Genomic DNA, 138,968 nt, shown 5'->3' with positions numbered 1-138,968 from the left:
GTCTTAACGTAACGCAAGGTAACGCAACGCAACGCAAGGTAACGCAACGCAACACAAGGTAACGTAACGTAACCTAACGTAACATAACGCAACGTAACGTAACGCAACATAACGTAACGCAACATAACGCAACAATGAGAACAGGCCATTCAGGCCAGCAATGCTTGCCTTTTCCTAGCACTAAAGCGTACCTTATACTTAAGTTTATCTAAAGAGTGACACGAGGGCATTGTAGGACTCACCAGGCGGTGGTGTGCGGCCGCCTGGTTCACATACAGGCACTCCAGCAGCTCTGCGGGAATGACCAGCGCCTCGGTCTGGGCGTAGAGCGCCACGCTCACCCCCTCACTGTAATGCAGTGCCGCCTGCCTCCAGTCCCCCTCCCGAAACACCGCGTTCCCCTCGTCCAGGAGGTTACACACCAGCTGGGTCAGAAAGGCCTGCGGGAGGACGCAGAGCCAAATGAGAGGCGAGGACAGAGTCAGACGGAGAGGCAGTGAGAGGCGAGGACAGAGTCAGACGGAGAGGCAGTGAGAGGCGAGGACAGAGTCAGACGGAGAGGCAGTGAGAGGCGAGGACAGAGTCAGACGGAGAGGCAGTGAGAGGCGAGGACAGAGTCAGACAGAGAGGCAGAGACGGGGTGGAGCATGCATGATGGGGGCAAGCAAGTGGGAACGGATAATTATCCAGCCATGCCAATTATCAATTATGTATGTACAGAGACATATACAATAAACAGATAAAGGAAATCTACCAAAAAATAAAAAAATAAAAACACACAAACCGGCAGCATAAGAAAGATCGCCAAATAAATAAATAAATAAATAAAAAGTTAAATTCAACCAGAAGGTAGACAGAAAAATGGTACCCAAACCTGGTGCTGGAGACTCACAGCCCAAAAGACAGATGTTAACTCGGGGGAAACCCCTTAAATTTTGAAAGTACCCTTAACTCACCTCTGTGAATTTAACTTCAAACTAAAAAATTACTTGGAATCGAGCATTTAAATGTCAGGACCAGACAAGACACTGATTTTGTTGAGAACCAGACTCAAGGACACACAGAAAACAGGGAGGAGAATGCAGAATAGAAGGCATTTATAAAATAATACCTCGTAGCCTTCAGGCTCTGGATAAGGCAAGGACGACCTAAACGCAGAGACAGGAAACTGTAAATTTCGCAAGGCAATGCATTTGCCCCACCTCCCTCCCTCACCCCAGGACTGCCTTCTTCCTGTACAGAGATTACACTTTGATGCAGTAATCAGTGTAAAAAGATTTAAGGGGGGTAGACCAATGAAATATCATGCTGGGACTGAGATGATGCATGCTGGTGATTGTAGACTTCAGAGGTGTTAAGATGAAGAATAATTATCACACTTTGCCAAGTAAACAGTCAACTCAACCCATAAATGAGAAAGAAACAATAACGGGTACCATTCTAGCATTCATAAGGTACTGGTGTTATAATGAGAGATGTATGCACAATATAGTGAAATATGAATGAAATAATACACAAATAGATAATGAAGAATAATATTTTACCACTGTGTACGATCACAGACACGCGATTAGAAAGTTATTCACTTAACATTCTAATGCTTGTGTTGCAATCACTACTGGTAATTAAAAGCAACGAAGAGTTTTTGAACACTGACTTGGAATAAATAAATAAATAAATAAAATAAAAACCCACTAATCAAAGGGTTAAAAACTCACTGTATGAAGCCCATGGCTTTTTGAATCTCTTCCCTTCGCTTCTGTCTGTCCAAGTCCATTGCTGCACAAAGCGACGGGATATTTAAGTCATTACAACTTAAAGAATTCCCGAAATTACAGAACATACTTGTATAACAATAGAGGTGAAAACAGTGATTTTAGTTTCGTTCTCATTATCAACCACAGAATGGCAAACGTGCTCTTGCTGGCTACTGGTAAAAACGCCCCTTTACGCATACCCTTGCTCACAACAATGAAATATTTTGTCCGGTGACGATGATCAATTGCTGATTACTACAATTAACGGACATTAATTTTTTAAAATAAAATAAATAAATAAATCAGCTAGAACATCCAAAAACCATTTACTTCCGCCCATTTCCCGGCCTAATATGCTTCCTTCATCCTCGAACTCGCGTACAAAACGAGAACATTCATATACTCTTGATAAAGCCCGATTTCCACCGGTACTGCGCATTTGTCAATCACAGATAAATCCTGCATCCTTTACATTATAATCAAAATTACTTTTTTCAATATTAAGATGGCACTTATGTTCAGTTACTAGAGAAACGCTTATGGTGTCATGCCTTGTCTTGTTTACACACACAAGATTGCTCTGACTTAACCAAGTTAGTCAAAAGATGAAACAGCTTGCGGGCTAGCTTGCTACTAACTAACTGTTACTTACTTTTACTATTCTGCTACCTTTACTACAAATTAATAGTAATTAGTACCTTAGTACAAAGTCGGCTTTAACTTGCAATGGATACTTAAATTAGCGGGTCAGATAATAAGCTAATATATAATTGCTTTCACTCAGACGGCCACTTGGCGTGTACTGGATAGGGTCTAATGGGGAAACATCTGGCTACCTAAGGTATTTGCAAAGGCGACTTGGCTAATGTTAGCTAACTGGCTATGCTAACTATGCAATCGTTCTCATAGCTGTTATTAGCTAGACTAGCTATCTTGCCATCACCATGTCATGAAGACATGATCGCTACAGCAGATTGCTAGTATTGCAATAGCGTAACGTGTCCATCATGCCAGCAGCGTTGGGAAATATTACTTAATAGCATCCATTTAGGATATCGGCTGTAAGTTTTTTTTTTTATTAGCAGTCCACAAAACCGATCGGCGTGATGATCTCTTACTGGCTAGCTTTCCCGCAAACTAGCTAGATACCTACCGTTAAATAAATCGTCGTGTAGCCAATGACTCATATAGACGGTGAAAACCTAGCACAGTACATTACCTAGCTAGCTAGTTAAATTGTATAGTGTACACGTTTTTACGTGATGTCCACCAGGTTCATAGTTTTAGTTTAGCTTCGGCATTGGCCCTGGCATCCTCCCACTATGGACGGACGGAACATGTGAGTTTACTCTTTCCAGTCTTTTTGGTTGCACTCAAGTTCGCCTGATTCTGTCGACCACAGGGTCCTACGAAGAGACATCTTTATGGAATTTGCATCGGATTGACTGTGGAAGGACTCTCTCGTGTATCTACCGGAATACCTGCTTCATGCATTAAATGAGCCTTTATTAATTTAAGTAGAATTATTGTTCTATACTGTGGAAGAGTGGAAGTGCACTATTTTAAAAACGGGGAACTCTTGGTTGAATTTCACATGAAATCTTTTTGTACTTAATGGGAAAATTCAATGTGGCAATGTGACTGAGAATATTCCATAAATATTTCTAGCCATTCTATTTTATTCCGATATTACGCTTCATTCCTGCAGAATTGAAGCATAATACAACTGAAGATAACAGGATGGAAGCTTTGTTAGAGCAACCAAGATAAATATTTCATCAGACCTGTGTGAAGGAATTATTAGCCTATTGCTCCGGAGACGATGGTAAATTAACGCATGCAATACAATTTCATAGTAAACATCCCAGATTTATTCAAAATACACTCAGTGGCACATTATTAGGTATTCATAAAACTTTTAGACGTATTAAGTCTTCTGCTGCTGTCATTAACAAGGCGTTTCTGTTTTTTGTTTTTCGCAATTCTCTGCAAACTCTAGAGACTGTTGTGCGTGAAAATCCCAGGATATCAGCAGTTTCTGAGATACTCAAACCACCCTGTCTGGCACCAACAACCAACAACCATTCCACGGTCAAAGTCACTTTTTTCCCAATCCTGACAGTTGATGTGAACATTAACTGAAGCTCCTGACCCGTATCTACATGATTGTATGCATTGCACTGCTGCCTCACAATTGGCTGATTAGATAATCACATGAATAAGTAGGCGCACATGTGTTCCTAATAAAGTGCTCGATGAGTGTACATTTGTACCCCTGAAATGAATGTAGTATAACTACAACACCCATGACCCTTAGCTAAAGGCCCCCCTGAGCAAACTTCGAAATGTTTGACGTCATTATAACGAGCGGGAGTCGGCGTGACCAACAGCCAGAAGAAGAAGAAAAAAAGGCTTGTTCTAGAAACGGCAACGGGTTGCTATACCGGTCGTTACTGCATTCGGTAAGCAGCCACCGTTAACTTACAATTTTGGTCATCGATTGTTTATACTATGTAATAGCTTGATCCAATTAAAGTTCTACTGTGTATAATTATGTTTCTAGATTGTTCTAGATATGTTTTTAATTTACACACGTTGCTACGTTGTCTGTGTCGTGTGTTTCTAGCTACCTGAGACCTAAGCGGCGCGTGAGAATTAGCTAAGGTTAGCAAATATAATTTCGGTTGAGTCGCATAGTCTATAAATTTCACCGATGCTCTGCGTGAACCTTAATGTAGGTTGTTATTGGTTATCAACTAGCAGGCTGGCTGGTCTTTGCTCGTTTTTGTTTATCGTTCAGTTTTTCAACGCACAAGGTAGGGTAAGATAATATATTTGGCAGTCTAGCCTAGTGATATTCTAGCCAGGTTGGAACTGGATTGATAATTGCTAAATGTGCGTTTCATGTTGTTACAGGCATCTACTGGGCTATAGCTTGAAACATTTTTCTGCTGTAGTGTAATCCGATGTTTCCCACGCTACTTTGTTTATGTAGGTAATGTTAGATTGTGTTTGACTCGTGGCTAACCCAAGAAGTAACCAGGTAACTGTTCTGCAAACCACTAAGTTACGGTAGTTGTCTAACAACATAAGGTAGCTATGTCAATGGTTTTCAATTTGGGAGCTAGTCTATCGCAAAGCTTTGGTAGCTAGATGGGTGGAAACATTTCAGTGATTATGTAGACGTTATCCTAACATTAATTGATCCATCTCATAATGCCGACCAAGGATCTTTTCTCACATAGAACTTCATAAGAACACCAAATCCCGGAGCTTTTATGCACTGTGGTGCTGAATCATCAGGTGGCAGGTGGTGTTGGCGTGTAGCGGTGGCGTGGGCTATGGCAAGAGCAGGGAGTGTGCCCTGGGATGTACCTAGGGCTTTTGCAGGTCCAAGCAACGTTTGACTCTTCCTTAACATAAATGTTTTTGTAGCTTTTAATCCAGCCTCCGGGTATCTGTATATCGTTTAATGAAATCTCCTTTTCTGCATGATGCCATATCGACATGATCTAGGAAGACAAAATTAGACGGGAAAGGTGTGCGGCGTCATAAGTATTTCACACCCCTTACGAGGTTGCCACTTGTCTCCATCACATACAATAATCTTTATCTGCCTTGTAAGTACTTTGAAGTATAGCAAGAATATCTACTATCTAATATATGGTTTTAGTGCATACTTTTTGCATTTTTATCCATTTTGGATAAATATGAATTATTCGTAAGTGAACTCACAGCACAAGTAAATTACAGTAAAATGCAAGTGAGGCTTCAGGTTTAAAGATCTTTCCCAGAGTTTAGATGGAAAGTATATGAAGCCTGTTTTGTCCCCCTATGACTAGTGTTTCTCAGACATGGTCCTTGGGGGCTGATTGCTATGTCAACGTACTGTACTGTTTGCATGCAACCTGTCATATGCATGCAAACCTCATTGTACCGCAATGCCTGTTAGTGCTTCAGCTGCTCTCATGATACCATGTCACCTGGGCTGGGGGCCCTGTGTTGCATATGTACTGATGCAGAGAAAGTGTGTGTGTGTGTGTGTGTGTGTGTGTGTGTGTGTGTGTGTGTGTGTGTGTGTGTGTGTGTGTGTGTGTGTGTGTGTGTGTGTGTGTGTGTGTGTGTGTGTGTGTGTGTGTGTGTGTGTGTGTGTGCCCGCGCAAGCCTATGTGTGTGCTACAGGGAGAATTTAATGCCTTCTGTGTGTCCAGGGTGGCTCGATGGCTTCAGAAGATGTTTCGCTGCTGGCCAACTCATTGGCTAAGACTCAGGTGGGGGAGGCAGAGCTGAGCTACAAGGGCAGGGGACTCAAACTGGACAATGCCCAGTCTGGTGAGCAATCTGCCCTATGATGGAAACCTCAACAAGGGTGTGAGCACATTATGCATTTTTGTGTAAAGCATTGAAATGCACCTTTGCCCAACCTAGTCACAGCTCTCCCCAATACAGAGGCTCTCACAGACTATACCAGCAATTTATCAAATCTGGACCTCAAATTGAAATACAGCCCTGGTTTTCTTTTCTCCCTGGTAATTCGATGAACAATTAGTGCTACTGATTGGCAAGGCTGTCTTCACACCTGATTCCCCGGTAAAGGGAGGGTGGAAAACCGGCAGTCGTCAAGGACCGTGATTTGATGATGCCTGGACTAGACTTTAAAAGAATGCAGACGAGTAATCCTGCTAGTCTAGAAACTCGTCCACTGTTAATTTGTGTGTTGAATCATCATCGGTCGAGGCACTGAAGTGGTCTGTGTCGCCCCCCTCTCCCGCCCCCTGCTGCAGTGGAGGAGCTGGTGCAGGAAATTGAGGCGTTCCAGGGGCTGCAGGCCCTGAGGCTAGAGGGGAACACTGTGGGCGTGGAGGCGGCAAAGGCCATTGCCAAAGCCCTGGAGAACAAGGGAGACTTTCAGGTACCAGTGCTGCTCTGATCACCTGCAGTTACACATTTCAGCCAGTGACAACTGTTTATGTGCAAGCTCCAGAAGAATGGGTGTGTTTTTAAACCTGTATGTTTTGCTATGGAGAGACTGTATGATGCTGAACCACATTACATATGCTCCCTCTTCTGCAACTACTGACTAATCTCTGAGGGGAGCATGGTGTTCTTCAAACTCTCTCTCTCTCTCTCTCTCTCTCTCTCTCTCACTCTCTCACACTCTCTCTCACTCTCTCACTCTCTCTCTCTCTCACACTCTCACACACTCTCTCTCTCTCTCTCTCTCTCTCTCTCTCTCTCTCTCTCTCTCTCTCTCTCTCTCTCTCTCTCTCTCTCTCTCTCTCTCAGTGCTGCTACTGGAGTGACATGTTCACGGGTCGCCTGCGCTCAGAAATCCCTCCTTCTTTGGTGAGTCTCAAGCCGCCGGCCTCTGCACTGTGTCATCGTCTATCCCCATGCATCACATCAGGCCCGCCGCTGGATATTTAACAGAAAGTGGCGGCCGATTTCGATTCCCACTCGATGGTGCTAGCGATGAAAGCAATAGACGGTAATTAAAATGTGGTGCAGTGTGTTGTATCTGCTGGAATTTCTGAGTAAATGGTAATTGGCTCAGTTTGTAAAGTGCATTTGTGCGGCGTCCTCTGTATGAAGTTGCCGTTTCAGAGTGTTTCTGTCCCGTCTTTGAGAGCAGACGTGTTGTGAAGTGGACCTGTGTGCTGCTCTGCAGATCTCCCTGGGCAGTGCGCTGATCACAGCAGGAGCCCGGCTCAGGGTCCTGGACTTGAGCGACAACGCCTTCGGGCCCGACGGGGTGAAGGGAATCGAGGCCCTGCTCAAGAGCGCCACCTGCCACACGCTGCAAGAAGTGCGGCTCAACAACTGTGGCATGGGCATCGGCGGAGGCAAGGTGGGCACAGACGGGACAGGGCTAACCTGGGCACAGATGGCACAGGGCTGACGTGGGCGCAGGCGGGACAGGGCTAACGTGGGCACAGGCAGGACAGGGCTAACGTGGGCACAGGCAGGACAGGGCTAACGTGGGCGTAGGCAGGACAGGGCTAACGTGGGCGTAGGCAGGACAGGGCTAACATGGGCACAGGCGGGACAGGGCTAACGTGGGCACAGGCAGGACAGGGCTAACGTGGGCACAGGCAGGACAGGGCTAACGTGGGCGTAGGCGGGACAGGGCTAACGTGGGCACAGGCAGGACAGGGCTAACGTGGGCGTAGGCGGGACAGGGCTAACATGGGCACAGGCGGGACAGGGCTAACGTGGGCACAGGCAGGACAGGGCTAACGTGGGCGTAGGCGGGACAGGGCTAACGTGGGCGTAGGCGGGACAGGGCTAACGTGGGCGCAGGCGGGATAGGGCTAACGTGGGCGCAGGAGATACTTTTTTAATGTGTGTTGTCTCACTCAGTCTCACTCCAGCAGAATGCAGTCCACTCAGTTTCACAAACAGATTGGGAATTTGTTACCTTCTATCAGAATGAACCGAGAGCGCTGGTGTAGGAAATCAGTACCAGGCCCTGTTTCACAAAAGTCAGGATTTGATCCTGGGCTCTGGTGAGCATCAGGAAGGTGTTTCGCAAAGCAGGATTGCTCAGTTGGCTGGATAACTGCTCGGTAAAACCCTCCCAAACCTGGAACATGGGACTGATGTAAAAAGAGCTGTTCCAGGTTTTACTCAGCGCAGTTATGCAGCTAACTCCGTGATCCTGCTTTGTGAAATACCTGAAGTGCACCACGGCCCAGGATCAAGTACTGACTTTGCCCATACAGACTGTGATTGGTTTCCAGGATGGTATACGAACCACATTAATAATGTTGACTGGACAGCTCGTATATCTCCAGTTGTGTGTAGGTGTACCAGCTGAAATGTTAGCAGTAGACTTGCGTCTGTAATGTCGTTTACTTAGGGATTTTGTGTCTGTTTTGTTCTCTGTGTCTGTGTGTATGTGCGTGTGTATGTGCGTGTGTATGTGCGTGTGTATGTGCGTGTGTATGTGCGTGTGTATGTGCGTGTGTATGTGCGTGTGTATGTGCGTGTGTGCGTGCGTGCGTGCGTGCGTGTTTATGCGTGTGTGTGTGTGTGTTTATGCGTGCGTGTGTGTTTATGCGTACGTGCGCGTGTGTGTGTGTGTGTGTTTATCCGTGCGTGTGTGTTTATCCGTGCGTGTGTGCGTACGTGCGCGTGTGTGTGTGTACGTGCGCGTGCGCGTTGTCAGATCCTCGCTGCAGCCCTGACTGCGTGCCACAAGCAGTCGAGCGCGCAGGGAGCCCCTCTGCAGCTGAAGGTGTTCATCGCTGGCAGGAACAGGCTGGAGAACGAGGGTGCCACCGCGCTCGCCCACGCCTTCCAGGTACACCATGGCAACAGCACTAACACCCCGGGCCTGTGCTGTCTGATCCAGTGCCACTGCACATTTCTGAGCTCCCTGATTCCTGAAAGCATCAAGTTATAACAAGTACATGGTCAGTTGGATACACTTTCCCAAAAGAGAATCTGCAGTATACTGTATATGTGTAGTTTGTAAATCAGTTCTGCCTGAATGTTGATGGTGTCCTGAGATGTGTGCCTGACTGGTGGTCACATTGGTTACACACACACACACACACACACACACACACACACACACACACACACCCACACACACACATATCCAGGGCTCCAGCTCTATAGCTGATCCCAGAACACAGGCCAACTGCTTCCTTCTCTCACTGGCCTGCCCTACATGAATGGTGACTGCTCTGTATTGTCAGAAATGTGAAAATCTCCTTATTTTTGTCAATTCTCCCCTGACCCTCGACTCACTCTCTCTCTCTCTCTCTCTCTCTCTCACACACACACACACACAGCTCATGGGCAGTCTGCAGGAGATCCACATGCCCCAGAACGGCATTAACCACCCCGGGGTGACCGCGCTGGCCACCGCCGTGCAGCACAACCCCCAGCTCCGCGTCATCAACCTCAACGACAACACCTTCACCAAGAAAGGGGCTATCGCCATGGCGCAGGTACGGCGACCGTCTGAGCATGACCACGCGACGCTGGTGCCTCACGGCAAGAACGTCCCGGCCCGGGCCTCTCTGCGTGCTGCTGGCACGTTCTACTCGTGCCTCTCGCTTTCCTCCGGGTACTCTGGTTTGTAATGTAAAGACATGCAGATTAGGCTACTGGGGGGGAGGGGGGGGTTAACAAGACGTAAATGAGCTGTAAATGAGCATGCGTGCTCAGTCAACCTACCCTGAAAGATAAAGTTTAAATAAAACATTTAAAAACGGGCGGGACACCCGAGTTTGCCCCGTTCCGCCTTTTTGCGAGAGGTAGCGGAAAACCTGAAAAAGAACATGGCTGCATTGTGATATTTCATTTCGTAGGTACTCTAACCCAGGCGTGTCAAGGTAAACAGCCAGGGGCCTCCAGCCCTGGACACCCGCACGCACTGCGGCCCTCCAGGCCTGAGCTTCGGCCCCGGTGCTGTAGAACTGTGTGCACATGACTTGTGACATCACACTGCTGTGCTCTCGGGCATAACGTGGCCCACACTGCCCCTCTCACGCCCCTGTGTGTCTGTCTCCCCCCCCACCCCCTTCCTCAGGCTCTGAAGCACCTGCGCAACGTCCAGGTGATCAACTTCGGCGACTGCCTGGTGCGCTCTGAGGGGGCGGTGGCCATTGCCGAGGCCCTGCAGGGGGGGCTGCCCATCCTGAAGGTACGGAGACCGACCCCCACCCCTGTCCCCCACACACAGCGCACTGCAGCCCCACCGCGCAGAGCCTCTTATCCACAGCGGGGCAGCGTAGGGGGGAAGGAACCGGGCTTCCGGCCTGAAGGGTGCAGGCAGGACCCTGCTGCTGTTCCCTTGGGGGCTGCCTGGAGCAAAGTGTCCTTCACCCTGCTCTGCTCCAGCTTAGTCTGATCAGCTGCAAGTCGGCTAAATAACACATTATTATTATAAATTGAGGAAGGTACTACATCTGAATTGCTTTAGTGTATGTCCAGCTGTATAAATGGATTCTATGTAAAAAAAATAAATAAAAGTAGTAGCATAAGAGCAACTGCTAAATGTAAAAGCATGCACACACTTGCATGTGTCACGCATGCACATAACTGGACATGCACGTACACACACACACACACACACACACTCATACGTGCACATTGGTGGAGAATGCAGCCACGGAACTGTTGAGAGTATATTAGTGCTTGTGTATGAATTCCTGTGTGAGGAAGTGTGAGCGTGTGCGTTTGTGACCGTGTTGGTGAACGCGTTCCTCTGGACCGCGTGCCCCTGTGCTCCTGCAGGAGCTGAACCTGTCGTTTGGGGAGATCACGGAGGAGGCGGCGCTGGTGGTGGCCCAGGCCATGCAGGACAAAGCCCAGCTGGAGAAACTGGACCTCAACGGTACACACGCTAAACACGCTAAACGTGTCCCATCCTGTTAAAGCTCTGCTCTACGGCATGGATGGGCCCTGTAGTCTGGTACACTGTCATACTGTATGGATGGGCCCTGTAGCCTGGTACACTGTCATACTGTATGGATGGGCCCTATAGTCTGGTACACTGTCATACTGCATGGATGGGCCCTATAGTCTGGTACACTGTCCTACTGCATGGATGGGCCCTATAGTCTGGTATCTGTTAAGGCTCTGTTCTAGTGCATTGATGGGCCCTATGGTCTAGTATCTGTTAAGGCTCTGTTCTAGTGCATGGATGGGCCCTATAGTCTGCTACACTGTCCTACTGTATGGATGGCCAAGCTTTAAATTCATAAACGGTTGATGAATGCATCTCTGTTTCCCTTGCATGCATACAAGATGTACGGAACTATTTTGTCAGGAAGTGCTACTCTGTGATGACATTGTGCCTCTCTGTGATGACGTTGTGCCTCTATGTGTGTGTGCTCGTGTGCTCGTGTGCTCGTGTGCTCGTGTGCGCGTGTGCGCGTGTGCGCGTGTTTGTCTGTTTGTGTGTGTGTGTGTGTGTGTGTGTGTGTGTGTGTGTGTGTGTGTTCAGGTAACTGTCTGGGGGAGGAGGGCTGTGAGGCCCTGAAGGAGACCATGGACAGCATGAATATGGGGGATCTGCTGGGATCGCTAAGGTACCCCCTGCCTGTCTGTCAGTCAGTCAACATGTCAATCATCTCATGGCCAATATGTGTCCTCATTCCTTCTGCCAATACCTTCAGGGGTCTCTCTCACACTCTCTCTCTACTACTCTTGGTCTCGGTCTCTCCCTTTCTCCCTCTCTCTCGGGCTCACCCTGTCTCATTCTCTCTCTCTCTCCCCCCCTGCAGTGATGATGAAGGAGAGCAAGATGATGATGAAGACGATGAAGACGAAGAGGAAGAAGAAGATGATGAGGACGAAGAAGAGGAGGATGAGGAAGACGAGGAGGAGGAGGAGGAGGAGGAGAATGGAGTGAAAGAGGCAGAACAGGACAGTGAAGGAGAGGAGGACCTGGCCCAGCCGCTGAGCATGGTAAGGTTGGCGCACCTTCTTCTCATCACATCTTCTGCAGAGAGAAACAATGACGAGGTCCAACCTAGAGGCTAAACTGCTCCACACTTAAATCCGCTTCTACAGACCTCAGCGCTGTTTTTACCATGGATCCCTATGGGAATGTTTCTTACGATGAGCTGTTGATCCCTACTTTTTGAGTCTTTGTCTTTACTCGGTTCGCACGAGTTGGATGGCCTGGATAGGTATGAAATGGAAGGTTTGTTTGGGTGAAATATGGCGATAATGCTCCTCTAAACAAAAAGCTATTTGTATTGCAGTTGTCATATGTGCTGTGTCTTGAAATTGAATGCTTTCTCTGGCTTTTCTCAGACGGCATGATGGGACTTAATGGCCTCTCATACGGCTAGGCTAAAGCGGAATAGGAGCTGGTAGTTGAGATCGCCATCTCTGTCATCTGTGTGTTTCAGTGTTCAGCGAAGCGCTAAAGATCTGAGAAACTGAAACTGCTCTATTGCAAGCATTTCAGTACAATGGAGGCCAGCACTCCGACGTTTAATCACGCAAGCATTAACAAGCGGGTGACGATCCTCCCCTGGAGCAATGCAGGGTTAAGGGCCTTGCTCAGGGGCCCAACGGCTGTGCGGATCTTATTGTGGCTACACCGGGGATCGAACCACCGACCTTGCGGGTCCCAGTCATGTACCTTAACCACTACGCTACAGGCCGCCCTAAAAATCGAAATAAAGTAAAGCTGGTAAAGGAGCACTGTCACACTTGTTTCAGTTGAGATTAGTTGGATTAAATGCTTGAATTCAGTGTGTGTGTATATACAGTGTTCCCGTATTGAACCAGAATTTACAGAGGAACATAAAGTGATGAAGTATTTTAATATCTATAACCCAGATAGCAGAATCAGTGATACAATTTATCATTGAAGTAGGAACTTTGAGTTGGGAAATGAGCAGGTCGAATCAATCATCTGATGAACAAATATTACACCTGAACAGTAAGAGAATAGCCATTGTTGATTGACCCCTTGACTAATCCCAGATCTTAGCTAATCAGTCTGTGGTTATGACCATGGATGGGAATGATAATTACCGGACACTGTTTGAGTGGGAATGGGAAATCCGTGGGTATACGCTTACTCCCCGACGAGACTACAGGCCCTTTTGCGCTCTCCACAGGTTTCCACCCCAACCCCGTCAATCAAGCCTCAAGCCGCCTCCCCCGCCAACGAGGTCTCCTCCTTCCTCTGCTTCCCCTCCCCGGACAAGCTGCTCAACCTGGGGCCCAAGAGAACGCTTCTCATCGAACAGCAGGTATCCACAACAGCACACCTAAAGCAGGGAACACACAGCTACAGCCCACTAACAGCAGGTAGCACACGGCTACAGCCCACTAACAGCAGGTAGCACACGGCTACAGCCCACTAACAGCAGGTAGCACACAGCTACAGCCCACTAACAGCAGGTAGCACACGGCTACAGCCCACTAACAGCGGGTAACACCTAATAAAGTGCTCACTGAGTGTATATTCAATTCAATTAAATGTTATTTGTGTAGCGCTTTTCACAGTAGACTGTCACAAAGATGCTTTACAGCAGGGGAACCTGGGAAATATCCGCCCTAAGCCACCAAATGGCATATGTGGGAAACGACTCCCTAGTGGGAGAAAAACCCTCAAACAGTGGTGTGAAAAAACTCCCAGATGGGTAGAAATCTTTAGAGGAATCGGGCTATAGGGGGATGCCCATTTTCCGCTGGATTGCGTCCGTACATAAGGGTGCGGGTTCTTTTTCACTCTCGTGTTGGCTGGTGTCTCTCCAGGTGGACCCGGCTGACGCAGGTAAGACTGCAGAGGCCTTTCTGAAGATCTCCTCTGTGTACAAGGAGGATGCTGAGGTGAAGAAGGCTGTGCTGGAGAGCGTTGGTGAGACACACACTGACACGCACACACAGACACAGGCACACACCGACACACCGACACACAGACACACAGACACACAGACACACAGACACACAGACGCACAGACGCACACGCACACAGACGCACACGCACACGCACACAGACGCACACGCACACAGACGCACACGCACACAGACGCACACGCACACAGACGCACACGCACACAGACGCACACGCACACAGACGCACACGCACACAGACGCACACGCACACACAGACGCACACGCACACACTGACGCACACGCACACACTGACGCACACACTGACGCACACGCACACACTGACGCACACGCACACACTGACGCACACGCACACACTGACGCACACGCACACACTGACGCACACGCACACACTGACACACACGCACACACTGACACACACACTGACACACACACTGACACACACACTGACACACACACTGACACACACACTGACACACACACTGACACACACACTGACACACACACTGACACACGCATACACGCACTCACACTCACACTCACACTCACACACACACGCCATACACACACACAGTTGGGTCGTGTTTCATGGTTATTGTTGTCCTGTCCGTGGTCTGTGTTGCTGCTGTGAGCTGATGTTCTGTTCTGTAGATGCTGTGCTGAGGAAAGCCTTCTCCAGTCCCTCCTTCCAGGCCTACAGCTTCATCTCCACACTGCTGGTGCTGCTGGGTCTGATCAAGGTACAACACACACACACACACACACACACACACATGCGTATATACACACACACACACACACACACACACACATATATGTGTATATGTACACACATATACATACACATACACACACACACACACGCATATATACACACACACACACATACCCATATGTATATATGTACACACATATACATACACATACACACATACACACACACACACACACATGCGTATACACACACACACACACACACACACACCCATATGTATATATGTACACACATATACATATACATACACATACACACATACACACACACACACACACACACATACCCATATGTATATATACACACACACAACGCCCAACCACACACACACATATATATATATACACACGCATGCGCACACCTCCTGTGGTGTGTCAGTGAGTACGGTGAGCTCCAGACTAACGCCCCCTCCTGTGGTGTGTCAGAGAGTACGGTGTGCTGGTGAGCTCCAGACTAACGCCCCCTCCTGTGGTGTGTCAGAGAGTACGGTGAGCTGGTGAGCTCCAGACTAACGCCCCCTCCTGTGGTGTGTCAGAGTGAGGACAAGGTGAAGCCGGTGCGGATGGTGCCCGGACACCTGCTGGCCCTGGACCACGCGGTGCGGCAGGACTACTTTCCCCGGGAGCACACGGCCGTGCTCAACGCCTTCGTCTCGCGGTAAGGCCTTCTGCCCGCGTGCAGAGAGGACCGGCGGCCTTTAGCCCCGTCCGCCCTGACCCCAGTGCCGTGTGGCTCCGCCAAAATCCCAACGGCTTTTGGCTTTGGTTGAGAAAATTCAGTCAGTTGAGAACATTTAGAGGGGTTTTAATAGGGGCTCCGAACAATAGTATAGCAGTCATTTTGATTGATTGAAAAGGTGTCTGGCACTCTTGGGATTTTACGGTAGTTAAGCTTGAGTGCAATATGGCACTCTTGGGTCTGAAAGGGTTCATTATTGTATTGATGTACTAGTAATGTTCATTTCCAAGTTTTAAGAATAATGTGTGGGTAACCTGTGGTGAAGTGCGTGCTGTGCTAATGCCACTGCTCTGTCTGACCTGCAGCAGCAGTAAGGCCCTGGAGTCCTGCTCCAGCGCCAAGAGCAGCCTCAAGTCCACCCTGGACCGGCTCGGGAACCAGTGCTAATGTCCAGCTGCTGTTCAGACCGGGAGCAAGGACACACTCCTACGGACACTGTGCAGAACAGACCAATACACACACACACACACACACACACACACACACACGGACACACGCACTTATATGGAAGCCGTACAGAATGGACTGATGCTCTCTCACACACACCTCAGTACTGCTGGTTCACTACGTTTGACTTTGTGCCGGGCAGTCGTACTGTTACACACGCACAGCCCGCCAGGCCACTGTGGAGACCGATGAACACTCTGGGTGACATCACACCCACCTGGTCAAAGGAACCCATTACACTTGTGTAGAGCGCCCTCTGTGGTTGCATTATGAAAGCGCAGCTGAGATGTCCCACTCATTTTTTAGGCTTTTCTTTTTGTAGGTAAAGTAAAAATACAAATAAAAATTAAACAATATGTTAAAACATTTAACAGATTTAATAAGGATTGCTACTTTGATGTTGCTGGTAATGATTATTTGATGTATTAATAATGAGGGAAAAACTTACCTGTTTATTTTTTTAATGTATTTATTTCTGATAGTTGTCTCAGTATTTACCACTTTGTGAAATCTTTATCTGGGATGAGACCCTGTTTGCCTAGAAGGCCACATTCAGATCGTTTCTGTCAACATCCACAAATGATCTCCCCACACTGAAATCTCACCTCACTTTCCTCAAGTGCTGGAATGTCAGATTGAATTTTTTCCAAAAGGGTTGACAAAATCCCAAAATTACTCCATTGTTCTGTAATGAATAATAATTGTGGGTTTTCATTATGAGAAGGGGGAGAAACGGCAAGAGCTTACGGTTTGTTGTGAAGCTGAAATCCGTTCATATTCGGCCCAAATGCTTTCATTAACCAACTTTGTGTGAGAGGCTTCGTAGAAACCTTTCCGGAGGCCCGAATGAGGAAGTGTGCAGGAGAGGAGGAAGTGTAAACTTTTGCAGTGAAAAGGGGAAGCGTTACTGCTGCACTTTCTGCCCCCTCGTTCGATTGTCATTTTGCCAATGAGACTTGTTTTGAAGTGGCACAAGGTCCCATGTTCTGCTAAATGGGTCCATCTTCCAGCTGAAAAACAAATTGCCAATGTTCAGATTGCAGGCGGAGAATAAAGCGCTGCTTGGTCCCGCTGCTAACTTCTGCGTGGGTGAGGCATTCTCACGAGGCAACCGCACTGAGGATAGTGGTGGCTCCTCAACGAAGTGTGGCTTTTCACAGACCCATCGTTACCTCAGTCATCCTCACCTTCGGTTATTTCCTATATGTACGTAAGGGAATGGTGTACCGTTATTGAGAACTGGGGGGGGGGGGGGTAGGTTTGGGTGGTGGTGCTGCATTTCTTTGCTATGTGAGGTCAAGCTGACTTCGTGCACTTAGGTGTGAGTATATAAGAAGGGTCGACTTGGTGACTTCAGTCCAAGATGGAGTGTGTTCTTGAAGAGAGAGGGGGAGCAGTCTGGAAAAAAACTTCAGAGGGAACCCTGGGGGGGATATTAAAAAGATTTTTCTGTATCAAACCAATGTACATAAATGAGGGTCTGGCTTCTTTCTATTCCTATATGTTAAACGTGGAATGGTCATTAAGCTATGGAGTGTTTTGGCACACCCACTCACATTCTTTGACCTTTGTAACATGTTGAGTCATATTCTTAATCAACTGATACTTCTGAATAAGGAAAGTAAGGTGACTGCGTGGACAGTTATTTAAAACTTTACATTCTTTGAATAATGAAATGGTGCTTGGGATACAGAAGTTGTGCAAGCATATCGTATTGATCGGGATGAATGTTGTTACACATGAAACGAAAGAACTGACGACTCCCAGCGCATTTGAATAACCATGATATAATGCCATTTATATAAAAATTTAATTCTATCGAATGAAATGAGCATTCATTTCTTACGCCATCATCGCGCGCGCGTTCCCATGGTGTGCGTCGCCATCTTGTGGTCGACTGTGATACTACTGGCTGGCTAGTTTTCTCTACGAGATGGCGCAAATTGAACATGAGTAGAAAACCTTGTTGCGTGGATTTTTCACGATTTTTTCACTTTCTACAAAGTGAAGAGAATAGCGAACACATTTTAGCTCCTGTTATTTAACTGCTGCAATGCGGTAAAAAAAAGGAATTCAACCACTCTCAAGCCAGACTTCCAGGCCGGCAATGATTAACGTTCAGTCAGCTACAGTTGTTTAACCCCTTGTCTTGGTTACTCACCTTGTATGCTGGTTTTTGTATCTGCCGTATACTGAATACCAGCCAAGTAATGCTGCCTCATAAGCACATGTTTTTCTGGGGAGAAATGTGCATTTTGAAGTACAGTTGTGCTAAAAGGCAGCAGCATATAAAATGGTTTCAGAGTGTAGCCTATTTCTTTATTTGACTGGCCCTTGATTCACTATTAACCTGAAATCATATTCATATAATCTATTTGTATTCAATTTTGTTGAGGCATGTATTATAAGCCCAACCATATACTGTGCTAACTTGTGTAGGCACTACTTTTTGCAGACCAGGGATATTGTAGGTCAACGGGGACCAGGCGGTGACTAGCTGGCTGTCTGCAGGTATACTATACATTGTGAGAACCTCAGGTCTGCCCAAAGGGCAGAGTCTGTCCATGCCTCAGTGACAGGACAACAGGAAGTGCTGCTTGTTCCCCTACTTTTCAGGTTTGCTCATTTCCTGTATGCTAGTATCTCTCAAATTCACCCGTCTCGCCAGTCCATCCTAACACGGCTTGTCGGCATGTTACAGATTATTGTGCAGGGATTGTTACAGTTATGTGAAGGCTTTAACTAACCTGCAAATCTATCTGTCTTCTGTGTCACCCACTTATTGGTACAAATGGCTGTCCCCTCCACCGTTCACTCAATGCAGACGGCACTGGCTACCCAGCAGTTAGGGGAGTGGGTACAACTTAGTTACCCTGCTTCATCTGGGAAGTGGTTTTGTTCGAAATGGCCAAAAAAATTGGATCACCCTCCAAACCCTCGTCTTAAAATGTGTCTGTTTATAGAGCCTTTCCCTAATTGCATGCCATTTCGAACAGACTTTTAAAATGTGCACACTCCAAGGCAAATCTCCATTGTGCCCTTCACTGATCACTGATTTTGGTGCTCAGCTCCTTGTCCAACTGTTGTAGGTCTCCAAGCACATGACCTTAATTAGCTGCACATTCTTCAAGACTATGGCGACTTGTCTTCTGCGACAAGCATATGTCATATCTATTCAGCTCACTCCACTGATTCATCTGTGTGGAGTTGGACTGTTCATTGCAGGTAATAATTTGGAGTGAACCACAGACAGTTCAAGAATTCCAACTCCAAATAATGCAATTGGTAATATGAACAATACTTTTGGCACATGTATTACGCATCATTTTGTTTTCACCTCAAATTTAAATCGCAAATGTACAATTCAGTCAAAAATCTATCAGCTCAGTGGTGTAGCTGGACACCATCTTGTGCAAATTACACAACCGGTGAAAATAACTGCACTCTTATGAAAACCATTTGGGAAATGGCAATCACGCACAACTTCAATGAAGTAACGCCGACTCTGGTTTGCCGATTTTCTAAATGGCCACCAGGTGTCGCTTGTGGGTGCGTTTTCCTCCTCAACAGTTCATGTTGACAGTACGTTCATACTTCCCAATTAATTTGTGTGACACTTTATTCTTAGGTCCATCAATCTTAAACTAGAGGTATTCATTGCAGGTTCTTGAGGTCCTGGTCATTTTTTTGATCATACCAATCGTTAAACCCTTGATTCAATTATGTACAGCATTTCACTAACCCTTCATCCAGTGAGAGATTTTTCTTGGGATAGGTAACAATGCCAAACGGGTCAGACCCTCGCCTTTGTCCAAGGCAGTTGTACTACAGGACAGCTACATTGATGGGCATAGAAGCAACTTTTTAATTTGTAGACGTACATAGACTTCCTCCTTACCCTATACACATTAAATTATACTTTTATTTATATGTGCTGTTTGACTTAAAAACTAAATAAAAGTTCCTGGAAGGTATTTCACATTTTACTGAAATACATTTTCGTTTGAGCAAATGGCCTAAAACCGTCTCTTCACCCATCAGGATTTAACGTTAAGTAAAACTTGCACTTGTGTGATGATAACGCTAATTTTGCAGTGATGTAAGCTAACGTTACTAAACAGATTTCATTCAGATTCTTGAACTCGGATAAGAAGCGACAGACATCAGCTGCTGTGAAGTGTTATTCGCATAGATATAATTTACAGGAATTGGACTGCAAAGTTACAAAAATGTTAAATACATTCATGTATAATGTGCTGATTTTTAGCCAACCATAACCACGTTTGAAATCTGGCTGTTAGCGGTGTAGCTTGGGCGATAACTGAATCAAGAAACAATTGGTTCCCTTACCACTCGTGACTAACTTTGTTGAGTCATCCGTAGTCATCCGCTAATTCATAGACATCCCTGCCAGAGTATTGTAGTATCTGGTTCTATGGTGTAATGGTTAGCACTCTGGACTCTGAATCCAGCGATCCGAGTTCAAATCTCGGTAGAACCTGACCTTTTGATATTGAATTGTAAACTCACTCAGTAAATTCAGAGTAAATTCGTAACAATCGCAAGGCATTGGCAATTGCGGGAGCATATTTATAAAAAACAACGAGTTCATATATAAATGAATGAGAGGTATTACATCCCCTGCGACTGATTTTACTGTTTTACACAGTGATCATTCTCTTGTTATTAAAACAAGCTCAAATAAGCAGCATGTCTTGTTAATTGGCGTACAATTTAAACAAAAAAACAATGCTTTCCTAAATACATTTTATTTTCACGTGGAGCTAGCTATGTTCTCTCATTCTGCGCGCAGGCGCAAACTATTTATTTCAAATAGCAAGACAGACAAGATGGCGGCAGCGATGGATGTTGACACACCAAGCGGTACAAACAGCGGAGCCAGCAAGAAGCGTTTTGAAGTGAAGAAGGTGAGGCGTTGGATATGACGAGATATTGAACATATGTCAGCAAAAGGCTAACGCAAATGTCCATTATTCTAAAGTTTCAGGTTGTCCTTGCTTGAAGTAGGCCGAAGTGTTTTCCGGTTTCCCTCAAATGTCGTAAGCTGGGTTCTTATGTTTGTCAGATGGGTAATAATAAACACAAATCGGGCGTCGTTGTGGGATTTTAAGGTAATTTAGGGTTATGTTAACCTTTAACTAAAGTAAATATGTGTGTTGTATTGTTGTGACCGTTGTAACAGTTATTATTGGCAGTGATCAACCACTCAGGCAATGAATTGCCTTAAGTTAAAGGGTGGCGTTAGGTTCCCAAACAAAGTGTTGGCCTAATATTTAAGATACGGTATAACCAGGCCATTTATTTTATGCATTTGACTGGTAAATTCCGAAATCTGTGTTTTACTTTTAGGGTGTATTTTAGCCAGTATTAAGAACGATTTTAAATGTAGCGTGTATGTTCACGGGTTAACGTTCTTTTATTATTATGGAAATACTAAGTTGACGTCTCCGCGGCTATGAGTTCAGTAGGCCTATACTTCACGTTAGTTTCTCTGAGTGAAGCACTGTCCATTCTTAAAATAGGCTACTCTGAATGATTCAATGGTAAGAAACGTGAAAAGCAATTTAATGTCAAGTGCTGATATTGTCTTGGCCTTTATTTAGTGGCCGAAGGTTATGTATTCGCTATATGTGTCTGTAGCTCAGGACCTGTGTTACTGATTGAATCTTTGGTGTTAATTGCAGTGGAATGCTGTCGCTCTGTGGGCCTGGGACATTGTTGTAGACAACTGTGCCATTTGCAGGAATCACATCATGGATCTCTGTAAGTGTGTTTTTCAAAATTTTCAATTATGTGTTGGTTTGTTCCCACTACAATTACCTGTGTTCATATTTCTCCAGGTATCGAGTGCCAGGCCAACCAAGCCTCAGCCACATCTGAGGAGTGCACAGTGGCGTGGGGGGTATGCAACGTAAGTCTCAGTCAAATATGAAGTGCATCATTTTAATTGCTGGAAAGGAGACAAAAACATGTTCAAATGCTACAGGGGTGGCCTGTAGCGTAGTGGTTAAGGTAAATGACTGGGACACGCAAGGTCAGTGGTTCTAATGTAGTGGTTAAGGTAAATGACTGGGACACGCAAGGTCAGTGGTTCTAATCCCGATGTAGCCACAATAAGATCCGCACAGTCGGTGGGCCCTTGAGCAAGGCCCTCAACCCAGCTTTGGTCCAGGGGAGGATTGTCTCCTGCTTGGTCTAATCAACTGTACGTCGCTCTGGATAAGAGTGTCTGCCAAAATGCCAATAATGTAATGAAATGTTACATTAGATTATTGGCATTTGGCAGACGCTCTTATCCAGAGCGACGTACAACAAAGTGCATACCCATAACCAGGGATAAGTGCGCTGAAAGACCCTAGAGGGAAGTACAATTTCAATTGCTACCTGTACAAGAAAGATAAGGACCAGGGCCTAATTTTTATTTTTTTTATTTTTATTTTTAAAAAAAAAAAAAAATTTTTTTAAATTAAAACCACAAACAAACAACCAACAAAGCAATGTAAAAGGCAGAAAGCAGTTATGCTTCAAATCAAAATGGCAGTTGTGCTGTCCCAGTCTGAACACCAAGGCGGAGGTAATTCACTGAGAGGGCTCGCCGTGTCAATGTCTGTGTCCTGATCCTTCCCTTTTCTCATCAGCATGCTTTCCACTTTCACTGCATCTCCCGCTGGCTAAAGACCAGGCAGGTGTGTCCTCTAGACAACAGGGAATGGGAGTTCCAGAAGTAAGTGTCTCCTCTCCAGGGGTCCTGGAGGGGCTGGTCTGTGTGCTGGTTTTTCTTCCAACCAATTACTTTTTAGTTTTAATTTCCTGACCGCTCTATAGACTACACTGCTTCAGTCTTGTACTTGAGCACAGTGAAATCTTTGGGATGGCCTGAGCCTGTGACTGTGCCTGGTGCTGACACTGATCGGGTCAAGACATGATTGAGCCAATTGAATGAAGAGCAGTAGTTGGAACAAAATCCTGAAACGGATCAGCCCTTCTTGCGCACTCTTGTTCTACTATATATATATATATATATATATATATAATTATTATTATTATTATTATTATTATTAAAAAAATAATAATAATTATTCCAATGAATGCCGCATTTTAAGATTAGCCTATACCTGTCACAACATTTCTTAATCGGGATTTGTTTTTTATTTTAAATTCTTTTGTAAAAGGGCTGAGGAGGATGTGATCTTAAAGAATTGGGGAAAAAAATGTATGCAATTACATTTAAGTAATGCCTATCGCAGGGGTGTCAAACTCCCGTCCTGGAGGGCCGCAGTGTCTACAGGCGTTTGTGGTTTCCTTTCAATCGGCAGTCTAATTAAGGCCTTGAGAACAAGGTGTGTGGACTCTTTAGCCAATGAAAGACTTTGAAATGTATCTCTCGTGCTGAAACGCACCAAAAACCGTCAGACACTGCGGCCTATCGCTTCCGGGAAGAGCCAGGTGGCTGTCAGCCAGGCCGCACACCGTTCCCCACTGTTCTCAGCCAGGCGTGAAACCGATAAACCCCTTTAACCTGCATTAGTAATCGCCCTCTGGCTTTAACTGTGTTCATTACCATTATGACAAGGAAGGCAATCACTCTCATCTTGCACTCTGATCACTGTTGTTTTTTTTTTTTTTTAATATTTTTTTTTTTTTACACATTATGGGTGCAGATGTGTGATCTATTCACATGCATACAATGACAGACCTGACACTCCAATCACTCTTGTGTGTAGTTAATATTAGTGTCAGAGTACAGCTGAATGTAGCCATTCTGCCACGGCTGCTGTTCAGGAGTTGCACTTTGTGCTTGACGGGGCAGCAGAGTTCCAGGAGAAAGTCCCGTTGAATAAAATGCCTGTTGCTGACACATTCTCATTGTAATGGCCTATATTAATGTACCCCTCTTCTGTGTAGGTATGGACATTAATGATGGAAGATGGGACCGCTGCTTGTATAACTGCAAATGTAAAGTCATCATCAGTTCCCAGCAACGTGCACACACACACCAAAACAATGGCATTGTGTGGACAACCGTGGTCATTCTGCGGACATTTTTACTCCCCATTCCTGCATTCTTTAGTCTTATTGTTTTCCGAACAGTGTTCATTGTGAAATTGCATAGGAAAACATGAAACCTTTTTAAGTTACATTTTCCAAGTGGTTGTAAATTATAAATAAACAAAATGTTCCATTGACAAGTTTCCACTTTTATGGATGAAATTTGGTGTAATGTCAATGTGTAATCACATACTTGTCAGTCTATTCCGGGTCATTCCTCATGAATTGTCCCAGGGGATTGAAAAAAAAAAAAAAAGCTGTTAATTTCTGTTCTCATACTGATGAGAGTCTGCTGCCTTTTTGTTTTCAGTGCACAAGTCCAAACGTGAGCTCCTCCGTGACGGAGAATGACCTGGTATGACTTTCTGAGATACGGTTCACTACCTGCTTGTTCTCACATGATCCAAGAGGTGTACCATCAGTAAAAAGATAAACCTGTGAACGCTACCTTCTAGTTCAGGATACAGAGATGGGGTTTTTTTGGGGGTTGTGCTGAAACTGAGCTAGTATCCTGTAAAAAAGAATATATATATACAATGTGGTATGGTAATGGTGGAGTGAATTCTGTTATTTTTGCTGTATACTTGGGGAATTTGGTTTTGAGAAATCAGAGAAAAGTGCAGTGAACTTTGATTTAATGGGACGTGTACACATTTTATAGAAACGTGTTTTTTCTATTGCGTCTCCATTTTCAGCTCTGCGTCGTAAAGCTGGATGACTGATGGGTGTTCTGTTGCTTTCGCGTTTCTTTTTGCATGGAATGTTCACAAGGAAAAGTTGAGTGTGTGGAAACTGCATTTGGAGTCAGCAGGTATACACCATCACGAAGACCATTGAACTAATTGGCTGGAACAACTAATCTGAGCTGAAAGGACAGAATAATTCATTAAGGATGGCACAGAAACTGAGTATATCAAGTACAGCAGTTTGGAAAGGACTTGGAAAAAGAAAAAACAGGTTGAAATGGTAACCACTTTCTTGGTAACGGCTGAATCCGAGGAGCTGTGAAGAAAATCCCTAAAACTGTCAGTGACATGGTCACCAGTAGACTTCCGAGGGCAGGGGTGAAAATATCACAAGCCACTGACTAGAAAACTGAGCAAAAGCTGATTGTCTTTTATCTCATATTCATCTTTTGATCTCAAATCCAGATGCCTTAAAACAACACATTTCCCATACATGTAAATCACAATAAGATTCGCTTTTATTGTAATGGAACCATCATTTCACATCGTATGAACCTTAGTTTCGCATAGTGTGGCAAAACTTGCATGCAATTTATTTGTATTATACAGTGGGCTCTAATTATTGGCACCCCTCACCAGCAATGCACAAAGAAGGCTTAAAAAAAAAGAATAATATAATTATAGAGAAAGGTAATACACCAACATGTGCCAAATACTGAACATTATTAATGTTTCAGTGGAAACAACCAAAATCACAATCATTTAATAAAAAATAAATTTCAACAAAATCAAGGTTTCAGAATTATTGGCACCCTTCACCTAGTACTTAGTGCAAGGATAACAGCATGGAGTCTCTTCCTGTAATTTTTGACAAGATTAAGGAACACATTTGGAGGGATTTTGGACCATTCCTCTTTGCATATCCTTTCAAGATCCTTCACGTTCTTGGGTTTGTGCTTATCAACTGACCTCTTCAATCAGCCCACAGGTTTTCGATTGGATTGAGGTCTGATGACTGAGATTGCCATTGCAGAATGTTGATTTTGTTGTCACGGAACCATTTCTGTGTGGATCTTGAGATGTGTTTTGGGTCATTGTCTTGTTGGAAAGTCCACCTACGACCAAGTCCCAGACTTCTGGCAGAGGGAACCAGATTTTCAGCCAAAATTGCCTGATATTTGCTGGAATTAATTATGCCAGTGCCCCTTGAATTAAAACAGCCCCAAAACATGACTGACCCACCACATATTTCACTGTGGGTATGAGGTGCTTCTCCTTGTATGCACCTCTGTTCCTACGCCAAACATATCTGACCAAAACGTTCAATTTTGGTCTCATCTGACCAGAGAACCTTGTTCCAGTCATAATGTAAATGATGTTTTGTAAACTCCAAGCACTTTCTTCTGTGTCAGAAAAGGCTTTCTTCTGGCAACCCTTCCAATGAGGCTGTGGTTATGGAGGTGGCGTCTGATGGTACTTTTTGAAACCTGGTGACCCCAAGATGCCACCAAGGCCTGCAATTCTTTCACTGTGATCCTTGGGGATTTTGTTGCTTCTCTCACCATTCTCCTCAGTATCCTGGGGGGCAAGATGCAGTTGCGTCCTCTACCCATGAGATTTTCAACAGTTCCATATCTTTTGATCTTTTTTATAATTGCTCTGACAGTGCTCAGTGGTATATTCAATCGTTTGTGAATTTTCTTGTAGCCATTACCACGTTTATGAAGGTCTACGTGTTCATGGTGTTGGATGACAAAGGGATATTGCATGTGCGTTACCTCATTTTTATACCCTAGTGAAACAGAAAGTTATGTAATCACTCAATACAGTTCCTTAACACATAGATAAACTTAAATAATTAGAATTTAATACCTGGTTTAATTTTGGTAGGTGTTATTTACAATAATCTTTAAGGGTGCCAATAATTGTGAAACATTGATTTGGAGGAAATAGATTTTTAATTAAATCAGTAAATGATTTTTGTTGGTTCCATTGAAACATTAATATAGCACAGTATTTATCACATGTTGGTATTTCGAGTTTGTCTATAAATATATTGTTTAGAATTTTTTTGAGTATTGTTTGGTCATTTTCTGTCAGGGGTGCCAATAGTTTTTGAGCCCACTGTAGTTAGGAGTGATGTTCATATGCTGTTCATAGGGGATACGCAAACATTGCTTCGGGCTTAAGATTGCACTGAAATGGAAGCACATCAAAGTGCAGAATTCAAGTCAAATCTGGCCGCTCTTGCAGCAGGGATTGCAACATTTTCACTGCATTTTTAATAAGTGAAAAAATTAAATCTTGCTCATTTAGTGTCTGACAAAATCGAAATATGCTGCACGGATGTTTTTGTGAAAACCCTTTGGAGGCAGGCCTCTTCAGTGTCTCTCTGGTATTTTGGGGTTTTAGCCTGATAAAATGTCTCCATGCTGATTTGCTGGTGATGAGGCCAGTTATGCACTGGTGTTTGGATTGGTGATTCAAACTATACTCGCCATTCACCAGGGCCCATCCATTCACTAGCATCGTCTTTATTGGTCAAATGGGCCTTTCAACATATTTTCTGGATGGCACATACAGAAAATGACTTCAAAATGATCTATACATATCAGAACTGAATGACAGCCCAAAGAAATGGACCAACAGACAAATGTTTGCAACAAAAACATTTATTTCATTCGGCATAGTTTAGCCATTTGATTCCAAAACCCAAAATACAAGAAAATAAGTTTCTGTTGGTTTAAGTTTTTGTAGTTCTTTTTTTAGAAGAGAAATACAGACAAGTCACAGACGTGTTACAGCGAAGGAGGATGAAACATTAGAAATCTGAGGGAAAGCAGTTAAGAGAATCCCTCTGAGTTTCTGCCCCTGAAAAAAAACACAACTGCCCTCTAGTTTATGATGCGATTTGCCCTTGTATACGACCAATAGCCCCGTCTACCGGTTTTAAATGTGTCTGTGCTGGTGGCTAACACAGTGTCACGCTGTTCATTTGGCGTTTATGGGAACACTTTTAACAAACCCCTTAACAAAGAGTAGCCCTAAAAAGAGGAAGCTTGAGCTTCTGAAGAGGAGGGAAGCCCTAAAAAGCCAAGTATGGACTCCCTAAATAAATTACCATTCGATGTTATGCCTCTATGAATGCTAATTTGCCTGTCTCTAGGCTGGCCCCATTAAGTGCATGTAGAAGTCAATAGTGCACACACCCACCCCCCCACCCCCTAAATCGGAAGTAGCCACCATCTCAACAGCCAAACACTCGTTCTTCTCACCTCACTTTCACCTCATCTGTTATACCACTCATCTAACACCACACACACACTCAGCCTGCACCCTTCATATTCCACCCCTGCTCCTCTCCAACTATAAAATATGGACATCTGAATAATCCCAAAATAATTTCCACCTCACACCCCCCTGTCTCTCCTCCTCTGGCTCCCCTTCCTAAGCCTGGGGACCCCCGAATTTGGAGTTCAGCTTGGTGATGAGAGCCATGATCTTGGGGTTGCCCTGGTACTTGGCGAGGTTGGCAGGATTCTGCGCCACGTCCTGGAAGGCCGCCATCACCTCTGGGTCCTGATGGGGAGTGAGGTAGGACAGCGTTCAGGAGACAGATCGCGGCGTGTATCGTGAGAGACGAGGGTCAAGGCGACGAGCCCAGGACCTACCGTACCTTCATGGCCTTGAGTACTTCCGGGTCGTTAAAGAGTTCGCCCAAGCCCTGCATGCCGAAGGGAGAGGCTCCACCGGGGAAACCCGCACCCCCTGTAGGACACAACAGAGACCACAGTCACCCGCGAGGACGGCACACTTCTTCACTTCAGCTTAACATCGACTGCTCCTCAAAACTTCCATCACACGAGGAGCTCGGTTCGGGAACCTCTCCCGCAGGGCGGCCCCAACCCTGTTCCTGTAGGTTTTCACTCCAACCCTAACCAAGTGCACCTCAATCAACAGCTAGAGATCTCGTTGAGCCGCTAATGTGTGTGCTAAATTAGGGTTAAAATGAAAACAGGCAGCACTGCTGATACAGGCTGCAACTGCTGTAAAATATAGAACTCTTATGAGAGTGCTGCCACTCATTCTCAGCAGGTAAGGAGACAGTACTTAAATCGGTGGCAGAAACTACAGGGTTCACTGCCCCTGTTATTTTGCAGTTCCGTCAGTTGCAGTGAGCGAGCCAGCAAGGCCAATTCTCTCCTTCAAAATGGCAGAGCGCCCAGCAGTCCAACAGAGCGCCGGTCCTCAACACCACGCGGGAGACGTTCAGGAGTTTCAGCTTTTCACAGAGCAACCTGCAGCCGTGTTCCCAACACCGGGTGTTCTGAGATGTTGTGGGCCGTTCTGTGAAGGACGCAGCGATGCTCGGTCTTACCTGGGAAGCCCGGGAACCCCCCTTGAGCTCCACCGGACGCCTGCTGTCTGGCCTCTTCCTCCTGTCCATACAGAAAATGGTCAAAACTGCCCTTCAACCTGTCCGTTTCATCCTTACCTCCCTCCCTCCCTTCCTCCCTTCCTCCCTCCTTCCTCCCTCCCTCCTTCCTTCCCTCACCCTCTGCGCTCTCTCGTTTTCCTCCCTCGCTTTCTTCACCCTCTCCTTCCTCGCTTTGAGCTCTCGCTCCTCCCTCTTCCGTTCGTACTTGCGCCTGTGTTCACTGATCTTGTTGGCCTGGAGAGAAAAAGGGGGAGGTGGAGAGAGAGAGAGAGAGAGAGAGAGAGATTGTGTCTGTGCTCTGATGGACTGCAGAGCATCACCAGCCCATGGAGAGATTGGGTACCTTGGGCTGGACCTCCTTCAGCAAGGTGCTGGCATCGTCATCGTAGTCCAGCTTGCAGGCTGTGGCCAGGTCCCGTGCAGACTCCTCCCAGTGGCCAAGTAACCTGAGAGTCAGAGAGAGAGAGAGAGTCAGAGAGAAAGAGTCAGTTGTATTTGAAATGTTACCCAAGTCAACCGTTTGCAGAACAAATCGGTGTGTGTGCGCCTGCATTGCATGTCTTGTTCAGGCCGCGGTACCTGTGTGCTTTCCCCCTCCACTTGTAGGGCTGGGCGGAGTCTGGGTTGATGGCGATGGCACGGTCGCAGTCCCGCACTGCGGCGTTGGGCTTCTGCATGCGGATGAACACACTGCAGGACCAGAGAGGAGCTTCAGCACAAACACAGAGACCAAGTGCACAGACGTTACACGCCCTGTACAGCGTAACACACCCCGCAGCCGTTACACACCCCGTACAGCGCAACACACCCCACAGCCGTGACACACCCTGCACAGCATAAGACACACCCTGCAGCTGTTAACACACCCTGTACGATGTAACACACCTCCCCCACAGGCGTTACACACCCTGTACGTCATAACATACCCCCTGCAGCTGTTACAAATCCTGTACGATGTAACACCCCACCCGCCCACAGGCGTTACACACCCTGTATGTCATAACATACCCCTTGCAGCTGGTACAAACACCCCCCCCCCCCACCCTGTACAGCCTAATACCCCCCCACATCTCAGCAGAGCCACTCACCTGGCTCGCTTGGCATACAGGATGGCCAGTCGGGGGTTCAGCTTGATGGCTTCTGTAAAGAGCTCCCGAGCCTTCTCCAGCTCCCCTATAACACAGGAACACATTCTCACGAGAGCGACGGGGGGAGAGAGTGAGAGTGAGAGCAAGGGTGAGAGGTGGAGGCTGCAGCCAGAGAAAAGAGAGCAGGAGCTCTTGTGTTGTTTCCTGGATCAGATCCTGAACATCAGGTACCCTGACCCACATAGCCACCAGTCATTGGGTGTTGCATGAAAAAGCCCACTGCACCTCTGTTTCCCCGTCACACCATATCACTGAACCGTTTCAATTTTGATCAGCATCAGATTTTCACTCCACTCACCCTCTCCAAGGGCTTCGATGGCTTCAATCTTCTTCTCATTGGCCTGGTCCACCATCTCATCAGTCACCTGCAAATCAAAACCGCGTGTTGATGCATGCACACAGACAGAGGGCGCCACAGAGACAGGGCGTGGGCTGGGTCATGAGGCTCAGCAAAAAAGCGCCAATACTGTAAAATAAATCAAACGTATGACCTCACCTCTAAATTCTCTAAGTCACCCATCTCCTGGGGTTCGTCCATATCTCCGTCGATCACTCCCTCGTTGTCGATCTCTGAAAGAACACAACAGGAGAGCCACCCAATCAGCTGCTGTCATCTTGAATGTCAGCACTGAGCGTCAGAACAGGGACTGCCATTTTGATTGAACTCTCAGTCAACCAACCATGTTATATTCAATTACAGTCATTTAGCAGCCATCCAGAGTGACTAAAAAAAACAAGAGACCACAAGAGTGTCCACTTTACACAGGGGACACATTACACAATTGGACATTTGTGACAAGAGGAAGGACGGGGGAGGGGATACAGAAGTCAACGCATGATCCAAGATGGCTGTGCAGAATAAACACGTTTCCTGGAGTGCTAAAAATGAGGAGCATTATGTCTGTATGATGTTGTGCGAATGGCAGCACAAACCACATTTGTTGCCAGCCGTAAGGGTTCCACGGGTTTCATTCTCGCGTGAGAATAGTGTCAATCTATTCTCTAGTCTCTATATTTGGGGTCCTCGAGGACAACCAGTTATGACAGCAAATCTCAGTTGTTAAATGTGTGCTGCTGAATCGCTTATGATTAGTAAAATAGCTTAATGTGTCCCCACCTGGCTAGCAACATTCTCAGCAATTTAGCAGACGCTCTTATCCAGAGCGACGTACAATAAAGTACAATGGGGATGGGAAGGCGTCTAAGATACAGCCAGAGGAGACGGGGCTAAGCTCTCTGCTGGAAGACGGCCAGCATTCTGCTGTGCAGACTGGGCGAAGCTCATTCCACCACAGAGCAGCAGAACAGTTGCATGAGAAAGTAAATGGATAAACTATACAGCGTGCGAAAACCTAAACCAGTGCTGGACAGCATGCATTCATGCCCCTACGTTCTCAACTAGCTGCAAGTACTCCAATGTATTCCCGTGCCCTCCGGCAAGATCCATTTCACAAGCTTATGAAAAACAGCCAATTCAATTAAGAGAACGTCCACATTAACAGAGCAGATCCATTATTAATTTGTTCAACATTATTTAACAAAATGTGGCAACTGCAACAATACAACATGTAAAAATTGATTCATTTATTTTTTTCTCCTTTCCTCTAGGCTTGGAATAACAGTGGCCTGAAATACAGATGGCTTATACTGTCTTTATTTGGACGTTGAACACTACTGATTCGTACGATGACAACACACACACACACACACACACACAGACACACACACACACACACACACACACACACACACACACACTCTCTCTCTCTCTCTCTCTCTCTGGTACTAATATTGGCAGACGTACCCAACTCGCTCTCCTCGCTCTCAGAAGGGGGTGACGGTTCCCCAGCCGCAGTTTGGGGAGGAGGAGCTGCACCAGCGCAGGGGCAACCCTATATCAGAAGAAATGGTACAGCGGCAACCAGTGAATATGCTGCTTAATAACATGAATACAAAATACATCGAATACAAGCATAACCAACTGATCTACAAACACACAAAATTCGATCAACAAGCTTAACGCGCGTAATTACTAGTCAGACTCATCCAATACCTTGCATGAAGATGGGGGCACGTCATTTGTCTTCAGTGGCGGGATAGTCGCACCCATCCTAAAAACGAATTATTAGTAGCTATTCATGACATTCATAACATCAATTTAGCCAACCATTTTACACATACGCCTGAGTCTGCTGGAAACTTGTGTGTTGGTGAGAATGATCCATAACTGACTATTGCGTTTCACAGGTGTTTGCGAGTGAACTCGTACGTGCCTGTCAGTGGGTGTGGCCGTTTAGTCGTTGCTAGAAATGTTCTTCGAATTACATTGACTTGATACTTAAAATGAGCTTCTGCATAACATGTGTACCTCAGAAAACTGTTTAACTGCGTATATGCTGAAGTATTGTATTCTAATGTTTTCTATTCACAAAGTCGGTATTTGTAAAAAGTGATAAAGGAAACTGACTCGAACAGCCAGGTCCGGAAAAAGGCGAGTTCGGGGATGTGCAGAACGGAGGGATTCTCGCTGCATAGCTGCACGAAGGCCTTCAACTCATGTACTTTCCGCGGGTCCATCTCCTCTTCACTTGGCAAGTTCTGAGGGAGATTAAGAGCGTTAGTTAACAGACCTAACTCCAGCTACAATCACAATGACTAGCGACCAAAATAAAATACACGACTATTCGTTTTAGCTGAAGACACAGAGGCTAGCTGCACAATCGTTAGCTAGCTAGTAGCATTCGTCTAATAATGTCCGTTATTCAAATGAGTAACTGTGCACATGCGCTAGCTAGCTAAAAAGCTCGTTGGATAACTTTTATATTCTGAACCATTCTGCTAGTATTTACGCAGAACGCAGTGCTTCAGTGTTGAGTGCATGTGGCACTAAAACAAGACGCGATCCAGAGGATTAACAACCTCGCTGCAGTGGAATATTCTGGAACCACAACCAGCTAGCTAGCTAATACTGTTTACCAAAGTAGAAATTCGATGTTTACAAGCAATGTAGCCAGAAAGCCGGTAACAAAATTTGCAATCTAAGACAGAGAAAAACGTAATTAATTACATAGTTATCTCTGTAATTTACCTGTATAACAAATTATTACGATTCCCCCTATCTACGGGCAGTCGTAAGCAATGGGAACCAACCAACAGTCTTTCCCGCAGTCGCTCTTGTCGCTAGCTAGCTACATGCGTCAAAATGAACGCAAGCTGAGAAGCCGATTTTTAGTCGGGCACTATTTCAGACGACAGACAAGGAGCTGCTGTGGTCCAATGTTTGTGAAGGGTCGTGTCGCTGACGAAAGTCGTCACATGAAAGCGAGCCCAATCAAGTTTGTCCATCAGTGTCCTCTCACAAAGAGAGCCTTAAAGGGGAGGTACTGTAACAACCTCTGTCAAATTTCAATCAGAAATACGGTGGTTAGGTCGGAAAGTAGGCGGAATTCAGCAAACTGCACACATGCTTTTAGTGATGGTTAATTTTTATATATTTCTTATTTTGCTTTGTCGTATTACTTTTATTTAACGTGAGCGTCCGTACGTGATTAACGACACCATACTTTTTTGAGTGTAGCCACTTCATGTTGAAAGTTACGGCAAACGTGGTTACATGATATGTGATTACAGTTTTAATCAACATGTTGCCTTCGCCCAACGTTTTCAAGTGGAGTGTCCTGTTGGTGTCACGCTCTATTTGGACCACAGGTGAGAAAAGTAGTTAATATTTTACTGTTTGCTAACGTTGCATAACATTATATAATTTCTTCTTTCTAAGGGGACTGAAGGAAAAGCAGGGGGTGTGGGCTGGCGTAGGTCAACATTAGATTGTGTAACTTTCTTTCCTTTTAGGAGTGTAGTCGCATTGTTATGGATATTTGAAATACAACAAGTGAATTACATATGGTATCAGCTTGCCAGCCACCTAGCAGGTCGGACCCTGGGCTGAGAGTGTGTCATTGTCCCATGTGTGTATGTCTGTGACCACGCCAACCTCAATATCCCTTTGGAGGCTGCGTGAGGTGTCAGAAGAGGAATATTTCTGTGAAGACAGGAGGATGGAGGCAGAGGATAGTACCCGCAAGATACCTAGGCCAGCCGAGTCCTTACACCCATCCGCACCTTGTCAAACATGGTGAGTTTTGATTTCCATCGGCAGGGGGCATTAACAGGGCTTTGCTGTAAACGAGCCCCAAGTCAACCTACCCTGTATAAATAGAGGTTCACAAATAATAAATATCCTTTCACCCAAATAAGCTGGCAGCCCCAGTAGGGTCTGTGTCAGAGATCTGGGGCTTTTAAAGGCAGAATTGCGGTCTCGTCTTGTATGTGTCCAGCATCAGGTCCGTCACAAGCTGTCAGTGTTGAGCAGAATTTAGAAAAATTATATGATTTTTGGGATGTGATCACACAACCCTCATCTGCCTTGTGCTAGCCTAGAAGCACAGGCTTGGCCGGTCCCTGCAGTGGCTTTGTCCTCTCAAACTCCCCACCCTTTATCGCAGATGAGGTGACGCCGGGCCTGACCCAGACTGAGTACGAGCTTCGTCGGCACAAGCTGGCCTCTCTCATCCAGGCACAGCTGGCCAGACAGGGCCCCGCCTCCGGCCAGAACGGCACCCCTTCGCCCCACATCGCCATCGTCCTCTCCCACCCGACGCGCTACATGACCAACGACATCCCCTACCCCTTCCACCAGAACCAGGACTTCCTCTACCTCACCGGCGTCCTGGAGCCGGACTGCGCGCTGGTTCTGTGCTGCGCGCCCCGGCCAGAGAGCGCCGTCCTCTTCGTGCCCCGCAGAGACCCGGCTCGCGAGCTGTGGGACGGGCCGCGCTCGGGAAAGGACGGGGCGTCCGCTCTGACGGGGGTGGAGCGGGTCCACAGCACCGAGGAGCTCGGCCTGGTACTCAAGAGCTTGAAAGGTACAGGGCCCCTGTGTGTCTGCCACTGCAGCCATACAGTCAGGTCTGTAAATATTCGTATTGTTATTTTAGCTTTCTACCACAGGATATTGGAGTCGGAAGGAAATGATGCTCAAAGTGCAGACGTTCAGCTTTAATTTGAGGGTATTGACAGCTAAATCGGGTGAACGGTGTAGCCCCTTTTATACATAGTCCTCCCAATTTTAGGGGCTCAAACATCCATCCATCCATCCATCCATTATCTGAACCCACTTATCCTGAACAGGGTCGCAGGGGGGCTGGAGCCTATCCCAGCATACATTGGGCGAAAGGCAGGAATACACCCTGGACAGGTCGCCAGTCCATCGCAGGGCACACACGCCATTCACTCACACACTCATACCCACGGGCAATTTAGACTCTCCAATCAGCCTAACCTGCATGTCTTTGGACTGTGGGAGGAAACCGGAGTACCCGGAGGAAACCCAACACGGGGAGAACATGCAAACTCCTGCTTCCTGATGCAAACTCCTGGATATCCATGCTTCCTGATATCCAGACTCTGATGACGTTGATAGGTCCTGGACATCAGGAAGCATGCAAAGGATTTGCAACCAAGTATAAAAAATTACAATTTCATCTATGATTGTCCAATTATGTTTGAGCCCGGGCAGCACAGACGGTGCAGTGGGTAGCACTGCCGCCTCACAGCAAGGAGGTCCTGGGTTTGAATCCCCGTTGGCCAGGGCCTCTCTGTGTGACCTATCGGCGTCATCAGAGTCTGGATATCTTATTTTCAAGTTGTCCTACAAGCGATACAAGCAAGGGTTGTTTCTCCTGAATAATTGTCCTACTGAACCCAATCGAAAAATGATTCTGGAGAAACTACCCTTGAAATGATCCATCCATATCTGCTGCATATCTAACAACAGCATGATGGTTTTAGGCTCATTTGATACCTTGAACCCTTTACGAGTTAAAGCCATTTAGCCGGGAAATTATGCTCTATACTGTATCAGTATAATTTACAGCTGAATCTAGACCCACCCCCCAATTCCAATAGAGATCGATTTAAATTCAAAGAGTTTTAGTATCGCTTGTAGGACAACCTGAAAGTAAGATTAGTTTCAACTGGACATAATTATTGTTAAAACTTTTTTTTGCCTTTAATTTGTTTAATTTGATGGGGGCAGCCTGTAGCCTAGAGGCCAGGTTGCATGACTGAGACCCGGAAGGTCGTTGGTTCAAGCCCCAGTGTAACCACGATATGATCAGCAAGGCCCCTGCTTAGTCTAATCAAGTTTAAGTTGCTTTGGATAAAGCATCTGCCAAATAACAGAAATGTAATGTTTTGTAATATTCAGCTTTCCATATGCCCCCCCATCCCCTCTCATCTCTCTCTCTGTCTCTCTCTCATAGGCAGTACAGTGTGGTATGACGGGTCTCCATCTTGCCATCCGCAGCTGCACCTTGCCCACTTGCACCCCCTATTGGATGGAGGCCCGATGGTGCGACCCCTCAGGCCTCTCATACACTCCCTGAGGGCCGTGAAAAGCCCTGGGGAGGTGGCTCTCATGAGGGAGGCGGGGCGTATCACTGCACAGGTATTACAACTGGTCCAGGCCCATGAATGATGGGTAAAGGACCAATCAGAGCCTGATTAAACCCTCATTTGGGTTCCCCATGGCCTGTTAAATAATTAAGTGAATAAATTGTTATTTAGCTGACACTTTTATCCAAAGCGACTTACAAATCTAAGCAGGAGACAATCCCCCCTGGAGCAATGTGGGGTTAAGGGCCTTGCTCGAGGGCTCAACAGTAGTGCGGATTTTATCATTGCTACACCTGGGAGTCATTCCGTGAAAATTCTACCAGAGCTGTGCGATTTCCAATTTTGCGTAATTGTTTTTTATGTATGTGATCCAGAACATTCAAAACATTAACCTCATTGGATTAGTCTTTCTAGAAATATTGCCTATAAAAAAGGAAGGGTGGCACCCAAAAAGTCGCCCGCGAGTGGAAATTGGGGTTTGTGTCAATTTTGGAGCCTCTTTGGCATTAAATGAGGGAACAACCAGAAAACATGTACTCTGACACAATTTTGTCACCATCTAAATGTGAAATTGAGGTCATATTTGAACTGAGTTTTATTTTGAACAGTTCCGCCTTTACTACTACTTGATTTACTATGCAACACTTTTTGGTTGTTTTCTGGCCGGGCCGAACTTTGGCATTGTATAATTTTTAAATTAATGATCTATTTTTACAGGTTTTTCCCTGCTTTAATGCCAAAGATATGATGCTCTGAATTTGACTCAAACCCAGATTTCCTCTCACAGGTGACTTTTTGGGTGCTGCCTCAATATCTCTAGAATGACAAATCCAATGAGGCTAAAGCTTTGCATGTTCTCTGTTGAATATATTAAGGACATTTACACAAAGTTTGGGCAAAATCTTGGTCCCCGCCCCCTACCCCACACACTGCTCGTAGGTTTTTCACGGAATGGCCCCTGGGATGAATCACCAACCTTCCATGTCCTAGTTATGTACCTTAACCACTGGGCTACAGGCTGCCCCATGGTCATAAGGAGCACTCATGATTTCCTGCAAGCAGCTCCTGCTATATGTTGTAGGAATGATTCATAGCAATAGATGGTGCTGTGGGCATGAGTTTCACTCATGAGCCTATTGTGTGAATCAGAAATGCCATTACTGCAGCTATTATCAGGTCTGGTATTGTCTTTCACTTTGAATCGCGGGGTTTGATAGAGAAATGGTAATGAAAGTAATGCTGTGAATTGCAAGCTGAAGACATTTGTTGTGAGGGAGGTCCTCTTGTATGTCCTACCAGCATTAACATTGGCAGTTAAGCTATCAGTCATATTTCCTTATGAACTGACAACGTGTACCAAGCCAACTGGCTTGGCAGCAGTCATCCCAAAACCCAGAACCCAATCCGGTACTGACGATGTGTGAGAGGCTGGGTCTGGATGTTTTTCATTGAAGGCACCTTTCTCTCTGGTTCCTGCAGGCCTTTAAGAGGACTATGGCCATGTCTCGAGGGGATGTGGACGAAGCCCTTCTGTATGCAAAGGTGAGGTGCTTCAGCTTGCACTCCTTTTCCCGTGCTTCCTGACTTCTCTCTTGTGGTTCTGGGGTGTGTCCCATCACTTTTCACCCCCCCCCCCTTACTCCTCTCCCGCACTACCACTCCTCTCCTACTCAGAAGTATGTGGAGCAAAGAACGGGAGTTGATAAGTGGCGAACAGGGGAGAACGAGGGAGGAGTGAAGCAAATCGGGACAGGTCATCCGCTTCTCCGTCATCAAAGTCGACGTTGACTATCGATGACATCATAACCGTTATTTTTTTCGTCAAGCCCACAAATATCGCCATCACCACTCTCAGGTCTTGCATTTGGTCAGGCCATTTAAAGCTGTAAAATAGCTTTTTAAGTTTTAAAAGCACAGGTAGTTGTACAGTCAGCTACAGTAGCCTGTACAAACACAAACCTGACACTGCGGCTCGCGTTGAGACGCTAATTCATATGTAACCAGCAACATTGGATCGATGTAATCGATATCTGGACCCCTCGTATTTATATGAGGTGTCCAGATAAATGCCAGATAAATGCGATGAACTGAAAATAGAACGTTGGCTGTTGTAACAGCCAACGTTCTATTTTCAGTTCATTGCATCTCATGTAAGCTAACTCCGAAACATTTCATTTCCATAGATGAGTGAAATGGATAGGTTGCTTAATATTATGTGTGAGTTATTGTTATTGTTCACTGTTCACATTGAGGAACAATTACTGTAACATCTGATGCCAAATGAATCGGTAATATGGGTCATTCTGTGAGAAAACAACCACAGGTGTGGAAGATGACCCCTCCAAATTTGCTCAAACTTTGTGTAAATGTTCTTTATTAGTCTCAATGTACACTGCTCAAAAAAATAAAGGGAACACATAATCATTACAATGTAACTCCAAGTCAATCACACTTCTGGGATATCAACCTGTCCAGTTAGGAAGCAACACTGATTGTGAATCAATTTCACCTGCTGTTGTGCAAATGGAACAGACAACAGGTGGAAAGGAGAGGCAATTAGCAAGATAACCCCTATAAAGGAATGGTTCTGCCATTTCCCTGTCCTCATCCTTTCTGGCTGATTTTTGGTCACTTTTGCATTTTGCCAGTGCCCTCACCACTAGAGGTAGCATGAGGCGGTGTCTGCAACCCACAGAAGTTGCTCAGGTAGTGCAGCTCATCCAGGATGGCACATCAATGCGCGCTGTGGCAAGAAGGCTTGCTGTGTCTCCCAGCACAGTGTCAAGAGCATGGAGGAGATACCAGGAGACAGGCCAGTACACCAGGAGACGTGGAGGGGGCTGTAGGAGGACAACAACCCAGCAGCAGAACCGCTATCTGCTCCTTTGTGCAAGGAGGAACAGGAGGAGCACTGCCAGAGCCCTACAAAATGACCTCCAGCAGGCCACTAATGTGCATGTTTCTGCTCAAACTGTGAGAAACAGACTCCATGAGGGTGGTATGAGGGCCCGACGTCCACAAGTGGGGCCTGTGCTCACAGCCCAACACCATGTAGCCCGATTGGCATTTGCCAGAGAACAGCAGGATTGGCAGATTCGCCATTGGCACCCTGTGCTCTTCACGGATGAGAGCAGGTTCACACTGAGCACATGTGACAGACGTGACAGAGTCTGGAGACACCGTGGAGAATGTTCTGCTGCCTGCAACATCCTCCAGCATGACCGGTTTGGCGGTGGGTCAGTGATGGTCTGGGGAGGCATATCCTTGGAGGGCCGCACAGACCTCCATGTGCTAGCCAGAGGTACCCTGACTGCCATTAGGTATCGGTATAGGTATAGGTACCTGGGTTCCTTCTGATGCATGACAATGCTCGGCCTCATGTGGCTGGAGTGTGTCAGAAGTTCCTGCATGACAAAGACATTGATGCTATGGACTGGCCTGCCCGTTCCCCAGACCTGAATCCAATCGAGCACCTCTGGGACATCATGTCTCGTTCCATCCACCGACGCCACTTCGCACCACAGACTGTCCAGGAGTTGACTGATGCCCTGATCCAGGTCTGGGAGGAGATCCCTCAGGAGAACATCCGTCGTCTCATCAGGAGCATGCCCAGACATTATAGGGAGTGCATACAGGCACGTGGAGGCCACACACACTACTGAGCCTCACTTTGAGGAATGTCTTGAGGAATTTCCACAGAAGTTGGATCAGCCTGTGATCTGATTTTTGATTTCCATTGATCATTCTTATGTTATTTTGTTCACTACGCATTCCACTATGTAATGAATAAGAATTTTAAACTGGAATATTTCATTCATCGAGATCTAGGCTGTGTTGTTTAAGCGTTCCCTTAATTTTTTTTGATCAGTGTATTTGTCGTTCTAGGGATATTGGCTCTTAAATAAGGGGTGGGTGGTACCAAAAAAGTCACTCTTGAGTGGAAATTGGGGCTTGTCAATTTTGGAGCACCATATCTTTGGCAGTAAAGCAGGGAAAAGCCTGAAAACTTGTAATCTGACACAATTTTCTGTCTATTTGATGGCTTACTCCATCAGCACCACTTGTTGGATGACTTCCTCTAGGGTCCTCTTCACACTTCCTGTGTTCGATCTGCACTTCGTTGTACATCGCTCTGGATAAGAGCATCTGCTAAATGCTTTGTAATGTGATGTAACTTCCAAACTTCTAAGACGAGTAGATATTTTAGTTAAGAATAGCCACAACCAGCCAGAAAACCACGAAAAGGTGTTCGATGTTCAACCAAGTAGATAGAATGTAGTAATGCAGAAAGTTTCTGAGGAACTTTATGTTCCCCAAAATGTAAAATAGGCCTGAAATGCATTCGCATGTTTTGATTAGTTGAAACAGGACCTCAGTTTAACAGCAACATGTACATATAAGTCACATCAGAAATCCATTAAACTGCATGTTTGAAAATACTAAATGAATGACAAATATTTCTTCAGGTGAGACGTTGTGTGAAAAGTGATTTGTTGTTACATGTATGTAAATATTCCTGTAAATTGAAAGCATTTACCTCTTTTGCTCTCTTAGTTTGATTTTGAGTGCCGTGCCCATGGTGCAAACTTCCTGGCGTATCCCCCTGTTGTTGCTGGCGGCAACCGTGCGAACACGCTGCATTACATCAACAACAACCAGATTGTGAAGGTAAATCAGACTCACTGTCGTCAAACAGACTTTTGAAAATGTCATAAAACAGAGTTTTGAAAATACTGAATGGAACGAAGAAGAGCTTTCGTATAACGAGCTGACATTATACACAATGATTAGCACAGGCTAATTAAACACTCGCAGGTAGTGGATCGCACCTCTGATTGGTCGGGTCTCGCATAATCATTTCACCGAATTTGATTTGTGGTTGTGCATTTCACCAAGATTTGTCTCAATGCGCTTTGCAGCATCCCCTGGCCTAGACTCTACAAAGCAAGCCAGGGGTGACGGTGGCATATTTAATGACATATTTCCACACACTTGAGTGTACGAACACTGCTCAGCACATTCAGACTTTGAGGTGTGAAAATTGAGCTGACCTTTGTCTTCTTCCTGTGGTAGAAGGAGCACTCCTGTCGGAGCCAGACAGACAGGGATTTCAGGGCTTTGTCTTCGTGCCGATCTTTGTTCTCGTCAGTCTCTTGGAATTGTTTTCTGACTGATGATACTGGATGTGCACCCTCACCTCTCTCTCTTTCTCTCTCTCTCAGGATGGGGAAATGGTCTTGCTGGATGGTGGATGTGAATATTTTGGCTACGTCAGCGATGTGACCCGCACCTGGCCCGTGAATGGGAAGTAAGTGGCACAATAATTTGCTTAATTTGACTCTGGGTCGTTTTATGGTATGGTTTTATCCCAAATTTGGAGAGCTCAAGTACTATTGTAGGCCTGTTCGGCTGGTGCTGCATTCTGGACCAAATGGTAAAAATGTTAAGTGCCTGCGTTTTATATAGTGCCTTTATCCAAAGCACTGTACAATTGATGCTTCTCATTCACCCATTCATACACACACTCGCACACCAACGGCGATTGGCTGCCATGCAAGGCACCAACCAGCTCGTCAGGAGCATTTGGGGGTTAGGTGTCTTGCTCAAGAACACTTACGAACCAGCAACCCTCCGACTGCCAGACGACTGCTCTTACCATCTGAGCCATTGTCGCCCCCTGTACAGTACACCCCGCATCTCATGTCAACCCTCTCGCACTCTCTCACTCTGTGAGAAACGATGTCAGGTTTGCTGGCGCTGACCAATCAGGCGAGTCGCTGTTGATGTGTCCTCCAATGATATGGTCAAGCGTGCATTGCAGGCCTCCTCCCCACATTTAGCAGTGATTCAGTCCAGGCTATAGAGTGAGCCAGTGAGTGTATGGAACTCAAGAGTCTGTGTGTCTCCCTGAGTGTCGGTAATGCCTCTAGGGAGGGAATGGTCGTCATTAACTGCATTTGCAGCAGGTCTCATCGCCGTTGTCTTCAGTGACAAATGAAGTGGTGAATTAGGTGTCCTAGTGCCGATGGTTTTGACAACGTGGCGTGAAAGCGCTCCGATGCTGAGCGAGCAGCTCAAACCCCCTCTGACAGCTCTGGGGGCACGCGAGGAGCTGAGCACTTTATTAGGAACACCTGTACACCTACTTATTCATGTGATTATCTCATCGGCCAATCGCAGATACGGGTCAGGAGCTTCAGTTAATGTTCACATCAACCGTCAGAATGGGGAAGAAATGTGATGGAGTAATGTGGTTTGTGTTTCTCAGAAACCGCTGGTCTCCTGGGATTTTTATGCACAACAGTTTGCAGAGAATGGTGCAAAAAACAAAAAACAAGTGAGCAGCAGTTCTGTGGACAGAAACTCCTTTTTAATCAGAGAGGTCGGAGGAGAATGGCCAAGACTGGTTAAAGCTGACAGGAAGGTGACAGTAACGCAAATAACCACACATTACAACAGTGGTATGCAGAATATCATCTCTGAACACACAATGCGTCAAACCTCTTAAGTAGATAGGCTACAGCAGCAGAACATGTAGTAAGACTAAGAATAAGTCAAATACCTCAAAGTGCTCACTGAGTGTACAGTTGTGTTCAAATAAATAGCAGTGCATTAAAAAAACATGAATAAAGTGAAAATATTTTTTAATGGCTTTTAGTTCAATATTTCAAATGTAATGGAAACATTACACATCCAATTCCAAATCAAATCATTAGCAAATTTGATCAAGTCTGCGTTATTCTTTGACAGGAAGCAAAGAAAAGGAATATTAATCTGTTCAAATCATTTCAGCCCAGGATGAACAAACTACATTCTACACAGTTCCTGTGAATTTTTAGGTTTTGCTTCAGAAACTGCATTTTTAATGTCACCCCACAAGTTTTCAATGGGGTTGAGGTCGGGGGATTAAGCTGGCCACTCCATTCCCTCAATCCTTTTTGTCTGGAACCAAGATGTTGCTTGCTTACTCGTGTGTTTGTGGTCGTTGTCTTCGGCATCCGGGAACATAATCTCTTCAAGTATTTTGACGTATTCAAACTGATCCATGATCCCTGGTATACGGACCCAACACCGTAGTATGAATAACATCCCCATTCCATGATTTTTGCACCACCATGCTTCACTGTCTTCACAGTGTACTGTGGCTTGAATTGAGTACCTGGGGGTTGTCTGACGTACTGTCGACGACCACTAGACCCGAAAAGAACAATTTCTCTCATCAGTCCACAGAATGTTACATAATAGTGCTTTACGGGGGCTTCTTGTTGATAGCTTAGCTTCGATCAAACGTCTTCTGACTGTAACAGCACTTACAGGTAATTGTGATCATCTTTGATCTCTCTGGAGCTGATGAATGGCTGAATCTTTGCCATTCTGATTATTCGGGTTTTTGTTGCCATTTTAAAGCATTTGAGATCATTTTTGCTGAGCATCCTATAATTTGCTGCACTTCTTTATACGTTTTCCCCTCTCCAATCAACTTTTTAATCAAATGATGTTGTTCCTCTGAACAACGTTTGGAACGACCCATTTTACTTCGCAATTCAGAAGGAAATATATTTTATAACAATGTGTGAAACATTTGCTTCCCCTGTTCCTTAATAAAGGACAATTCATGACACCTGTTTTTTCACAGAATGAATTAATTCTCCAATTAAACTCCACACTGCTATTATTATTTTTCTATTACACTACTACATCTACGAGTAAAGTATTTGCTATGCAGAAATATCACTACTACTAATAACAGTGGTTCAGGTTACTGATGTCGTACTGCTATTTTCTTGAACACAACTGTGTGTCGCCATTTTCTTTGATCATTGTCATCTTTTTATTCGGCAGATGCCCTTGACAAGGACACTGACTTAAAGGGCACCGTCGGTACATTTGCAAAACATTTATCATTTTACAAAAAATATGTATATACATGAGCCTGAAGGATTGGGGACTGCAGATATTCGCAGCTCGGCTGTGTAAAACGTGCTCTTGCAGAATACAAATTAGGTTAAAAATACAAGAATATATATATTTTTTTAATTAAGGGATTTCTAACTGCTCTTTGATGTCATGTTGTTTCATAACAGAGGAATTTAATAGTCTAAACTCATCGTTGAATGGTGACTGCACTGTTTATGCAAGCAGATCCTTACTGGGCCCATTTAAGCTGATGACGTTGGTTTTTTTGTTGTTGGTGCATTTAAATCTAAGGCACATTGTAATGGTAAATGTTGCAATCCTCCAAGGAATAAGGGTAATGAACCCTCATTGGTGGCATTGTTTGGCTCTGCACATGCCTCGGAGAACCCTGGCCTCGAGTGAAGCCCCTCTTCTGTGGTTGCCGTCACGTCTAAACACAAGCTGTGAGTATAACTCGCTGTGATGGAGCCAACTGCCCTGAAGCATTTGGGGGTTCGCCGTCTTGCTCAGGGACACTCCGACACACCCTGGGCGGGCGACACGACCTCTCTTACCGCCTGAGCTAATGTCGTCCCACATAAGTGCTATTATGTGCTGGACAAAAATCAGATGCACACAGCACAAGACGTCTTATTAATGAACTATTATCAGATATTACATACCATACTGTACGTGCGAGTGGGCATCGCATCAGTGGGTGTAATGATGACTTCCATCATTCCACTTGAACATTCTCTGCGACGTACAGTTTCGTTGTTCTTATATTCTTATGTCTCTGATCACTTGAAGGCACTAACCACAGGCCACAGATGAGTGTAATGAAGGCATACACCGCAGTGATGTGGTCTCTTGTTAGAAAGAGCATATTGTGCACAAAGAACTTCTGCTATGCGACGGTTCCAGGAATCAGTCAAGATTTCTCTATTGTTGTTGACTCGCAATGAAATGCGATTGTTAAAATGTTTCACTTTTTAGCATTTTTCTTTTCAATCAACTGTACCTTGCCATACAGTGTTGTGATAAACCTGCATTTAATGACAAATCACAGTTTTTTCCAAACATTGATTGAATTACTTCAATTAAAAAAATGTTTTTATTATTTTTCTTTCATTTATTTATTAATACTGTTCTCATTTTTTAATACTGTACGGGTGTAGGTCTTTGGCACATACTGACAAATTGAAATGGAAAGATTATTATTTCTTCCTGCCGCTGATGCCTGTCCCTCTCCGGCAGGTTTTCCCCAGCCCAGGCGGAGCTGTACGAGGCCGTTCTGGAGGTGCAGATGACCTGCCTGTCCCTCTGCTGCCCAGGGGTCAGCCTGGACCACATCTACAGCAGCATGCTGGCGCTGCTGGGTGGGAAACTCCGGGACCTGGGCATCATCCCTCCCTCTGCCAGCAACGCCGATGCAGCCAAGGTACCCTGCCCTGCCACAGCTACGGGGATTAACCCCCCCCTCCATTTGCCATTGGATATTTGTACAAAGAAAGCTATTAGCTACGTTTTGTATAGGCTCTCTGGAACACATGCTAGGTTCTCTGGCCAGTACTGGTAAAGGCGTTGCTCAGTATAGGCAATGCCCCTCTCTGTGAGCTAGCAACTACAGTATAATTTCTTCTCAGCATACAACTGACTAGGCTTATGGTATTAAAATGACAACTGAGCAGCATTTTAGCTAATTAAATTAACCTTTCAGCAGTGGTATAGTTTGTTATGCTTGCATGAAGTGACACACAGTTTATCTGCCTGCAAACAAACAAAAAAGGGTGATATTTTACAATAGAAAATGTATTTTGCGAGGCCTAAGTCAAAGCAGAAGACATTGCCTTTGGAGGCCTTGGAAGAAATCACTCGTCTGAGTGCATATGGTGAATGGGCAATTGTGGGATGGGTTTGACTTATTGATGGGGGTTGGGTATTTGATAACTTGAGGAAGACGGTGAATTGTGTACTGCTTTTTTCACAAGCAGTACACAATTTCTAGGATCAACCGTCAACCGTACATCGTCTTTTACACCTTATAAGACCCATTATATCATTTGGTTACAATGTGTTCTTTTGGAGTCTCCAAATGGCATTTTTGGAAACCTGCCTAGACATGGCTTACAAAAAAGCAATGCAGAATGCTCATTTTTGTTAATATTGTCATCAAATTTGAAAGGGGATTCGTCCCGGAATTGTGGTTGTGGCTCCACTGTGTTTCTTAGCACACCAAGCACAATCGCACGCATCTGCGATTTAGGGGACCAAAAGTAATTGAACCAATTGGCTGCTCAAATGTTTCTTGGACAGGTCTGTTAACTTTCACTGTTATTTCTTGCATAAAAGAGCTAGCAAAAGGTGTATTCTAGGAGTGACATCTGCATTTGGAGTCTGTTGTCGACACACCAAAGAAGTGTCAATGCCTGTACAGCAGGCCATCGTCAGATTAGGTGTCAAAATCACATTGGTAGAAAATTACATTTGGTACATTGTTAAGAAGCGAGAACGCACTGGTGAGCTCAGCAACAGCAAACGGCCTGTTAGACCATGGAAGACCAGTGTAGCGGAGAAACGGCTTATGATCCAAGGGATACCCCCTCCTCATCTGTCAGACATGGTGGAGGTAGTGTTATGGCTTGGGCAGGTATGGCTGCCACAAGTACCGGATCATTGCGTTCATTGATGATGTCCCTGCTGATGGCAGCATCAGGATGAACACATGCAGAAGTATACAGAAACGTTTTGTTTGCTGAGATCCAAGCAAATGCCTAAAAACCGATTGGACGACACTTCATCATGCAACAGTACAATGATCCAAAACAGACAGCCAAAGCAACCAAGGAGTTTTTTGGGGCGAAAAGGTAGAATGTTCTTGACTGGCCAAGTCAATCACCTGACCTGAATCCTGAACCCTGAACATGGGTTTAAGTTGCTGAAGACCAGACTGAGGGCAAATAACCCCTGTGACAAGCAGGAGCTGAAGAGGGCTGTAGTACAGGCCTGGCAGAGCATCACCAGGGAAGGAACGATACCCAGCATCTGGTGATGTCTATGTGTCGTAGACTTCAGGCAGTCCTTGATTTGTAACAAAATATTGAATATGATTACTTTATTTCAGTTTGTGTTCATTTGTACTTTACTTTTCATCCCCTAAATTGGGGGGGGGGGGGGGGGGGGGGGGCGGCTATGTATAAAAAGGGCTGAAATTCTTACACGGCTCACCCAATATTGATGGAAAAACCCTTAAATTAAAGCTGAACATCTGCACCTTATCCATATGATATACGCTCAGTGATCACTTTATTAGGTAGACCTGTACACAGCTTGTTAATGCAAGGATAACAGTCATTGTTTTATTTCAACTGGGTCAATTGTGCCTTAATCAAGTCCATGTCAAATGGATATGCCAGGTGTATACATCCAAATTACATTAGATCGTTTTTTTATGACAGATTCTCGGTCCAAACCTACAATAGCCTATATTTAGACATGGATCATTTTACATATAAGATTTTTGAACACCGTCATCTTGAATGATATTTTCTGTATACAGTAATAATCTCAAAGTACAAATATGGTGTTCAAACAGCCCTATTATTAGATGGTCACCCACCTCTGACATTGCAGAAGTTTTTTTTAAACCTTAATTCTGTGACAAGAATCATATTTTATTCATTTTTGGCCTTTAGCTTACTGGGGGTTTCATTACAATGAGACAATGATGAGCACATAATTACTTTCTAAATCTAATTTATGTTCTTAATACCTGGCCTCGGCATGAATTTGAGTATTTTAGACCATTTCTACATTGCATGGGTGTATTCCAATCGGGTGTTTTTATGTTCAGGAGGTAGTTCATTTTGTATCCTTATCTTTAAAAATAACCCATTTGAAATGATTTTACTCATAATGAAACCAGAGATTAAATGTAAATAAGCCTTCTTATGGTGGGGGAGAGGTAACCCCTTTTATTGCTGTAGAAGCTGCTTTGGCAATATTTAGAGGTATATTTTCTTGATTTAGACCAAGAACCCCAAAATGGACCTTCCCAGTCTTGTAAAGCCAGCAAGTCATCACAAACATCAGTACATTTATAAAATATCCTTCATTGCACACAAAAACTGCCAGGGCCAATCAAAAGCAAGCACATGAAGAGCCACTATTACGTGAATTATCCCTTTCAGTGTGTGAGTATTCACAACCATTTGCACAACATGTTTAATGGTAACAAACATGTGCGTGTTTATTGAAAATATATAAACTGTCAGTTTTATATCTTGACTTTTTTTTTTATTTTATTTTTTTTTATTTTTTTTTTTACAAAGTTGACAGTTTGTGGAAACAGTCCTGTGCCAGACCTGCACTGCTTTCACAGTATGGGCATGAAAACACATGCCTGATCGATCAGATGTTGATGATCAACTCTTGTACGATGGGTCAGAAACCCCCCTACCCAAAATCTTCCTTCTTTGGATGAAGCCATAGCAAGTTATGTACTGGTCCGTAGGGCTGTCCATCACATTCACCATTGGCAGGGTCAGGCTTTGACTCCACATCTGGGCCATATCTCTGCATAGAGAATAAGTGCTCCAGCTGCTGCATTATTCAATATGCCTGAAGTCTTAGTGGCCCCTGAAAACCTGCTTGCATGTGTGTTGGGTGGGTTATACTGATTCTGCAGACAACTTTGGGCCAGTTTCACTAACGTGGATTAAGTTTAGTCCTCGACGAAAGATGTTTTTATGGAGAATCTGCCCTTGGTGTAATTTGTGTTCTCAAAGTTTAGTCTGGAAGTTAATGGAAGTGGAAGCAAGTTTGTCTAGATTTCTCCAGATTTGTTCAGATTAATACAAGGGCGGCATTGGCTCAGGAGGTAAGAGCAGTTGTCTGGCGGTCGGAGGGTTGCCAGTTCGAGTCCGCCCTGTGTGTGTGTGTCGAAGTGCCCCTGAGCAAGACACCTAACCCCCAAATCTTCATTAATTGTACAGTGCTTTGGATAATGGCACCTTTCTATCACCTTAATGTTTTTTTTCTTCAGGAACACAGTCTTGAGTGTTCATTGCTCATCAGAAATAACCTGCCGAATTGTGTTTGTTTGAAAAAAAAAAAAAAAAAACTTACTGCAGCTAGTTTTAAGTCAACGTTAAGTACAAATGTTGATGGAATCCAGGCCTCTATTGTCTTGTGATGGGAGCGGACCATGTAGGCAGGATATGATGCGTTTGTGACATCACACTTTACCACAGGGTTCTGTGCCCCCCCCCCCCCCCAGGCTGCACGCAGGTACTGTCCACACCATGTGGGACACTACCTGGGAATGGACGTCCACGACACCCCTGAACTGTCCCGCTCTCAGCCACTGCAGCCTGGGATGGCCATCACCATAGAGCCTGGTATCTGTGCTGAGGCACTGCAAAGTGCTTGCGTACATACACATACACACACACACACACACACACACACGCATGCTGCTTCATAGACGTTGCCACTTATCCTGTTTTCTGGACTGTGAAGTAGCCTGATTCACAAACCCAAGGGGGCTATTGCATCCCAAGGACATTAGCCCACCTACCTGGTCTCCCTTGAAAATGCAACAATGCATATTAACATTTGTTACTTAGACACACAAACTAAGAAGAAAATGTTCTATAAAAAATAACGATGACATCAACAGACAACTACACCTATTGGATGGACAGGTTCATTAATCTCTGTTTCACTAATATTTCAAAAGAGTCTTTAATTTTAGCATGTTTTATATGGACAGGTAACATGTTCCAGGCTGATGAGGATTTAAGTTCTCATCAAGCAGTTGTTCACACAAGTCACAATGTTAAAACATAACTAATACATAACAATCAGCACACCAGAAGCAAAGATGTACATGAATATATCTAAATAAAATATATAAATGTATTCATAAATAAAAGTATAAACATAAAAATATACAGAAACTAATATTTGGAACTTGAATTTACAAATTATTTTGTATTAGTCACATGATGCATTTTCAATAGACTGATGCATATGCTGGTGCACCTTAATGAGAACATGCCCCATAGTTGCAGACCACATGTACTACTAGGTTGCACATAAATTGCACACAGAAATATTGCAAGCCTGAAGTAATTATTTTGGTAGCAATGTGACCTATCTCTTCTCTTTCTTGGTCAGGGCTGTACATTTCTGAGAATGACGAAGGGTGTCCGGAACGATTCCGGGGACTTGGGGTGAGGATTGAAGATGATGTGGTGATCCAAGAAGTTGGGGGACCCTTGATCCTGTCCGCTGACACCCCCAAAACCATCCCTGACATTGAGAGCACCTGTGCACAAGATTGAAAGGGAAGGAGGAGCCAGAGGCAGAACTAATCTCCTTAAGCGAGCACGACGAAAAGGAAAGGAGGGTAGATGGACAGTGTAAAACCCTCTCTACCCTCTGAGGAAGGGGGGGGGGGGGGGGGTGTTCCAGGTACAAGCAGCTGCTTGGAGTATCCCGTGTGAGCCTAAACTGTAAATGTGAATGGACCATTTTTATTTGTGCTTGTCAGAAATGTCTTCATTATCCTGACAATGAAAGGAATATACATTCAGTGAGCAATTTATTAGGTAGACCTGTACACCAGATTGTTAATGCAAATATCTAAACCGCCAATCATGTGGCAGAAACTAAATGCATAAAAGCATGTAGACGTGGTCAAAAGGTTCAACTGTTGTTCAGACCAAATGTTAGAATTGGGAGGAAAAATGTGATCTAAGTGACTTTGACTGTAGAATGATCGTTAGTGCCAGACAGAATGGTTTGAGTATCTCAGAAACTGCTGATCTCCTGTGATTTTTCACACACAACAGTCTGCAGGAGTTTGCAGGGAATGGTGCAAAAAACAAAAAGCATCCAGTGAACAACAGTACTGTGGATAAAAACACGCTGTTAATGACAGAGGTATAATGTAATGAGTATAATGGCCAGACTGGTCAAAGCTTACAGGAAGGTGACAATAATGCAAATAAGCATGCATTACAACAGTGGTATGCAGAAGAGCATATCTGAACACACAACATGTGAAACCTCTCAGTGGATAGGCTACAGCAGCAAAAGTAAAAAATAAAATAAAAATAAAAAGTCTAGTGAATTCCTAATAAAATGCTCACTGAGTGTAGAACCTCTTTTGCTATTCTCTCAATAAAAACAATCTCTGGAGGTTCTGTCTGAATGGCAGCGATTTATTTCTAGGACAGAGCTTCCTCTAATGTTGCAGTCCCCATTATTATTTCCTGTCTGACAGAGCCACTCAGTGATTAGTGCATTACACTTCCAACACTATTTGCATATACCACAGATCTAAAAGCATCTAAAAGTTGCAGAAACATTAAGATCATTAAGCACTAGTTCCAGACTAGCGATTCCACGATAGTCACGTTAAAATAAATAGCGAAAATTTCGTTTTTCTTCATAAACATAGTGATGTTGCACTATTTTAGCTTGCTTAGGCATAACTATTTTTGTGATGCTGAAAGAAAATGTGCACTGACAAATACTGACTTGGTAACGGAAAGTATTTAAGGGGAAAGTCAAAGGGAGTAAAGAATGTTGTTGGTTCCATTTTAAGGTTCATCATTTATATTTTTTGTCTATTATGAGAGGATAAAATGTAACCTAAACCCTAAAACTTCATTGCATGCCTAGATTAGATCTACATAATTGTAACGTCCTTTTATTGTACGCCTGCATAATTGCCAGTGTTGTTGGCTCTTCCATTGTAATCTATATGGCCTGCACACATTTGAACCTAATTTAGTGGCTTTAAAAGGGAAGCTTTCAGAAAAATTACTCCAGTGTGAAATGGTTATATCGTACGTTCAGCGTTACACGACTGCCCTCCTCCGACAATTGCACTGGTAATGCAGCTCCGAAAGGCTACGAAAGTCCTTTCCGGGAATTCACGAGCAGCAACCCCCTTCTCATGCTGCTGTACCTCCAACCCTCCCCCCGTGTCGGAGGAGTAGAAACAACAAGCCGCCATTTTGTTTGTGCGGAGAGACGGAGAGAGGCAGGAGAGACCGAGAGTGAGACACTTCTGCGCCGATCACAACGACTCCGAAACCCGCCGGGCACAAAAAGGGTGGCGGTGTCATCTCGGAACAAAAAAGCAAGAGAGATAAGAGAGAAGGAGAAAGGGGGAAGGAGAAAAGGAAATTCGCGTTTGAAATCCAAGGAAGAGGGGGTGTTTTTTTACGGAGCCGAGAGGAGAGGCGGAAGAAGGCGATATATTTAAACGAAGGAAAACCTGCGAGGTAGCAGAGAAATTTTAATCATAAAAATAATAATAGACCGGTCTTCACGGGAGCAAAACTCCTGAGAAAAAATATGAAAACGTGAAGTAACCGTTAACTAAAGACCAGAGAAAGGGAGGAAATTGCAGAAAAGGAAGAATTAACTGAAGAAAGAATATAAAAGGATAAACGCGAAGGGGGGGATAGACCATCACAAAGACTCAATGAAAGGATTGAGGAGCCAAAAATATTTTGGGAGGTGTATATCTTTTGGATGCAAAGCTTCCCACTTCTAAAATAACCCATAATATTGTAGCGACCCCCCTCGCTTTATCCGATTTTCGCTCATCGCCGTATTCTCTTGTTCTTGGTTGGGATTTTTCCCCATTTACTAGCCAGGCTAACTAGCTAGCTCGTTATACGCAGTGTCAGAGAATTTCATGCTGGCTACATTTGCTATTGAATTCACATAAATATGTATTTCTATTAGCAAGTTGCTATTGTTGCTCGTGATTCATGAAATAGCTAACGTTAGTCTGCTACTTGGGTTAGGCAGCGGCAAACCCTCACCAGACGAAGCGTCCACTGCAAAATAAAACTAAAGACTAATTGGATCTATCTGATACCAATTAGTTAGGTATCTAGCTATTGTGATAATTTGGAAACTGCGTCGTTTTGCGTGATCGAAAGAATCAGATTTTCGATAACTTGCAACAAGAATTCAGAGTGGTTGATATACTAGCTACGGTTTGTGATTTTTGCAAAGAATTTTGAACCCCGTTTTTCATTCAGAACATACATACAGAGGGCGCAAGATCTAAATTTGATGGAAATATAAATAACATAAACATCGTTTTATTTTTAAATACCTTGTATTCGTGCAATATTGCGCAGAAGGATACTAACTATATTGGTAAACAAGCGATGCATTTCAATATGCAAGTCATTTATTTTCGAAAATGTGTGAGCTCTTAGCATCATGGTAGCTAATACCGTTGCACATAGACTCTGAACATGCATGAGAATTCAGTTCAAGTGTCTTTCAGTGTTCTGGCATAATATTTTAACAGTATTGAACGTGTCTTAATGATTCTTTTCAAAGATAATGCATCTTTTTTAACCCCAGTATTTTCACGATAATGTAGAAACGGGTGATTTTCCCCACACGCATCTTTCAGTGGGACTGCGCTTAAATTGATAACTAGTTTGCTAATTGACCTGTCAGTTTTAACTTGGCATAACCCAGATGCGTTTCTCGATCGTTGAAAAAAACAAAACGCAAGTATTCTGTAATATCTGCATCAATGCAACAGTCAAGACGAGCATCTTCAAAGATTAGCTAGCTACCTATCATCTTTAAAGAGCTGAACAGGAGAAGCTCACAGCTGTTGTGATTTTTTTAAAGGTAACGTTAGCTCCAACGCATCCTCACTAAAATTTATTGGAGGGTAGGAATAGGATTTCTGGGGGGTGAAATGCTGTGGTAAACCTCAAGAGTAGCCAACTGCCTTTTACTAATTTGGGATTTTTTTTCTTTTTTCTTCCCGTGCAGCTAACCTTAGCTGGCTTCACTTGCTAGCTACAATAATGGGATCAGATTGTATCGGCTGCAATGGGAATCCTGTCCAAATCAAAGGTTTATACGTCCTGGGGTTTCTGTTAAACATTGTATGAAGCAAACCCCTGGAAGTCGCCGCAGGGGTGCGTTTGGGTTGCGTTTTTTATCGCGTTTCCCATCGCTGCCGCTGTCCCCCAGCTCAGCTTCCACGAATTAAACGCTCGATTTCCCCGCCGACTATGGCGGAAAGGACGGATGCATCCACGGAGGACAAGTCTTGGGACAATTTCTCCGCCGCCGAAGAGGCTACATGAGTTTAGTTGAAGGCCTGTTCGGTTGTCTTACTTCTCACCGACTCCACCTTCCCTCCTCCTCCTCCGTTTGCAGAAATATATAAAGGAAGAAAAAAAATCCGACAGGGGAGGGGGGTTGATACGCCGAAGCTGAAATCGAGAGGCGAAACCCAGGAAAGAAGAGTATTTTACAGGACACTTAGCTACCCCCCACCCCCCCTCCCTCGTCCAAGAAAAGGAGAGGGAAAAGTCAGACTATCGAAGAAGGGAATTAACAAAGACCAAGAAGAAAGGGCGAAACAAGGGAATATATCTGTCGTTTGTGGATATATACATATATATATATAAATTCCTGAAAAATATGGCCGATAATGTTCTGGACTCCGGCCCGCCTTCAGCTAAGAGGCCTAAACTCTCCTCTCCGGCACTTTCTGTCTCTGCCAGCGATGGAAACGGTAAAGTATATTCGTTTAATTAATGGTGTGTTATTCTGACTTCATGTTTTGATATTTTAGTGTTGTTTTTCTTGTTTTTAGTTGATCCCAGGTAAAGGGGCTGATGTGTGTACCTAGCAAAGCTAACGCTAATTGCCTTTCTCTGTTTTCGGCTAGCTGCTAGGCTAATTGCGAACCTCCGTGGGACATTTATAGTTAGCTAGAGCTAGATCTATACTAGCTAGCTTGCGAGCCTGCTGGGTACTGGGCTCCTGACGTTGGCTCATTTTGGGCTATTTTGAACGACCACCGACTGAAGTTAGATTACCGCTGTGGCGTTTAGATTAGTTTTGGTTAATGTTACATTGCATATCCGAAGTTGTGTAAAGAGATTCACTGGTGTTACTGATAACTGTTCCTGCTGAATAGCTCGGGTGCACTGTTGTGGGTGTTTTGATGTCCAATGCAAACTGGCATGCTAGAGGATGACAAAGGCAATAATGTAGCCAGCTAGCTGAGCCTCGTTTGGAATTTACGTTCATAAAAAGAACCTGAAACCGGCAACCAATTACTAACAATGAGGAAATATAATCTTAATGTAAGTGAGATTTTTTTGGGGGGAGGGGAGGGGGCGGTCGGAGAATGAACATGCTAAATTGCCTTAACGTTAGCTCTGTCTTGTCGCGTGGGGAAAGGCTTGGTTAGCTGCGGCTACGCTACCACTAGCCAAAGCTACCTAGAGAATGCTCAAGTCCATGCATTAAAACACTTCTAATCGCCGATCCATTTGCCTTATCTCTACTGACTGTGTCTCAGGCCCAGGACTAGAGCTACCCATGTTTGTCCATTGTTACCGGCTACCAAGCTAACGTTAACTATTATCCCCTAGGCATGACTTCCCATAACTACGCTGTTTTGTGTTGGTAAGATAGCTAACGTTATGTCGACTCTAGCTAACGTCAAAAGTCAGACTAGCTCCAAACTTGGAACTTGCCATATAACGACTAACTTAGCTAGCTAGTGCTGTTGAGCTAGTTAGCCACTCAAGTAAACAGGATAGACTTGGGTGACGAGTGAGGGATCCTTATGCGATGGTTTTAGTGCTAGCTGACCGTTACTTTAACTGCCTTGCCATTCTCATTACCAAGCGATAAGTTGTATTTCGGACATTTTCTCCTATTGTATGCCGTCCCTATTGTTCGCCATCGATCGGCTGCTGAATTTTCGACGGCATCAAACGTCTGTGAAAATAAATAATACACAAGCTAGCCAAAATGAACTGATCAACCACGGATTATGTATTAGGTCTCATTTTATGAAAGTTTACGTGGGAGTATGACTATGTTTTCCGAGTAACCATTCGTAATGGAGAGGAACTAACTAACCTAGTAGACAGTGAATACGTGTTCATACCGTCGCTCCTTATTGTCACTTGCTTTTTACATTTTATGACGTCGACAAGATTTTACATTCTCAATATTTGGCGGGTAAACGTTACATTGTGCAGTTAATGTATTGCTGGTTAATTGATCGTGATCACGATTCTGAATTACAGAATGATTGCGGGACGCCATAATGGGGTGTTCAGTCATTTGAATGTAACTGGCATGACTAGGATTTAGGACCTCTTAAACCGTTCCGATTTCGTTCTACTTTGTTTATTGTTCTCCTGTGTCATGCGTCTGTCATTACAAATTTAGTGCCGTATTCCAAAAATGTTGACTGGCACAGTTAGTTGTTAGTTAGTAAACTGTGGTGGCCTACTGTATAGCTCAGCATTGGTAATTTAGGTTTCCTCCGACACACGAAGAAACTGTTACAGGTGTTCTGCTCCTCCTTAACCTTCCTGAATCTAAAATAATAGATTTGGCCATTCAGGATCAGTTGTTGAACTGGTTCTTGCTGAAAGCAATGTCAACTGCCTCTAGATGTCACAACATGCTTTATTTCGGCTAGGAGCCAGCGAAGACGCAGTTGTGATTTCATCATCAGAACCACGTAGATGAGTCCTGGTCTGCACTTGCTGTCAAGAGTTTTGAGCAGTTGAGACCTTGTCTAGCATTGACCAGTTGTAATTTCCCTTGGCTTTGGTAGTGCTGCAAAATTCTACAGAAAGCTAAGTCCGAATCAGTCTGCCTTAAACTGTCTTCACCCAAATGCACGCTCAGCGGTTCTGCATCATGCAGCTTTCTAAAAACTGAACCAGTAATGTTTTATCCTACTAAGTGTTGACAGTGAGGGGACTGGATTTGAGCTCTAGTCCTGATCTCCATACATTCAGGAATTGTAGCTTGCAGATTTGGATGTGCTCAGGGTAGCACATCTGTTCACAGTGAAGTTCAATCTCCATGACTGAAGCTTTGGAAACCTAAACACTTGTGGCATCTCAGTTTTTGTGTGTGTCCTCTTATTAGTATTTATTTTTTATTTTTATTTTTTTAAATGTCTTGTACTTCCCAGTGTACTATAAAAAGTATGGCTTTGATGGTGTTTGGCTGTATGAAATTTATTCTGGGTTCTTGTGGTTTGGATGTGTAAGGGAGGCCTGTAGCGTAGTGGTTAAGGTACATGACCAGGTTGGGATGTAGAAGGCTCTTGGTAGGGCTCTGATTCTGATGGTTGGGATGTGGAAGGCTTTGGGTAGGTCTGCCTGCTTGCAGGGTTGATGGTGGAGGGCTTGACAGAGAATCCTGGGAGGTGGATGCTTCGACTGCCTTGGGATTAATATTTTGGGTCCCGTTATTGATATTGTGTGATTGTGTGTTCTGGATGTTTTTTTCTTTAAGGCCACATGGGCATTGCTGTTTCCTTAAACTGGTATTGGCCTTTTCCCCCACAGAAAAGACTTGAACCAGAGCCACTTCGTACATATCATTCATTGGAGCTGTTCCTTTGCTGTACTACCTTAATGAATATCACCAAATTAGTAATTTTCTTTTGGGTTTCCCTGCATCTGCATTAAACATGAAATGTGTATATATATGTTTTTTTGTATGCAAGTATGTTTGTGTAAAATAACATGCAGATAGTTTTCAGAACATTGGGTATATGAAGGTAATGCAGAGAAGGCAGCACATTACTGTTGAAGTTCAGAGCCACAGAATGACAAACCTAATTGTGGAATTAAGATGGCAGCGACAGAGAGCATTAGCAATTGTTTGTTTGTTTATTTATTTTTCTTCTTGGGTCTTGGGAGGGTGTGAAGCCACGTCCTATCCAAAACAAAATGGAATGTAGATAAATGAAAGACTAGAACCTTAAAGCGTACTCGCAGTGTGTCTGAAACCCAGCCTCAGTTGCAGTGAGGAAGTTGTGTATGTGCACACACACACACACACACACACACACACACACACACACACACACACACACACACACACGCGTGCGTGCACCTGAGTGTTTACCTCCCTGGCCTGACGGCACGCACTCGTCCCCTGGCACCTCCTCAGCTCCCGTTCCCGGAGAGGGGATCCGGCCCAGGGAAGCGCCAGTTACCGTGCAGGAGGTCCACGCTCAGCCCAGGGAGGTCTGGGTGTCCTCTGCCCTCTCCCTCAGGCCTGTGCCCGGTCGGTCAGCCCGCCTGCGTCTGTTGGGTCCCGGTCGCACCCGTTGCCGCGGCTGCAGGTCGCGGTGTACGAAGGCAGGCCTCGCGGCGACGGAGCTCCGCAGCGCCACATCCATCATCGCGTGCGTGCGGTGCGTTAAAGCCCCCCTCGGTGTGGCGTGGCCCTGGAGCCGTCCAAGCAAGCGGGCTAGGCACAGGCCTTAGACGGAGCCGCGTCCTTCTCCATCGCACTGCAAAAGGGGGGCTCCTTTATTCAGACTCTCATCTCTTTAAGCCGTGGCACAGGAGGGTGAGGGGAGCCACTGTGAATGAAGCCACAGAACAAACCAGATGCAAGCTCGTCCGAAGCAGCGCCTCTTCCCTGGTGGTTGTTTCTCACAATGCTTTTCGGTCATTTCTGTCAGATTTACCGTCTTAGCAGGCCCTGCCTGGACGATGGCGTCGTTATTCACACTTTGTAGGGTAAACTAATGGTGTTAATGTGTGGTGGTCAGCGGCAGTGTAAAGCTTTTCACTCTCAACGCCCCCATTGCTCAGTATATCTTCCTCAACATGGCTTTGCGGCTGTACGTGCGGCAGTGATTTTTGGCAGATTTTCGCCGTGTGTGGTGTGTGATCTGTGACGGTATATGCTGGTTATTCTTTTTGTGCGCTTGCTTGTGTGCGTTCAGCTTGGGGCATGCACTCTTGCTCAGTCAAATGTCCTGGGGCCATATTCATAAATCCTCCTAGTACAAAGAGTTGCTCCTAGTGACAAAACTGCTAAGAACTCTGAAGAAAAGTTTTCTAAGAATTTCCCCTTATGGTTAAGACAAGATCCTGGTAAAGATAAGTTATTCACAAAGCACCTGATCGGTGTGCTGTAGTGTCGAGCCCTTCTTTGTAATCCCTGTCCAGGAGGTGGCGCTAATGCTGTACCTAAAGCTCTGTCTCCTTCCCCCCCTCCTGCAGATTTCGGTTCCCTTTTCGACCTGGAGCACGACCTCCCGGACGAGCTCATCAGCTCCACGGAGCTGGGCCTCCCCAACGGCGGGGACCTCAGCCAGCTGCACACCAGCCTGGGCGGCGGGGGCCAGGACGCGGCCGCCAAGCACAAGCAGCTCTCCGAGCTCCTGCGGTCGGGCGCACCTCCGCCCTCGGGCCAACAGGGGGCGGCGGGCAGCCCAGGCGGGAGCTCCATGGGGCTGCTGGGCAGTATGAACGCCTCCCCCGGGCCCCAGGGCCTCGGACAGACCCAGCCCCACCCCTCCCCCCAGCAGGGCGGCATGCTGCAGCAGCCGGGCATGGTGGGCGTGGCCGGGATGAACAGGGGCATGATGGGAGCTCAGAAGGGCAACGGACAGCAGCAGCAGGGGCCCACGCCCCAGGGGCTGATGGGAGGCCAGGTCATGAACGGCTCTCCCAGGATGAGCTACTCGAACCCTGGGATGGGGAGTAACAGTAACCTGCTGGCAGAGACGCTGCAGCAGGGGGGACAGCAGCTGGGGCCGGCAGGACAGACCGGCCTGAGAGCGCAGCAGCCTGCAGCACTCAACAAGGTAACCGCCCTGGCCCCTCTACCTGTGAGAGGAGCCCAGCACAACACAGCCACAACACAGCCACAACCTGCTGGACCCCTCCCCCCAAACCACCCCAACACAGCCACAACACAGCCACAACCTGCTGGACCCCTCCCCCCAAACCACCCCAACACAGCCACAACACAGCCACAACCTACTGGACACCTCTTCCAAATCCACCACAACACAGCCACAACCTGCCGGACACCTCTTCCAAATCCACCACAACACAGCCACAACCTGCCGGACACCTCTTCCAAATCCACCACAACACAGCCACAACCTGCCGGACACCTCTTCCAAATCCACCACAACACAGCCACAACCTGCCGGACACCTCTTCCAAATCCACCACAACACAGCCACAACACAGCCGCAACCTACCGGACACCTCTTCCAAATCCACCACAACACATCCCACGCAAAACACCCTCAACCTACCGGATGCCTCCACCAAACCAAACCAGAACACACCCACAACCTACCGCACATCTCCACCTGCCTATTACCAGTCCTCAGTTCACCCCATCACACCCGTACTCACCATCACAATGCATTGACTAAGTTCCAGCCTTATTGTGTTTTATTTCTCCAATATCAATATATTTTCCATCAGTATATCTAAATAGCTGAATATGTTCGATATTTTATGATTAGTTGTGGGAAGTGATCATACGTGTACTGTGAAAAAAAAAAAAAAGTGTTGTGACAACATTTGATACTACAGTCGTATCATATTGGCAGTTGGTAATACAGGGAGAACCCTGAAGTAGAGAATTAAGTGCAGACTTTCGGGGGCTCATAATCCTATCCTATTTCAGACTCGTATGCGCCTTAAATCTGACACACCCTCTGAATATTGAATGATATCTGAATATTGTATATGGCATACTCTAATAACCCTATGAATTTCCCCAGAAGTAAAACACACCCTCCTGGTGGCCTATGTGTTACTATGGCTTTGGCTGTGTAAATGTTAATGATACGTTCTGGTCATATCATATCTGGTCATATCATGGTAAAGGCTGGGTACTTGTCACAGAAGATTTGACTGCAGTCATGGAAAGCGGGAAACAAAATGGTAGAAGATAAAAAATACAATTAAAATGTAAATAATTAAATGGAATTGATAGATCTCATGCACAGCAGTGGGAAACAATTCAAATCAGCGGGCAGTACCCACCTAATAGCAACAGATATGTGCAAAATGCATTGAAAGGCTGGTGCGTTTGCTGGCTTACTTTGGTCTATCACAGAAAGAATGAGCACATTGTTTGCCGTTAACATAACATAACTTTGTTTAACAATAGAGAAGGCTCAAATTGCATTAATAATAAAAAAAATGTATCGTATATGTCTGCTTTCCTTTAAATAGTTTTGGGATGCTACATGTTGTAGCTAGGCTTGGTCTTTGAAGTGCTTCTTATTTTTGAGCGTTACCAACTGGGGCTGTTGTGCAACTGCCAACAACTGGCAAGGATGTAAAAAGGCGTCTTCCTTCATTCCAGCGCCTTCCAAATAAAAATCTGTCCCCATTATTACACTTTGTTTTCCCAGCCTTTGGCAATGTTGTTAAAATGGCTGTGCCTGGCAATGTTGTTAAAATGGCTATGCCTGTACATTCTAGGCTATGTGAAGGTTATTATCCATTATCATCCCAAAGTGCCAAAGAAATCACAAGGCACTAAGACGGTAGGAAATGGCAGAAATCACAAAGAATGAGCGACTGCCAAATTTATGGTAAGAATCACAAATCACAAATGAGTACCGACCCATCGTCCTCACTGAGCCAATTGCATTTGATGCTAATGCTAATGATGCTAATGTAAAGTCCTGTCTCTTGGGTTAATTGTCCCGGTGTTAAGTGGGAGGGGTTAAGTTATGTTTTTCAAGTCATGAGATAAATGACAGAAATTTATGATCGTTTTAATGCAAGAAGTGTTTGGGAAACAATATTTATACTGTATTCAACAAATAAAATATCACAATATTATGAAAATGGGCATATTGCTAATATCGATATGGGCTTCATATCAAAAAATATAAAAGTATATAATATAGCTGGACCCTAGCATTCAAACCAACATCATATCCACATGCATTGTGGTGGTGTGTGCACGTCATGAATGTTTTTAACAAATATTTTTGATCCTGAGTCATTCTTGTTAAAAGTAAAAACTCCTATGTGAAAGGGGAAGTTCACCTGAAAATAAAATAAAATACAGCTGCATTTCCACTGGATAGATGGCGGGTCAGCGAGAGTGCCATCTATCCATCCAGATAGTTTTGCTGAGATTTGACGATCATAATCTCAGCGAGATTTCCGAATATAACGATACGATCACTCCCAAGCATCTGCTGGTCTGGTTATGCATGGTGTGTCAACTTGAAGTATGCCAAGTGTGTATATCTGCGCAGATGAGGCACACCAGGATTCTGGAGCACAATGTCAATATGGTTTTGACCACGGTCAGTGGACGTTCTTCAGTAACTTTGTTTGGCATGGGACATCGCTGTTGAGTTTTACAAATGTACATTTTTGCCTCTTTGAACGCCACAAATCTTGGCCCCCATTGCAGTCCGTGTGTAAATTGAACTGCAGTGGATGTCTATAAAACTGGATAGATGGGCAAGTGTAAATACAGCTTCATTTTATTTTCGGGTAAACGTCCCCCTTCAATATGGCACATGCACTGAGGGGGATCTTTAAAAACCTGGTTAGCATAAATCCCTTAGTCAGCATTGGCTGTCTTGTTCGCAAGCGAATGGCCTTGTTTTCCGTCAGAAGGGATGTTTTCTGACAATCCCGTGAAGCCCTGTCACACAAAATGACTTTGGTGATCTTATTTGTTGTGACGCACGTGCCGCACTTGCAACATAAGCAAATCGACAGCAACTTGAATGACCTGCACGGCGAGGTTTCGCTCTGCTGCGGTGGATTAAACCCTCAATTTCCTCGGCCCCGTTTCACAGAGCACGACGGTTGAAGGGGGCGTAATTTTTCACGACTTGTCAGCGAAATGTCCGCATTGGTCTCGTTGACGCGAGGTGATGTTCTGCGTTTGAAGAGTCCAGCGGGCTGCACCTGACAATCGGCCGGCTTTTGATCTGGGCCGGGCCTCTTCAGAACCCGCCCAGAATCTCAGCACGGCCGATTGGCAGCGTCCACATCGAAGGCAGGCCCAGATCATTTTCTGGACTGTGGTTGGTCTCGTCTGTATTCGGCTTTGACTCTTTCCCTGGGGAAAGTGTACTTTTGAAATAATGCTAACGCATTTTCTCCGCTAATCTGGTTCTTTCAGCTGTTTGTTTAGCTTTCTTTTTGCTTTTTTTTTTTGTTGATAAAGTGCTTGCAATGGCCAGGACAGCTACTGTCAGAACCCCCCCCACACACACACACACACAGCACATACACCTCTGAACAAATTGGCTGTTGTGCTTCTCTCCTCTGGAATGATAAGTTTTGCAGATTGGAAACTCGTGCGCCGCGTTGGGTAATTGGGGCTCCCCACAGCCGGCCTCCTGTTCGGCGTCGTCTGCTCCCACCGGCTCCCTCGCCTCGCTCCGTAGCGACGCCGGCGATACAAACGAGCTTCAGAACGACTTAATTGACCAAGCCATTATGTGCCTAATTGACCGGCACTCGATTGTTTCAGGGGTTTGAAGGAAACGTAACTCCATTAAGTTTTGTGCCTGGGTTATTTATCTCTTTTTTTTTTTGATGGATGGCACAGCCCTGTTAATTGTGGTTCCCATGGATCGTTTCTGGGAATGCCGGTGTGCTGCGTTTTTGCGGAGCTCTGGAGCAGCTTGTGGGAGCGTTTTGGGAGCTTTTTGGAAGTGTTTTGGGAGCGTATCGTGGTGGTTCGGATCTTGCGCTTGCCACTGACGTTGTAGTTTTGATGACCACGTGGGCCTCTTGTTAGACCCCTTGAGCAACATATTCGGCCTAAATTTCTTCAGTAAATCTAGCATTATGAATGGACTGTAGCAGCCCTAAAATGTAAAGTCTTTTTTTGATCTTGTGTAAGACCACTTCAATCATGTTTTTGTCATTCTGAAACTAAGTCTTTGATGATATGCGTAAGTTTGTTAGTTGGTATTCCTGAAGCAGTTGGGATGTCTGATTCAATGGTGCTTCTTGAAGCGCAAGGTAACGTCACTGTCCCGCTATGAGGCCGTTGTGCTTATTGTTCAGACAGTCGCGGCCTTTCTTAATGGATTTTCCAGCCTCTCCTCTTACCATTAATCACTTTTCTTTTCCTTCCTTCTTCCCCCTCCTCCCCCTGTTCTCCTGCAGATGGGGATGATGGGTAACCCTGGCCCCTACGGCGCCCCCTATGGGCAGTCCGCGGGACAGGGACTGGGCGGCGCCGGGCTGGGCCCGCAGCTTCAGAACAAGGCGGGCTTGCCCAACAGCATGGCCCAGTTCAGCCTGGACAAGAAGACGCAGCCCACACCGGGCATGGGCGGCATGGTGAGGAGTGTCCGTCTGTCTGACCTGCCGGTCTCTCCCGTCTGTCTGACCTGCCTGTCTCTCCCGTCTGTCTGACCTGCCGGTCTCTCCCGTCTGTCTGACCTGCCGGTCTCTCCCGTCTGTCTGACCTGCCGGTCTCTCCCGTCTGTCTGACCTGCCTGTCTCTCCCGTCTGTCTGACCTGCCGGTCTCTCCCGTCTGTCTGACCTGCCGGTCTCTCCCGTCTGTCTGACCTGCTGGTCTCTCTCGTCTGTCTGACCTGCTGGTCTCTCTCGTCTGTCTGACCTGCTGGTCTCTCTCGTCTGTCTGACCTGCCGGTCTCTCCCGTCTGTCTGACCTGCCGGTCTCTCCCGTCTGTCTGACCTGCCGGTCTCTCCCGTCTGTCTGACCTGCCGGTCTCTCCCGTCTGTCTCTCCCGTCTGTCTGACCTGCCTGTCTCTCCCGTCTGTCCCTCCCGTCTGTCTGACCTGCCTGTCTCTCCTGTCTGTCTGACCTGCCTGTCTCTCCTGTCTGTCTGACCTGCCTGTCTCTCCTGTCTGTCTGACCTGCCGGTCTCTCCCGTCTGTCTGACCTGCCTGTCTCTCCTGTCTGTCTGACCTGCCTGTCTCTCCCGTCTGTCTGACCTGCCTGTCTCTCCTGTCTGTCTGACCTGCCTGTCTCTCCCGTCTGTCTGACCTGCCGGTCTCTCCCGTCTGTCTGACCTGCCTGTCTCTCCCGTCTGTCTGACCTGCCTGTCTCTCCCGTCTGTCTGACCTGCCGGTCTCTCCCGTCTGTCTGACCTGCCGGTCTCTCCCGTCTGTCTGACCTGCCGGTCTCTCTCGTCTGTCTGACCTGCCTGTCTCTCCCGTCTGTCTCTCCCGTCTGTCTGACCTGCCTGTCTCTCCCGTCTGTCTCTCCCGTCTGTCTGACCTGCCTGTCTCTCCCGTCTGTCTCTGCTCATGGCTGTGTGTGCATGTGTCTGGACTTTGTGTCACACTGCAGCTCTTGTGTGTGTGAGCCGTGTTTGTGTGCCATCTCTGGGCATTGCATGTGTACTTGTAGTAGTATTATACTGAGCACGGTAGTGTTATGGGATTACCATGAATTTTTGAGGATACCTCTGAAAAATGATCACGTTCATGATCCAACAATTTTGAGGCATGCATGCTTTTTAGAATTGCACGGTTGTAGACCTCATCAGATTTGAATGAAACCTTTAATCAAAATTGACGATGTCCATAGATTTAGCATTACCATTTGTGTTGTTCATACATTTATGTCTGTCCTTGTGTTGGTATTGGGAGTCATCATTGTTTATATGCCTTTCGCTTATTGTATGTCAAAGGCACGGGAACTTTTATGTAATAATAAAAAATAAAAATAAAAGTGTGTATGCGTATCAATATGTAATGTTACATACATTGTCACATACGGGGGTCAGTGGTTTCTCAGCATCGACGCTTCTTTCGTTCTCCGCCGCCAGGCCCAGCAGTCCCCGGGAGTGGTTGCCGGGGCGACGGGAGCCGGCGGGGCGGGGGGTCTCATGGCCTCCGCCCCCGGCGGGCAGGGCGGGCTGGGCTCGGTTTCGGCCGGCTCCGCCTCGGCGCCCCCTACGGCCGACCCGGAGAAGCGCAAGCTGATCCAGCAGCAGCTGGTCCTCCTGCTCCACGCGCACAAGTGCCAGCGGCGCGAGCAGGCCAACGGGGAGGTGCGCCAGTGCAACCTGCCCCACTGCCGCACCATGAAGAACGTCCTCAACCACATGACCCACTGCCAGGCCGGCAAGTCCTGCCAGGGTGAGTGTGAGTGAGTGTGAGTGAGTGTGAGTGTGAGTGAGTGTGAGTGAGTGAGTGTGAGTGAGTGAGTGTGAGTGAGTGAGTGAGTGAGTGTGAGTGAGTGAGTGAGTGAGTGTGAGTGAGTGTGAGTGAGTGTGAGTGAGTGTGAGTGAGTGTGAGTGTGAGTGAGTGTGAGTGAGTGAGTGTGAGTGAGTGAGTGAGTGTGAGTGTGAGAGTGAGTGTGAGTGAGTGTGTGTGAGTGTGTGTGAGTGAGTGTGAGTGAGTGTGAGTGAGTGTGAGTGAGTGAGTGTGAGTGAGTGTGAGTGAGTGTGAGTGAGTGTGAGTGAGTGTGAGTGAGTGTGAGTGAGTGTGAGTGAGTGTGAGTGAGTGTGAGTGAGTGTGAGTGAGTGTGAGTGAGTGAGTGAGTGTGAGTGAGTGAGTGTGAGTGAGTGTGAGTGAGTGTGAGAGAGTCCTCAACCACATGACCCACTGCCAGGCCGGCAAGTCCTGCCAGGGTGGGTGACCGTGAGAGTGTGTCAGTGTTGCACCACTAAGAACATCCTGAACCACATGACCCACTGCCAGGCCGGCAAGTCCTGCCAGGGTCTTCACCGACCCCCCTGCCAGGGTCAGTGAGACGAGTGTGTGCGTGTTAGACCTAGGTCAAATAACTAAAGAATTGATTGTCTTGGATTCAAATACTTTTCCGTGCTCGATTGACCATGTCTGGTGCAATTGAGCCAACCAAGAGGATTAGAATGTGTGGTTTTTGAGAGTATTTATTTGGTTCCAATACACCACACATGCTCAAAATTGTAATCCAAAACAATGACGTGTTTGACCCAGGTCGGATGTGTCTGTGCGTGTTTTTTGTGTCTTTGTGCGGGTGAGAGCTTGGACGTGCCAAGGAGACTCAGCAAAAGTAGGAAGTCTCATCTGTCTCTCCCTCCCCCTCTTCGCGAGACGCATACACACACACGCACACACACACACTCACACACTCAGACTTGCACACTGTTCCATTGAGCAGTGACGTCGCACCGACAGTCTAACACCCGCCCTCTCTCTCCCTCCCTCTCCCACAGTGGCCCACTGTGCCTCGTCCCGACAGATCATCTCGCACTGGAAGAACTGCACACGGCACGACTGTCCCGTCTGCCTGCCGCTGAAGAACGCAGGGGACAAGAGAAACCAGCAGTGTGAGTGTCTGTCTGCCTGCCCCATCTGTCTGTCTGTCTGTCTGTCTGCCTGCCGGCCCCATCGGTCTGCCTGCCCCGTTTCTGTCCATCTGTCTCTGCTGCTCTGACTGCTATCTGTGGTAGTTCTTCGACCGAGTGTCTGTCGAAGCCGTTATTCGCAAGTTTTCAGATGTTTTTACAAGAGCTCTGTTTTTGTGAGATGTTGGAACGCAGTGGTTGGATGTGAGGCGGTGTGAATGCACTTGTGCACTTTGTGTTGTTGGATGTTTCGCAAAAGTGTTTGCTAAATGAACTGTTGTTTATGTACTGCTGATGTTAACCTATTTCTTTTTCCCCCTTTCTGCTTTCTTCCTGTCTGGCCCCTGTTCCCCCTGCGCCTCTCCTGTTCCCCCTGCGCCTCTCCTGTTCCCCCTGCGCCTCTCCTGTTCCCCCTGCACCTCTCCTGTTCCCCCTGCAGCTCTCTTGGGCGGGGCGGCTGTGGGTCTGGGCAGTTCCCTGGGGGCGGCCCCGGGGGGCCAGACCAGCGCGTCCAACCTGAACCCCCCCAGCCAGATCGACCCGAGCTCCATCGAGCGGGCCTACGCCGCCCTGGGCCTCACCTACCAGGGCACCCAGATGGCACCGCAGCCCGCCCAGACCTCCCTTCCGGGCCAGGGGCTGCCCGTCCAGCCTGGCATGAGGTCGCTCAACGCCATGGGTGAGTGGACGGTCGGCGGTGGGGCTCTGGACCCGGGGGCTGCTGGGAAGGAAGTGAGAGGGCCGGTGTGTTTCAAGGGGAGTCGTGGCCCTAGGGCAGGGGTCGGCAACCCTGGTCCTGGAGAGCTGCAGGGTGTGCTGGCTTTTGTCGTTACTCAGCACTTAACTGATCGATTAAAGCAGTGGATTACACAGTTAACTCGCCTCACCAGGTTTCTTGGGTATGAATCAGTTGCTGGTATTAAGGTGAAAACAAAAACCAGCACACCCTGCGGCTCTCCAGGACCAGGGTTGCCGACCCCTGCCCCAGGGTGTTGATTCCAGAGCAGGCGCACGGCGGCCTAAGATGGCCTTTTTGTTCTTTCTTCTTTTTCTAGGCTGTGTGCTGCCGGTTGTGTGGCACTTCCCTATCGACTGATCCTGTGCCTTCAGGGGCGGGTATTTTATTAAGCAGCATTACAGAGTTAACTCCATAAACGGCTCTCTTTATTTCAGTCCATGTTCCAGATTTTGGGACGGTTCCAGGTTTTACTCGGTGCCGTTATGTAGCTAACTTGGTAATCCTGCTTTGTGAAACATGGCCCTGGTCTTGACGCCTATATTTGCGGAGAAGGGTGTCTTTCAAAAGTAATACCAATAATGGCTTAATGGCGATTATTGTTGAAGTGCAATAATGAACAGATGATGCTTGGACTCTATGCGGTAAAGCTGAGAGTGTGTGAGCGTGTGTGTGCGTGAGTGTGTGTGTGTGAGCGAGTGTGTGTGTGTGTGTGTGTGGTAGTTCGTGCAGCACCTCACCCCCTCTCTCTGGCCCTCAGGTGCAGGGAACCCCATGGGGGTGAACGGAGGGGTGGGGTCTCAGCCCCCGAACCAGCAGACCAGCCTCCTGCAGGACGCCATGCTTCACCCCAACCTGAACTCGCAAAGGTGTGTGCGCGGCTTCGGCCTGTGTGTGGTGTCTGAGGACCGCTTGCCTTCGCTTCAGCTGCACTGTAACTCTCCCCCTCTCCCCCTCCCTCTCTCCCTCTCTCCCTCTCCCTCTCCCTCCCCTCTCTCCCCTCTCTCCCCTCTCTCCCCTCTCTCCCCCTCTCTCCCTCTCACCCCTCTCACCCCTCTCACCCCTCTCTCTCCCCTCTCTCCCCTCTCTCCCCTCTCTCCCCATGCCCCACCCTCAGCTTGATGAATGACAGCGCCGGGGTGGGCAGCTTGGGCTCCCTGCCCACAGCGGCCCCACCCACCAGCTCGGGCATGAGGAAGTCGTGGCACGAGGACATCACCCAGGACCTGCGCAACCATCTCGTGCACAAGCTGTGAGTGCCGGCCTCCTTCACGCTCTCTGACCCCCCCCCCCCCCCCCGACACGGATTATGAGCGACCCAACCGGGGAGAAAAGTCGCCAAGAACTGGAGATGGAGCTTGTTGTGACTGGATGATGCTGTTTGGTTTGTGCTCAACATCACCCCTCTCTCTCTCCCCCCCCCCCCCTCTCTCTCGCTCTCGCTCTCTCTCTCTCTCTCTCTCTCTCTCTCTCTCCCTCTCTCGGTTTCTCTCCATCTCTCTCCCTCTCTTTTTCCTCTGAGCAGTGTTCAGGCCATCTTCCCCACCCCGGACCCGGCGGCGCTGAAGGACCGGCGGATGGAGAACCTGGTGGCCTACGCCCGCAAGGTGGAGGGGGACATGTACGAGTCAGCCAACAGCAGGGTAGGCATCTCCTCCCTCCATTTTTGTGTGTTTTCTTATTTAAAAAAAAAAATTTCTCTCCTTGTCCTTCCTTGTCCGGTGTATTCACGCATCCTTTTAACGGTGCTGTAGTACTGTTGCTGAAATGTTGAGTGGGAGCCATTTTGTGGAAGCATTCTGGTAATATTGTTGCAGGAATGCTGTGTTCCAGTCGCTAATGTTACGTAAATGGGGTTTCTCCTGTATCAAACTGAGGCAGAGGTGGTACTTTAACTGTGGTGGCGTGATGAGAACCACATCTTATGTGTTATGTGAATTATACTTTTTTTGTTTGTTTTTACCGCCAGTAATGATCAGAACAAGGACTGTACTCTCTCTTCATTTGCAAAAAAAAAAAAGGTTATTCTACAAGCCATATTGGCAAAGTTGGCAGTGGTCACGTTAATGCTGCGTTTATTATTTTTTATGCAGCAAAAAGTCAAAACGGAAGAATAACCACATGGAAAAGAGGTTATTTTCTTCAGATTACAATGGCCAATGACCCGGACTTCAATCCCAGATCTCAATGAAAGAATTACTCTAGAAACTAGAAATTCTTTGTGCTGATTGTCTTTCGGCGGCTGCCCGTTGTGGTGGTTAGTGATTGTGACGTACAGAACCGTTGGTAGCTCTGCGAGATTCAGGGAGAACAAACTTAATTTGAAAGGAAAGGAGAAAATGAGATGACATGCTCTGACTAGCTTGCTCAAGATGAGTAAATTGAAATGGAAAATCGCTCCTATGCTTTATTAAATATTATTAACCGGTGTGCCAAAAATGAGTTATGATCAGAAAGGAAAAACGTTGATCTTACGTAATCCTGCTGTTTCCCCCCAGTTCTGCTTACAAGTGTCAGAATTATGAGCAATGTTAATTTATTGTGTTATTATTTCGAGTTTGCGTATTATGGCAAAAATAAATAAATAAATAATAATTATATATATATATATTTTTTTTTTTTTTTAAGCATAATGCTAGTGCATTCTGTTTTGTTTTTGGCAATACTTAAATCATGATCATGTGGTCAAATTTCCCCCAGCTTGGCAATGAGAATTATTCTGTTGAATGGCCAATAATGATCAGATGATGGCTACTGTCTTTTCAGCTGCCCCACCTTGCAAACTCCAAAGAAATCCATATCTGAAAGTTGAAGACATAATTGTGATATTGGATGTGCTTGGGTACGAAAGAAAACAAGATTCACTTTTCTGAATGCTAATGTAGCTTTGTGTTCTTTGTTAGTGTCCCATCGCAATGCCTCCATTAGAGTTACAAACGATGGAAATCCACTGTGTGCCTCGCTTATTTCTTTAGTTTTTTTGGTACCAAAACAGGTTGGTTTAACCAACTTGCACTAAAATGGATTGTCCAGAATTTTTTTTTTTTTTACGGAACGATCTGGCAACATCATCGTAGCGCAAACGAACAAGAGCGTAACGTGAAACCTGCCGCTGAAGGGAAAGCTCCGCTCGGTGACGTGCTGTAGCTGGTGTCTGATCCTGCGGGCGTGTCCCACCCCTGCAGGCCGAGTACTACCCCCCCTCACTGTGTCTCCCTCCTGCCCCAGGCTGAGTACTACCCCCCCCTCACTGTCTGTCCCTCCTGCACCAGGCCGAGTACTACCCCCCCCTCACTGTCTCTCCCTCCTGCCCCAGGCTGAGTACTACCCCCCCTCACTGTCTCTCCCTCCTGCCCCAGGCTGAGTACTACACCCCCCTCACTGTGTCTCCCTCCTGCCCCAGGCTGAGTACTACCCCCCCCCTCACTGTCTCTCCCTCCTGCCCCAGGCTGAGTACTACCCCCCCCGCCTCACTGTCTCTCCCTCCTGCCCCAGGCTGAGTACTACCCCCCCCCTCCCTCACTGTCTCTCCCTCCTGCCCCAGGCTGAGTACTACCCCCCCCCTCACTGTCTCTCCCTCCTGCCCCAGGCCGAGTACTACCACCTCCTGGCGGAGAAGATCTACAAGATCCAGAAGGAGCTGGAGGAGAAGCGACGGACGCGGCTGCAGAAACAGGGCATGATGTCCACGCAGCCCGGCCTGCCCCCCTCAGCGCTGCCCCAGGGGCCCGCGGGCCTGGGCCAGCCCCCCTCGGCGCTACCGCAGGGGCCCGCCGGTTTAGGACAGCCCCCCTCGTCCCTTCCCCAGGGGCCCACCGGACTGGGCCAGCCCCCTAGTGAGTGAACTCCTCTCGCCATGTTTATGTGCTAACGGGGAGGAGGTGTGTTAACGGGTAATGTGGAGCGGGCGTGTTAACGGGGGAGGAGGTGTGTTAACGGGGAGGGAGCGGGCGTGTTAACGGGGAGGAGGTGTGTTAACGGGGAGGGAGCGGGCGTGTTAACGGGGAGGAGGTGTGTTAACGGGGAGCGGGCGTGCTAATGGGATGTCTTCCTCTCTAAAGATGGTCCTCACCCTGACCCCTCCCTGGTGCGGCCCACAGTGCCCAATCAGATGGTGAACAGAATGCAGAACCCTGCAGGTACGTACCCCATATGTTGTGAAGTGTGTGTGTGTGTGTGTGTGTGTGTGTGTGTGTGAGAGAGAGAGGGAGGGTCCTCATGTGATGGAGTGGGCAGTTAAGGATGTTAAAAGACCTGTCATGTTTAGACCTGTCATGGGGCCACATTGGCTCAGGCGGTAAGAGCAGTCGTCTGGCAGTCGGAGGGTTGCCGGTTCGATCCCCCGCCCGGGCTGTGTCGAAGTGTTCCTGAGCAAGACACCTAACCCCCCAAATGCTCCTGACGAGCTGGTCAGCGCCTTGCATGGCAGCCAATCGCCGTCGGTGTGTGAGTGTGTGTATGAATGGGTGAATGAGAAGCATCAATTGTACAGCCCTTTGGATAAAGGCGCAATATAAATGCCAACCATTTACCATTTAGACAGTGTTGTTCTTTGAGGCATAACACACAAGCAGACAGACACGCGCACGCACACACACACACACACACACGCGCAGTGTTAAGCTCTGCCTCTGCTGTATCTGCTTTCCGCGGTACCCTACGATGGTTCATATGAAACGGTGCTTGTGATTGAACGATGCTGTTCAGTGTGTGCTCAACCTCACCTCTCTCCTCTCCTCCTTTCTCTCTCTCTCCCTCCATCCCTCTCGCTCTCCTCCTCTCTTTCTTTCTCCAGGGATGAACCAGTTCAGTCCGATGGGAATGCAGTCTCTGGGCCAGAGGTCCACCCCTCCTCTCCAGCTGAACTCGTCCCTCAATCAGGTCAGTAAGCCCCCCACCGCTCCGGTGTTGAGTTGTGAGGGGGCCCTACCGAACGCAGTGGTGTTGTGTGGGGGTAAGGAGCCGGTTCAGGTCCTCTGTCGGGGGCCACAGGTGCCGTCCTCTTGAGTGAAATCCTCCGCTGTTTCACTGAAGTGTCACTGAGTCGACACGCTCTCTGTACAAAAGCAAGAAATTGCCAGTTCTCGGCAAAGCACAGAAATGGTGTAATGTGCGTGTGTGTGTGTGTGAACTCACACTCTCTCTCTCGCTCTCTCAGATGGGAATGGGGGCAGCGAGGATGGGGCAGCCCAACGTGGCTCAGCTGCAGAACCAGTACCTGCCTCCGGGGCAATTCCCCGGGTCGGGCCCGGTGGGGATGAACCAGCCTGGTACACAAGCAGGCATGACGCAGGTGAGCAGAGGCTCCTGTCAGAACCCACAGCTACACACACTCAGGCAAACGCACATGCACACACGCACGCACACACACATTAACCCTTCCGAGAGACAGACACACACACCCAAAACGTCCCCCTCGTCCTCCCCACGAATGAAACACACTTCCCTGCCCACACACACACACACACACACACACACACACACGGACACACACACAAGCACCTGTACACTTTTCCACACACACGCAGACCTGTACATCACCGCTCAGACGCGCACACAGACACTCAAAATCAGAGCCCAACACATTGCTTGTCAGTGTACGCATGTTGATGAGTGTGCATGGTTTTGATGAGTGTGCCTCATGCCTTAACCTCCATTTTGTCCTCCCCCATCTGTTCCCCCCTCCCCACCCTCTCCCCCAGCAGGCCCAGATGCCCACCCCCCCTTCCCTGCCCGTCAGCAGCCCAGTGGCTCAACCCGGCTCGGTGGGAGGGGCAGGGGGCGGGACTTCAGTGGGCTCCATGGGTCCCGGCAGCGTAGGCCCCGCCTCTAACCTGGCCCCGCCTTCCAACTCCTCGCAGCCCAACTCCCACCCGCACTGCCCGCCCCTCCGGCAGAACTCCCCCTCCCCCGCACGCAGCCTCACCCCCACGCCCCACCACACCCCGCCGGGGCTGGCCGGCTCTCAGACCCCCCAGCCCCACACCCCCAACCCCCCGCAGCTGGCCCCGCCCGCCCCCCAGCAGCAGCAGATGCCTCAGCCAATGGGGTCGGGGCCCGGCTCCGATAAGCCCGCCCAGCTACAGCAGCAGCTGGGCGGGGCCACGGCGCCCCCCCAGGCCTCCTCCACCCCCACCCCCAGCGCCCCCCTGCCGCCCCAACTCCCGCGCACTCCGGTGAGTACTGCTAGCCTCGGGACGTCCCGCCTGCTCGCGTGTCACACGCGTGTTACAGTGCCTGCTGTCCCGCCTGCTCCGTTTCGCCCGTTCCTTTCCCCTTCCGTGCGCATGCGCCCCGCCCTTCCTCCCTCCCTTTTCCTCTTTGATTGACGCGTGTATTCGCCGATTCACCCCTAACTCATTGGCCTCCTCGCCCCTCCCTCCAGCTATCCCAGAAGTCCTCTCTGACGGCGGACGGGCAGGCCTCCACGCCGGCGTCGGTCAGCAGTGCCGACACCAGCTCCCAGCAGCCCCCACCCGACGCCGCCGCCCCCCTCGACCCCAAGATGGAGGTGAAGCAGCAGGACGAGGAGGAGGAGATGGAGGGCAAGGCGTCCGGCAAAATGGGCATCAAACAAGCCGACGTCAAGTCCGAGGAGAAGCCGGAGGTGAAGGAAAAAGGGAGAGGGGGGGAGGGAGGGATGATAAGGAATGGTGTAGGACATGGAGCTAGCAGGCCAGGTCTGAAGTGAATGTGTAAGGCTGTGGTAACCATGGTAACCATGGCCTGTTTGAGTGGACGTGATGGGCAGTGGGACAGGTCTGCAGCAGAACAACAACATCAGTCTCTCACGCCAAACGCAGCCAACGACCTCGGCCGAATCTGGTGTCTTAAGATCTGAGTGTCCAACATTTCTTGTATTGTGTTGTGTGAATCAGTGAGTGGTTCTCAAAGTGAAGAGTCATTTCGTAACCGCGGTTTCCTGCGATCCGCCAGGTGAAGAAGGAGGAGCCGTCGGGTGACGGATGCAAGGCGGAGCCAATGGAGACGTCCTCGTCGTCCTCGTCCTCGTCGTCGTCAGGGGCGACGGGCGAAGACAGGAAACCGGAGATCAAGACGGAGCCCAAAGGGGAAGAGGAGGGGTCTGGGACGTCCGGCACACACAGCTCCCCAGCCAGCGCTCAGAGCAAGAGGAAAAGTAGGGTGGCCATGTTCTTTACACTGCACTACATTACGCGTCACAGGCAATTAGCAGAGCGACGTACGACAAAGTGCAGGTCAGACACAGGAACAAGTGTGATGAGGACCCTAGAGGACAGTACGGTTCCGAGTCCTTGCGTAACCGTAGAGAGACATTTGGAACCCTTTAAAAATACATCAACTCAGAAACTAGCATGCCTTGGTTGGCAGCTAGAATACCCAGAGTACTATATGTATATCTAACTGTATATATGAGTGCCGTTATAATCTAATAGTTTTACCTGCTCATTACCTCTCTAACTCGTGGCACTGTGTGTGCAGTACATATTTCTGTGATGTGAGCAATATGTATCGTTGTTGCTCTTGAGTGATATGTATTGCCTTAACTCTGTGAGCAGCACGTTTCGCTGTAACTGAATGGTAAGTATCGCTGTATGTCTGATACGAGCGGTTCATATCACTGGAACTACGCGAGCGGTTCGTATTGCTGTAACCGAGCGTTACGTATTGTTGTAACTGTGAGTGGTACTTACCGCTTTATCTCTGAGCGGTACGTATCGTAACTCTTGAGTTGTACTGATCGTTGTTAGTGTGTGGTACATATCCGTAACTCGTGAGTGGTACGTATTGCTGTCACTCTGAGTGGTATGTATCGCTGTAACTCTGTTACATACAGTCCCCTCCAGAAGTATTGGAACAGCAAGGCCAATTCCTTTTGTTTTTGCAATACAGGTGAGCAAAAGTATTGGAACGGAGACTATTTGAGTAAATGAAAGTCACACTTAATATTTGGTAGCTTATCCCTTGCTTGCAATAACTGCATCAAGCCTGTGACCCATTTACATCGCCAAACCGTTGCATTCTTCTTTTGTGATGCTTTTCCAGCCTTTTACTGCAGCCTCAGTTGTTTTTTTGTTTCTGGGGTTTTTCCCTTCAATCTCCCAGGTGGTGAAATGCATGCTCAACTGGGTTAAGGTCTGGTGATTGACTTGGCCAGTCTAAAACCTTCCACTTTTTCTCCCTAATGAAGCCCTTTGTTGTGTTGGCCGTGTGTTTTGGGGTATTGTCTTGCTGCATGATGAAATTCCTCTGAATTGGATTGGACACATTTCTCCGTAAATTGGCAGGCATAATGTTTTTGTAGACTTCTGAATTCATCCTGCTGCTACCGTCATGAGGTACATCATCAATAAAGATTACTGAGCCCACTCCAGAAGCAGCCATGCAAGCCCAAGCCATGACACTTCCTCCCCCGTGCTTCAGTGATGAGCTTGTATGTTTTGGATCATGAGATCCCTTCTTTCTCCATCTTTGGTAGAGGTTGATCTTGTTCTCATCAGTCCATAAAACCTTTGTGGTTCGTCTCTGTATTTCTTTGCAAATAATACAGTCTCACCTCCGATTCTTACGACTGATGAGTTGCTTCTGTCATGAACTGTTTTCCTTGGTCGATCAGCTCGGCGTCTGTTGCTCAGTACTCCAGCCGGGTTTCTTTCTTTTTCAGGACATTGCAAATTGTTGTACAAGTTATCCCCAAAAACCTGAAACCAAGAGTACACATTCAGAACTATTTATCGTTTATCCAATCAATCCCAACAGGATGCATCTGGGCAACAAACCCATGTCAGTTTGCTCACCTAAAAATCGGATTGGTCTGATACAAAAAGGTGTTGCGTTCTTTTAGAAGTAGTTTAACAAATCTAGAGATATAAATACCAGGAAATTAAAAGCTGAAATTCATATGTGTCGTACGTATTTTGACCTCAAGCTCAATTGTCTTCGGTGCGTTGCAAAGACGAAGGAATTGACCTTGCTGTTGCAGCGCTTTTGGAGGGGGTTGTGTGGGGCGACATGGCTCAGGCAGTAAGAGCAGTCGTCTCATTGGCTCAGGCGGTAAGAGCAGTCGTCTCATTGGCTCAGGCGGTAAGAGCAGTCGTCTCATTGGCTCAGGCGGTAAGAGCAGTCGTCTCATTGGCTCAGGCGGTAAGAGCAGTCGTCTCATTGGCTCAGGCGGTAAGAGCAGTCGTCTCATTGGCTCAGGCGGTAAGAGCAGTCGTCTCATTGGCTCAGGCGGTAAGAGCAGTCGTCTCATTGGCTCAGGCGGTAAGAGCAGTCGTCTCATTGGCTCAGGCGGTAAGAGCAGTCGTCTCATTGGCTGAGGCGGTAAGAGCAGTCGTCTCATTGGCTGAGGCACTAAGAGCAGTCGTCTCATTGGCTCAGGCTGTAAGAGCAGTCGTCTGGCAGTCGGAGGGTTGCCGGTTCGATCCCCCCGCCCGGGCTGTGTCGAAGTGTCCCTCAGCAAGACGCCTGACGAGCTGGTCGGCGCCTTGCATGGCGGCCAATCGCCGTCGGTGTGCGAATGGGTCAATGGAGCAGCATCAATTGTACAGCGCTTTGTGATAAAGGCGCTATTTATATAAATGCCAACCATTTTACCATTTGTGTATGAGGATGACGAGTGTGTGGCTGTAACCCTGCGCCCCCGTGTCTCAGTCTTTAAGCCCGAGGAGCTGCGACAGGCCCTCATGCCCACGCTGGAGGCTCTCTACCGGCAGGACCCCGAGTCGCTGCCCTTCCGCCAGCCGGTGGACCCCCAGTTACTGGGAATACCCGTACGTATTCGAACTAGTAACCGAACTAACCTGGTAAGGGACTGCCCTGGCTTCGATTTGCTTCCTTTTTTCTTTTTTCTTTTTTTTTTTTTCTTTTTTTTGTTGAAAGAGAACTCTCCGGTTCTTTTTTTTTTTGTTTCACTTCTTCTTTCTTCACCCTTTTTTCCCCCCCTCCATACTTTTCTTCATTTCACGAGTGAAAGGGGGATGGATGGATGAGTGAATTTAATTGAAGGCGTTTGACTGTCTTTATCTGTGTGTGTGTGTGTGTGTGTGTGTGTGTGGTGTGTGTGTGTGTGTGTGTGTGTGTGTGTGTGTGTGTGTGTGTGTGTGTGTGTGTGTGTGTGTGTGTGAACTAATGTTTTGAGAGATTTTCCTGTGGGAGTGCGCGCGTGTTTGTGTGCGTGTGCGTGTGCGTGTGTGTGCACATGTTTTTGTATTTTTAAGATGTTTGTGTGCGAGTGTTTTAATGAAGGCTGGATCATACAGGTTTCGTCGGAGTAACACAGCTCAACAGACTGAGGATATGTATGTGCGTGTGTGTGCCTGTATGTGTGAGCGCTCACGCTTGCTTCTAAGTCCCTTTCATTTCACTGCAAAAAAACCCCAAAATCTGCTTTTTTATCAAATAAAATAAAGCAATACTACAAACGTCTCTTGCCCCCCCACCCAACCCCTTGGTCCAGTCAGCTCTACTCTAAGCATTGAGGTATTCATCCCTGTTACTGAGGGAGCGCTACGCTATGGAATCCGTTTAAAAGCCTCGCTCACTTGGGTAAAACTAGCGCACTGGGCCCTGCGCTGGCCAGTCTGGTATCTCTTGTTGGTCACAGGCCAGGGAATCCGTTATGCTTGCTCCTCTCAGGCAGAAAGGCCACTGCCTGCCCCTCCTGAGGTCACGGTCGTAAACGGAGCAGAAACGGAAGCTTTCCAGCATCAGCGGAATGTTGACGGCTTCATTGGCGCTGCCCGGCGACCCGGTTGCCCGGCGACGGGAGTATGTCGCTGGCAGAGACGGAGTTTAGAACTCCTCAGCCACCACTAGGTTCCCCAACTGCCTGTTGCAGGTTTAATCGGTGTTTTAATGTCTTACGCCACCCTACATTACAACTGAGTGTTTTACGTGTCTCTCTGATGAAGTAATTAAACCAGGGACCTGGGGGAAGGTGTTATTAAGGGACCATAATATGTACACACTTTATTTTTATCAGTTAGTTGCCATCATAAGTAGCGGTTACAATGCACCTGGGAATGAGTCTGCGTTAAAGCCATTTGACGTTTTTAGCCTATTGCCTTATTTTATTTTATCAAATTTAATCTTTTTCTCTTTTTATTTACCGCAAGCTTTGAAGCTTCCTCTCCTCTCCCCCCCCCCCCCCCCCCCAAGCTTTTAAGCTTTTTAAGTTTTATTTTAGAATTCTAATCTGACATTTTTTTTTTCTTCTTCATTGCAAATGCTTTATTTTATAATGCAAGCTTTCTAGACAGTTCCTGGCCAGTAATTAGTATTGTGTTGAAAATGATTGTGTGTGAGGTCAGCTGTTGGTTCAAGTGTGCCAATTTCAAGTCCAGGACATGAGAGCCAAGTGCTTAAAAGTGAAAGCTGTGCCATTCTACCTCCAATCGGTCACAAGCGGGTTGCTCTTTTCCCTCGGATGAGAACAGACCTGTATTTACGACCCATTGAATTATTTAGTCCAGCACCATGCAGAAATCAAAAACAAACAAAAAAAAATTGAATTTAGGATTACAAACTGTAATGCTCTATAGCAGTTTCTATTCATGATCTGGGGTTGACTTTTTACCCAATGAGGCACAGGGAGACTGAGTTGGTCTGCACTGGTGGGCATCACCTCTCATTGGAAGACCTTGTGCTGTATAGTGCATCTTATGAATTCCCTCCGACGATGGTGGTGGCAGCTTTGTTCCCCAGGTTCTCTCCTGTCCGTTGGTTTGATTTTGGCACACTTGTCCGCAGTGGTCTCGGAATAACCCCCCATTGCCCCAGTGTTGTGACCCCCCCCCCCCTCCCCCACACACTGATGTTCATCCTCCAAATCACACAAATCTCTGAAACGGCTTGGCCTCAGAACAGCACAGTGACTTCCCTGTATGGCATCCCTATCATGTTCTAGTGCACTTGCATTGCTGTGATTTTACGTCATGTTTAAACCCGCCCTCCCTCACCCCCATCCACTTGGCATCCTCTATATCAGGGATAGTCCAATCCGGCCCTCAAATCCAAATCCGGCCCTGGTTTTCCTTCCTCCCTGGGTAATTAGCCGTACAATTAGTGCTACCGATTGGCCAGACTGTCTTCACACCTGACTCCCCAGGTAAAGGGAGGGTGGAAAACCATCAGTCCTCTGCCCTTGAGGACTGTGATTTGAGGAACAGGGCTCTTAAGCGGTCTCTGAGCTGTGCCGGTGCTCCCTGTTGAGAAGCCCAGGGCATTCCCAGTCCTTGCATGGTACACTGTGGCAGTGGGGGGGAGCTCTGCAGTGATTTTTGTCCCAGTGTGTCAATGCCTCCTGCTGCCAGTGTTTCTGCTGTAATTGAGCTGACGCGCTGCCCGGCAAACGCGCGATGTTCTCGAAATGTTGCGGCAAACGCTTAATAACGTTTGACCGAACGTTCCCGGCAACGTCGTGAGAACATTCAGCGTTGGCTGCGTGGGCTTTTAAGGGTTCTGCTTGTGTTTTGCTGTCCATTGCTTGGCCAGTGAATGCTAACAGCAGATACTGCCCGTGTGTGAGTGTGAGCAAAATGATGTCCGCATCATTCTTTCACCTAAACCTTGCACCCCGCCTTACTTTATTTCAGTATTTACGCAGACTAACACAAGCCAAATTTCACATTAAATTTCACATTTTTTTGGAGAGAATATATCATAGTCAAGGCATTTATAGTCATTTATTAAGTGTGAATTGTGTTTTGCTTTCGCACCGCCAGGTTGGTCAGTTGACTGGCCTTGTGGTTTTGGGAGGGTGCAAGGTCATAGAAAGAAAGGATAACTGCCATTTTGCTGTCTGCTCATGACAGTCTCTGCAGCCCTCAACATTCTTCCCTCCCCCTTTTCTCTCCCCCTTTTCTCTCCCCCCTGCTCTGGATCCACCACGGCGACGACCCCATCTTCCACCGTTTCCAATTGGCCCACCCAATCCAACCAATCCTTGCCTGCCGATGTACATTGACTCCGCCCCCCACCTCTCTCCACGCCCAATGGCGTCCCCGAACTCAACATTGACATCTCCCAGGACTACTTTGACATAGTGAAGAACCCCATGGACCTGTCCACTATCAAGCGCAAGCTGGACACGGGGCAGTACCAGGAGCCCTGGCAGTACGTGGACGACATCTGGCTCATGTTCAACAACGCCTGGCTGTACAACCGCAAGACCTCGCGCGTCTACAAGTACTGCTCCAAGCTGGCAGAGGTGTTCGAGCAGGAGATCGACCCCGTCATGCAGGGCCTGGGCTACTGCTGCGGCCGGAAGGTGAGGCGAGACTGTCTGTCTGTCTGTCTGTCTGACTGTATGAGTGCAGCACGGTCAGTGCTGTAGGAGTGCAGTAGGGTCAGTGCTGTAGGGGTGTAGGAGGGTCAGTGCTGTATGAGTGCAGCAGGGTCAGTGCTGTAGGGGTGTAGCAGGGTCAGTGCTGTATGAGTGCAGCAGGGTCAGTGCTGTGTGAGTGTAGGAGGGTCAGTGCTGTATGAGTGCAGCAGGGTCAGTGCTGTGTGAGTGTAGGAGGGTCAGTGCTGTGTGAGTGCAGCAGGGTCAGTGCTGTAGGAGTGCAGCAGGGTCAGTGCTGTGTGAGTGCAGCAGGGTCAGTGCTGTAGGAGTGCAGCAGGGTCAGTGCTGTATGAGTGTAGCAGGGTCAGTGCTGTAGAGGTGTAGTCAGTTCTGTATATGTTGCTGTAGCAGGGTCAGTGCTGTAGAGGTGTAGTCAGTTCTGTATATGTTGCTGTAGCAGGGTCAGTGCTGTGAGTACAGCAGGGTCAGTGCTGTGTGAGTGTTGCAGGGTCAGTGCTGTATGAGTGCAGCAGGGTCAGTGCTGTGTGAGTGTAGGAGGGTCAGTGCTGTATGAGTGCAGCAGGGTCAGTGCTGTGTGAGTGTAGGAGGGTCAGTGCTGTGTGAGTGTAGCAGAGTCAGTGCTGTGTGAGTGCAGCAGGGTCAGTGCTGTAGGAGTGCAGCAGGGTCAGTGCTGTAGGGGTGTAGCAGGGTCAGTGCTGTATGAGTGCAGCAGGGTCAGTGCTGTAGGAGTGCAGCAGGGTCAGTGCTGTAGGGGTGTAGCAGGGTCAGTGCTGTATGAGTGTAGTAGGGTCAGTGCTGTAGGGGTGTAGCAGGGTCAGTGCTGTGTGAGTGTAGCAGGGTCAGTGCTGTAGAGGTGTAGTCAGTTCTGTATATGTTGCTGTAGCAGGGTCAGTGCTGTGAGTACAGCAGGGTCAGTGCTGTGTGAGTGTTGCAGGGTCAGTGCTGTATGAGTGTAGTAGGGTCAGTGCTGTAGGGGTGTAGCAGGGTCAGTGCTGTGTGAGTGTAGCAGGGTCAGTGCTGTAGAGGTGTAGTCAGTTCTGTATTTGTTGCTGTAGCAGGTCACTTGCCGTCCCCTCCCAGCTGCTTGCCGTGCTCCTTTGAGCAGATGATGATTAACCCCTGGACCCTCTCCTTCCTCTTGTCTCTTTCTGTCCATCCCTCGCCATCCCTCCATCCTGCAGCTGGAGTTCTCTCCTCAGACGCTGTGCTGCTACGGAAAGCAGCTTTGCACCATCCCCCGCGACGCTGCTTATTTCAGCTACCAGAACAGGTGAGTAATCACACTCACTCACACACACACTCACACACACACACACACACACACACACACACACACACACACACACACGCGCACACACGAACACAGAGTCCTCTCTCACACGTGTGCACACATAGACGTGCCACACGTGCCCACAAACGCACTCTCTCACTCACTCTCTCACATGTACGCATCTCTCACGTGTACACACCTCGCACACGCCCGACACACACGCACCCACGCACGCACACACTCCCCTCACGCAGTGTGACGCTATGACTGGCAGACCTTCCGTCGTTGAACTCGGGTTGAACTCAAACACTGCGGTTTTCCCCTAAGCGGCAGCCGGGGAGCTGGCTTGCCTCAGCGCTGGTTTAACTGCACATTCATACAGCCGGACATTTCCTGCAGTGCTGCAGGCCGGAGGCCTCTGCTTCATGGGGACCGCGTCAGTGCCTCACCAGGCAGCCACCTGCTACACTCTCTACAGCACTGACCCCCTTTTCACACCTGCGTTCACCTCTGTGGCCCTCAGCCCAGGGCTTAACCTACGCTGAAGATGGACCTGTTAACAGCTGACCGGTTTCCCCACCCCTGGTAGTATCCAACAACCTGCTGGGGCATATACCTTCCCCTATACCGTCTCCCTGTCAGAGGCATTGACACTGCACTCACTGATACCAACACTGCGCACCCGAATCTCCTCTAACACCCTGCTGCTAATCGCTCCTGAGAATCTCTTGTCTTTTATCAGCTGACTGTCTGGCTTTAGCTATGAATGCTTACCCTGCCCCCTTACCCTGTTTCCATCTTATTGTCGCTGTTTAGAAAACCATGGCATTTCTAAAGGTGGTCCCTTGCATTAAAAAAATAAAAATAAATAAAAAAATAAAGATTTTTTAGGAAAGCAAGTGATGACATTGGCAATTTGTGAGCTGCGGGCCTGGAATAGAGATGAATGATAATATTAGTTAATGTTAAGCCATGAATTGGTTGTGCCAGTCTTGAGGAATACGAGTTGTTGTAGAGCGGGGTACGTGTCTCATAAGTTGTGTGTAATTCGCACATTGCCGTGGTGCATGTACACACTCGCGACAACTGCATAGTGATACGTAGAAATGGCGCCGCGTAGCTGAAAAACCAGACTCGTTTTACCAGCGGGAACCGTCATTTCTGTCGCCGTTTCGCTGCAGTTCTGCACTTAGCCGCGTTGCTAACGGCGGGCCTCGCCCTGCAGTGGGCATGGCCGTCTCGGAGCAAGCGCTTCTCAGCGCGCTTTGTGTACATCCGGAGATTATGGTGGAAAAACCTTATTTTTTTAAAAATTGTTTATTCGTGTTTCGGTGGCCACAGTATCAGGCCGCTGCGTTGCTCTTGTTTCGACTAAAGTGAGCGAGTGGGCGTAGGAACCCCCCCCTGTGAGCTTTCGACTAGACAGAACGGTGCGGCCGCCAAGATTTTTCGGCTTCCATCGAGGATGGTCCTCGCCTCGGCTCTCAATCTAGCGTCTGACGTGCCATATGGGTAGATTAACTGGGACCACCTTTAAAATGGACGTAGGAGATTATGGAACCCTGTTACGCCTGTATTTGTTTGTTTTCTTCATTTGCTCATTTTTATTTCTTTCTTTATTTAAATTTGCCCCCCGCCCCCGCCCATCCAGTTAATTCTCCTGTTGCCATCCTAGCTGTGATGTTGTTTTTGGTCAGTGACTCTGGAAGCTAATGTGTGCTTTGCCTCGGCTTTCTGCTTTGTGTTTATCCTGGATGTTGTCGTGTCTCCCCAACCCGTTTCCCCTCCTCACCGTCCGTCCGTCCCCCTTGTCCTCGTCTCGTCTGTAACGTTTTTATTTTTCACACTTTTTTAATACTCATTTACCCTCCCATCGCCTTCTTCTCCCTTTCTCTCCCTCCTCTTTTAACGCTTGTGATGTCTGCATTGGCCTGCTTTGCCGTGACCAATCATCCACTCCGAAAATATCACACACAAAACCCCAAAAATATCCTGCATCATGATTGGCTGCCCTGACGACGACCCCGCCCTCTGCTCCACCTGTGTGCCTGCCCCCCTTGGCCTGCCCTGCCCTGATTGGTGGCTGCTTCTTCCTGCCCTCACTGTGATTGGCTGTGCTGTGGGGAACGGTGTAGTTCACCAAAATATGGGCTTCTTGCTGACAGGTACCACTTCTGTGAGAAGTGTTTCAACGAAATCCAGGGCGAGAGCGTGTCCCTGGGAGATGACCCCTCCCAGCCTCAGACGTGAGTACTCTGCACCCCCCCCCACCTCCCACCTCCCCTTACATGTTAGTCTATGTGTTTACCATGTTTAAGGTTTAATGTCTCTTGCGTTTGCCGATGCTGGTGTATGTACTGAAAGATGTCTTCTCCGAGCCATGTCTCTATATTTCCCTCTGCTTCTCTTCTCCCTGGCTCCTCAGGTCTCACCTTTTCAGTTATAGTTCAGTTATGATTTGTAAATCTTTTAACGGTAACGGTCTCCTTCTCTCCTCCTCTTGGATTTCTTAATTTAACTTTTTCTTCTAACCTTTCCTCTGTTTCTTACTGCAGGACTGCAGTTTTTACTGTGTCTGTGTGTGTCTGTCTGTGTGTGTGTATGTGTTCTCCTGTTGGTAGTTAGCTCATTTCAAATGTGCTGTTCTGCGCACCCGGCTAATAAAACGTACCGAAATTTTCGCTGAAGAAGAGCAGCAGCTTTGAGGCGTATGTTACTCTTGCTTAGCTGTTGCTGTGGCCACTGGCCTCCATGTCTGATGGGCTGTTTGCGCCGGGCTTCTGTCTCTCGTTCCAGGTCCATCAGCAAAGACCAGTTTGAAAGGAAGAAGAACGACACACTGGACCCTGAATTGTATGTGACTCTTTATTTTCTTTGCCCGCCCCCCGACAATCAATTTATGTATTATTTTTGGATGAAGTATGAAGCTTTTTGGTGTTAATGGGGTGTACGCGCTATTGTAATGGGTTATTTACATTTTATTTTATGTCCATTTGTCTTTTGTTGTAGTTTTGGTGTGTTCAGCAGTGAAACCATGCAGTCTCAGGCGCTGCTTAAATAAGAACATTAGGATGGTATTGGTTTGTGTTTTAGGGTTCCTGTATTCTGGAAGCCCTGAGTGACGTTTACACTCAGTGACCACTTTATTAGGTAGACCGGTACGCCAGTTTAATGCAAATATATAATCGGCCAATCATGTGGCGGCAACTAAATGGTTAGAAGCATGCAGGAAGTGGTCAAGAGGTTCAACCGTTTTTCCGGCTAAATGTCAGAATAGGGAAGAAATGTAATCTAAGTTACTTTGACCAAGGAATGATTGTTGGTGCTAGACAGGGTGGTTTGATCTCAGAAATTGCTCATCTCTGTGGATTTTCTCGCCCAACAGTCTCTAGAGACTGCTGTGAGGGAAAAAAAAACAAAAAAAAAAACATCCAGTGAGCAGCAGTTCTGTGGGCAAAAACGTGTTGTTAATGAGAGAGGTCAGAGGAGGAGGGCCAGACTGGTCAAAGCTGACAGGGAGGTGACTGTAAAGCAAATAACCACACATTACAACAGTGGTATGCAGGAGAGCATCTCTGAACACACAATGTGTCAAACCTCTTAAGTGAATAGGCTACAGCAGCAGAAGACCAATAAGTATAAAAAAAAAAAAAAAACAACTAATAAAGTGCTGACTGAGTGCATATCCATCTGTTGACTGTCTGTGTCTTCTCTCTGCAGACTTGTGGAATGTATCGACTGCGGTCGTAAAATGCATCAGATCTGTGTCCTTCACAACGACACAATATGGCCGTCAGGGTGAGGTTTTGTTTTTTTTTTTTTTTTTTTTTCTCAACACATTTTTTTTCTCCCAAGACTTTTGGGGTTTTCTCTCCTGTTCTCCCGCTTCTTTTTTTTACGTCCCTCTGCGGGACCTGTGCCACTGTGACTAGTTTTTAACCCCCTCTCTCTTCCCCCCCCCCCCCCCCCCGCCCCCCCTTCCTCTCCTGACGTCTGCTTCACAGCTTTGTGTGTGACAGCTGCCTGAAGAAGTCCAATAAGACCCGAAAAGAGAACAAGTATGCTGCCAAAAGTAAGTGGAGTAAGTGAAAACCAGGGGGGCCGCTCATCTACCATCATCTCTCATGGGGTTCTGTGTGTCCGTCTACCCCCCCCCACCCCCACCCCCACCCACACCCCTCTTCACTTTACTTTCTCTTGATTTATTAATACATTTTTTGTTTTTTTTAACAGGTGTGCCGTGACTAACGTGCGCATGGACACACACACACACACACACACACGCACACACACACACACGCACACACGGTAATCCACAGCAATTACCTGCTTGGGGATTTTCAGTATATGCATACACAAGGATTTGAAATTTGATTTCAGTCAGTAAACATTTGCTTTTTTTCTTTTTATACTTCTTATTCTTTGACTTTAGTAGCCGTTTTTTTTAGTAATGGGGTGTAAACGCCCCACCCCCCTTTCCAGAAGACACGTTACCTCACTAGATACTGTTCAAAAGCTGGAGGGTTTCGCTTTTCTTTCAAATTTTTCCCCTCTACCAGACCTCCCCCATACATCCCCCCCCCCCTCCCCCCCCTCCAATGATACAGTCATATTAATGAACTACATGTAACAAATTATCTTTTCATTTCAGACGCCCGTCTTGAGAAAGAACCGGGTGCACAGAGCTGGCACACGCCGGGTCTACAGCTGAACAGTGTTTGTTAAAGAGAGAATTCGGTTTTTCACGCTCGGGGCTAATTTATGGAGGGATTTTTTGGGGGATCTTATTTTGTATGTAGGAATGTGGCCGTGGCTTAGGGCGGAGGCCCGTCGCTCCGCTGCGCTCCGTCCTGGAGCGTCTTCGTAACGTTTCCTCCGCCAGCTCAGATGGTTGGCGTTTCGTTCACTGGGTCTTTCTTCCAGAGCGAGGTGGGCGGGCGGGGGTTTGGGAGCAAGGAGCGGTTCGAGAATTTTTTTTTTTTTTTGTCGGGTTGAAAGTTTTGTTCGATAACATGAAGAACCACCATATACCCTGGAGCATGCAAAACTTGGGCTGATAAACAAGCATGGTGATGAGGTCCCTCCCTGGTCCTGCCCCATTCCCTTACTCCAAGCTTGAATTCTGACCAGCTATCCCCTCCACCCAACCCCCAACCCCCAACCCCCCGCTCCGTTAGAGGTGGTGAACAGAATACAGCAGCAGGTAGGATGGTGAGGTGGTGAACCTAACATTGATGGTGAAGACAGACTTTTTTTCTCTCGCACAATGAAGCCCATCATCCTCTGCAAATAACTGTCAGCGTGAGCTTGCCTGCAGTACCGCTGTTTTATATGAAGTCAGAGACAGAATTTGTATTTTTTTTCTGTTTGTTAATTCAGTTTTTCTTCATTTCTTGGGTCAGACGGCATGGAGGTTCATGCGCTGAACGTGGAATGGATCGATGCGGTTTTCAGGGGGAGGGCTCATGGGTCTTGGAATAACATTTTTGTGGTTAGGTTGGGACATTGTGTTCACCTCATAAGGACCAGTGTTTCTTGGATGATTGTGTTTATTTGCACCCCTGCCTTGTGCATGACAGAGACTTTAGCTCTGACCACGTGGCCCCCCTTCATGTTTAACCGGATTTTTTCATTTCTCCTTTTCCTTCCATCTTTCTCTTTCCATTCTCTCTTGCCTTCCTCCCTTTGTCCTCATCTTCCCTCCCTCCTCATCCTCCTCCTCCTCCTCCATTCCTCGGTTCTCTCCTCTTTCACAGGGCTACCCCAGACCAAACTGGGGAGTTTCCTGGAAACGCGAGTGAACGAGTTCCTCAGGAGGCAGAACCACCCGGAATCCGGTGACGTCACCATCCGCGTGGTCCACGTCTCCGACAAGGTGGTGGAGGTGAAACCGGGCATGAAGGCCAGGTGAGGGTCACCTGAACATGGAGGGGATGGAGGAGATGTTGGGGCGGTGCTGGGGGAGATAGAGTGTGGCGAGAAGCCAGGTGAGGGTCACCTGAACATGGAGGAGATGGTGGGATGGTGGGGCGGTGCTGGGGGGGGGGGGAGTTAGAGTGTGGCATGAGACCGCAGGTTGAGCTGAAGGAAATGCTACAGGGGTGCACTTATGCGAGAGGATGTTCGACGGTTGGGGTGGAAAAGACACATTTTCTCTTGTGTGACATTCAGGTGACAAGAGGCAGCCTATGGCCCTAGTGGCTAAGGTGCTTGGCTGGGACCTGGAAGGTTGGTGTTCCAAGCCCGAGTGTAGCCACAGTAAGGCCAGTGCAGCTGTTGGGCCTCTTAACACCACATTGCTCCAGAGGGTTATTGGCCCCTGCTTAGTCTAATCCAACTGTAAGTCGCTTTGGATAAAAAATATCAGCTAAATCACTGTAATGATGGAATCATGACCATACCGATTGTGGTGCTGGTGATTCAAGATGCAGAAAACAAAGGTGGGGGATTTGAGTGAGTGTGAAAAGGATAAATGTAATGCATATTTCTCCACCCAATCTGCTTGAGAAAAGGAATGGGAGGCCAAGGATGTCCCAAACAAACATCTGGTGTGTCAGACCCCACTCAACAGGTCCCTGGCACCAACCATTCAAGGAGACAGTGGACAACCCTCAATAGATTCAGGACTGGTCATGGCCCCTGCTTGGCCACCCTTCACAGGTGGGGCAGCAGCCCATGCCCGCTGTGTGCTTGTGGAGAGGAGCCAACAACGGAACACATAATTGAAGCCTGCCCTCTCCAAAGAGTAAAAGGAGGATTAGTCATCCTCCGAACAGCAGACCAGGAGGCAACTGCTTGGCTCGAGGACTTTGCATTCGCTAAATAAATAAATTTATCTTGATAACACATTTAATCTGACGACCGTTTCCTGAAACCGTTGAAATGATGGCTGGTGGATCATGGGTGTTTCCTGTATAGGGTGGCCTGTAGCGTAGTGGTTAAGGTACATGACTGGGACATGCAAGGTCGGTGGTTGGATCCCCGGTGTAGCCACAATAAAATCCGCACAGCCGTTGGGCCCTTGGGCAAGGTCCTTAGCCCTGCATTGCTCCAGGGGAGGATCGTCTCCTGCTTATCCAGAGCAATGTACGGTTGATTAGACTAAGAGTGTCTGCCAAATGCCAATAATTTAATGTAATGTCTGCTGTCCCTGCAGGTTTGTGGACAGTGGAGAGATGGCGGAGTCCTTCCCTTACCGGACGAAGGCGCTGTTTGCGTTCGAGGACATCGACGGCGCCGACGTCTGCTTCTTCGGCATGCACGTGCAGGAGTACGGCTCGGACTGCCCGCCGCCCAATCAGAGGTCAGGAAGCCCCCCTGCCTGCTTGCCACCCCTGCGCCCCACCTAACAGGCTGGCACTCTCCCGGCCTGTGTCTCCCCTAAGCCAAGTCAAATTGGCATGTGATTTTGAAATCTGATAAATTACTCAATTTGTGAGATTCATGAAGAGGCCAGATCTGTCCCTTGTGTCCCTTGGTCATCACCCAGGAATTTCAGCACTATTGCCACTTTGTGTGTTAACCTCTCCTTGTCTCTCTCTATCTCTCCCTCCCTCCCTCCATTTCTCTTGTCCAGGCGGGTCTACATCTCCTACCTGGACAGTGTGCACTTCTTCCAGCCTCGCCACCTGCGCACAGGTGTCTATCATGAGATCCTCATCGGGTACTTGGAGTATGTGAAGAGGCTCGGGTGAGTCAGTGGCACCTCTGCCCCTCCCGAGGCCAGCCTCAAATACAGCTCTTACAACTTATTTATTCAGCCCAGATGTGAAAACCGACCCAAGAGATCCCTGAAAATTGTCCCCAAATCATTTAACTTGGGAGGAGGGGGGGAAATATTTATTTTAATACTGGCAGTCATTTGCAGGAATTTGTAACCTGGTTAACCTGTTCATTTTCCAGTCTGCCCCCTGTACACACCCGTACACTGGTCCTCATATTGTCCATTTGATATACCTCGTGTGGTGTGCCAGTACGCCCTAGCAGGGCTGCTTAAGCATCTGAAAAGATTGTCTTCCCGTTCTGTTCTTACCCCAGGCTTCAGGTCATTGTGGTCATTTTGTTGACATTAGCCAAAGTGGTTCTGTGATTTGTGTTGAGCCTGTGGGACTGACGTGTTCGACGCCCTTGTCTACAGCTTCACGACGGGTCACATTTGGGCCTGTCCGCCCAGCGAGGGGGACGACTACATCTTCCACTGTCACCCCATCGACCAGAAGATCCCCAAACCCAAGCGCCTGCAGGAGTGGTACAAGAAGATGCTGGACAAAGCCGTGTCTGAGCGCATCGTGCACGACTACAAGGTGTGAAATCCACCCCAAAGGTTTTAAGGAACAAGGGTTGCCGGGTGTCCCATATAAACCCATACGTCCTCCCTTTTCCATGTTAACCCGTGCCTTTTCTCATCCCTATGCACACTCATACCTCCTCTCTTCTTCTGCATTAAGCCAGACATCCCTACTCTTATAGGGATTGTGTCTGCCCGTTTTCCACCACAGTCTGAAGACTCCTCTCTTGGCCCTGTACCTTAACTAGCTATTACTTTACTCCTCTGTGCGAGTGCCCAAATCTATTATTACTCATGCATCACCTGTTTTGCATCTTCTAGCCCTCTTGCTCTTCTTTCTTTTTTTTTTTGTATTTTATCTAGGACTGTCGCGTTTACATTTGTATTCATCTTGGTGCTGTAGTTGTCCTTGTTTAACTTGTCTATATATAGCTTGACATGCTATACTCACTGACTTGGCCTATTTACCAGGTGTACTAGACTTGATGTTCATAGCTGTAGAAAACTGATTATTTATGTGAATTGCACCTTATCCAACCTGTTCTGCAGTTGGTTCTGATGACCACTGGTATGCACTTATTGAACGTTTCTTCGGATAAAATCTTCTGCTAAATAAGTCACGTAATGTAATCGACGTTGTTAAAACCAACTCTGGCTCTTCTGTCCCCAGGACATTTTCAAACAGGCGACTGAGGACCGTCTGACTAGCGCCAAAGAGTTGCCCTACTTTGAGGGTGACTTCTGGCCCAACGTGCTGGAGGAAAGCATCAAGGAGCTGGAGCAGGAGGAGGAGGAGAGGAAGAGGGAGGAGAACAGTACCTCCAGTGAGAGCATCGACGTGAGTGATGGGACCGTGGAGAGGGGGCCAGAGGGTATCTCATTGAGCTTTCTTGTCGGAGGTTTTGGATCTGTGATGAAGCTTAGCAGTGAAATACTAGGCAAGCTTTATTTGTTAACGGACTTCTGAATTTGAGCATTATTTCAGGAATTATTGCCCCTTTACACTCCCAGGACCGGGCAGTATGAATCCGCTGTCAAACAAAGGGGGGGGAACCCTTTATGGTGTTGGGTGGGAGTGGTAGCCCTCAACGTCTGACCACCTGTCCTCTGCACTTGCAGGCCACCAAAGGGGACAGCAAAAATGCCAAGAAGAAGAACAGCAAGAAGACGAGCAAGAACAAGAGCAGCCTGAGCCGAGCCAACAAGAAGAAGCCAGGGATGCCCAACGTCTCCAACGACCTCTCCCAGAAACTCTACGCCACCATGGAGAAGCACAAGGAGGTAAACGGCCTGGCGCACGCCTGTACATTTCATACGTCCGTGCTCTCTTTGAGCGTTTTGTGATTCTCACAGTGTGGCACAGAGATGTGCAGGCTGTCCTGTGCTAGTTGAGTGGTGGTGAAGAATCAAACAGTTGCCAAGATTTGTGGGGGTTGCAGGACGTTGGGAGATGTGGTATTGTTGGGTTTGCAGGCTTTTTGTAGATGTGGAATTGAAGGGCTTGCAGGATGTTGGGAAGATGTTGAATTGTGGCAGTTACGGGATGTTGGGAAATGGGGAATTGTAGCAGTTGAAGGATGTTGTGATGCTCATTGGGAGTTGGATGCGTCCCTTTTCCTCTTCGTTACCGGAACGGTTACATCGTGAACAGTTTGCTGTGCCTTGTCCGACCTGGAGAAATCAGTTCTTCAACATGGCCTTGTAGATTTGTCCCTATGTGAACGGCGTTGCCATTTGGTTTCGCGACTATGTTAGGCTTCTGTTGAAGAACTGAGGGAGATGTATCTGCAGGTGAAGGGCTTGTGGAAAGAGCCTCCGCGTGAGCATGTGATTTTTCATTTCTTCTTTTTCTTCGACCTTGTCCTCTGTCCCACCCCGAAGGTGTTCTTTGTCATTCGCCTGATCGCCGGCCCGACCGCCAACTCCCTCCCGCCCATCGTGGACCCGGACCCCCTGATGGCCTGCGACCTGATGGACGGGCGGGACGCCTTCCTGACGCTGGCGCGGGACAAGCACCTGGAGTTCTCCTCCCTGCGGCGCGCCAAGTGGAGCTCCATGTGCATGCTGGTGGAGCTGCACAACCAGAGCCAGGACCGCTTCGTCTACACCTGCAACGAGTGCAAGCACCACGTGGAGACGCGCTTCCACTGCACCGTCTGCGAGGTGAGGGCCGGGGGGAACGGCCCGTCGGGGGGCTGGGGAGGGCCCTGAGAAGCAGGAAAGGAAGTGGATGAGTGTACAGGATAAAGGGGGTGGCGGGTGGGGAAATCCAGTCGATCTGGAGGAGCCTGAGAAGCGGGAAAGGAAGATGGTGGGTAGGGGGCATATGATTATACAGGATAAAGCGGGTGGCGGGTGGGAGGCACTTAAATCAGCGCGTTCAGCTGCTCCCTTTTAAACTCTCTGTGGTGTGGGGTGAAAAATCAAATGGTTCAGAGATCACTCGATTGACTGGGTGGAATAGGGAATCCAGCAGACAACTGCGGGACTTTATGAGGAGTGTTGAGTAACTGAGATGGTCTTGGCATGGAGGACAGCGTGGCACAGAGATGTGTTGGCCGTCTTCTGCTAGTTGGGTGGTGGTGGAGAATCAAAAAGTTGCAAAGATTTGTGGGGGTTGCAGGACATTGGGAGATGTGGAATTGTTGGGTTTGCAGGCTTTTTGGAGATGTGGAATTGATGGGCTTGCAGGATGTTGGAAGATGTGGAATTGTGGCAGTTACAGGATGTTGGGAAATGGGGAATTGTAGCAGTTGCAGGATGTTGGAAGATTTCGAATTTTGGCAGTTACGGGATGTTGGGAAATGGGGAATTGTGTAGCAGTTGCAGGATGTTGGAAGATGTGGAATTGTGGCAGTTATGGGATGTTGGAAGATGTGGAATTGTGGCAGTTACAGGATGTTGGGAAATGGGGAATTGTAGCAGTTGCAGGATGTTGGAAGATTTCGAATTTTGGCAGTTACGGGATGTTGGGAAATGGGGAATTGTGTAGCAGTTGCAGGATGTTGGAAGATGTGGAATTGTGGCAGTTATGGGATGTTGGAAGATGTGGAATTGTGGCAGTTACAGGATGTTGGGGAATGGGGAATTGTAGCAGTTGCAGGATGTTGGAAGATGTCGAATTGTGGCAGTTACAGGATGTTGGGAAATGGGGAATTGTGTAGCAGTTGCAGGATGTTGGAAGATGTGGAATTGTGGCAGTTATGGGATGTTGGAAGATGTGGAATTGTGGCAGTTACAGGATGTTGGGAAATGGGGAATTGTAGCAGTTGCAGGATGTTGGAAGATGTCGAATTGTGGCAGTTACGGGATGTTGGGAAATGGTGAATTGTGGGAGTTGCGGTGGCAGCAGAACTTCAATATACTGAAAACTTTTTCCTCTACATTTCCCCTCTCAGGACTATGACCTCTGCATCACCTGCTACAACACTAAGCGCCATGAACACAAGATGGAGAAGCTGGGCCTGGGCCTGGACGACGAGAGCAACAGCCAGGCAGCTGCAGCCACTCAGAGCCCTGGGGACTCGCGCCGCCTCAGCATCCAGCGCTGCATCCAGTCCCTGGTGCACGCCTGCCAGTGCCGCAACGCCAACTGCTCCTTGCCATCCTGCCAGAAGATGAAGCGGGTGGTGCAGCACACCAAGGGCTGCAAGCGCAAGACCAACGGCGGCTGCCCCATCTGCAAGCAGCTGATCGCCCTCTGCTGCTACCACGCCAAGCACTGCCAGGAGAACAAGTGCCCCGTGCCCTTCTGCCTCAACATCAAGCACAAGCTGCGGCAGCAGCAGCTGCAGCACCGGCTGCAACAAGCGCAGATGCTGCGCAGGCGCATGGCCAGCATGCAGCGGCCCGCCGTGGCAGCGGGGGGAGGGGGAGGTGGCGGGGGGCTGCCGTCGCCAGGCAACAACGGCACCACCGCCCCCAGCACACCCACGTCGGGCGGCACCCAGCCCCCCACGCCCCAGACACCCACCCAGGCCAGCATGCCCCCCATGCCCCAGCCTGGGGTGGGGGGTGTGGGCGTCCCGCAACAGCAGCAGCAGCAGCAGCAGCAGCAACAGCAGCAGCAGCAGCAGCAACAGCAGCCGGCGCAGCTCCAGCAGCAAGTCCCGCAGCAGGGCGGGGTGCCTCAGCACCACCTGCACCACCACCTCCAGCAGATTCCTGGAGGTGGCCTGATGAGCTCCCCGCAGCAGCAGCAGCCCATGATGCCCCAGGTCCAGGGCCAGCTGTCCACTGCCCAGCAACTCCAGCACGCCAACAGCCTTCCCCCGTATGCGCCCCGCCACCCCGCCTCCTCCCCGCACTCCCAGTCCCAGGGCAAGCCGGGTCTCGGCCCGGCCACACCTCCCCAGCAGCAGCCTGCCCCCAGCCAGCCCCCCATGGCCCAGCAGCCCCCGCAGCAGCAGCAGCAGCAGCAGCAGCAGCCCCCGTCGGGCCCTCCCCAGGCCGCGGTAGAGATCGCCATGAAGATCCAGCGGGTGGCGGAAACCCAGAGGAAGATGGCCCAGGTGCAGATCCTGCAGCGGCAGGCGGCCGGCATGATGCCCCAGCACCCTCAGCACCCGCACCACCCGCCCACACAGCCCCAGGCCCAGATGGGCATGGGTCACCCTGGGGGAGGGATGGTGGGGGGCCCTGGAATGACCCCCCAGGCCCAGGCCCAGGCTCAGGCTCAGGCTCAGGCCCAGGCCCAGGCCCAGGCCCAGGCACAAGCAGCCGCTCGGGCCCACATAGAGCAGCAGCAGCAGCAGCAGCAGCAGCCACCACAAGCTCCCCCGCAGAATCAGGTGCAGCTGCAGCAGCAGGGCGGCCCCCAGCTTCAGCCCCCGCCCCCCCAGCAGGGCCAGCAGCAGCAGTGGGGCAGCCCGGCGATGGCAGGCCAGCAGAGGCCCCCCATGATGGGGCAGATGAGCCACCCGGGGATGGTGGGCGGCCAGCCGCAGGTGCCCCAGGCCCAGCAGCAGCCTCCGCCCCAGGCCGGGCGGGTAGGGATGATGGCGCCGGTGCCAGGGGTCGGCGGGGTCCCGGGCGGTGGGCCTAACCTGCCCCAGGCCGCCCTGCAGGAGCTCCTCCGCACCCTGCGCTCCCCCAGCTCCCCGCAGCAGCAGCAGCAGGTGCTCAACATCCTGCGCTCCAGCCCGCAGCTCATGGCCGCCTTCATCAAGCAGCGCGCCTCCAAGTACAAGGGTGGGGCAGGGGCCCCCGGGGGACCCGGTGGACCTGGTGGGGTCCCAGGGCCCATGGGCGGTGGGGGCCAGCCCGTCAACGTGAACGCCGGGCCTGGTGGTCCAGGCTTGCACCTGGGTCAGGGAGTGGGCATGCCTGTGATGACCCAGCTCCAGCAACAGCAGCAGCAACAGCAAATGCAACAGCGCCCCCTGCTGGGTGGAGGATTGCAGCCGCAACAGGTCGCGGCCCTCCAGCAGCAGCAACAGCAGCAGCCGCAGCAGGGAGGCATGCAGTCGCAGGCCCCCACAATGGCCAGCATGACCCCGCAGTTCAGAGAGCTGTTAATGAGGCGCCACCTGCAGCAGCAACAGCAGCAGCAGCAGCAACAACAACAACAACAACAACAACAGCAGCAACAACAGCAGCAGCAGCAACAACAGATGAGCAACCACGCCCAGTTCCAGCAGCCGCAGCCCCCTCAGCAGCAGCAGGCCTACCTGGGCCAGCCCCAGCCCGGGGGCCCGCAGCAGGGGAACCAGCCGGGGCCGCCCCAGGGCTACCCAGGCGGCGTGTCCCAGCAGCAGGTGGCCGCTGCCCTGCAGCAGAGAATCCAGCAGCATCAGCACCACCTCCAGATGCAGCAGCAGCAGCAGCAGCAGCAGCAGCAGCAGCAGCAGCAGAACGCCATGGCGGGGCTGCAGGGGCCTGACGGCGGGGCTGGGGGCCCCGGCGGAGTGCCTCCCCCCCAGCAGCAGCAGCAGCAGCAGCAGACGGGCCCCCAGCCCACCACGTCCCAGGCCATGCTCCAGCAGGCGCTGCACCAGAGGATCCTGCAGCAGCAGCAGCAGCACCTGTCCGGGGGCTCGCCGGCCGGCCACGGCGGCAGCCCCATGAGCCCCCAGCAGCAGCAGCAGCAGCAGATGTCCCAGTCGCCCCACCTGCAGGGCGGCCAGCCGCTGGCGTCCTCGCTGAGCAGCCAGGTGCGCTCGCCCCAGCCCTCGCCGCGGCCCCAGTCCCAGCCGCCGCACTCCAGCCCCTCGCCCCGCATGCAGCCCCAGCCCTCTCCCCACCACATCTCCCCGCAGACCCAGACCGGCTCCCCGCACCCCGGGCACCTGCCGCCGCCCCACCACCCCGGCATGGCGGTGCCGCAGCCCCCGCAGAACCCCCAGCAGAACCCTAACCCCATGGACCCGGGCCCGTTCGGCGGCGACCAGAGCGCCATGCTGTCCCAGCTCGGCGGCATGGGGGGTCTGCACGCCCCGGGGCCGGCGGACATGCTGTCGGGCAACGGGCAGGACCTAGCCGCGAACATTAATCACAGTACCTTAGACATCATGTAGCATCGCAGTGCGTTCAGACTTGCCCGGGCGCCGGGGGGACAGTGTTAGGATTTTTTTATTTTTTATTATTATTATTATTATTATTATTATTAATATTATTTAATAATTTTTTTTTTTTTTCAATATAAATGAAATGAACTGAACTTCCTATGGGAGATGCTACAATAAATCAACAAGTCAGTGAATGAATTAAATAAATGAATGGTAAGTTATTGCTGTTAATATATTTTTTTTGCTAATTGTGTACAAAAGGGGATAGTTTGTCTTTCTCCTTCAGAGAATGAGACACAGGTAATATTTTTGGGGTTGGGGGAAGTATTTGCCTTTTTTAAGAGATATTTTTAAGATTTTAAAGTGGTGGAAAAATTAAAGAGCAAAATGATTTAATGCAATGGACTTTTTTATTGTAATTCTTTCCTCCTTAAGCCAGTCTCTTGTATCTTTTTTAATTTTATTTTATTTTGCAGTGTGATGTGGATTTGTTATTTTTTTAATCCAAACATCACAGCATATCTTCCTTTAAAGTTTGGGTTTGCTGTTATTTTATTTTTTTTGACAGTTTGTTGGTATATGTACTTTGAGACTGCTACAATTCACAAAGAATATATTTTTGTTAATGACTGTTGGAATGGGGGGGGGGGTTGGGCAGGGTTAGTTTGATTTTACATTTCTAATGCTGGCTGTGGGAGTATCAAATAAACTTTAAGATATAGTGTTGGAGGGAATGTTGATGCAGGTTTCTGTGGCTGATGAAATTTTGTTCATTTTTGTGCCACTTTGGAAATGGCAAGCCATTGGGCAGAGGCGACTCCCCCCTCCCCCGCCCCCTTCCCCACAAACACGCACACACATGCACACCCCCTCAGAGTTTGAGTGTGCATGTGTGTGTGAATGTGTGCACTCCATGTATTTGACACTTATTTATTGGTTGGGGGGGGGCGGGGGCGGGGGAGGGTCAACGTAGCCTTGTGCTGTGAGATTGTGCTAATTTGTGAGATTGTGGAGTTGGCTTCATTAAGGCATGCCAGCAATACTGTGGAATGGGAAATGGAATGTTCAGGAACGCAGGGGTGGGGGTAATCTCCTGCAGTGGACCGTATTGAAGAGAACTGAAAATTGGGCGGGGGGGCGGGGGGGGGGGGGTAAAATGGAGGACAAGGTTGCACCAATCCCTCCCCCCTCCCTCCCCCAACACTCTTGCTGCTCCCTCTGGACTCAGACCCAGCACAGAACCCTAAACAAGCTGACCCCCCCACCCCCACCCCCCCCACATCCTTCTCTGATGAACCAGTCCCCCCCCCCCCCCTCTACATGCCCCTACCCCTGCCTCTTGATTTCTCTCTGTGCTCAGAACTTTGGGATTTTAATTTAATATTTTTTACTGTACAAAGAAAACACAAAACTGTGGACTTAAATACTGTTTTTTTTTTTTTTATAATAAAATGGAAATATAAAAAAAAGAAAAAAAAGAAATTGTGTTGTACACTTTTCAGACTGACGGAGTACAAGGAACCTGGGTTTGGAAATGTGTTTACAGGATTCTTTTTGAATTTCTAAAATTGGCAAAAGCCTATTTCAAAAGGGGGGGGACCCCTCCATGCAGGCACACATACAGGCAGGCCATTGAGATAAGCAGTGAGGCAGAAATCCTCAAATCTGGCCCTTCTGCTGGCCAGAGTGGCTTCACACCTGACTCCCAGGTAAGGTGAGGGTGATGAGCCAGCGGTTCAACTCGGCCCACAATTCAGTGAAATCACGGGAGACGCACCACTCTTTATGGCATTGTGGAAAATACAAATGCAAGCAGGTTCTTTTTTTTTTGTAGTCCTATTCAAATTTCAAAAAATTGCTCACTTGCAATCAAGAACTTGCCAATGTAAAGCCTCTAACCTTTTCTGAAACTGGGCGGACGTTTAAAGTGGCGAGCAGTGATCTTCACATTAGCCGTGTACAAAACCACGCCCTGCAATGGTCATCCTGGGTTTCTTTACATTTAATGATGTATAATGGCTCATTAGTGCTTGTACTAATGAGAAATAACTGTCCATTGTGGTTTGACACAGATATTTCTCGTGATTGATTCCTAAACTCTGCTTTTCATGCAGTAGAAAATTTCAAGTTAAAATGTGTAAGTGGTATCCTTGTCAGTCCTGGGTTAATTATGTGATTGTTTTGGATTAAAGTACTTCTCCATGCTTTAGTGCGCTTGTATGTACGCACAGTAGTGTGCGAAAATGTGGGCACCCCTGTTCAAAAAGCCTTTTACAATTCACATCGAAGTGAACAGAAGCAAACTTGACCTCTAAATGGTACAAAGCTAAACATGAAACATTTCTACAAATTTTTAAGCAAGATCACTTTTTAAACTTAGTTTAAAGTAATGAAAAAAGGAAAAGGGGCCCTGTCGTTTAGTACTTTATAACTCCTCCTCGGTCAACTATAGCAGCTTGTACATGCTTCTTGTAGCCAGCTAAGAGTCTTTCAATTCTCGCCTTTGGAATTCTTCCCCATTCTTCCTGGCAGAATACCCTGTAGCTCAGAAATACTCTTCGGCCTCCTTGCATGTGCAGCATTTTTGAGATCTGTCAACGGATTTTCTATTTTTATTTTTATTTTTTTATCCGATTTTTTTTTTTTCACCCAATTTGGTAGCCAATTGGACCCCGTCTGATTCAATTAGAGCCAGTATTAGATACACCGCCCACACCCCGTCCCTCGGCGGCCGACGGGAGAGCGACACGCCTTCTTCAAGCCGTCTCGCCTCCCAAGTTGTAACCGTGATTCCGAGGCGCTCGAGGTGCTTGTTTTTGTGCGCCGATCTACTAACCCTGCCAAGTCCCTCCCTCTGGAGCAGCGAGCCAATTATTGCTGCTCCACGTGAGCCGGCCAAACTTGGCTTTTGGCAGGACCGAGAATCGAACCCTGGTCCCCGGTGTGCAACTGTTGCGCAACTGTTGCGCCACCGTGGCTGGCTGTGTCAACAGATTTTCAATAATATTCACATTCAAAGGTCCAGAATTTCATCTAGAATTTCTTGATATTGGGTGGAATCCATTTTTCCTTCCACTTGCGCAATATGTCCTGTGCCCCCAGCTGCCACACAGCCCCAAAGCAAAATGGATGCACCCCCCATGCTTCACATTTGGCAAGGTGGTGTTCTCTGCAAAGGCTGTACCTTTTTTTTTTTTTTTCTTCTTTGGTGGTGACCAAAATTTTGGTTTTGTCAGTCCAAAGCACATTGTTCCAAAAGGCTTCAGGCTTCTCAATGTTTTCTTTTGCATACTTCAGATGCTTAATTTGGTGTTGAGGTTGTTCTTTCTGGCAACTTTGCCATGGAGGTCTTTGTTGTTTTTTTTGCAGCTCTTTTGCAGCAATTTGTGGGTTCTTCACCAGGTCTTGGCCCATTCAAATCTTTCTTGGTCTTCCAGACCTTGCCTTAACTTCAAATGTTCTATTTATCTAATGTTTCTGACAGTGGAAATTGGTGGTTTTGAACATTGAGAGTTTTTTTTTTTTTTTTTTTTTTTTTTTTTTGCATTCTCCTTCTTGCTGAAAATGTGAACCATCTTTAATTCTGAAATCCTTGTTGGATACTTTTGAAGGTATGAAGTTACTTAAAAAGTTATACTCACCTGACTCATTGAAGCCCTAATGAGTAAATCACCTACTCTGGGCCTTCGTAATCATCTTTTCAGAAAGTAACAGAATAATCCAAAAGGGTTCCCAAACTCTTGCAAGAAAGGTCTCATCTTTAGCTACCATTTAGAGTTCATGTTTGCTTTTGATCACATACAGATTCATTTGAACTGACATTTAAACCAGGGGTGTCCAAATTTTTACACCCCACTACATGTGTACTGGAACCAATGATGAAATGCTCTTCAAGTGCAAAGCCTTGCCTTCTGGGTCCTCTTGGTTGGTTCAGTTGCACCAGGCACGATCAATCAAGTGCAGAAAAGTAATCTACCCAGGTCTGGTCCTTGTATACCGTTCATAGACGACTCAAAGATTGTATGTTACCGAATGTGTTCACAGCACTGCAGCTGAAACGCTTCTTTGTCTGCCTTGAGGTTTCGGTTCTCGGAAGGAAACCGGCTAATCACGTCTGATGTTACTGCACTGGGACTTGTGCGAGCCACAGGTGAACAATGAGGACATGTGGATTGAGAATTGTTATAGTCACATCTGAGGAAGAAACCATTGACTTTCATTTGGAGCCACCTGAAGTGATGGGAATTTTTGAATTAGAAGAAAAACACGGGATTCCTGAGAAACATTCAGAAAATCCCGGTTTATATGCAGGGCGTAAAAAAAAAAAGATACTGTACACGTAATTGAGTGCAGCACTTCAGCCTTCGTTTCCGAGGCACCATTCATGTTGCTGACGTGTGCTCGGTGTTGCTGGGGAAAGAAAAAAAAGTATTGCAATTATAGAGGTGGTCACACATTTGGAAGTGATCAAAGCATTTAAATTCTAAATTTAGCTGCACCGATGGAAGGGAAGTACTACATCTTGCATTGGCGTTGCACTGGGAGACGACTTATTTTCAAATACGCTTTTAACGTTGTGTTGCTGCCAATATTATTCGTATCTTTTTTTCAATGTATTATTTGCTATGCCTTTCCCTCCCCCCCCCTCATTTACTGTGGAGTGTTCTGGAGTGGCAGATTGTACCTCTGGAGTTGCCACTGCCACTGGGTTTGGCTTTGCTGGGTTTCTCTCACCCGTGTGGCAGTGTCATTACATTTACACTTTACATTAATGCCATTTAGCAGACGCTCTTATCCAGAGCGACGTACAGTCGATTAGACCTAAGCAGGAGACAATCCTTCCCTGGAGCAATGCAGGGTTAAGGGCCTTGCTCAAGGGCCCGACGGCTGTGCGGATCTTATTGTGGCTACACCGGGATTAGAACCACCGACCTTGCGGGTCTCAGTCACGTACCTTAGCCGCCACGCTCCAGGCCACTACGGTGTCTACAGCGTCTGATGGCCAGGCCGCAGGCCTCTCGCTGCAGCAGGAGAGGGCCAAAGCCATTCGGCAGGTATTTCTCACCGATAGCTGGCAGTGTTGGCGCTGTGTTGCTGGGAGTAGCCTGTGAAATCCGGAGCTGACGCGGTTCCCAACCCTGTGGGAGAGGGGGCTGATCCTCCAGCCCCGTCCGTCTGCAATGAGGGAGCACCTGAACCTGCTTCTTAACCCAGGTGCCATATTTCCTTTAGGTGCTGTTGCTTCCAGCCACCAATTAACCCTAGTTTTGCCTTTCTCTTTTAGCTTTTTAGAGACCCAAGCCATGTCCACCATGTATTTTCTGTTATATGTGCAGCGGGTTGCCGGAATCCGAATATAACACTCACAAGGGGAGGCTGGAGTCTTGGTCTGTGTATAACCACCATAATATGAATACAAGTGCCTAACACAGAGAATATAGTAGTGATACTGACCCCTGGTGGTTATCCTGGAAATGACTGATGGTGTGAGACGTGTGTAACGCTACCAAAACTACCAGGTGTAACAAAGACAGTGCCTTTTGTAGGATCTCCGTTTTGTTGATGTGAGAGGGGTAAATAATATCAAACCTTGATCACAAAAAGAGCACTCTATGAGCTTCCTTTTCATTTGGCTCTTGGGGGAGACGGTCGTGGTGCCGGCAGACTCAATTGATCAAAATTCATCATTTAAGGCCATTTCTATTCAGTTTCTCAAATTGGTCAATTTAAATCCGTTTCAGGGCAGTGTGATTCCTATATATTGGCCAGTGCACAGTAGTTTAATCTCTCGGTCCTCTGCACAGACCACTTACCTTCGTGACCCACATATGCAATTTCTGTATTTTTAAATGCCACCAATACCAATTTGCAGGACAAATTCCATTTCCTTTAAAGGTACAATAGGTAATTACGGACTTCTAATGGTCAAGAGAGGAATGGCTGCAACAAACACCACAACACTGTTTATCCCTCCCCCTTCTCTGTAAACACACAGACGTTGAAACCCCAATTGGCTGTGGCAATTAGAACCAATTTTCAACCAATGAGCTTGAATTGTTGTACAGTTATACAATGTTTTGGTACAGAGTGTCGGCCATCAACTGTATATTTTAATACCCAAATTTGAGGACTATAAACACAGGCAGAGAGTGAGTCAACATATCAGTGAGTATTTTTCAATGACAGGAAAGACAATGTTTTGACACAAACGTCTTACCTATTGTACCTTTAAGTCTCAAACCTTTCCACTTCAAGATACATACGGTGAGAAGTAAATGAATCCACAAAATATTTGAATATTGATCATTTATTTATACTACACTCAGAAATGTCTTTTAAGAATTACCATGTTTCTTTCTGATGGACTTCACAATATTACTCTTTTTTTAACAAAGATATTAGACAAGTCACTTGGCGAAAATTCTATTTTACTCATTGGCAAATCTGTGCAACAGAAGTAGCATAGTATATTACATTTATAGCAAACGTGCACGCTGTCCTACTTCACTGTAGTGTCGTTGTTACCATCGTTACACAAAGGAACACCTCAACAGATACACAAAGGTCCCTGCTAAATAAATAATCACAGTCAGTCTATAATACAAAAATAGAGCCATGTTTCTCTCCTTAAAAAATAAATGACAAAAATGCTCAAATGTAAGATTTCATTTCCTTCTCTGCCCCTGAATTGCTGCACTTAAGTCTTCATGCCTGCTTCCTGTAGTCTTATTGTATTTTTCCTACCTTCTTCCTGTAGTCTTCCTACCCACTTCCTATAGTCTTCCTGCCTTCTTCCTGTAGTCTTGTTGTTTTCTTACTGCCTTCTTCCTGTAGTCTTCCTACCCACTTCCTGTAGTCTTCCTATATTCCTCCTGCCCCTTTCCTATATTCTTCCTCCTCTGTTTATTTTTGGACATTCTTATAATTTGTGCCAAAATGAGGTCAATCTTTAAATTAATTCAGAGAATGGGCTGGGAACAGTATACAAGTTGGACATGCAGAGAGGAGGTGAGCGTCTCCTGATTTTGAAAGTACAGCTATTATTCAAAATGATTGCTCTCAATTTTTATATAAAGGGAAAAGTTGGGGGAAACGGATGTGCGATGTGCACCCCGCCCTGATAGTCCCATATGAATAGCAATACGCATATACATTTTTGTAGTTTTAAATCGATTCCACATTACGCAAGTGCTCCGTATTAATTCATCTACACGACTTGTCATCGCCAAAAAATACATATAAAGTGTTTGTGGAATGTTTATCATTAAACATTTCAAGGGCTTCAGCAATTTGAACCAAAAAGTGTTAATCTCTGATGATATTTGCATGTACTTGTCTCCACAAAAGGTTTTTCGAAGCCGTGGTTATGTACTTTGAAGAATGGTATAAAATGAACAATTTTGTATGTATGTATGTATGTACAGTACTGTGCAGAAGTCTTAGGCACCTGTATAACATTCTGTACAGATAAGATTCTTTCAAAAATTATTCAATGATAGGTCCTAAATAAACATAATATACATTTTACATTACATTTCATCATTTGGCGGAATAGTTCAAAACTGAATCAAATCAATATTTTTTGTGACCACCACTGAGATGGCCAATGCTGTCCTGCAGTTCTATAAGAATCAGCAGGGAGGTTGTTCCAAGCATGTTGGAGAACTTGCCACAGTTCTTCTGCAGACTTTGTTTGGGTCCTTGCTTCTGATCTCAGACAGCCTTGATCAAGTTTTTATGTAAAAAGTCATCAATTGCTTACAGTAATATGTTACTAAAAAAATGTTTTTAAAATTAAATACAAAAATGTCTCTAAAATTAAATCTTTTGGAAAATGAATATTTGGAAATCTCAAATGTGTTCTTTTATACTAACACACAAAAAAATAAACATATATATAATAAAGTCTAGGGTGCCTAAGACTTCTGCACAGTACTGTATGTACGTATGTATGTGTTCATCCTGAAAGGAGAGGCACAGTTAGATTATGTGGGCTCACCTCTTCAGAATGCAGACTCAGGTAAGAGCAGGTAGAGGCTCTACCCGCACACCTAATACCTGCCCCTAGTCCTACCTGCAGGGTAAACTGGCAGTCATGGGGGAAAATGTGGGTGTCATTCTCAGGTAATGTACTGCAGGCTGGTAAGGGCACCTAAAGGAAAGGGCCACCTGCATATCCAAGCGTCTCGCGCTCCGAGCTTTCGAGTGCCAGGTCTCTACCTAGACGTGTGTGCTGTGCATGTACGGACAGTGACGTGGTGTTTTGAGGGAGGAAAGTGGCATAAATAAAGGAAATTAAAGTGAGCTTACTCGTGGAGGAGGGGGGGGGGGCGGGCGGGCGGGAGGGAAGGGAGGGAAGGGAGGGAGAGCTTCGCCAGCCGTGTGTCCAGTGAGAGGTACTGTGGTCGACTCGAGACAGCCGATGCTGGGAAAAACAGTGCAATAAACTGACGGAGAAGAGGTGTAGTCTGCATGTAACTGAGGCCCGGCCTTCCTGGCTCCCCTCGACAAAGAGGAGTTAAGACGGGTTTCGTGCGTCTCCCGCGAGCCTTTGCACGCAGTTAGTGTAAAGAAAACTCGGCTGCTCCGACTCTCCATCCACTTTTCACTTTCCCCCCCTCCATCTCACCCTCTCTCTCTCTCCCCCTTCTTTTTTTTTTTTTCTGCGTTCAGAACTCCAAACCCCAGCCCCGAAAGAAGCCTTTCGCCGCCAGCGACTCCTGGAAAGTGACGGTCAGCGAGTTGATGGTGACCTTGGTGAAGATCACTTGGCCCGGGCCCGCTTCGGGGACGAGGGTCTCCGTTCCGATCTCTTCCTTCTCCCCCAAAGAGGCGGCGGAGTCCTCTGACCCGGTGGCGTCGTCGTCGTCGTCGTCGTCCCGCCCTGACCCGGGTGAACCCTCCGCACACCCCTCTGCCATGGGCAGGCCTGAGAGAGAGTGAGAGGACACGGATTGGAGCCACTGGTACAGTAACGGGGCATCCTACCTCAGTCGCGCTAACTCGGGTTTCCTGCGCACACGTTCGCTTAGGGCTGCCTCGGCCACTTCCGCCATCTAATGAACCGTTATATGCGAGCTGTCGTCCGTAAAAAAAAGGAGCGGGGAGTCCTTTTGAGCACTGCGGAGCACTGCGGAGCACTGCGGAGCTCCGCGGTGTAGATATTCTGCAGGAGGAAGAGGAGGACGAGGAGGAGGAGAGAGATGGAGAGAGGTGGTGTGTGTTGCACACGGACATTACTGTCACTGCAGTTACATGAGAAAGACTATGACATGTCGACTGTGGCTAGTAGCCCTTCCGGTTAGCGTTGGACAGGGTTACGGAGGGTTAAGTTAGCAGGACTCTCCATCTCACTGCTCTCTAGCACCCCCGACTGGTCGATCCGTAAAAAGGAGGGAGTCCTTTTGATTGGCTGTTTCATTCGCTGCTGAAAGTTAAGACTAAGTTAAGAAGTTTCAGTGGTCCTTGGTCCTGGAACAAGCTGCAGGCTAAGCTCAAACTTCTCTCTCAACTTAAAATCTCTAATTTTATTAAACAATTTTAAATAGCGAATAATGGATGCAATTCATGGTTAGCTGCAATTGTTTTAAGTGAACACTGAAGTGTTAATTTCACTGTTAGGTGTTCAATGTGTTATGTTCGGTCATACTGCATGTATTGTAGTGCACGTGAAATTGTATATACCTACATATACCTACATACTACATACTACATACCTAATACTGTACTGTAATGGCCTCGTGATTGTGATTCTGTAATTTCATGCTGCTATTTGACCCCGTCTTGGCTAGGTCTCATTTGTAAAAGAGGTTTTCATCTTCATGTGACTTCCTAGTCAAGTAAAGGTTTATATATATATATATATATATATATATATATATATATATATATATACATATATACAAACATCTGATTACCAAATCCTTGCATCTGTCTGTGGGAAATGAAGAGTTGCTGATTTGTCAAACCAGCATTTAGAGTACACCATAGACAATGGGCCTGTTCCAAAGTCACGGTTAAACCTACTCCTGGACTGAATTGTTTTTTTTGGGGTTTAAATGACTCCTCATTCAAAATTGAATGTAGTCTTGGACTGGGCTTCCTTTGTCTGACCCAAAAAGTCGTGTCTTCAGTGACGCCCGTTGAAAGATTATAAAACAGAGATAAACAAACGGGAGTACCGAGGGTGGAATCTGAGAAGCCCGGTGCTGCAGGGTGGCTCAGATACGGCCCTGAAGAAAAGCAGCCATTTTCAGGCATTCGCTGCAGCCAAGCCCCCGAACCACCTGATCCAACTAATCATTGTCTCTTAGTGACTAAATTTATCCTCCCTCTCCAGGTTCAGGGTGTGCCGGTGGTTTGAGTACAGGTGGGGGGTGGATCCTGAGGGCTGAGGTCGAGTAGCCCAAACATATAACCAAATATAAGGGCTGCATGGTGGGCGTGGGGGTGGAGAAAAAAAAAAAGAGAGAGAAATGGGTTCTTCTGCCGCTCACACAATTTCACTACACTATGTGACCTAAAAAACTCACCAGCCGGGGAGTCTCTGTGCAGCTCCACGTTCTCCGGTTCCTGTTTCTCCTCTTTCTCGTTCTCATTCTCCCTCGCTACCTCCTCTTCCTCTCCTCCCTCCTCTTCCTCTTCCTCTCCCTCCTCCGCCTCTTCCTCCGCCTTCCTCCCCCCGCCCCTGTCTGCGGGGGACGGCGCGTGGTGCGCCCGGTCCAGCGGGGCGGGGCTGAGGCAGATTAGGCCCAGCTGTTTTCTGCGCGAGATTCGGTGGCGGAAGGCGTTCCTCCGCGCCGCCCGACCCTGCGGCCTCCTGGCCTCCTCCGTGCTCCCCAGACGGGACAGGGAGAGGCGCGGGCGCGGCTCCACCTTGTCCGGCTCCTTGTGAGCACTGCGGAGCTCCATGGTGTAGATATTCTGCAGAAGGGAGAGGAGGAGGAGGAGGAGAGAGATGAAGAGAGGTGGTGTGTGTTGCACACGGACATTACTATCACTGCAGTTACATCAGAAAGACTATGACATGTCGACTGTGGCTAGTAGCCCTTCCGGTTAGCATTGGACAGGGTTAGGGACAGTTAAGATAGTGGGACTCTCCATCTCATTGCTCTCTAGCACCCCCACTGGTCAATCCGGGACCTGCAAATCTGCTTGCTAAGATCCTCTGGCTGGTCTCTGTGCAGGCCTGAATTGTAGACTGCAGTATAAGTGGAACATGAATGCATCAAATGCTTGCTTCACAGAGCACATACTTGTATGCGCTCTGCTAAATTGATAGTAGAAGCTACAGCGAGGTGTTCTGAAAGAATATGATTAGACATTCTAAATTGGGACAAAAAGGGGGGTTTAAAAAACGCCATGGCAACAGCAGAATAATTCATGGCACTGAACTCTGAGCTGGGAAAGAAAGTGTGCTACCTGCAGCAGGAGTCTCCTAGCGCGAAGCCCCTTTCTCCTGCAAGCCAGAGCTCTGTCCTTCTCCTCCCTGAGGCAAAAGAAGAAGAAAAAAAAGAGAGAGAGAGTGGGGGAGGATAACAGGTTCAATATAGAGGTCAACTTCTCTCAACTTCTCACCTGAGAGTTTTTCAGCGGAATAAAACTAGGCGGAAGGCAGCAAAGAACACAATGTGAAAGTGTGGTGCGGAGAAGCGCAGTGTTGCGCGTTGCAATGTGGCCAGCAGGGGGCCCGAGGAGCAGTCAGGGGTTACTCACTTCTCCTTGTACGCCGAGACAAGGAGCGGATCGAGGATGTTGTCCTCCGGTTCCCATGTGCTGTACCTGTCAGGAACAGAGCCAGCCGAGTGTTTATAAGACGGCCACGTGCTCACTCTGACTACAGCCTACAAGACAATGTGGCCGAATAACGGCCGAATTGTTCGTTTTGGGCTAGGTGCGTACTTACTTTGGCGACCACCCCTGCCACTTCAGTAAGTACTCCACGTTCCCCTGAGGAACAAAAAAAAAATCTCCATTAAGCGAGAGGCTAAAGAGAGCGGCAAAACATCCATCTGAGCTAACGCCCACACGCTAAAGGCGAACATAATTATCCCTTCAAACAGCTGGGCTATTTCTGCTGATTACCACGGCTTTTTAAGTAATGGGGCGATTGTAATGCTGCTATAAATTCTCAGTAGCTGGGAGCGTTTGTAGGCTAGTGGAAACGTATTCGCATACGAAAGCAATCGCAGTGTGAATAAAACGAACGTTTCCCAGAGATGACCGAAAGTGGGGGCGTGGCACCTAACATGTAAACAAACCTATTGCGCAACGTCCAGCACAGGCAGGTTTTAACCAGTGCCACGGTTCAAAAACACCGCGTGCTTTTTCCTATCGCCATGGTACAAACACATCGCAGGTCTCATTTTAAGTAGCCTATATTATTAACCGTATAAACTACCTCTCTGTATGCACATCAATCGTTTCAAACAGCACTGCATTCGTCAGTATAGTTCAAGCAGATCATGTTATATAGCTACACTAGTAAAACAATGTTACAAGTCAAGGGTATGCCTCAGATTCCTCCTCGTGCGTCGATTTCCTCTGTGCGTATAAATAAACTGCGTAGGTACCCCGCCCCCCCCGCCCCCCCTCGCAGCAACTCACGTGTAATCTCACGCAAGCACATTGATGCTAGGGACGGAGAAACGAGGTTACCTCCGCCTTGTTTCGCCCCATGTATGTCACGCAAAATTTAATGCACTCATTTCGATCAATCCGTTAAGTTAAAAAGACACCCATATCCCCCATTACGGTTACATTAACAGCATAAAAGTATACTAGCGATCCCATTAGATTGTTTACTCGTGTGCAAATATTACGTGGAAACTATTGATATATGCATTTACTACGACGAACTCGGCTGCACGAAGCGCATAAGCGCATTATGGAGTATCACTGCTGTCCAATGTAAAATAATTTGTCAGACCTTACCTTTCTGACTCTCTTCTTTGTTATCGATTCCACTGCAAATACTTGTTCACCTATTGATGACAGCTCCATCAGGACTGCACCGAGTGTTCTCCACGCGCAGTAGAACGTAGTGCGTGTTTACTGGTTTACCCTTTAGGTAGCCTACTCCCCGTTCTTCACGAAATAACGCAATTTCTGAGCTCTATTTTAGTGGTGATTTTATTTTCCCCACGCGTCCGTTCCTTGTCTAATACTTGTTTCTATTTCGGTTTCATATGTTTTTCATCGTTTCATTTTCTTATTCATTCTCTTTCGCGGAGTTCACAAATCTGCGACACATTTACACTGCCAACCGCGTTCCCGTGACGCTCAAAGCGCGCCTCTCGTGGACTGTCCGCTGCTTTGCTAGTTACGCCGTTACCCCGAGCTGCGAGCGCGAGTCCGCGCACGCAGATGAAAACACAAACGATAAGATGGTTTAAAATACTTTTTGCAGAGAAAAAAGTAAGATCCAATATTGGTACACTGTAATGATGGCTAAATATATTCCGTTATCAACAGAGATTCAAACTTAGGTTTACTTGACCGAAAAACAAACACACTTCAAAGGTGATTAGGCTATATGTATCCCATATCTAAGGCAGTGTTTCCCGAACGTTCTGAGAACACGACCCACTTCATAAGCGAATACATCTCGCTTGCCCCACCCCTTCTCAAAATGCACCCGATATACGTCAAACTGTGAAATATACACGTTTAAAAGACTAACATATCAGAACCATTGGATTTACATAGAAAATCGAAATTTAGAGATTTGATTGGTGCGAATGCAGAGTGCATACAGCCCATTTTTAAATTCCATTTCCCGAACATCGCGAGCCACCTCATCCACTGATGACTCATCGGTGGGTTCCCAGCAATCGCTCCGTAGTCACTGTTACGAAATGTATGCAGAAGTATATGATCCTAGTTTCTCGATCCACACTTTTCATTCAACTTTTACGTTTACACGCCACCACAGGCACCAAGATATAACCAATGCTTAGCCCACGATTACATACCACACATGTAGCATACTCCATGCATTACAGTCTGTAATTCGGTTTAAATGCATTATAAGCCTTTAAGATTTTAGAGGCTCGCAAGTAAATATTAAAGTCAATTCCTTAAACATAACAAGGGGACCTGACCCGCAGAGCACAGCTACACCCAACTGAGCAATGATGGAAGTCTGATAAAGTACAGTATAAAGACTTTTATTTAATGTGGAAAACAATAACAAACACATTACTGCAACTCAAGAGATCCTTAAATAAGAAGGTAAGAAGGCGAGGCAAATCAGAATCATTTCCATGGGGTGTGGGGAGGGGGGATTGTCTTGGCAAAAAGTTAGGCAATGCATTAATATCCAGCCGATTTTCAATGTGCCATGTGAAAAAATATTTTTTTCTACCCATTATGTACCACATGCAGACAGCAAAATACATGAAGAATACAGGCCATTTATAATTTCTATGTACATGTGTAAACACTGACCCTGACCATTGGGAATCATTACAAGGGGATATGTACATATTTTTATACCTATATATTTAAAATAGCTGTGCTGAATCCAAATTAATATTCCACATAAATCAGTCATTTTCACATTGGCCTTTTCATACTTAATGCGATTATCTTTTCTCTTTTAATGTTGCCACAATCACATTTCCAAAATGAAATGTGCCGCTTCTGTTGTTCACTGAAAAAGTCACCCCCTTTTCTTTCTCCCCTGGGAAAGAAAGCCTGCATTATCCTGCATTACGTTCATTACATTTCACGGATAAACCGAAATTGTCAATACATACCATTTCAGCTTTTTAAAACTGGTGCCACATTAACCGAGATTGGAAACCATCAGCTCATTGTATTCACAAACTACTAATTAGAGGAGCAAACCAGTAATAATAAAAACAAAAAACAAAAAAAAGTCACAACTCTCAAATTGTCTGCCACAGAAGGACATTAACAATCACTTATGTGTAAGTGCAGCATTTAAACTGTGCCAGACTATGTTCTTACACATTCAAAATGTGGTCTCATTTTTGCATGAAGCTGGGCAGTAATCATGCGTAAATAAAAGGCAACAATGTACGCAAGTGACAAGTAACTTACATGCAAGTACTTCTGCACCTTTAAGTTACAAATGGGGAACAAATTTCGCCTTTCTTTTCTTTTTCTCCATTTCCTTCCGCACCTGATCCAAACACCAACACTAAACTTAACAACAAACCTGTTCTGAACCGTTTACACATCCATGCCATGTGGTTACATAATACTGAGGGGTCTAGTGTAACGGCAGTCTGTCAGGCCCGTATTGATTTTTTTATGTAATAATTTATACTTCTTAAACTCCAGTATGCTCCAGGCCATGTATATCTGTGGGTAGACTTTGCTTTCGATTATAATTTCATCCAAACGATCGAAGAGGGACACAATGTAACGTTACGCTTCTAGAATACGGTGTGTATTCACACTATGTGATTACACGTGCAGGAGTCGACCTCGTTTCCGGGTTTTACCAGGAAATAACACTGCACGCTTGGCAAAAAAAACGTGCCAGTGCCTTCAATCTTGTGTGTGGACACGGAGGAGCTGTGAAGTGCAGAGAGGCAGGAGGAGGGGAGGAGGGGGGGGGGGGGGGTAGTATCAGAACAGCCGATAAAGTCAGAAAAAAAGATGCACACAAAAGGGAACAATTAGAGGAAAGGTCAGTCACACAAAAGGTCAGGACTGGTCTTTTTGATAGTGTCATATTTCTGTCAGAATCCCATTTTCAAAACACCAACACTTACAACATAAATGAAACATAAAAAATAAAAAATAAAAAGATTCAAAACAAGATTTTTCTTTTTTTTCCCCCCAAACACCAAACAAGATTTTCAAAGATTGGTTCCTTGTTTCTGTGAGTCCGTTTCATTTAGAGTTCCTTTGGATGTCCTGTCCTTTGACTTGTCTTGTCCGGTTGTCCAACAGAGGGACATATAAAGAGAATTTGGCCTCTGCGCTTCATCTCGATTGGCTTAATTTCAATCCGCACCCATTCTCAGACTGGCTGCTGGGCATTAGCCACACCCCCATCCGCTTAGTCCACTTGCCAGTGAAGATCAAAGGGTCAACAGCTGTCCGTCCTCCAGGTCTGCTGTGCTTCCACCTCTTCTGGCACAACCAATAGAAGTTCACAGTTCTTCCCTCGTAGCTGGTTTTGCAAGAACTTCCTGTGACACGACCAGGAAATAAAAGAGGAGAAAAGGCCATAATTATACCATATTCTTCAAATTTGTATTATACCCAAACACACTTGCACATGAAAGACAAATGCAGGTTCCATTATTTATTTATTCATTCAAACAACTGGGCTGTTGGCAATGAATAATATCATCAGACCACAGGAGCTTCACACCAAACTTGGGTGTCTGCTGTTATTTTCAAACAGCTTAGTTGAGAACCAAATCAAAGTCTTGAAGATGCCACAATGCCTACTTGCTTTTCCACTTTCAGAATGGAACAAATGAAATATTGGGTTAGAAGTAGCGTGAAACCATATGAAAAGTAACAAAAAAAAACCAAACCAAAAAATATATACACTGACCAAGCATTTTATTAGGTATTTATTAGACTTATTTTTAGACTTCTACTAGTGTAGCCTATGATGCGCTGTGTGTTCAAAGATGCTCTTCTGCATACCACTGTTGTAATGTGTAGTTATTTGCATTACTGTCACCTTCCTGTAAGCTTTGACCAGTCTGGCCATTCTCCTTGGACCTCTCATTAACAAGGCGTTTCTGTCTGCAGAACTGCTGCTCACTGGATTTTTTAAATGTATTTTTTTGCACCATTCTTTGCAAACTGTAGAGACTAGTGTGCATGAAAACCAACTGCCACCAACAATCATTCCACTGTCAAAGTCAAAGTTTCCCCATTCTGATGGTTGATGTGAACATTAACTGAAGCTCTTGACCCATTGCACTGCTGCCACACAATTGGCAGATTAGATCATCGCAGGAATAAGTAGGTGTAATAAAGAAAAAATGTTCCTAATAAAGTGCTCGGTGAGTGTATACCTTTGAAAAAGTAAAAGCTGATTCTCACCACAATTTCTTACCAGCATTTATCAACACCAATATCATTATCTTACACTGTAATATTACTTAATAAATATTACTCCTGTACATATCTAGGTTAAATTGAAAGTCAGGGCCCAAAGCTACATTGTGGTCTGTTTCTCCCAAAGGGTATTCAATGAAGGGCAATAAAAAAGGGTATTAATTTCACCTGCTTTAAACGCTCAGTCTACAGCGGGACCGTGCCAGTCCCAAATGTGCCCGGTAGATCCATATATAGGACGATGTGCAATTGGCGAGTGTATCGGCCAGGGAATGGGAGGGTTTTGGCCCGATCGGGTTCCACATTAAACGCCATCTAGTCACCCTAGCTGGCCCCAGCCGGGCACCCGTAAGATTGCAGTTAACGCTGCATATGAAAGGTCTTCCTCCGACTCCGCTCTACGCAAGCTTCCCTGGAGCCCGTGTTGTGAGCACCGAGCGACACCACGTGTTCTGGACGAGAACCCTGGAAGTCTACACTCACGAGTCCGCGTTTGCACGATGCAATCGAGGCGAACGCCGCATATTCTTGGCTCCACGTTGGCTGGCAAATTTATATTATTTCAATGAAGCTTAAGCTACAGAGAGTACAGGTTCAATACAGTCCTGTACAGCACAGGTGTCCAGTCCTGGAGGGCCGTAGTGTCTGCTGATTAAAGTATCCACATGCCTTGTTTTCAAGGCCTTAATTGGCCTTAATTGGCAGCTGATTGAAAGGAAACCACAAAAACCCGCAGACACTGCGCCCCCCTGGGAATTCAGTTTTACACCCCAGCTGTACAGGTTTCTTTTCTTTTTTTTCCTTCCCTGTCATAATCCTGTGCTGGACTTTCCACTGAATAGCAGCGGAAAGTATAACTTCTGAAATGTATTGGGTTCAACCCAAGAAACCCGGCCAATGATGACTCCAATCACTCATAATAATACCAGACTCAGACTACACCATTTTTCGCCAGGATTTAGGGGTCTTGGACAAGTTTGAGGTCACAGACAAATTCAGCAAATCAAAGCCTTGTTGGTGTGCATATTTTGAAACTAGTCTCATCTTCTCAGCACCAAATCTGCAGCGCTCCTGTAGTTTGAGCTTGTAAAGACAAGCTTTGTGACCAGTGATCACATGAGCTTGCAAGAAAGCCATGAACACAGGAGGCTGGGACAAAAAAACCCAAAAAACAAGGTTGCACACTTGTAGGATCATGACTTCAAAAAGACGCCTTGTTTTCTTAATGGACACATGAAACTAAGGCAACAAAATGATGGCTGAAGACCAAGTCAGCACAGATCATTTTTAATGTATGAAATATCACTTACTGGTCAGTCTCCTGGCTTGACCAATGTAGCATTTATTCTGGTTGCGTCATAATTCATGATATTTTTGCATTTGTTCTCGCGAGAGTTCTGTAGTCACTGACCGGCCATGCATTGGCAAGGCAAAAATGTACAGGGCAGAATGTCGGGCCCTGCAAGCTTTTGTTTGGTTGTACAGTCTGAGCGCTGGCATGAGAAGCAATAGCATCCTCACACCGCCGTTTATTTTTAAAGTGCAATCCACAGTTTGGGAGTGAGAACGTGATGTTTCTCACCATCGGTTTATTTTTGCAGGTCTTTACCTGGCACCTGCAGTTATTTCGGATGTGTGCATGCGTCCCGCTTCGCTCCGAGCGGAGGCGCCCATACGAACGCGCACGGCGGCAGGGGGCTTAAAAGACCAGGGGCACAGAGAGACCGGGCAGGGGGCTTAAAAGACCAGGGGCGCAGAGAGACCCCGCGGGCAGGGGGCTTAAAAGACCAGGGGCACAGAGAGACCGGGCAGGGGGCTTAAAAGACCAGGGGCACAGAGAGAGCAGGCGGGGGCGGGGGGTCAGGTACCTGAGCTCTTCAGACGGGCCGATGACGTGGGGGCAGCGCAGCTTCGAGTCCAGGTTGTAGTAGATGCCCCCCACCTCTCGAACCCCAATCCAGTGCTGGCGTTTGAGGGGGAGGCGTAGGGGGCCCCAGCGCAGGTTGGAGGGCACGTTGAGGATGAAGCCCATCACGTTGGGCAGGGCGATGCTGCCGACGTCCCTGAGAAACCAGAGCGCACACGAGCACTCACTGTTAGGGCAGCCTGCGAGGCTCTTGACTGGGCTGGTGGTTCAAGGCCCAGTGTAGCCACAATAAGATCAGGGCCCCTGAGCAAGGCTCTTAATCTCCACGTTGCCCCAGGGGCGGATTGGCCCCTGCTTAGTCTAGTCAACTGTACGTGGCTTTGGATAAAATCGTCAGCTAAATAACTGTAATGTAGTGACTGGATACCGCGCCAAGTGCCATACATGTAATGCATTGTCAACTGCATCAAACTGGGGCCACACTGCTTGAAGCTAAATCCAGCGCCAACACACCAACAGGACACAGAGCACAATGCAAAATAAACACTCCTTTAGGTACACAGCATGACCCGTACTGAGAGAGCACGGACAATGGCCGAAACTCTACGGTACTCTATAGTACAAAAACAACGCAGAGACCCATTATACAGACCCACAGGCAGACAGGAAACAGGAAGTGGTCAGAGCTCACCTCCTCTTGTCCCACCACACCGCCTCAAACCCGCGCATCTGTAGGGCGGCCATGATCACGTTGACGTCATAGTTGCCATTTCCCAGCATACTCTTTTTGTGTGGCGTCACAAGCGTATTGGGGGAGAGTCTTGAGACATTGAAGCGAAGACGGGGGAGAGGGAAGGGGATAAAAACAGCAGGTCACCCATCTCAGCAGTCCAAACATGACATGACATCACAGCCACAGACAGGTGATCCATGCATGCCTTCCTATTGGTCAATTAAAATTGGTCCATTATAAATCTATTCTCACTGAATGTTACAAATTCTGCCAGTCTACATTTTTGGGGCTTTTTGGGGCTTCCACCGCCATAAGCCCACTGTCTAATTCAGTCATTTTCAATCCCTCCTTGAAGACTAAACCCAAGATGTGTGTGCACAGTCATAACTAATAGATGGGCTAAAAGTTAGTACATCAGTAACAGAGATTTCCCAAAACAAGCATGAAAAGGCTGCATATCAGACCAAGTGTGAGCTGTTGACTGTACTCAGGGGAACAGAAGCGCTCCACTGTGACTCCCATAGAGCAGCTGCAGAAAGCAGAAGCTGTAGGGGGGTCATGCACATATTGCAGACCCACACGCATATTTTTCTAGTTTTCGAGCTTTTCATATCATCCCGAAGCTTTCGGTTTGTGTTCCATAACGGTTGAATTGAATTGAGTATGCATATTTTAGGGTCTGAGATGTTCGGAAAATAATTTCCCACGTATGTTTTTCGCATAATTACAGGATGACGTCGCTCAACGTTAACGCAGAGAGCTGACCGCAGGAGGCGGAGGGGTGCTCTCTGTGAACGTTTTGTGGGTTGTTTTTAGATGCTAAAGCCAGGAAGAGAGGGCGCCGATGCGTGCGGGGCCTTGGAATGACGACGACGCTCAGACCCCGTGCGGCCCTCCCCCTCACCTCTGGAAGATGTCCTGCAGCGTGTCCCTGCTGAACGCCGCCCCGTCCTGGAAGACGTTATTGAGCGCGTGCAGAGCGCACAGCTCCCGCCGCTGCTTCTCGTGGTAGATTGGCGGGGGCGGGGGCGGGGCCAGGGAGGGGGCGGGGCCTGGGGCTCCGGTCCCGTCTCCCTCCGCGCTACACCCCCCTGCCACGCCCCCTTTCAGCTTGCTCACCTTCCAGGGCATGCAGCCCAGGCCTGCCAGCGCCCGCCCCCCCCTCCCCTTCCCTGAACCCGGGACACTCCCCATCACCGACCCCCCGTGCCACAGCAACCGTGCCCACGGCAACCATCCACAAGTGCCAGGGTGAGGGGTGGAAGCAAGGGGAGGGGGAGGGGGTTAACAGCCAATGGAAGCCAACACCTTCACCCCCCCCAGCTATTGTCCAATCAAAACACGGGCAGAAGAAGAAAAAAAAAAAGAAGCGGACTGTTCTTTTTGGGGGGTTTCTTGTTTCCTTTGAAGTGTTAAAAAGGGAAATGTTATGACTACAAAAAAGTCCGAAAAATACAGTGGAAAATATTAACAGAGAGGCAAAGCAACGGCATGGAAGTCTGGCAGACGAGAAAAGAGGTCAGCATGTACAATAGGCAAGAGAAATCTGAAGGAAGAAAAGAGCGCCGTGTAAAAGAAAAACATTTTCCTTGCTTTTCACTTCCTCCTTCTCGCTCTCCCTCTCCATAGCTCCCCGCTGGATGTGCCCAACCTCACAGCCCAGCAGTTCTTTCCATTGTGCCGGTCCCCCGGGACGCCTTCCAACACGAAAAAACCACGTCTGCGCGGCTCCTGGAGAAGGCGATCGCAGTGAGGCGCTGCAGAGGAGTCCGCTGCAGTCAGAGCGCAGGGCTGCCCTGCTTGGACTGCAGCCTCTCCCCCTTCACCCGGCAGGCCGGAGGCACCATTACCGAAGGAATCCGCCCGAAAGATCTTAGCAAATATACGCTTCTGGCACCCTAACACAGGAATCCTCAGCCGTTTGTCCAGGTCCCCAGCACAGCACCTAAAAGACCAGTCAAAGCACTTGATTACATCAACAGCTCACCAGGTTTCTTGGGCCTAAACTGGTTGCTCATTTTCAGGTGAAAACAAAAAAAGCAGCAGACCCAGAAAATTTTGACTTTGCACAGCATACCAAACCTTAAGGCCAATAAATAATTTGTGGAAATCAGTAACACCTGAATACTTACTCTCACAAACTACCTCAAATACCTAAATACACTCCTCTAAAGCATGCAACTTACTCCACCATATTTTGTGTAAAGGGTGTAACTTACAAAACCATTCAAGGAAGAGGTAGCCGAGCATGAGATGTGTTATCAAACTTATACATCTACCGCACCTGGCACTAAAGCTATGAGGGCGGTGCTAATGACCATAGAGCCAAACAAATTTCATAACACATAATACTACTATCAGTGTGAGATGGGAGGAAGATATTAGCAACTAGATTGTATTTAAATACGTTGTGGAGGGGCATTTATAGTGCAATGCTTAACTTCTGAAATGTATATATAAAATAGCCAAAATCAGCAAATTAGCAGGACAAAGGCATCCTACTAATCTCACATTTAGTGCATATCGCCGCATATCTCAAAAATAGCTATAATATCTAATTAGACCAATGGTCGCTAATGGCTGGCTTGCTGTGGTGACCTGGTGCAACAAAAACAACCAAAGTCTGAAGCCTGCCGTTGGCCTCTCGGTGAGACAGCTGACTAAGTTACACGAGCGATAGAATTAAATCGAAACGTGATTATCGATTTCAAGTGATTTTACGTGGTAGCTAGCAAGTTTCGAATAACGTTGCCAAGCTTAACATACTTCCTTGGTTCTGCGATTGTCTCTATCTGGCCAGTCAAACATTGCGAGATATTAAAGCAGGACAAAAGATGTCGCGGAAACCTGCTAAAGCACATGTATCTTTCCCCAACTCAACAACTGGCGAAGGTTGACGCTGTATTTTAAAGAAAATTGCTAAATATCTTGACAGATAGATAGATCGCTAGTAAACAAGAATGAGATCTCTTGCGAGCCAGCCACATCGCAACTGACCATATTTTCAAATATAGCTATAGCTAGCTACATGATTTGCTCAATCTAGTTCCAAATTATCAGGTAATTACAAACACATCCACGATGGTTTAGTAAATACGCAGAATGCTTCGGCTCAGATGGTTGACTTAGCCAGCCAGCTACATAAAATTACTATATCCACGTACCTTTCTATAGAAATTCGCCTCCTGTCCGTTTTGATGTTTTTATTCCTGTCTATATGCTTTTCCCTTTTTGCTCTCACTAGAAACTGAACAGCTTCGCGAAACGCAAGCGTGCGCAGAACGTCATCGGGTTTATGTTGGCTGGTCGCTGGCAAAAAGCAGGCGTGTGCAGAACATCATCGGGTTTGTGCTGATTGCGTCACACCCGCGTACTGCGGCGCCTGGGATACTGTAGACGTTCACGAGAATTAGAGCATCAGCCCTTGCGGAACTGTCACCTTCTTTTGGAGCTCGGGGCTGGTCTGGGCAGCATCGCGCTTTAACGCGTTGCAGTGTATTGCCAAATCAAATTTAGAAAACTGTGTTTCTCAATAAGGAAACTCCACTACAGACATAGGCAAGGTTACAGAGATAGGCAAAGAAAAAAAAAGAAGGAAATTCTGAGGTGTACTCTAAAACAGTGACTTTTTATTTTATTTTTTTAAATAGAAAACAGGCAGTGAATGTGACTTGCTGTCTGATTGGGGAAGGGTTGTTCCATTATCGGTGGACGGAGGCAGGGAATATAGGAGCTTGGTGAGACGGGACAGCCAAGATGAAGCCAAAGAGAGAGGTCTGCACGGTGAAATCACTGTCTGAGGATTGGAATGGGCGGTACCATTCACAGCTTGGTAGGCCAAGGCCAGTATAAGTGATCTGAATTTAAGATGACCATCCATCGGAAGCCAGGGAAGGGACAACAGTGGCGTTGGTGAACAGGCAGGCAGTAGCATTCTGCACCAGTTGCAGTCGTTTGATGGCTCATGCCTGAACAAGGTGTTACAGTTGTCCAGGTGAGATGTATACCTTCCATTACTGCATTACAGGTTGGACCCTTGACTGAAATATGATTCAGCTTCATTGCCTCATGTGATGTGTTGATACTGTCAAATGCAAAAAGCGCCTCGGTCCAAATAGAAACTAGCCAAGATAAGCACCATCTCCAATAGTTACCATTCTGGGCCAATGTTTCCGTACAGTTTCTAACTCATAACACAGAAATCTTCTCTCTTTTTGTCAAGATTGTCGACCAAATGCAAACCAAAACAAATGCATACTTAATAAAATGGAAATGGCTTTGTGCATATTTGAGCTCTGTGTGATTATAATTACCTTACCTTGATCCTACTAGTGCTTATTAAAACATTCATTCATTCATTCATTCATTCATTATCCTAACCTGCTTATCCTGAACAGGGTCACAGGGGGGCTGGAGCCTATCCCAGCATACATTGGGCGAAAGGCAGGAATACACCCTGGACAGGTCGCCAGTCCATCGCAGGGCACACACACCATTCACTCACACACTCATACCAACGGGCAATCAGCCTAACCTACATGTCTTTGGACTGTGGGAGGAAGCCGGAGTACCCAGAGGAAAGCCACGCAAACATGGGGAGAACTCCACACAGAGAGGCCCCGGCCGACCGGGATTCGAACCCAGGACCTCCTTGCTGTGAGGCGGCAGTACTACCCACTGCACCATCCGTGCCACCATATTAAAACATTTATTTGGGAAAATAATTAAATAATAAATGGGCAAAGTATATTATAACACATAATCTAAATGCAGTAATGAGTGGTACCTTGTACCTTTACTGAATTGAGTCCCTTCCAAGGAATCGAATGAATAGAAAACAGACTATTCACTACAGCTATGAACAAAGAGGATTTATCTTGAGTGAGGTAGACAGGCAAAATGAAGTGCATTGGTTCCTGGACTAAAGCCTTGCTTCTGTTTTGTGAAATAAAATCCAACAACCTTTCCTAAGGTATGAAAAAGTGAATACATTTATTTGGGTAAGAATCACAGGCAAAGGAAAATGGAGAACACAGATGCTGTATTGTTTAACTAATTCTGTGCAACAACCAATTAAAGGGAATGTGCAATATTTTAGTGAGACTTCTCAGCACATCCTGAACAGTGTTTACTGTGCAATGCAAATACCAATATAAAGTAAACCAGGTTCTGAACATTAAAAAAAAAAAGAGGTGAGGACAGACAACAAGGCAATTGGCTCTATAACAGGGAAATAACTAATCTCCGTGGTAAGCACTGATATGAAAACAATTAGCTGTCAGTCAGCCAGCCAATCACATCTCAGTCAGCCAGCCAGCCAATTGCAAGCCTTGGCTGGAGCTGGGGCAGATGGACTGGCGGCCCACTCTTCATTTCCCTGTAGCAGGTATTCACTCCCATTCCCTGTCTCCCTCCGCTCCCATTCCTCCCTCTCCCTCTCCCTCTCTCCCGTCCCTCTCCTTCTCCTTCTCCTCTAGCCTCCTCCCCAGCTCAGCGGCTGCGTCCAGGAGAAGCTCCTCCCTCATCTGGTCCTCCTTTCTCTGGAGCCGGTGGAGGTAGTGGCCCCTCAGGGTCCTCATCTGCACAGCCCTGTCTACGAGCCGCTGACTGTGGGCCCTTCGGCTGGCCAGGGGACAGGCGGGCCCGATGTCCAACGGCTCCAGCCTCTGACCGCACAGCGACAGCAGTGCCATAAGACCCCCAGGAGCCGCCGTCGATACCGTGCCGGAGGCCCCTGGGGAGCCCGTGTGGATCGGCACCAGGAGAACGTGATCCAGAGCCCCCTCGCCCACCAAGTCCAGGAGGCTGCGCAGCGCCTTTGTTCCGTCTCCTCCGTCATCGCTCAGCCCAGGGGCCCGCAGGACCAGCAGGAAGGCGTGGGGACCAGGGCTGGCCAGCTGCAGGCTCCGTAACGCCTCCCGCGCGACCTCTGCTGGTCCCAGCGACGCCCCCAGGATGTCCGGGGTGTCCACCGTGACCACCTCCCGTCCGTCCACGAAGGCCCGCCGTCTCACACACTGCTGCTGGCACCCTTCGCTGCTCCTCCCACTGGAGGGAGGGCAGCCCAACAGTGCGTCCCGGAACAAGCCAAGGTCAGCCACGCAAGGCCCCACCAGAATGAGCCGGAGTCCAGGGTCGGAGGGATAGAAGGTCATTGGGGCAGGTTCTTGGAAGTTCCTTCTGTCGGTGGACCGGTCTGTGGAAAGTTCTGGAATGACGACTAATGCTGGACAACACTAAAAACCACATAATAACTCTTATCCGATTCCAATTACAACATCTGGTGTTAAAATCGAATGTTCGGGCCAACATTTTTGGGGTTTATTAAACGCTTCCAAGGTGTATTTCCATTCAGTGAATGCAGAGGGCCAGCAATCCAAGACAGGAAGTAGGGGCAACAGGTGAGGTTTTGGATGGGACTCACCTTGCAGGTTTTGGATCAGGTCAGCCACAATCTTCCAGCATTTTGTTATGTTACTGACAGAACCTGTTGGGATGGAAGGGAAAACTAAATATCTAGCTAAATATCTAACTAAACATATCCTGTTGAACTTGGGTTTTAGATGATTTCCCTTTGTGTTATAATAGTATTCTTAGCGGTACTGTATGTGTGTAAGTACTGATGCATTATTCAAAATAAAACAACTTCAGAAAATAAAAGAGAATACATGAGAATTTAAGAGGCTTAGGATATAAGCTCTATTAAAAAAAAAAACCAATGTGCATTATCCTTAACTTCAGGGAACAAGGTTAAGCACATTCTGCTTTTTTAAATAAAGGTACACAACACCAGCATAACAGTAGGCATGTACAGTTGGGTGCAGAAGTTTGTGAACTTAAATGCCGGTGGGAGGTTGGCTTGCGCAGGCCTATACTTGGCTTACAGTACTGTGCAGATCACGCAGTCTCAGAAACACCGTTTTGTGTCATTTATGTAGTAAAGTTCAGTGGATTTAAGTGTTAAGTAATTTTCCAAAAGATACTGAAAGGATAATGGTTTGTTGTTTTGTATGTTTAATAGTTTCAGTGCCAATTTATGTGGTGTGTGAAGAGATGCAGATGCATGTGAACAGTGCACACATGCTTACTTGGGGTGATTAGTGTTGATGTCCCATTTTTTCCATATGTTATGTGGTTTTCTGACTAATTAGTAACGCACCTGACTGTGCGGTGTAATATAGGAAAGATTTCCTAAAAAATCCTTTAAATCATAAAAGATTATGCAACTGGCATGCTCATATAATACTGACCAATAAAATAAGCAATTCCCACAGAAATCTCAGGAAAATAGCACTCAAATTATTATTATATATCACTTATACCTGTCCATGCTACCTGGGTTTGTATTTTCCTGTGACAAATGAATGTTTGCATTGTGTGTTGCAGGTTACACCAGAGGTTAGCCCTTTTTGGAGTTTTTGTATTATGTAGTTATTACCCATTGAAATGTACTGGGTATGGTGACTTGTTTTTTTTCCATTACTTTCACAGTGCTGACTGTGGCAAGCTTTCAGATAATAAGATTTTTCAATTTTCCTCTCAGGCCATTCTGGATGAGCCCTCAGACTGCAGAGGACATCGCTCACCGAATAAAATCTTCCAGAGATGACACAGCCACTTAAACAAGGTCCTTAACCCTGAAACGCACAAAAACCAACAACGCATTAGCGACAACAGGAAAACTGCCCTGCTCTCTCAAGAAAAATGACCTCATTACTCACCGTGCCCTTTCCTCTTAATGGAGATTGGGATGACTCATCCCGGTTGAAGTTTATCCCATGCAGAGAAGGCAAATTTTTTTTCTTTTTAGTCTGGCTTGGCTGGGGAATAAGCCCATGGCTCTGCTTATGATCTCCAGGCTCACACTTACCAAGCTTGTATAAAAAAAAACGGTTTTCCCCAAATGTGCCAAGACTGTAGGTTTCCCTGACCACCAGCTCACAACAAGCTTCCGAATTAGTCTGACAATGATGTCAGAGTAATTATGTGCCAGGAAAGATTCAGAAGGCCAATTATAGATTATACCATGATACAGAGACCAGAGAAGGCTAACCACTGAGTCACATAATGAAAATGACTTAGACACGCGTCTATTTACCCACAGTGATTTTTTTAAGATCACTTTTTTTTTTTAAGAAGCACCATTACTGTAGTGCTCACTAGAGTAGCTTCTCGCTCTTGGGGCTATACTCCTGTCTTCTCGGGCATCCCTGATCTTTGCACATGCTGGCATTGTAAGTCATTCTGGATCAAAGCATCTGCTAAACCTCAGTCAAGTGTAGAAAGGTTCAGCTCTACTTTTACCACGGTTCTGTAGGCACAAGTAACATTTTCTCCTTGTTTTCCCCTAGTCAAAAGTTAATAGAAAGAAACTGGTAAATGATTATTCTACCAAAAGGTTTTTACATTTTACTGGCTATACAATAAATAAATTGCATTTATTGTGTAAATGATTGCACTGAGAGAAGTGGTATTGTGTCTGTGGGATAACACACCCCTGCATCAGCACATGCATGAGCATGCATGCACACACACACACGCACACGCACGCACGCATGCACGCACGCACGCACACACGCACACACACACACACACACACATATGGACACTGCTTACCAAGAACCATTTTGACAAGATGGGATACCCAGCTCCACATTGTGCTCATACCTGTAATGGGAGAATATATCAAACCAGTATTTGGGAAAAAAAAACACTCAATTTTAAATAAATTATGTGCTCCATCTTACAAAAGTGCTACCACAGAGGAAAGACACTCCTGCAAAAACGCACCAGTGAAAGAGCAGACAAGACGGATTGGCCATCGAATCAGGAAAGGGAGAGCTGCAGGACGAAGGAGAGAAAACGGATTCAGAGTTAAGATCACTGAATGCAAGATAAGATCTGTGAATTACCTTTAGCATGTGCAAAATCTTTGAGCATAAACAAAACTAATAACACAACAAAATGATTGGTGCAAAACAAATACTGTGGCCAATCATTTGCCATGTTATTGGCTTTGTGTATGCTAAAAGTCTTTGCACATGCACAAGGTTGTTCTAAATCAGGCCCTTAATGGCACAGCCCACACAGTTTATGACAGGGGAGCCTGTGATTATTTAAAACCCTACAGGCAACATACAGTACTACAGGAGAGCCAGTGACTATTTTACGCCAGGGGTGCACAACAAGGCCTCATCCCTTTGAGGATTTTGTGCCAAATTCTGGTCTGAATTATTTAATTGACTCAATCATATCTTACCTGAAATGTGGATGAGTACCGGTTACAGCTGGAGACTGCAAGTGTATCCTAAAGATTTTACTGTGCTGAAGTGCAGGCATTAACCAGGGTAATTTATAGAGCTGTCAGCAAATGGCAATTGGTTGGAACAAAAAGCAGTACGCAGACCGGCCCTCGAGGACCAGAGTTGTGCACCCCTGTTTTACACCCAACAGGCCACATACAATACTACAGGAGAGCCAATTATTATTTTACACCCTACCCGCCACACACATACCGCTTTCAGACAGATGGGGTTCTGTTCTGGAGTCTCAGAACCTTGGTGCTTTCTGGCGAACCAGTCCGCGTCCATACCACTTAAAGCAGAACCGAAGTTCCACGGAGGGCGTTGCTTAATGCACACGGCAGGCGGAATATGACACGCCCACTGATGACGTTGCGGTTCGCAAGGAAAAAACAACTATTTTTTGGCTCCAGCTGAGAACCAACTTTTCAGGTTCGAAACCAATTTATTTTCGGTCTGAATGCGCCCGCCGGTTCAAAATTAGGTTTGGGAACCGGAACCGGCACGGAGCCTTGCCAGTGTGAAAGGCCTAACACAGTACCACAGTACTACAGGAGAACTGGTGCTGAATGGAGAAGAAGCCGATCTCTCACTGATGAAAAACTGTAGCCAGTCCTGCGGGTTTCCTACCAAATTAGGCTACTTTGAAAGCAAAACCATGGGTGAAAAAAATAATGGCACTAGTTTTTGGGATTTTTTTTGTTGCACTGCACATAACTGCTGAAAGAGGCTAAACTCTTAGATAGTTTATCAGATAAAAATTCAACCCGGGCAGTAAGAGAACAGACAGCATGCTGGCAAGCTGCTGGGAAGGAGGCAGTAACAGAGACAGTAGTGGCAACCTACTCTTGTAATCCAGAGCGACGTACAGTTGATTAGACTAAGCAGGAGACAATCCTCCCCTGGAGCAATGCAGGGCCTTGCTCAAGGGGCCAACGGCTATGCGGATCTTATTGTGGCTACACCGGGATTAGAACCAACCAACTTTGCATTACCTTAACCACTACACTACAGACCGCCCCTAAATGCCCTAAATGCAGTCCATTTACCAAGCAGCACCAGAATCAGTTCTGAATTTGCAACATAGATAAGGAGTCACATTAGGGCCTGATGGGTGAGATTTCCAGGCCTGGGCCAATAATGTTTTCTACAAGTTCACAAGCCATTGTTCAGAAACATGCCCCTCCTCCTCATCCACCATGGCCAGGATAATGTGCCTGGTTGTCCCCCCTGACAGCAGCCCTGGAAAGCGACAATGTATTTTGTGCTGTAGTTTTGGAGCCTGTTTGGCAGTTTTCCAGAGGTTCTTTGGTTGGAAATTTTCTCTTGACCTGGCACCCCTGACCGCAGACTGTGTGTGGAAGGTGTGTCATTAGGAGGAAGTCAATAGCCTAAACTGATTACCTTATACCCTGATCAACTTAAACTTTAACCTACAAATGTTCTTAAAATGTGAAGAAACTGTAAAACCAATAAAAACAAATTGGCCAGTGAGATACAAGAGGAGACTGACCTTGTGTGAACCTGTACAGCAAGAAGCCCAAAACGGCAAGTGCTCCTGTCAACACACTGTCGTAGTCTGTCCAAAGGCCTGTGGCAAAAAAAACAACAACGTTACAAGTGTATTAAAAATAGAATGGGGAATCCCATAACAATCTGCTGAATTTTCAAGCAGTAACATGGGCTCAATAATCACGTGTGGAGGCTATGGTAAACTCCTCCTGGATTGCACTTTGATCCCTGCATAGCGGCTACAGTCACAAACAGATAGTGAAAGAATAGTTTAAAAATAATAATAATAATAATAATAATAATAATAATAATAATAATAATAATAATAATAACAATCACAAAACAATCTTCAGCCCCAAACAAATCGCTGCTATATGCAAACTGTGACAGAATCTGGAAAACACCCTGAAAAATTAAATGAAAAATGTCAACCATAAAACCAGTTCTCACTGAAAATGTAAAATGGGTGTAAATCAAATGTCGGTTAAATTATTACCAGGAGTGATAAGTTGCTGTTCGGTCTCGCAGAGGGATGCTGAAGTGCAAGTACTCTCAGGTTTACAGTCGCATTCCATTGCTAGTCTTCGGAGGTTCTCTGGCAATGTGTCTTCTCCGCACCCTAAAAGCTTACCCTGTTCTTTGATTTTTAAATCCCGCCTTATCTGAAGCCTTAAAGTGTTTGCTTTTGTTATTATGTGTGATTTAATCAGAGAGAAACGGTACTGAATTCAACACATTCCTTCAACTGACTACAGTTTACCTCATTATTTTATGTTGAAAAAGTCCCATAACACATTTTTTTTGCAATGCAAACTTTGTCTTTATCCTTTGTTATGCATCACCTTTAACCATCCTAACACATTACTGGGACTGTTTTCTTTTTTATTTATTTATTTTGAAAATAGGCTACTTAATGTTGGATGTGACTTTTTATCCCGTAGGTACTTTAGAAATGACCAAAGATGTTACATAATGTGTTACATTATTACCTTGCTAAATGAGCTATACCGGGAGGCCGGTTGATAAAGGTGAATTTGCAGTTTTAATACTGTTGCGACTCAAGACAGCGCTGCACTGATGTGAGCCAGTTATCTTAGCTAACGCTGCAGTTTATGTGCCTCCTTTCGGTTGCTGGAAAAATATTCTAGATGCCCTCATTTGGTCGGGCAAGCAACGTTTCATAGTTGTAAATTTGGAGTTTTGCTTTCATTTTCTAAAAATAAAATAATAATAAATACTATAGCTAAGGTTAGCTAGCCGTTAACTTTTATAGCAACTGGCAACTTGGCTTGCGAAGATCATTTTTACGACAAATAAAGATTGGGAAGCTTTTTGATTGGGAAGGAAAACCAGCTGTCGAAATAAAACACAATGGACCACACCAAATTTCCCGTCAAACTCTATATTTACGACCTTTCTAAAGGAATGGCTCGTCAGCTCAGCCCGATAATGCTAGGTAAGTAGACTTAGTCCAGGTAAGGTGCGTGCCGGTGGCCACTGTGTAGTCAGGAAACGCCGAGGATAGAGCAGTGTTAGCTATGCGGTTAGGCCATTATCTTAACCTTAAAACATTGGGACGGAGCTTGCTATTGTTATATAGTTGTTGTGCAAAGCATAGGCTAACGAAAGAAACAATAATATTGAAGAATTTCTATATTAGCTAATAATTAATTGAATCTAACGTTAGCTTGCTACAGTGGTCAGTGCTGTCCGAGTTGTTGCTGTACTAGCTAGCTAGCTAGCTACCTAGCAAGGTATCTAGGTACAACTAATTCAAGACGAAAGCCGACAGGTGTCAGTTTGTGAATTGTTTAAAATAAGAAATTAGCGAAATTATGTTTGTGGAAAGTTAAAGCGCTGCCGGCTCAATTTGACAAAGGAAATCTGAAAGTGCGAAAGGTGCATACTTGATGCAGCAGCTAGTGTGGATAATGTTACAAGGCTACTACCAACACAGTTGTATTTATGGGTAACGTTAGCATAATTAACATTATTGGCTTTTAGCCAGCTAACGGTAACACTAGTTAGCTACGACATTGCGTCTTTTTCGCCACATGACAAACCTCATATAGGAGTTTTTGCTTTGACTTTAAATTGACTTTAAATTAGCTAATGCATGAAGGAGCCTACAGATGTTATTATCCGGGATTATCAGAATCGCAGAATATGAAGGATAGCTTTGTGGCTAGCTGCGAGTAAATCATAGACCCCGGTATCATTGAAATGCATCAGTGTACAAAGTGTACCTTTTGCACAGAAGTGGTACAGAGCAGCCATTTTAACCAATTACTGTTCAATCTTGCCCTTAGAGAACCGTTATAATGCAAGATTTAGTGTTTACACGAACAATTAAATCAGCCGAGTTCACAACTAATTCGTCGTGACTGGTTGTTGGTTTTTCAGTGGAAAATAAACAACAAAAAAATGCTCCTTTTGGTATCATGGTGAATAGTTTCCACAATCCACTGCAAATCCGTGTATTATGCAAGCCCAGGGTGTCACAACTTTTGCGTTTTGCTTTGGACTCTAAATTCTTGCTAATTTTCTTTTCTTATTCCTGTGCAGGGAAGCAACTTGATGGAATTTGGTAGGTAGAGCAATCGCACGTGGAAGTACTAATCGGACTGTTAACTACAGATCACTGCTTCCTAAAGCTGTAAAATACATTCTCACATCTGTAGGCATAAGTATAAATATTATTATGTAATGTGTGTGGGTGATGCAGAGTGAGAGGCACTGCCTATCTGTAGGCAGTCGGCTGTAATACTGCTTTTGCTCCCTGTGTTGTAGGCACACCTCCATTGTTGTGTATGGGGAGGAATTCTTCTTTGGAGGAGTGGGCATTTCAAGCTGTCAACCGGTGAGTTCTCTTCTTTTTTTTTTTTCTTTTTTTTTTTTTTACATTGTCGCAGAATTGTTAATGATGGCTACTTCTGTCATTATTGCTTTATTAGGTGCAGCTGGCTGTACACAATTTGGTGCTTTGCGGTGTGCCTGTGTGTCTGCATAATCGTGTGTGTGTGTGTGTGTGTGTGTGTGTGTGTTTGTAAGAGCACTGAGCAGTCCCAATCTACCCAGCACCTCCTCCCTACCTAATTCCATACATAAAAACTGACAATGTAGTCCCCCTATCAACACTGTTCTGGAGAACCCTGATATACACGTGGATGTTTTTGATATGACCAAGGGATGCAGGACTGCAGAATATGACGGCACAGTGATGCAGCTGCATTTGACCTGTGTGTTTCAGGGTGGGACTGTGCTGGGTGAACCCAACACAGTGATTGAGCTGGGCAGCACAGAAGTCACCGAGGAGATCTTCATGGACTACCTATCTTCCCTGGGGGAAAGCACATACAGGTGTGTGGGTGTGTTCAGGCCGTGTTTGTATTTGCATTTGTATTTTAAATAATTGTGTGCACTTCGAGGATAGTGTGTGTTTATCTGTACTCTGGTGTTGATGGGGGATGTGAGAGAGGATCTGAATAGGACTGGGCATTCCAAGCAGACAGAAAAGCCCAATGCACCAGAAAATATTTCTTACCCTCTCTCTCTCTCCCTCTCCCTCTCCCTCTCCCTCTCCCTCTCCCTCTCCCTCTCCCTCCCTCGGTCTGGGTTTCGTTGCTACCCCTCTAAAGAGGGGACAGGTACCGGCTGTTTGAGCACAACTGCAACACCTTCAGTAACGAGGTGGGCCTGTTTCTGACGGGGCGGAAGATCCCCTCCTACATCACAGACCTGCCGGCCGAAGTGCTCTCCACGTGAGTCCCGCCCCCCTGCTTCCCCTCAGACCAGCTCAGCAATGCAGGCGGGTGGGTGACTGAGTCAGCTGGATAACTGAGCTGTGTAAAACACTGAACAGCTCTTTTTACTTTAGTCTGTGTTCCAGATTTGAAAGGGTTCCGAGTCTCACTTGTTGCATGTATTCAGCTCACTCCGTAATTCTGCTTCGTGAAACCCACAAAATCAAAACATTGCAGCAGTAAATGATGTTGTCATTTTTAGCAGTAGTACACACGTCCCAATGTGAGCATTAATAGCGCCCTCTTGTGTTCAGTGGTGGAAAATAACAGTTTTACTTTTTTCTTTTTTTTAATGCAAGTGCTTTGCTTCTTGTGATGTGCTGGTTCTGTGTGTTTAGTCGTCAGACTCACGCATCTAGCGCGTTTGCCTGGTAAAAGAGGCAACAGCGCTGCTCTGACATTATTGTTTGTCTTCCTGTGTGTGTGGATTTGTCTAATCACGCTCACGCTTCCTTCCAAGATGCCTCCTTTGTTTACCATGTCTCAAAGCTGGCATCACATTTCCAAATTTGCAGAGCGATCCTGTTCTCAGATATTCTTGACTCGTGTGAACACACTTTGAGGAACTCCGAGCAGGAGTTTACACTAAGTCGTTCAGCACGAGCAGCGATAATGGCATTTGTTGCATCTCCTCGAACACGCAACTCCACCTCCACTGTTGCTGCCGGGATCATCCCTGCTATCAGAGCCAGGGTTCCTCACCTGGTTCCGGGACGCATCTCAGGCCCTGCTCAATGACACTTTTTGGCCCATCAGTTTGCTCGTAAACGCATCGGACAAATACTTACTTGTTTTAGATTCAAATACTTTTGTCTGCTTTACCGAGCTTGTCTGGTGTATTGGAACCAAATTAATTACTCTCAAAAAAAAGTTCAAACCTCGCCTTCTGGTCCTCCTGGTTGGCTCAATTGCACCAGGCAAGATCAGTCGAGCACAGAAAAGTATTTGAATCCAAAACAATTACGTATTTAACCCAGCTCTGAAACGCGTGCAAAGTGCTGTCATTCCGATGGGTCTTTACTGTAATGTCATTACTGTTCTCCCTCTTCCCTGAAATGGCGTTGGTATCGTTGTACGAGACGAGTGCTCAGCGGTAGATGGACGGGGCCGGCCTGCTCAGGGTGGGGCTCTGCTCACCCAGGTCTCTCCTGTCTCTCTCACCTGCAGGCCCTTTGGGCAGGTCCTTCGGCCCTTCTTGGACTCCATCCACATCGCCCCTCCCGGGGGAAACGTCATCGGCGGCCACCACGGCCAGAGATAGAGCTCCGCAGAGTCACACACAGTAACACACTGCACACACACACGCACACGCACACACACACGCACACACACAGTAACACTGCACACGCACACACACAGTAACACTGCACATATGCGCGCACACACACACACACACACACACACACACACAGCAAGTAACACTGCACGCACACATGCAGACACGCACACAGTAACACACACACACGCACACACACGCACACACACGCGGTAACACTGCACATATACACACACACGCACACACACACTGTAACACTGCGCACACACACACAGTAACCCACTGCACACACTGCACACACACAGTGTTTCCCAGGATGAGAATGTCATAGGTGATGACCCTCACCTTAACCTAATTTAATATTTCTTAAATTAACTAGTTATATGGAAGATATGGTTATTCCATACACTATATATGCATTAGACATTTGTTTAAAAAAAACCAAAAAAAAACTAGTGTTAAACTAGCTTACCCCAGAATATGTTTTCTGGTATCTTTCTCGGCAGTGGTAAATAATGCTGTGCCAGACACCGTCTTGATGGAATGCATGCTCAAGATTGCATTTGCATTCCCAACCTTGGCCTTGGCAATGCCACTCGGATTGTCGTTTTTTCAGATGAGTCGCTGAATAAAATGAAATGTTGTATCGTTTAATTCAACGGTCAGGTGCATATTCAGTAGTGCTCTTGATTTCTGGAGTATCAGCATCCTGCTGCAATTTAGTGCTGTGGGAAACTCTGTGTGTGTGCAAAATATAAACATATAAATACACACACACACATTATAGTATATATACACTCAGTGATCACTTTATTAGGTATTTATTAGACTTATATTTTAGGCTTAAGTCTTCTGCTGCTGTAGCCTATCCACTTAAAGGTTTGATGCGTTCAGAGATGCTCTTCTGCATACCACTCTTGTAATGTGTAGTTATTTGCATTACTGTCACCTTCCTGTCGGCTTCGACCAGTCTTTTCCTCTGACTTCTCTCATTGACAAGGCGTTTCTGCCCTCAAAACTGCTGCTCACTGGATGTTTTTAGTTTTTCGCACCATTCTCTGTTAACTCTGGAGACTGTTGTGCATGAAAATCCCAGGAGCAGTTTCTAAGATACACAAACCACCCTGTCTGGCACCAACAATCATTCCACGGTCAAATTAACGTAGATCACATTTCTTCCCCATTCTGACATTTGGTCTGAAAAATAGCTGAACCTCTTGACTACGTCGGCATGCTTTTATGATTTAGTTGCTGCCATATGATTGGCTGATTAAATATTTGCATAACAAGCAGGTATGCCTACCCAAGTGCTCACTGAGTGTATGTATAAATATATATATGCTATATGATATATATAAATATATATAATGTCATAGGAGAGGTGTACGCCTTGGAAGCATGTTTGTGCACTTGTTCCCAAGTGCTTTTTTATTTTTGTATTTATGTACCCTGTTTTAATCGAATCTACCAACCTTCCAAGTACCCCGACCAACAAAAATGTTCTGAAAATAGTTTGTCCTTATCTGCTTGAATAAGGGAGTTTGGAATGACTATACTCTGTGATTTGTAGTTTTAGTAGGGGGGGGAGGGGGAGGGGGGGATGATATTGAAAGAGTAAATTATGAAACGAAGATCAACAGTTTTGAAACATAAGATAGTTTGTTGAGTAAAATGTGCCATTACACACCTTTGACTCTAGGGATAGCCATTTGCGAACCGCAGCAGTTTGGGGTCTCTGACCAGGTCAGGTGCCACACAATTGTATCCACCCCTCTTTACTGCCCCCTGCTGGTCAGTTTAAAAAAATGCGCTCTCTCCAGATGAGCAATACAGAATCCCGAGGTTTGCCTGGGGCTCTTCCCAATCGCTTATGTTTTTCACCTCCTCCTTCCTGTCCTAGCTCCTTTTCTTGCTCCCACCTCCGCCCACCGGGGGAGGCTAAAAAGGGAGAGAGTAAAGGAGGTGACGGCGGTGGAATTGAGAACATCGTGGATCGGGCGAAAGGAGTGCCCTTGCTCCTCAGGTACAGGCATGGCAGGTGCGTAGCAGACGGGGAGAGCTGGATCCAGAGGTCGCGCATTCTGAAAAAGTACTTCTACGAAGGATGCGCTCATGCTTTCTTCAGTTCAGGTCGGTTTTATTGGTGTAGCGCTGTTTGCGGAAGTCTCAAAGATGCATTACAGAGTAACAGAAGGGGGGAAATAAAGCAGTAATACCAGCCCTAAGCCAAAGAGCTCAAGAACACTTTGGGAACCTACTAATCCCAGTTTCTAGCTGTTAGAAGGTTTGAATTTCCTCAAAGGCCTTGATCTTTTTCCGGGTCAGGTGAAGAACGAGGGAGATGGAAAATATGCGATTGGAAATATCTCTGGAAAATGAGAAATTTTATTTTTATTTATTCACTTGTTTTGTTGTACGATTTCAGCCAACTGCATTAGGTTATTATTATAATATTTTTTTTATTAATGTATGTATTTAATGTATTTTTGTTTGTATTTTTACTGATGCTGAGTGTAAACTCACCACACAGCACCTAGCAGTCAGTGCTGCCTCACTGCAGAAGCGCTCTGTCCTTTAACCACCGTAGGCCTTTCCTCTCTGAACAAAAAGGGGTGGAACTCCTCAGAGGGCCCCTGACTTCTGCCCCGTATAACTAAACCCCAGCCAAGGCGTTTAGTGGGTCTCATCACCCATTCTCCCGACACCTGGGAAGGGCCTCCAACCAGACATCCACGGGAAACGAACCGAGCCTTCTTCCAGCTGCTTATTCTTTTCCTCCTTTCTCCTCCTTTCTCCCTGTCCCTCCCCTGACCCTTCAAGGCGCTCGGAGGCTCCTGAGCAGGAAAACATGAGCGCATCCTTCGCGGAAGAACGATTTCGGCCTGTAGCGTAGCGGTTATGGTACATGACCGGGACCCGCAAGGTCGGTGGTCCGATCCCCGGTGTAGCCACAATAAGATCCGCACAGCCGTCGGGCCCTTGAGCAAGGCCCTTAATCCTGCATTGTTCCGGGGGAGGATTGTCTCCTGCTTAGTCTAAATCAACTGTACGTCACTCTGGATAAGAGCGTCTGCCAAATGCCATTAATGTAAAGTTTTTATTCCTCGGAGTCTATGGGCCTCTGTGCGTAGTCCTCAGGTGGGGTGTGACCTGTACATCGCTATAGGCAGAAGGCTGAGCTATTACAGCACCTGGAAATGAGGACAAAGCAAACGGATGGTTTATAGTGAAAGTGAAGGTTTATTATCAGTGACTCAGTCTATTTTTGGCATAGATTGTACAATTGAACACCTTTTAAGCGGTTATAATTTTACAGACCGTTACTTTCTTTTTGCACAGGAGAACTGAGAAGAGGTTGTACTTTCGTGTTACTATAACAACGTGCGCTCTCTCTCTGCCCTGTGTGGGGAAATAGTTTTAAAGCAGGATCAACGGAAAAATTGTGGGGGGGAAAAGAATAACCCCATGCAGTTATATAAAAAGCAATATGCTGATATGTATATTGTTAATAATGAATAATTGTCCATGATTATAATATTGTGAATTATTATCATGAAATCCTGGCATAGGTTGTGTAATTCTAGTTTTGCTAGAGGGGTGTGCTGGCTTAATGAGAGTGACTGTAGTTTATCACCGGGCCTCTATATCTTCTCCTGGTGTGCGGCTGGTCACTCTCGGATGTTTCTATGGCATTAGAAGCTCTGCTTTACATATGGTAGATTCACTATGTACTGTAGGTGCTTTATTAATTTATTTATTCAGCTCCCGCTGCCGAACAGTTATTCACAGATGAAGGTCCTCCTTGGGAATGTGTGTAGATCAGGGGTGCTCAACTCCGGTCCTCCAGGGCCGGTCCGCGTACTGGTTTTTGTTCCAACCGACCGCCTTGCTTTTAATTTGCAGACCGCTCTATAAATGACCCTGGTTCAAGCCTGTACTTGAGCACAGTAAAATATCCTTAGGATACACTTGCAGTCTGCAGCTGTAGCCGGTATTCATGCGCATGTCAGGTAAGATCTGATTGAGTCGGCACAAAATCCAGAAACGGATCGGCCCCTGTTGCGCTCCCCCTGGTGTAGATCAGGAGTTGGTGGACCTGTTCACGTACGTTAATGTGGATCTGCGCCCCGGTTAGGATCGGTCACTGCTGCTCTGCATTACGCTATAAAGATACTAGACAACTTAATACGCCAAGATTCCATGTACCTGAACCATGGTGTGAGAGGGGCCTCTGGCCTTCAGACAGAAGGATGCTTGTCCTTCACTTAATACTGGATGTTGCCAATTGCTGTTCACGTGACTTCCAACTGCCTTCATGATCAGCGGTGTGTCCCTCGCATATAAACCAATTGTGTTATTCTTGTAATGCATTTTCTTTGTTATTTATTGTTAAGATCGCACCGAAATGAATAGATATTTGTGTAATATATGATTATTTATTTGTGATTACTCCTCACTGTCTGTCATTATTGTTCTTGTCATGCTGGTTTATTAAAAAAAATTTTTTTTTTGATAGAGTTCAGATAGAAAGCCGTCCCAGATTGAACAACATGCATTCCAATTTTTATATTCATATGCTTGGCCAGGGCGAAATGTCCTGTCACTGTTTTGATTAAAATGTGCTTCTGATTGTGAACGAACTCCTCTCTGACTGCCATTTTGTTGAGGTTGTGTGTTCCTGTGTCTGACGCTTGTGTAAGCCGCCCTCTTTGTCTTTAAGGCGTCCTGCTCCTAGCACAGATGCCCTTTAAACTGCCTGGCTTTTTAAACTGCCTGGCTTTTTAAACCGCCTGCCTTTTTAAACCGCCTGCCTTTTTAAACCGCCTGCCTTTTTAAACCTTCACCTGGAGCATACAGCAATGACCTTCCGTCACGGGTGCTTTGAAGCCGACGACTTTTGGAAAAATATTTTCATCCACCGGGGGGGGGGGAGAAACATGGAATAAAAGTAGTGTAAATTAGGCTTTTCATGAAACGCGTTGGAGGAGAGCGAACACTCCTTCCTATAAAAGGAGTCCAAAGCTGGGGAATGTGCGTTGGGGTGGCCGCGCTCTTTGAGGTGCAGTTTCTGCGTCGTCCACAGGGTGGCGACAGCGCTCCATCTCTGCGCTGCTGCTCTTCAGCTGGCCGCGGCGTGCACACCGTCACGGCTGCAGAGCTACGCGGGGGAACCGGCGCCGCTCCTGTTCCCTGCTCGCAAAACGACTAGCCGGGCGGCCCGTGCGCCTTCCTCCTGTCCAGCCCTGGAGACGCACCCTGGAGACGGCCGCTCCAGTCGATTTGTGTTCATGTGCTGTAGTGGTGTGCGGGGGGAGATTTCAGGTAATGCTGTGGATTTAATTGCCGGGGGGAGGGGGGAGGTTTGCAGTTTGCAGTTTGCACTCTGCACTCGTGTGTTCACAGGTGTGAACCTGTCTCTACGGTGTAAAAGCTGCCTCTCTATCCCAGACA

The 138,968-nt window shown here is 47.0% G+C and overlaps 10 protein-coding genes and 1 non-coding gene across 21 annotated transcripts in view; 6 read left to right on the top strand and 5 right to left on the bottom strand.

Annotated features, from left to right (window-relative positions):
* The window catches only part of LOC133113979 (zinc finger CCCH domain-containing protein 7B-like), a 23,941-nt gene extending 20,858 nt beyond the window's left edge, over positions 1 to 3,083 (bottom strand). Inside the window, exons 1-4 of one of the 2 annotated variants that reach the window (XM_061223158.1) lie at positions 2,911 to 3,083; positions 1,719 to 1,779; positions 1,112 to 1,148; positions 243 to 440 (exon numbers count right to left, since the gene is read on the bottom strand). In XM_061223158.1, the coding sequence (XP_061079142.1) occupies positions 243 to 440; positions 1,112 to 1,148; positions 1,719 to 1,779; positions 2,911 to 2,944 (330 nt within the window). In that variant the 5' untranslated portion in view covers positions 2,945 to 3,083. The remainder of the gene's footprint in view (positions 1 to 242; positions 441 to 1,111; positions 1,149 to 1,718; positions 1,780 to 2,910) is intronic. The other variant, XM_061223159.1, reaches the window with a different exon arrangement.
* rangap1a (RAN GTPase activating protein 1a) lies at positions 2,827 to 16,424 on the top strand. Of its 2 annotated transcripts, XM_061223160.1 has the most exons (17): positions 2,829 to 3,096; positions 3,757 to 4,219; positions 5,969 to 6,089; positions 6,542 to 6,669; positions 7,044 to 7,103; positions 7,426 to 7,605; positions 8,926 to 9,060; positions 9,557 to 9,715; positions 10,300 to 10,413; positions 11,007 to 11,106; positions 11,719 to 11,803; positions 11,999 to 12,182; positions 13,352 to 13,486; positions 13,995 to 14,097; positions 14,745 to 14,833; positions 15,404 to 15,525; positions 15,912 to 16,424. In XM_061223160.1, exons 2-17 carry the CDS (start codon positions 4,103 to 4,105, stop codon positions 15,991 to 15,993), a joined length of 1,914 nt encoding a protein of 637 aa, XP_061079144.1. In that variant the 5' UTR covers positions 2,829 to 3,096; positions 3,757 to 4,102; the 3' UTR covers positions 15,994 to 16,424. The 2 variants fall into 2 exon arrangements, with proteins under 2 accessions (XP_061079145.1, XP_061079144.1); XM_061223161.1 differs by lacking the exon at positions 3,757 to 4,219 and having other exon boundaries at positions 2,827 to 3,096.
* A 4,058-nt stretch (positions 16,425 to 20,482) lies between these two features.
* On the top strand, positions 20,483 to 20,554 carry trnaq-cug (transfer RNA glutamine (anticodon CUG)). Its single transcript has one exon. It is a non-coding gene; the product is annotated as a tRNA-Gln (tRNA).
* Positions 20,555 to 20,850: 296 nt separating this feature from the next.
* rbx1 (ring-box 1, E3 ubiquitin protein ligase) lies at positions 20,851 to 24,221 on the top strand. Its single transcript, XM_061224338.1, has 5 exons — positions 20,851 to 20,981; positions 21,759 to 21,837; positions 21,915 to 21,985; positions 22,713 to 22,798; positions 23,980 to 24,221. Exons 1-5 carry the CDS (start codon positions 20,904 to 20,906, stop codon positions 23,990 to 23,992), a joined length of 327 nt encoding a protein of 108 aa, XP_061080322.1. The 5' UTR covers positions 20,851 to 20,903; the 3' UTR covers positions 23,993 to 24,221.
* A 3,244-nt stretch (positions 24,222 to 27,465) lies between these two features.
* On the bottom strand, positions 27,466 to 33,702 carry st13 (ST13 Hsp70 interacting protein). Its single transcript, XM_061224383.1, has 13 exons — positions 33,484 to 33,702; positions 32,863 to 32,993; positions 32,449 to 32,506; positions 32,200 to 32,287; positions 30,892 to 30,965; positions 30,694 to 30,760; positions 30,336 to 30,420; positions 29,827 to 29,937; positions 29,591 to 29,693; positions 29,365 to 29,481; positions 29,188 to 29,248; positions 28,486 to 28,577; positions 27,466 to 28,388 (listed from the first exon to the last, which is right to left on the bottom strand). Exons 2-13 carry the CDS (start codon positions 32,970 to 32,972, stop codon positions 28,257 to 28,259), a joined length of 1,098 nt encoding a protein of 365 aa, XP_061080367.1. The 5' UTR covers positions 32,973 to 32,993; positions 33,484 to 33,702; the 3' UTR covers positions 27,466 to 28,256.
* A 19-nt stretch (positions 33,703 to 33,721) lies between these two features.
* On the top strand, positions 33,722 to 51,953 carry xpnpep3 (X-prolyl aminopeptidase 3, mitochondrial). Its single transcript, XM_061224382.1, has 10 exons — positions 33,722 to 34,103; positions 34,408 to 34,530; positions 34,901 to 35,320; positions 36,719 to 36,903; positions 38,331 to 38,393; positions 41,406 to 41,519; positions 42,074 to 42,159; positions 46,005 to 46,188; positions 50,026 to 50,146; positions 50,928 to 51,953. The coding sequence occupies exons 1-10, from the start codon at positions 34,037 to 34,039 to the stop codon at positions 51,092 to 51,094; spliced, it is 1,530 nt and encodes a 509-aa protein (XP_061080366.1). The 5' UTR covers positions 33,722 to 34,036; the 3' UTR covers positions 51,095 to 51,953.
* Positions 51,954 to 52,781: 828 nt separating this feature from the next.
* ep300b (E1A binding protein p300 b) lies at positions 52,782 to 99,290 on the top strand. 6 transcript variants are annotated; one of them, XM_061224960.1, is made up of 32 exons: positions 52,782 to 53,047; positions 54,579 to 55,332; positions 59,828 to 60,414; positions 64,736 to 64,912; positions 66,374 to 66,686; positions 67,751 to 67,864; positions 68,322 to 68,561; positions 69,379 to 69,487; positions 69,736 to 69,870; positions 70,144 to 70,261; positions 72,208 to 72,454; positions 72,680 to 72,757; positions 73,414 to 73,499; positions 73,777 to 73,911; positions 74,321 to 74,794; positions 75,004 to 75,225; positions 75,555 to 75,756; positions 78,252 to 78,370; positions 81,628 to 81,867; positions 83,085 to 83,173; positions 85,339 to 85,419; positions 85,970 to 86,026; positions 86,894 to 86,971; positions 87,178 to 87,254; positions 88,930 to 89,080; positions 90,330 to 90,476; positions 90,750 to 90,863; positions 91,311 to 91,476; positions 92,131 to 92,298; positions 92,580 to 92,741; positions 93,342 to 93,623; positions 94,859 to 99,290. In XM_061224960.1, the coding sequence occupies exons 2-32, from the start codon at positions 55,239 to 55,241 to the stop codon at positions 97,973 to 97,975; spliced, it is 8,379 nt and encodes a 2,792-aa protein (XP_061080944.1). In that variant the 5' UTR covers positions 52,782 to 53,047; positions 54,579 to 55,238; the 3' UTR covers positions 97,976 to 99,290. The 6 variants fall into 6 exon arrangements, with proteins under 6 accessions (XP_061080944.1, XP_061080943.1, XP_061080947.1 ...); XM_061224959.1 differs by having other exon boundaries at positions 52,782 to 54,431; XM_061224963.1 differs by having other exon boundaries at positions 52,782 to 55,332; positions 74,324 to 74,794; positions 87,178 to 87,245.
* A 4,967-nt stretch (positions 99,291 to 104,257) lies between these two features.
* On the bottom strand, positions 104,258 to 111,571 carry cbx7a (chromobox homolog 7a). The gene is made up of 6 exons (XM_061223024.1): positions 110,900 to 111,571; positions 109,872 to 109,915; positions 109,682 to 109,747; positions 109,388 to 109,454; positions 108,499 to 108,889; positions 104,258 to 106,895 (listed from the first exon to the last, which is right to left on the bottom strand). Exons 1-6 carry the CDS (start codon positions 110,966 to 110,968, stop codon positions 106,636 to 106,638), a joined length of 897 nt encoding a protein of 298 aa, XP_061079008.1. The 5' UTR covers positions 110,969 to 111,571; the 3' UTR covers positions 104,258 to 106,635.
* A 547-nt stretch (positions 111,572 to 112,118) lies between these two features.
* LOC133114554 (josephin-1-like) lies at positions 112,119 to 120,908 on the bottom strand. Its single transcript, XM_061224051.1, has 5 exons — positions 120,789 to 120,908; positions 118,529 to 119,569; positions 117,583 to 117,711; positions 116,893 to 117,087; positions 112,119 to 114,135 (listed from the first exon to the last, which is right to left on the bottom strand). Exons 2-5 carry the CDS (start codon positions 118,816 to 118,818, stop codon positions 114,033 to 114,035), a joined length of 717 nt encoding a protein of 238 aa, XP_061080035.1. The 5' UTR covers positions 118,819 to 119,569; positions 120,789 to 120,908; the 3' UTR covers positions 112,119 to 114,032.
* Positions 120,909 to 122,671: 1,763 nt separating this feature from the next.
* On the bottom strand, positions 122,672 to 129,274 carry LOC133115314 (GTPase IMAP family member 4-like). 2 transcript variants are annotated; one of them, XM_061225165.1, is made up of 7 exons: positions 128,935 to 129,274; positions 128,440 to 128,517; positions 126,415 to 126,465; positions 126,241 to 126,291; positions 125,211 to 125,261; positions 124,049 to 124,111; positions 122,672 to 123,820 (listed from the first exon to the last, which is right to left on the bottom strand). In XM_061225165.1, the coding sequence occupies exons 1-7, from the start codon at positions 129,011 to 129,013 to the stop codon at positions 123,015 to 123,017; spliced, it is 1,179 nt and encodes a 392-aa protein (XP_061081149.1). In that variant the 5' UTR covers positions 129,014 to 129,274; the 3' UTR covers positions 122,672 to 123,014. The 2 variants fall into 2 exon arrangements, with proteins under 2 accessions (XP_061081149.1, XP_061081150.1); XM_061225166.1 differs by lacking the exon at positions 125,211 to 125,261.
* A 227-nt stretch (positions 129,275 to 129,501) lies between these two features.
* Positions 129,502 to 138,968, top strand: part of desi1a (desumoylating isopeptidase 1a) — a 28,708-nt gene continuing 19,241 nt past the window's right edge. Inside the window, exons 1-6 of one of the 3 annotated variants that reach the window (XM_061225218.1) lie at positions 129,502 to 129,894; positions 131,004 to 131,025; positions 131,229 to 131,298; positions 131,689 to 131,798; positions 132,077 to 132,199; positions 133,409 to 133,523. In XM_061225218.1, the coding sequence (XP_061081202.1) occupies positions 129,810 to 129,894; positions 131,004 to 131,025; positions 131,229 to 131,298; positions 131,689 to 131,798; positions 132,077 to 132,199; positions 133,409 to 133,502 (504 nt within the window). In that variant the 5' untranslated portion in view covers positions 129,502 to 129,809 and the 3' untranslated portion in view covers positions 133,503 to 133,523. Of the gene's footprint in view, positions 129,895 to 131,003; positions 131,026 to 131,228; positions 131,299 to 131,688; positions 131,799 to 132,076; positions 132,200 to 133,408; positions 138,158 to 138,968 lie in introns of those variants that run through there. The other 2 variants (XM_061225217.1, XM_061225216.1) reach the window with 2 other exon arrangements.

Source organism: Conger conger, chromosome 16 (genome assembly GCF_963514075.1).
Source record: "Conger conger chromosome 16, fConCon1.1, whole genome shotgun sequence".
Taxonomy (NCBI): Eukaryota; Metazoa; Chordata; class Actinopteri; order Anguilliformes; family Congridae; genus Conger; species Conger conger.
This window is presented reverse-complemented; position numbering and strand designations above follow the sequence as displayed.

Excerpts from the sequence above, each read along its gene's own strand:
- rangap1a (XM_061223160.1), top strand. The coding sequence starts at position 4,103 with ATGTTTGACGTCATTATAACGAGCGGGAGTCGGCGTGACCAACAGCCA. Across the intron at positions 6,090-6,541 it reads ACTGGACAATGCCCAGTCTG|TGGAGGAGCTGGTGCAGGAA; the intron begins GTGAGCAATCTG and ends CCCCTGCTGCAG. Across the intron at positions 11,804-11,998 it reads GATCTGCTGGGATCGCTAAG|TGATGATGAAGGAGAGCAAG; the intron begins GTACCCCCTGCC and ends CCCCCCCTGCAG.
- rbx1 (XM_061224338.1), top strand. The coding sequence starts at position 20,904 with ATGGCGGCAGCGATGGATGTTGACACACCAAGCGGTACAAACAGCGGA. Across the intron at positions 20,982-21,758 it reads AGCGTTTTGAAGTGAAGAAG|TGGAATGCTGTCGCTCTGTG; the intron begins GTGAGGCGTTGG and ends TGTTAATTGCAG. Across the intron at positions 21,986-22,712 it reads TGGCGTGGGGGGTATGCAAC|CATGCTTTCCACTTTCACTG; the intron begins GTAAGTCTCAGT and ends TTTTCTCATCAG.
- st13 (XM_061224383.1), bottom strand. The coding sequence starts at position 32,972 with ATGGACCCGCGGAAAGTACATGAGTTGAAGGCCTTCGTGCAGCTATGC. Across the intron at positions 30,421-30,693 it reads CATCGAAGCCCTTGGAGAGG|GGGAGCTGGAGAAGGCTCGG; the intron begins GTGAGTGGAGTG and ends CCTGTGTTATAG. Across the intron at positions 29,694-29,826 it reads TGGAGGGGGAAAGCACACAG|GTTACTTGGCCACTGGGAGG; the intron begins GTACCGCGGCCT and ends TCTGACTCTCAG.
- xpnpep3 (XM_061224382.1), top strand. The coding sequence starts at position 34,037 with ATGTTGCCTTCGCCCAACGTTTTCAAGTGGAGTGTCCTGTTGGTGTCA. Across the intron at positions 34,104-34,407 it reads ACGCTCTATTTGGACCACAG|GCTGCGTGAGGTGTCAGAAG; the intron begins GTGAGAAAAGTA and ends ATCCCTTTGGAG. Across the intron at positions 42,160-46,004 it reads ACCTGGCCCGTGAATGGGAA|GTTTTCCCCAGCCCAGGCGG; the intron begins GTAAGTGGCACA and ends CCTCTCCGGCAG.
- ep300b (XM_061224960.1), top strand. The coding sequence starts at position 55,239 with ATGGCCGATAATGTTCTGGACTCCGGCCCGCCTTCAGCTAAGAGGCCT. Across the intron at positions 69,488-69,735 it reads CCCAACCTGAACTCGCAAAG|CTTGATGAATGACAGCGCCG; the intron begins GTGTGTGCGCGG and ends CCCCACCCTCAG. Across the intron at positions 93,624-94,858 it reads TCCACTGCACCGTCTGCGAG|GACTATGACCTCTGCATCAC; the intron begins GTGAGGGCCGGG and ends TTCCCCTCTCAG.
- cbx7a (XM_061223024.1), bottom strand. The coding sequence starts at position 110,968 with ATGGAGCTGTCATCAATAGGTGAACAAGTATTTGCAGTGGAATCGATA. Across the intron at positions 109,916-110,899 it reads CAAAGAAGAGAGTCAGAAAG|GGGAACGTGGAGTACTTACT; the intron begins GTAAGGTCTGAC and ends TTTGTTCCTCAG. Across the intron at positions 109,748-109,871 it reads TGGCAGGGGTGGTCGCCAAA|GTACAGCACATGGGAACCGG; the intron begins GTAAGTACGCAC and ends TGTTCCTGACAG.
- LOC133114554 (XM_061224051.1), bottom strand. The coding sequence starts at position 118,818 with ATGGGGAGTGTCCCGGGTTCAGGGAAGGGGAGGGGGGGGCGGGCGCTG. Across the intron at positions 117,088-117,582 it reads GTGTGGTGGGACAAGAGGAG|GGACGTCGGCAGCATCGCCC; the intron begins GTGAGCTCTGAC and ends CTGGTTTCTCAG. Across the intron at positions 114,136-116,892 it reads GGCCCGTCTGAAGAGCTCAG|GAAGTTCTTGCAAAACCAGC; the intron begins GTACCTGACCCC and ends GTCGTGTCACAG.
- LOC133115314 (XM_061225165.1), bottom strand. The coding sequence starts at position 129,013 with ATGGAATGCGACTGTAAACCTGAGAGTACTTGCACTTCAGCATCCCTC. Across the intron at positions 128,518-128,934 it reads ACAGCAACTTATCACTCCTG|GCCTTTGGACAGACTACGAC; the intron begins GTAATAATTTAA and ends TTTTTGCCACAG. Across the intron at positions 125,262-126,240 it reads TCTTGTCAAAATGGTTCTTG|GGTTAAGGACCTTGTTTAAG; the intron begins GTAAGCAGTGTC and ends TGTGCGTTTCAG.